The sequence below is a fragment of the Amia ocellicauda genome, chromosome 4, assembly GCF_036373705.1.
Source record: "Amia ocellicauda isolate fAmiCal2 chromosome 4, fAmiCal2.hap1, whole genome shotgun sequence".
Taxonomy (NCBI): Eukaryota; Metazoa; Chordata; class Actinopteri; order Amiiformes; family Amiidae; genus Amia; species Amia ocellicauda.
In genome coordinates, this window is record NC_089853.1 from 19977199 (window position 1) to 20121377 (window position 144179).

At 44.0% G+C, this 144179-nt stretch overlaps 5 protein-coding genes, 4 non-coding genes and 1 pseudogene across 17 annotated transcripts in view; 7 read left to right on the plus strand and 3 right to left on the minus strand.

The window, feature by feature from the left end:
- Window positions 1–42439, minus strand: part of apba2b (amyloid beta (A4) precursor protein-binding, family A, member 2b) — a 90960-nt gene extending 48521 nt beyond the window's left edge. For 4 of the 5 annotated variants that reach the window (XM_066701282.1, XM_066701281.1, XM_066701280.1 and 1 more), the window contains exon 1: window positions 42357–42439. The gene's annotated coding sequence lies outside the window, so the exon portion shown is untranslated. Of the gene's footprint in view, window positions 1–16281; window positions 16379–42356 lie in introns of those variants that run through there. The other variant, XM_066701278.1, reaches the window with a different exon arrangement.
- Window positions 42440–50478: 8039 nt separating this feature from the next.
- On the minus strand, window positions 50479–52875 carry mcee (methylmalonyl CoA epimerase). 2 transcript variants are annotated; one of them, XM_066701285.1, is made up of 3 exons: window positions 52621–52875; window positions 51808–52154; window positions 50479–51240 (listed from the first exon to the last, which is right to left on the minus strand). In XM_066701285.1, exons 1-3 carry the CDS (start codon window positions 52646–52648, stop codon window positions 51088–51090), a joined length of 528 nt encoding a protein of 175 aa, XP_066557382.1. In that variant the 5' UTR covers window positions 52649–52875; the 3' UTR covers window positions 50479–51087. The 2 variants fall into 2 exon arrangements, with proteins under 2 accessions (XP_066557382.1, XP_066557381.1); XM_066701284.1 differs by lacking the exon at window positions 52621–52875 and having other exon boundaries at window positions 51808–52612.
- A 93-nt stretch (window positions 52876–52968) lies between these two features.
- On the plus strand, window positions 52969–60326 carry mphosph10 (M-phase phosphoprotein 10 (U3 small nucleolar ribonucleoprotein)). The gene is made up of 11 exons (XM_066701283.1): window positions 52969–53176; window positions 53840–54527; window positions 55041–55210; window positions 55536–55719; window positions 56194–56335; window positions 56566–56633; window positions 57119–57256; window positions 57607–57717; window positions 58566–58673; window positions 58989–59219; window positions 60034–60326. Exons 1-11 carry the CDS (start codon window positions 53091–53093, stop codon window positions 60178–60180), a joined length of 2073 nt encoding a protein of 690 aa, XP_066557380.1. The 5' UTR covers window positions 52969–53090; the 3' UTR covers window positions 60181–60326.
- A 1486-nt stretch (window positions 60327–61812) lies between these two features.
- fan1 (FANCD2 and FANCI associated nuclease 1) lies at window positions 61813–72396 on the plus strand. 2 transcript variants are annotated; one of them, XM_066701287.1, is made up of 15 exons: window positions 61813–61894; window positions 62634–64119; window positions 64311–64451; window positions 64905–65106; window positions 65427–65660; window positions 66803–66934; window positions 67327–67435; window positions 67743–67862; window positions 68466–68630; window positions 69419–69614; window positions 69941–70044; window positions 70159–70353; window positions 71106–71234; window positions 71509–71562; window positions 72000–72106. In XM_066701287.1, exons 2-14 carry the CDS (start codon window positions 62727–62729, stop codon window positions 71533–71535), a joined length of 3147 nt encoding a protein of 1048 aa, XP_066557384.1. In that variant the 5' UTR covers window positions 61813–61894; window positions 62634–62726; the 3' UTR covers window positions 71536–71562; window positions 72000–72106. The 2 variants fall into 2 exon arrangements, with proteins under 2 accessions (XP_066557384.1, XP_066557383.1); XM_066701286.1 differs by lacking the exon at window positions 71509–71562 and having other exon boundaries at window positions 72000–72396.
- Window positions 72397–73850: 1454 nt separating this feature from the next.
- Window positions 73851–104738, minus strand: mtmr10 (myotubularin related protein 10). 3 transcript variants are annotated; one of them, XM_066701291.1, is made up of 16 exons: window positions 104236–104738; window positions 103527–103587; window positions 89513–89649; window positions 88579–88654; window positions 86698–86840; window positions 82405–82495; window positions 81569–81746; window positions 79631–79718; window positions 79358–79446; window positions 78824–78954; window positions 78390–78459; window positions 77894–77964; window positions 76549–76718; window positions 75962–76132; window positions 75687–75869; window positions 73851–75134 (listed from the first exon to the last, which is right to left on the minus strand). In XM_066701291.1, the coding sequence occupies exons 1-16, from the start codon at window positions 104290–104292 to the stop codon at window positions 74532–74534; spliced, it is 2319 nt and encodes a 772-aa protein (XP_066557388.1). In that variant the 5' UTR covers window positions 104293–104738; the 3' UTR covers window positions 73851–74531. The 3 variants fall into 3 exon arrangements, with proteins under 3 accessions (XP_066557388.1, XP_066557386.1, XP_066557387.1); XM_066701289.1 differs by having other exon boundaries at window positions 76549–76721; XM_066701290.1 differs by having other exon boundaries at window positions 76549–76721; window positions 88579–88651; window positions 104236–104737.
- Window positions 104739–106036: 1298 nt separating this feature from the next.
- On the plus strand, window positions 106037–106237 carry LOC136748949 (small nucleolar RNA U3). Its single transcript, XR_010816669.1, has one exon. It is a non-coding gene; the product is annotated as a small nucleolar RNA U3 (small nucleolar RNA).
- Window positions 106238–120972: 14735 nt separating this feature from the next.
- LOC136748953 (small nucleolar RNA U3) lies at window positions 120973–121173 on the plus strand. Its single transcript, XR_010816673.1, has one exon. It is a non-coding gene; the product is annotated as a small nucleolar RNA U3 (small nucleolar RNA).
- Window positions 121174–127601: 6428 nt separating this feature from the next.
- Window positions 127602–127799, plus strand: LOC136748967 (small nucleolar RNA U3). The gene has a single exon (XR_010816686.1). It is a non-coding gene; the product is annotated as a small nucleolar RNA U3 (small nucleolar RNA).
- A 6292-nt stretch (window positions 127800–134091) lies between these two features.
- LOC136748971 (uncharacterized) lies at window positions 134092–134264 on the plus strand (annotated as a pseudogene).
- Window positions 134265–140386: 6122 nt separating this feature from the next.
- LOC136748954 (small nucleolar RNA U3) lies at window positions 140387–140587 on the plus strand. Its single transcript, XR_010816674.1, has one exon. It is a non-coding gene; the product is annotated as a small nucleolar RNA U3 (small nucleolar RNA).
- The last annotated feature ends 3592 nt before the right edge of the window (window positions 140588–144179 follow it).

Genomic DNA, 144179 nt, shown 5'->3' on the forward strand with positions numbered 1-144179 from the left:
TTTATTCTCCAGTTGTATGGCTTCAGTTTTTTCACAACTACCAGTACAACACTGACCTACATAACATAATCTGAAGAAATGCATCTTATAGAGGCAGTAACAAATTGGTCTAGACTTCAGGATGCTAAACTAAATACCTCATTTTGACCGTAGCAGAAGAAAAACGCCACAGTGAATCTAACTGGATAAATTACCATTCCAAACATATGCATACTCTATACATATTAGGGCTGTAGCTATCGATGATGATGATAATCGATTATTCTATACATAAAACAATCAATTATTCGAATAATCGCAACAATAATTTATCAATGCATTCTTATGGGGTCCTGGTGCCAACATGGCATCCTATTCTGGAGTTCGCCGAACTCTGTAAATACAGGGCTGTGATTAGCGGAAAAAAAACACTCGCAGCAGGGGATTGCCCTGAGGAGGACTACACATTTTACATTACACTTAACCACTTCAACTCTAGATGACAAAAGAAAAACCCTTCCTAGGTGCCACATTTTGAAAATAATGATAATGATTGAATGCCTGAAATTGCTTTAAAATGTAAATATCTGATGAATGAAATGCAAAAAAAAATGTGTTTTTCATTACCCCTTTATGCTCCTGTGTACTACATATCCATGTTCAGTAAAGAGATGAGTACAAGGTTGTATTATGTTTGAACTAAGAAAACAATGCAAACGCATTTTTATATTATACTTCATAATAAATAACGAACTTTTGTAATAAAAACAATACACTAAAATGAAAATAAAAATATTAAATACACTGAAACACTAATAATACGCAATACACCGGAACTCATATGAAAATAAACAATTCACTGAAATGCTATAATAAACAATGTACCGTAATTATCAATTAAAACTCTATCTCCATTAAAGCCTGTGCCATCAGCAGCTTGTCCTGTGCCATGTATTGAAATGTTGAATACAATAAGCTTGGAAGGATGGGCTAGATATGAGCTACAGGGCTCTGGGCAGCATTGTGATGGATCTGTCTGCCGCAAACGCTGCTTCATTGCCTCTATTCAGCACTGTTCTCTGAACGCATCTCGCCACAGCACTGTATAGCTCTTGCTAAAAACTAAATAAACTACAACTAAACAAGTACAACTAATAATAAAACTAGAAATTATAATATAAAACTGTATTTATATACTTGTAAAAGGTGAATGGATTGCCGCAATAGACGGAAGACTTCTAGACGCACACAGGTACATGGAGGCTCTAAACAACATGCGTTGGATAAAAACATGGCATGATCGTGTCACTTCACATTCTACAGGTTCATAACTGGCTTTGGGAATAACATGAAACTACATGGTACTGAGGGTTTTCATGTAACGTGCGTGCGTACATCATGGTATTGAAATGGTTAAATGCTCAGTCCTGTTGTCCTCCATAGCGCCCAGAGTCTATGTTTCAAAAGTCTATATCTACAATTTTACATAAACTTTGACATGCCTGAAACATGCACATAGTCCACGTGTCTTCCATCGCGGCACATGTATGCACAATATCCCACATGTCTACAGCATCACTTAAACAAGCCTTTACATGTAAACCTGAGTTTCCCAGCTTAAATCAATTCATTTGTTCAATGCTGTGACTGTCGGTTCACAAGCACTCGCGAGAAACCAATTAATTTTAACTGGGAAATTCAGGTGTACTTGTATTCAAAAGTCACTTTTAAGTTATTCTTTACACGTAGCAAATTGTGTCTACGTGCGTCACGACTGAAGACAGGTGTAGGATTATGTGCATGTTTAGGTATGTGAAATTCAAGGTCTAATTTTGGATATAGATTTTTGCATAGATTAGCATGAGAAAAGCTTACAATCGGAGGCAAGCACAATAAATGCAACACTTTCGTCTGCGCAATTTCATATTTAACAGTTGCGCTACTAGCAATGTTGCAAATCTTAGCATGAGTTTGTTTCTCAAGCTCAAGCTCAAACTTGTCGGATGGGCTCTTTTGGAAAGCTAATTCTGATTTGCACAGTAACAGTTATCATTCTCTTTCTCTTATAAATACTCCCACAGTTTGAATGCTTTCGCCCGAGTTTTGTTTCGTGCGGTGGCGGCTGCAATGACATTTTTCCAGCGAGGCACACAGGTGGATGACATACCAAGTGACGCATTACTGCCACCTACTGCTGTTGGGAATTAAACCGCTGTTCTCACACAGCACTAGGAATACTGGCCAAGGATATTAGGCGAAAGGGCTCAAATCAAGGATATTAGTAAGAAGGGTTAAGAGGCAACATAGCTAAATGACTATTCGACGGCTGAAATAGAAGTCAACGTATTTTACTAGTCGAATAAGTCGACTAATCGTTGCAGCCCTAATACATATACACATATACTTATACCATACCTGACCTTTGTCAATTAATTCCTATTGTTATGTAATTTGCAAGCTGCAATTTATTACTTGGCCTCTTATGTTGTTTTTAATTCTCAGCAGAGTATTATAAAAGTGAGTTAGGCCAACAAGAAGTTCTTGTATGTGTTACAAATGGGAGTTTACCCAAGACTGGGCAGAGAGACTGTCAGGCAGTTGTTACAGGAGCACGACAGGAGGCTGACAGTGTGGCAATGCCTAGCCCATGTGGAAGAGTCATTTCATGCCTCTCAGGCTGCTCGGCAAATCCCTAAACACAAAGGGCAGGATGACATCTGTACTCCACTCTGGTCTTAATGACGTAACTGCAGGCCTAATGTCAGATTTGTGAGAGAAGCTGTACTTTTGTTTTAATCCCTTTTCCTTGATTTAAAAACCTCTTCAGACTTGTGAGGATTAAAGGTTGTACTTTTCCTTGTCATTGTCAGAGTTGCTCTTTTTATTTTTTTAACCTTTAAACATGTACTTACAGTTGCTCCCTCAATATATTTATTTTTCTTAATGATAGCCCAGGGAACACACAGCCTGGTCACAAAATCTCATAATGTTGCTATAAGGTTGTGGCAGACAGAACGCTGCAGTGATTATACAACATTGGAGATTTTATTCCATCAGACATAATGTTGCAGCAACATTACAGAAACATGAGACTTTAGTTGTACTTTTTTTTTTATATGAATAACTGTTTTACATAATTTACACTTTTTTTTAATGGAAACACATTTGTAATAAATACCCATTTATATTAGTCATTGTATAATCAATCAATGCTGTTTTCCATAAAAATTGTAACTTAAGTTTTATAGATTCACATCGACCCCAGTGTCATTTCACAACATTATGACAACTTTATGGCAAGTCAATCAGTGGTCAATCAATTTCAAAACATAACCTGGTTCCCTAATCTGGCAAGTCTACAAATTTACGTGAGCCACATGTAATCTGACATGAACAAAATGTTGGGACAATGTAGCTACAATACAGAACTGCAAGCAGGGAACAATCAATCAGGGATTCATTTAATCAGACATTTTGATGCTCCATCCCAACATCCCACCCCCTTCCTGCATTTTCACCCATTCCTCAGCTTTTACTCCTGTCCAGAGTCAGGAAAATCAGGAGACAAGAGCTTTGGTATATGAAAGTGATTTACTTGTTCTGAAATATTAAATGATCACTCTGTTTGTTCTCAGTCCTCCATGAAAATCCCCTTAATTTACTATTACTCTGATGCCGCCGGCAAGACAAGATTACCGAAATTGGGGTGTACAGAGAAAAATTAAATACATTCCCTTGCATTCTAATAAGATTCAGTCACTTAGCAGGAAAAATATTTACAGGTTTCTCTTAGTTTTCTTTTTTAAATTAGTGACTCATCTGAAGTATTTACTTTAACAGTCAAGGACTTTGTGTTAATAAGTAAAAAAACTAAATAAATGAAGGGAAATAAAATCTATGGGACAGCAAACAAGCCCCTTTGCTATAAACAGCACCTCATCCAAATCCCATTCTCTGACATGTCATGTTGCATTTGAATTTAAATATTCAATAAGCCAACCAAGGCTCCTTGATGTAACGCCCAATGTTGTGAGACTGAGGTTCATTAAGAATGATAGGTGTTTTTGGAGTTGGCAGGAATGTCAGTATCTCTCCATAATCCAAACATTACAAATTAACTTGGGCTGTTTGACTACAGACCCCACAGTACCCACAGCAACAAAAAAGCTGCCTGTCATTAAAACCAGCAACACAAGTTTAGGAGAGACAAGCGTTTAAATTGATGCTAAATAGAAATCACACGAACTCTACAGCACTAGCTTTAACAATCATTCCCGGAACACAGTTTTCTCCATTCAAAATCTGGTGGGCCATTACATGCCTGCCATGATAATTTTCTATCAGCCCTATGCAGCTGCACACACACTATTTTTTAGGGAGATTATAGCCTCCAATAAATTAAAAGCTTGTGTCCTATTCTCTGGCTAATGACAATGCTATCTGGCTTTGTCACAGTTTTCCAGTGGTATCTAACAGCTATGAGGGATGTTTTCATGGCCGGAACGGGGCTGTTGCACTACTCTTCTATTGAGGCAGTAATCCTCTTTTGTGTTTAATCCAGAATTTAATCCAGTAAAACCCCAAAAAAGGACAAGATTACCAAAATTCTACAAATTAACAGTTTCAACATGAAGCAAATCTATTTTTAAATAATGTTTTTTACTTTTTCCCCTAATTCTCACAGGCTCTGGGATTACTCCTTAGAGACACCTAACCAGCAGAGCCATCTTGACCAGTATTCTGCAGGAATTTAATTAAAAAAATTAAATTAAATTGCAGGGTTTCCAAAATATAGAGTACACCAGCAGGTGTTTAACAGCAGGGATAAAGTTACAGTGGGTCTTTATGTACAGGGTTATAGACAAAATCTGACAAATGTGACATTAGAATGTTATTTTCATCACATGTTACAGCTATGTGGCTGCAATATTTCTGGTCATACCACTCAAGCTGTCAGCTTCCATCTGTGTACAGCATGTCTGTCTGACTGTCTGACACCTAAAACACATCAAGAATTATTTCCATTGCAGAATAGTTTGGACAAAGCTGTTACATAAGACCGACTGACTGACACACAGACACCCTGCAAGGTGATAATTTGAATATAAGTTGGTGCATCACATTGCTGATGTACGAGTTTATATTTTTGGAAGCCGGTTATTTGTTCTTTAAACCTGGTTTTTATAAAGACCACCTTGACTTTATCTCTTCTGTTAAAACACTGCTGTGATTCAAATAAAATAAAATACCCATGCAGAGAAATCATTCTAGAAGCAAGCAGCCTTTTCTTCAGGGCCACGGTGACAAAAACACATGAGAAAACAGGAGTTAAACTCACAGAAGGACTAATTTGACTGCAACAAATGCTAAACTCCCCTCATGAGCAGACAAAAAAAAACAATCAAGACACAAAAGCTCACTCAGAAACCCACTTGGCTTCCATGAAGGATGCGTACTACGACAGAACAGGCCATTGTGGAGCCATAGCTGGGTAATTTACAACTTAGCATGATGTGGAGATGTGCCTTTCACCTCGGCATCTCGTTTCATGTTCATTATGAACAGGAGCCCCCTTAAGTTTGTTTGCACCGTTCGGAGCTCCAGACTCCCTCCAAACTGCTGTTGTCCATGTGGACCATGTGTGTCACCAAGCAAAGCCTCATTAAGGTGGATGTTTGGTAGACATACAGATATGCAAGGCTATCAGTCCTGACAAAATTAAAACTTAAACTATTAATCTCCATTACATTGCAGGGATTATTACCGTCTTTAGATGATACATAACTACAGCAGAAACACTGCAGTTAGACACTGCAGGAAGCATGGGGTGAAATCTCTTCAGATTACCTCAACAAATTGACAACTAGAATGCCAATGGTCTGCAAGGCTGTAATTGCTGCAAATGGAGGATTCTTTGACTAAAGCAAAGTATGAAGGACACGATCATTATTTCTAACCTTATCAATGACTATATTTCCTATTCATACTCATTTAATGTATGTTTTCATGGAAAACAAAGACATTTCTAAGTGACCCCAAACTTTTGAACGGTATTGTATACATACATACACATAATATACACTTAAGGGAACATGTAATCACAGTATAACACCAAGTCAATTAAACTTCAGGGATATCAATCTGTCCAGTTAGGAAGCCTAAGCGATTGTGAATCAATGTCACCTGTTTTGGTGCTAATGAAAGTGACAACAGGTGCACTGGAGAGGCAACAGCAAGACAACCCCCAAAAAAGGGAATGGTTTTGCAGGTGGTGGCCACAGACAATTGCTCTCTCCTTATCCTTCCTGACTGATTCTTCTCTAGTCTTGCGTTTTACTAGTGTCCTTGTCACTACTGGTAGCATGAGGCGATACCTGCAGCCCATTCAGGTAGTCCAGCTCCTCCAGGATGGCACATCCATACGTGCCGTCGCAAGAAGGTTTGCTGTGTCTCCCAGTACAGTCTCAAGAGCATGGAGGAGATACCAAGAGATTGGCCATTACACGAGGAGAGCTGGACAGGGCCGTAGAAGGGCATCAACCCAGCAGCAGGACTGGTATCTGCTCCTTTGTGTGAGGCGGAACAGGAGGAGCACTGCCAGAGCCCTACAAAATGACCTCCAGCGGGCTACTGATGTGCATGTTTCTGACTAAACTGTCAGAAACAGACTCCATGAGAGTGGCATGAGGGCCCGACATCCTCTAGTGGGACCTGTGCTCACAGCCCAGCACCGTGCAGCTCAATTGGAATTCACCATAGAACACCAGAATTGGCAGGTCCACCATTGGCGCCCCGTACTCTTCACAAATGAGAGCAGGTTCACACTGAGCACATGTGACAGACGTGAAAGAGTCTGGAGACGCCGTGATGAACGTTATGCTGCCTGCAACATCATCCATCATGACCGGTTTGGCAGTGGGCAGTGATGGTCTGGGAAGGCATATCCTTGGAGGGTCGCACAGACTTCCATGTGCTAGCCAACGGTACCCTGACTGCTGTTAGGTACCGTGATGAAATCCTCAGACCCATTGTCAGACCTTACGCTGGTGCAGTGGGCCCTGGGTTCCTCCTGGTGCAGGACAATGCCTGGCCTCATGTGGCCAGAGTATGTAGGCAGTTCCTGGATGACAAAGGCATTGATGCCATTGACTGGCCCTCACGTTCCCCAGACCTGAATCCAATTGAGAACCTTTGGGATGTTTTGTAAAGGAGCATCCGACGCCGCCAAGTAGCGCCACAGACTGTCCAGGAGCTCACTGATGTCCTGATCCAGGTTTGGGAGGAGATCCCCCAGGACACCATCCGTCGTCTCATCAGGAGAATGCCCAGACATTGTTGGGAGTGCATACAGGCATGTGCGGGCCATACACACTACTGAGTCACATTACGAATTGCCGTGATGAAATTCACACAAGTTGGAACAGGCTTCAATTGTTGATTGTTGATTTTCGGTTCGAGTTTGAATCCAGCCCTTAATCGGTTGGTGATTTTGGTTTCCATTGACCGTTGTCATTTTGTTCTCAATGAATTACACAATATGCAGTAAAGATTTTGATCTTTAATACATTTCATTGATCGAGATCCGGTGTGATTTAAGTGTTCTCAATTTTTTTGAGCAAGGTGTATGTACACTCACCTAAAGGATTATTAGGAACACCATACTAATACTGTGTTTGACCCCCTTTCGCCTTCAGAACTGCCTTAATTCTACGTGGCATTGATTCAACAAGGTGCTGAAAGCATTCTTTGGAAATGTTGGCCCATATTGATAGGATATCATCTTGCAGTTGATGGAGATTTGTGGGATGCACATCCAGGGCACGAAGCTCCCGTTCCACCACATCCCAAAGATGCTCTATTGGGTTGAGATCTGGTGACTGTGGGGGCCAGTTTAGTACAGTGAACTCATTGTCATGTTCAAGAAACCAATTTGAAATGATTCGACCTTTGTGACATGGTGCATTATCCTGCTGGAAGTAGCCATCAGAGGATGGGTACATGGTGGTCATAAAGGGATGGACATGGTCAGAAACAATGCTCAGGTAGGCAGTGGCATTTAAACGATGCCCAATTGGCACTAAGGGGCCTAAAGTGTGCCAAGAAAACATCCCCCACACCATTACACCACCACCACCAGCCTGCACAGTGGTAACAAGGCATGATGGATCCATGTTCTCATTCTGTTTATGCCAAATTCTGACTCTACCATCTGAATGTCTCAACAGAAATCGAGACTCATCAGACCAGGCAACATTTTTCCAGTCTTCAACTGTCCAATTTTGGTGAGCTTGTGCAAATTGTAGCCTCTTTTTCCTATTTGTAGTGGAGATGAGTGGTACCCGGTGGGGTCTTCTGCTGTTGTAGCCCATCCGCCTCAAGGTTGTACGTGTTGTGGCTTCACAAATGCTTTGCTGCATACCTCGGTTGTAACGAGTGGTTATTTCAGTCAAAGTTGCTCTTCTATCAGCTTGAATCAGTCGGCCCATTCTCCTCTGACCTCTAGCATCAACAAGGCATTTTCGCCCACAGGACTGCCGCATACTGGATGTTTTTCCCTTTTCACACCATTCTTTGTAAACCCTAGAAATGGTTGTGCGTGAAAATCCCAGTAACTGAGCAGATTGTGAAATACTCAGACCGGCCCGTCTGGCACCAACAACCATGCCACGCTCAAAATTGCTTAAATCACCTTTCTTTCCCATTCAGACATTCAGTTTGGAGTTCAGGAGATTGTCTTGACCAGGACCACACCCCTAAATGCATTGAAGCAACTGCCATGTGATTGGTTGGTTAGATAATTGCATTAATGAGAAATTGAACAGGTGTTCCTAATAATCCTTTAGGTGAGTGTATATATATATATATATATACACACACACACTCACCTAAAGGATTATTAGGAACACCATACTAATACTGTGTTTGACCCCCTTTCGCCTTCAGAACTGCCTTAATTCTACGTGGCATTGATTCAACAAGGTGCTGAAAGCATTCTTTAGAAATGTTGGCCCATATTGATAGGATAGCATCTTGCAGTTGATGGAGATCTGTGGGATGCACATCCAGGGCACGAAGCTCCCGTTCTACCACATCCCAAAGATGCTCTATTGGGTTGAGATCTGGTGACTGTGGGGGCCAGTTTAGTACAGTGAACTCATTGTCATGTTCAAGAAACCAATTTGAAATGATTCGACCTTTGTGACATGGTGCATTATCCTGCTGGAAGTAGCCATCAGAGGATGGGTACATGGTGGTCATAAAGGGATGGACATGGTCAGAAACAATGCTCAGGTAGGCCGTGGCATTTAAACGATGCCCAATTGGCACTAAGGGGCCTAAAGTGTGCCAGGAAAACATCCCCCACACCATTACACCACCACCACCAGCCTGCACAGTGGTAACAAGGCATGATGGATCCATGTTCTCATTCTGTTTACGCCAAATTCTGACTCTACCATCTGAATGTCTCAACAGAAATCGAGACTCATCAGACCAGGCAACATTTTTCCAGTCTTCAACTGTCCAATTTTGGTGAGCTTGTGCAAATTGTAGCCTCTTTTTCCTATTTGTAGTGGAGATGAGTGGTACCCGGTGGGGTCTTCTGCTGCTGTAGCCCATCCGCCTCAAGGTTGTACGTGTTGTGGCTTCACAAATGCTTTGCTGCATACCTCGGTAGTAACGAGTGGTTATTTCAGTCAAAGTTGCTCTTCTATCAGCTTGAATCAGTCGGCCCATTCTCCTCTGACCTCTAGCATCAACAAGGCATTTTCGCCCACAGGACTGCCGCATACTGGATGTTTTTCCCTTTTCACACCATTCTTTGTAAACCCTAGAAATGGTTGTGCGTGAAAATCCCAGTAACTGAGCAGATTGTGAAATACTCAGACCGGCCCGTCTGGCACCAACAACCATGCCACGCTCAAAATTGCTTAAATCACCTTTCTTTCCCATTCAGACATTCAGTTTGGAGTTCAGGAGATTGTCTTGACCAGGACCACACCCCTAAATGCATTGAAGCAACTGCCATGTGATTGGTTGGTTAGATAATTGCATTAATGAGAAATTGAACAGGTGTTCCTAATAATCCTTTAGGTGAGTGTATATACAGTGAGGGAAAAAAGTATTTGATCCCCTGCTGATTTTGTACATTTGCCCACTGACAAAGAAATGATCAGTCTATAATTTTAATGGTAGGTGTATTTTAACAGTGAGAGACAGAATAACAACAAAACAATCCAGATAAATGCATTTCAAAAAAGTTATAAATTGATTTGCATGTTAATGAGGGAAATAAGTATTTGACCCCTTCGACTTAGTACTTGGTGGCAAAACCCTCGTTGGCAATCACAGAGGTCAGACGTTTCTTGTAGTTGGCCACCAGGTTTGCACACATCTCAGGAGGGATTTTGTCCCACTCCTCTTTGCAGATCCTCTCCAAGTCATTAAGGTTTCGAGGCTGACGTTTGGCAACTCGAACCTTCAGCTCCCTCCACAGATTTTTCTATGGGATTAAGGTCTGGAGACTGGCTAGGCCACTCCAGGACCTTAATGTGCTTCTTCTTGAGCCACTCCTTTGTTGCCTTTTCAATGCCCTGGCTGAGGGATATGACGGTACATGGCCCCGTCCATTGTCCCTTTGATGCGGTGCAGTTGTCCTGTCCCCTTAGCAGAAAAACACCCCCAAAGCATAATGTTTCCACCTCCATGTTTGACGGTGGGGATGGTGTTCTTGGGGTCATTCCTCCTCCTCCAAACACGGCGAGTTGAGTTGATGCCAAAGAGCTTGATTTTGGGCTCATCTGACCACAACACTTTCACCCAGTTCTCCTCTGAATCATTCAGATGTTCATTGGAAACGTGTGCTCCTTTGCAAGTGGACTTCATAAATGTGCGCATGGTTAAAATCAATCCTTATTTGAAACACTGACCATCCACCTGCAGTCCTGGATCCTGCATCCTGGATTCTAGGCTGTACCTGTGTTCTCCTACATCTGTGGTTAATTAATGTGTGAGTGTGTGTGCATAAGTGTGAGAGTGTGAGGGTGAGGGTATGTGCATTAGTGTGTGTTTGTCTTGTGCTCGTTACAGCTCAAGCAATTTAGCTGCAGCCTAGTGACAAGCTCTCTCAGGGAAGAAAAAAAAAAATGGCAGCGTCTCCGAGGACATAGGCATAAATATTCTAGCCAATAAATAAATTATGAGAAGCTTTCTTCCCAGTCATCACAGGCATGGCAGGTCGGCCTAACAGCTGTATTTTCAAGGTTCAAAGCCTTCGTTTCAGTTTCCTCTTTACATTCATCTTCAAAGGTCCCCCCCCCTTAACCTCTCCCCCTTATTGTTTTTCCACGTAAAGATTACATAACGTCACACATTGTGGCTGTCGTTCTGACTTCCACTCCAAGCAAGCACATGCACAAGAAAAAACCTTCCCCTTTAAGATATTCGCAAATGGCATGACATTCCTCACAATTCACAGCTTCTTCTCCCCCCCCCCCCCACTACTCTGTAAGTGTCAGCAGTGCTTTATAATACCTCATCAACAGCAACACAGAACCCCTGGCTGTCGACTGTGTAGTGCTCAACCTCTAATTTGCATCACAGAACAAGATCCAAGTATTCCCCAATGCTCTGCGCTCTTGTGTTCTAGAACAAAGTGAACAGTGTGTCTTGGAATGCCTTTCATACAGAGGTGGCTCAAAAAGAATTGGAAAACACAATAGCTGAAAGGATTTTTTTTTTAATAAATAAATAAATAAATAAATAAATAAATAAAGATAGATAGATAGAGATAGATAGATAGATAGATAGATAGAGATAGACAGATTAACTAAATAATGCTTCCTTCTTTCCAGCACGTTGCGGGACATATATTTTAATGCCTTTTCAAGTGCGTGCATGTGCACAATTCAACATCCCCTCTAATCTTCAGTAAATGCAGCCCTGGCAAACATGTATTAAAGAATGCATTACATTGTTTCTTTTCCAGGTAGGTCCAGATCAGTCTGCACTAGATATCGGTTCACATTCAGAGCTCAGGTTGCCTCCACACAACACTACACATCTGCTTTGCCTGCTGGGGGAGTGGCAGATACCTGAATACTCCAGATTCTATACAACCAACTCTATATTCTACACACTCAATATTCCATTCAAACAGCTCCACTAGGGGTCTCCAACCAGTCGATCGCAGGACCTCTCCGAGGGACTCGCCAAACAATTTTGAAAATACAAGCAAATTAGCGGCTCCCCTGGGACCGATGACAAAAATACCGTCAGCACCCCCAGCACCGGAGATTACCGGCAGAGATCCTTACACAAAGTAGCTCTCATTATAAAAAGGGTTGGGGACCCCTGCTCTACACACTCAGTATTCTATTCAAACAGCTCTATATTCTACACACTCAATATTCTATACAAACAACAGCTTCCAGGTTAGTCTCTTACCAGCAACTGCAGGTTTTGTATTATTAGGTTCCTGTGTTCCTTGATGAGGAAAACAAAAATTTAAAAAGACAAGTCTTCAGCAGTTAAATTAAATTAAATGAGCTACAATATACAGTATGTTGGTTTGATCTTTAACATCCTTTTTTAGGATTTAAGCACTGGAAATACATACATTTTTTTAAATCACACGTTGCCTATCTACAATATGTTCAACCAGGTTCCACCGCAAAATACAATTTTTAACAGGATGCTGCCTGTGCAATTGATGTACCATTATGCACTTCCATTGCCTCCAAATCAGCAAACCTTCACACTGGTTGTGGTGCAGAGTTGTTTTTTTGAAGAAACATGAGATTAATTTACTCTAAAAAGTCACAGTCAACAGCACAACAACAAAAAAATCACCTCTTTAGCTCTCCTGCTGCAGCAAACAATCAAAATCGAGAATCGTCGGTTGTCACATCGCAGTGCCGCTGAAAAGCTTTGTAAATGATGGTGCCTATTTTGCAATAGATATAATTCACTGTGGTGCTTTGTTCCCCAGTTGCGACAGGAGTTAAAAAGTCTAACTTGGCTAATTATGGGGGAGTGGGGGGAGGCAAATTACAAATCAATGTCACCTTTCTGCTCAGATGTTCTGCAATTTCTGTCAGATACTTCCCTGCCACCCTCGGTGGGCCTTCACTGTTGAGACGCCGCAGAGGGGACAGATGTTTGCAGTGAGATAAGCCTAACAAAGAGACTTGCCTCAGTGATTAGCTCAGACAACTGCTCCTGCACTGGAAAGGTAAATGAGCAAAATCTCACTAGAACTGTTAACACAGTGCCTTTTATAAACCAATTCACCTTTCTTGCTCAAGAAACTTTTGTTGCACTTGTGTTTTTCTAACCTTAAAAAAAGATAAATTACAGTGTTCAACATACTCCCAGAAGTGCAGTGGAAGACACTGCAGGATACCTCAGCATAACCAAATATCTTTAATAAGCCACATTCTCTCATTTGCTCATCAGCTAATTGCATTTATTTTTTAAATGACTGGCTGCATACAAGTGGCTCAGATAGTCATTTTTCTCCATCACACCACAAGTGCTCATCCCTTCCTCCTCCTCACTTCTTGCATCCGCAGATGTGACAGTTTAAGAAACGTATATAAATATATCCGTTCTCTGCTGAACCTGATCCACTCTGCGCACCGCTGGATAGAAGTGGAAGAGGTCCAAACTCCCAGCTGCCCTTGAACTCTACCGCTTTCTACTGTCCACATTCTCCTCCTCACTCACCTCATTCCTTCCAATCACTCTTTGATTCCTCTGTCAACAACCCCCGCAAACTCTTCACCCCCCACCCTCTTCCTCTTTCCTCTCGCTCTAGATGATTTTGCCTCCTTCTTCTTCAAGATCACAGGCATCCACAAGCTCTTCAACAGTCCTCCCTCCTCTCCCATCCCACCCAAGTCTCTCACCAATCAAGCTTCCTTTTCTTCATTCTCACCTCTTTTGGAATCTGAACTTTCCTCTCTCCTCCTATGTCACAAACCCTCAACATGTGCCTCAGACCCTCTCCTCACTCACCTCCTCCAAGCGACTGCTCCTGATCTACTACCCTTCATCTCCTCCCTCCTCAACTCCTCACTCCTCTCTGGCTGTTTCCCCTCTGCTTTTAAACAAGCTGCGGTCATCCCACTCCTCAAGAAACCAACCCCTGACCCTACCTCTCTTCAGAAATACCACCAGTCAGCCAGGGGGGCAGTCTCAGTGGAGTGACCTGTGCGGAAGCCGGATTGCAGAGGATCAAGAAGTGAGTAGGGAGACGGGGAAATAAATAATAATAATAATAATAATAATAATAATAATAATAATAATAATAATAATAATATCAGTCGCCTTACTGCCAGGCATTTTTTGGGGGTCTTCAAATCACTGCATCTACCCAGTTGTGACTCCCTCAGCTGTGCTCGAGCGGTTCCCTCTCCTCAATCCTCATCCTCCTCCTCCTCGATCTCTCCACAGCATCTGACTCTATCGATCACTCCATCCTCCTCTCCTGCCTCCCTGACCTTGGAATCTCTGGGACTGCTCTCACCTGGTTCTCCTCCTACCTCAGCGACCGGACCTACCAAGTGACATGGCGAGGTTCCTCATCCACCCCCCCACCTCTCCTCACAGGCGTACCCCAAGGCTCCGTCCTGGGCCACCTCATCACATCATGGTTTCTCTTACCATTTTTACTCAGACGATGCCCAGATCTTCCCGTCTTTTCCCTCATCCGACATCCTCATCTCTTCTCGCATCTCTTCCTGCTTGTCTGCTATCTCTACCTGGATGCAATCACACTACCTCAAGCTCCACCTCTTCAAATCTGATCTCCTCTTTCCCCCCCTCTTCCTCACCTTCTGCTGACCTCTCCATCTCAATCCCCTTATAATCTACGACACTCTCTCCCTCTTCTTCTGCTAAGAATCTAGGAGTCACCCTCGATCCAGCGCTCTCCTACACTCAGCACATCACCACGCTGACACGCACCTGCAGATTCTTCCTAAGCAACATATGCCGAATCCGTCCCTTCCTCACCAACTACTCGACTCAGCTGCTTGTCCAGTCCCTGGTCCTCTCCCGCCTGGACTACTGCAACTCCCTCCTGGCCGGCCTGCCTGCAACTACTACCCGCCTGCCCAAGCTCATCCAGAATTCTGCGGCTCGTCTGGTATTCTCTCTGCCCAGATTCACACACGCTACTCCACTGCTCCACTCCCTCCACTGGCTCCCGATACCGGCATGCATTCAGTTCAGGACACTGACCCTCACCTACCGCTGTCTCGCACAGACTGCACCGAGTTACCTTCTGACCTTCGTCTCCCCATACATCCCCTCCAGACCACTGCGGTCTTCCGGTGCCAGAAGACTAACCCTGCCTCCTCTCCACTCCCCTTCCTCCAGAGCTGCTCCTTCTCATCCCACGGCCTCTAAGTGGTGGAACAACCTTCCCACTGAAGTAAAAAAAGCAGAGTCCTTGACCTCCTTCTGGCAATTACTCAAGACAAATCTTTTCAGACTCTACTTGTAATTTAGTCATTCATTCTCCTGTAAGATTGCACTTATATCTTGTCTGCACTTATCAGCTTTTTCATTCTAGGATGTAAGACCTTATATATTGTTTACTGTACATCTTATATACACTTGTGTAAACTGTGAATTTATAAAATGTATTATGGCTTGAATTGTACTGTATTATTGCACTTTGTATTGCGCTTATATTTTGTAAGTCACCCTGGCTAAGGGCATCTGCCAAGAAATAAATATTATTATTATTATCAGTCGCCTTAGTGCCAGGCATTTTTTCGGGGTCTTCAAATCACTGCATCTAGCCAGTTGTGAAGCACTCCCAAATCCTCTTGCATTTAGAAAGTCAAGCAAATGTAAATGCACTTATTATGCAGCGTTTAGCGTGTCCTCTCCACTCAGGATTCACTCTACATAACATGGAACAGATTGGGGAGTGCTGGCCGGTATGGAACTACTTCAGAACAGATTGGCTAAAAGCCCACTCATGGAAATTAAAAGTATTTAACAAGTAGGCAGCTGCCCTGACCACTCGTACAACACATCTGCCTATCCTGGAAGCACGAACAGAGAGTGGGTGGACTGATTACGCTATGCTGCACCGATGGTGGGAAAATAATTAACTAATTAAATCAAATGAAACTCAAGCTAAGAGTGCAGGTGACCACGATTCTGTGGATGGGTCAGTCCTCACCATGTGGAATTGAGTTCTGAATGAGACAAGGTCACCCAGTGGTTAGACTGAACCCAATGGAAAACCAAAGCACAAAGAACCCCTGAGGGTAGTGTCAGAGTTACCTCACCAGTGGCTCCGTAAGACTCCCTTGTCCAAGCCCCGACTTTCCTGGTTACACTGCTGGTCAGGACACCCTGTGCGTGCGTGCGTGCGTGCGTGCAAGACCTATAATGCAAATATAATTAACATTTTCACACAACATGAGCAAAAAGCATTTATCGAAAACAACTGGTCCTGAGTAACAATTATCATAAATGTCAGGAGGAAGAGGAGGAAAGAGCTGGAGAAGTTTTTACAATAATAAAAAATAAACACAAGTGGCCGTGTAATGGCACTGTCAGAAAAGCTGTCGGAAGCGGTTTTATTTAAGCGCGCGTCAGGCATCTGACAGCAACATAATGGCCAGTCGATGGTGCAGGCTGGAGAAGGCATCATTAGAGTGTGGTTACAGGCTACATCAAAAGCCACCGGGGAGAGAGAGTGCGATGAACACTGCTATTAAGCCTTGTGATTGTCTGAGCTGTGGTGGTGTGAAAACCCTAAGTGGGCAGCCTGCAACAGCTTTTGATGTGCAACTGAAGACGCCCCAAATCACAAAAGACACTGGAAAAGCTTAACACCACAGATCAAGACGTCAGATTTCCATGTTTAAGAGCCAGCCTTCTGGCCCTTGAAATGTGACCAAAGACAAGGACTCTGATTTAAATAAGACAGGAGGACAAGAAAGAACGAGATTGTCTTGTGCACATCTGCCAATAATATTACTTTCTCAAGTAATGAGCAGTAAAACTTGTATGAGGGGAAAGGCAATGAAATATTAAGTAAGTGGACCAGCACTGAATAATATGGGGAATACTTGACTTATGACTCCTCTGGCTGCCACAAATTCAGGTAAAAGGCATCGAATGTTTGGGATATGAATTTCAAATGATGAACTCTGGAAAAATTACACTTATCTATTAAGAGAATTCATGGGGAGGGGGGTACAAATCACAAAAAAGTCACTCTCCCCCAAAGAGATTGGTTCTGCGGTGAAACACGGGGGGAAAATACATCCCCCCCTCAAATTTAACAGGCAATGAATTTCACCATCAACCTCTCATTCTGTTAGAGCCTTTTTGAGAAGACAAACACCTGCTAGGGCTGGATGACAAAGTGTCCTTGCAAAGGATTACAGCGATTTCTGATACACACCTCATGCCCTCTGCTGCAGCTGCCTTTTCAAAAAAAAGATACTGAGAGGGTAAAACACGGAGATGCAGCTAAAGACGTGTTATCTGGCTCCAAGACCTCTGGAAGGAGGGGGGTAGCATCAGACTCAGGTAATCACTGCTTCCCCTCTGATCACCCCTGTTAGCTGAAGAGCCCTTATCTGCGAGTCCGTCTCTGTGCAGTCACTCATTTCCAGCAGCAGCTCCGAACAGAGCAAACCTGCCCGGCACCAAGGCCAGCAGACATTTTCACTCACAAAGCAGATACACACACAGCCTTGAAAGATTAATCCCTGAGAGAGAGATGAAAAAAAAAAAAAAACTCCCTTTATATTTCCTTTCCCCAGTTCAAAAACAACTATCACGACAGTCTTCCAAAAGCTTTGTAGCAGACTGATTACTTCCAGTGAGTCATCTGCTACAGATACACTGCAAAAAATACAAGTCTTATTAAGTATATTTATCTTGTTTCCATGCTAAAAAAATCTAACCATCCTTAAAATAAGATACATTTCCTTAACAAGCAAGTTAGTAACACTTGTTTCTAAGAAAATATGCCTTGAATATGTTGCATTTTGTCTTGTTCCATTGGCAGATTTTTTCACATATTTCAAGCAAATTTCAAGCAAGAATTACCCTTGCTGAAATACAGGATTACAGGTAGCGGACACACACAATAAATAAATAAATAAATAAAATGAGCCTGTCTTGTAAATTATAATTGCCGTCACACCCAAATGGTTACACCTGCTGTGTTGGTGCATTATTTTGCCCAGCCACGTTCCTCGGCTCCTTCAATAATCATGTTCGTGTTATTGAGTGCTCTAAAAGACAAACTTTGATTAGGACTCTGTAAATGGGGAATGTTTAATTGAAAGCAAGTCGATTCATTGCATTTGAAATGTAACTATTTAAAACAGAAGGCATACCTGGCACACACTGTGGAGTGGGTTAAGCCACTGTGGTTATGCAAGGGCAGGGATTTATGGTGCCAAGTCCACACTGACAGAAAACAGCAGTCTTTCCACTGAAATGTGGCCCCACTGCTATCTGAATACCCACTGGTCGCTCCTGACCCCTTTCATCCCAGTGGCCCCATGCACAGTGCACACAAAGGGACTGTGTGTTTGCTGCAGGCCGAGTCACAATGTGCTGGGAGCAGCAGCATACGCAACACAGGCCCCCAGAGGAGCCACCTGGCAACAGATGGGCTTGGTTCACAAGGGCACCTGCAGGAGCCGAGCAGGCACAGTGGGCAGCGAGGTGTTGAAATGCAAATCTATTCACTAAAGCGCCAGTGAAATGAAAGACTGCTCTCTGGTTTTTGTTGCGATTTCCTCCCAAGACTTTTATATCATCTTTTTAATTTAAAGTAATCTGAGCCATCTCCAGCAGGGCAGCGTCTGGCTCCACTCTGCAGTGCGCACACGTGCAGGAGAGAGGAAATTACACTCAGCTATGGGGGCCGCTATAAACAGGTGGCGAGGGGTCAAGCCAGTGGGAGTTACTCCCCCCCTCCATCCTTCCCTCAGTCTAGTACTGAGTGCTGATTCATGATCCATGCACCACTCGGTGCCCCCCCTCCCCCCACACAAGCAGCCACATAGTAACAGACTGGTCCAGAAATGCAGGCCCAGGAAAACTATTCCACCACAAGCATGTTCCACCCTCGATTCACCTTTTAATAAACCAACAACAACAACAACAAGCCCTTTGGCCAGAGCTGGAGCAACCATTAGGTGAACTGGAGAAATGAAAAAATGCAAAAAAAACAAAACTATCAGGGTTTCAGTTGTACTGCCTACATAAGTGCATCGCTCCCCTTTCTATAAACCTCTATGAATTCATACAAATAAACAAGAAATCTACAAACAGACTTTTATACCTGTATTGCGCTAACACTCAAGATCAAAGTCTGCCAAGCAGCCCCCTTTAGGAAGTTATATTCCGCCTTTAAAATCAATTTTATTACATTACAATTAAACGGGGGGTGACAAATGGAAAGTTACTGCCGACATAAGCACTTCCTTATTATTTTAAAGTCATTATCTGTTAAATGGAACTTGCAAATTACTTTTGCTTAATTAATTGATTCCAATGCAAGGGCCTTTCACTCTCAAAACAAATTCCATTTCCTTATACAGAAGAGGACCACAGAAAGGGGAGGGAGGGGGTTATGGCTAATCTCAGAGATAGAACCATGATGTGTAAGACTCTCTATCTGGGGCACTTAAACAGCATACTTGGCGGTACTATTTTGGTAAAAGTTTTGCAGACATGCTGCCCTCTCAGCACACTCTCTACTTCCGTCCTGATGGGCGCACCAATGCCCCGTTTCCACTGGCTAATGCCCCGTGTCCGCCATGCCGTCCTCAGACGCGTCCCAGAGCTTTTACTGCAGAACCAGCCGCTGTGATGCGTCCTCTGATGGAGCAGCAGCGGCTGTGGGTTTGGTTTGTTTCGTTTTAAAAACAGACAGGAAACACTGCGAGCGACACAGCCTGACGTGGAGAGGACTTTTGTGTCCGTTTTATTATTTGTACTTTACATGATTGTACAGCGTAATAAATACACGTTTCTGTTAGAGATATTAGGAAGAGCTAAACGTGAGACAACATTATATTCAGAAAAGCATGTTCCCATAAGAATACGCTTCCATGTGCAACAATAATACTAAATAGCTATTATTATCGTCATCATTTGTGCTGGTATATATGTATTTTAAACGGCACAGCGTGACTCCCTTAAGTAAATTATAAATAATACGGCAAAAAGTACCGTTTGCAGTTACAAATCTGTAGTAAGAGTAATAAGTTATCAGATCCTTAACCAGGGCAAGTTACAGCTGAAACAAAATACACACGTTTCACGATGAATCATCCGGATACAATATAGCAGCTTTAATTGAACTGAAGTGCGCGTCTCAGTCATGGCGCTTATGGACGCATTTATTAATCCAGTCCTTAATGTTTTAGAGGGAAACCCAGATCTGCTGTATTAATATATTCATTCATTTAAATTGTAAATGGACACGTTAACTAAATCGTGTTGCCTTCACGCTGACTGTCTCTGCGGATTGTCCTGCACACATCCACACAACACCGCCTGAAACACCGGCCAGTTATTCATAAAATATTAAGAATATCGGCTGCTACCATCCCATTATTATCCTTCAGTTTATTGTAACTAGTCAGGCACTGCACCGGTCCTGTGAAATCACAGTGTTTAATGCACTGATATTAACTGTATCAGTCATTGTTTCTGTACGTGGATTTCACTCCATGCTGCTAATAAACTTGTAATTTCTTTGTGATCGGACACGGCACTTGAGATTATATCTTCCGATACAATGCATCTGATCTCTTCCCTGTGTCTCAGTCAAACGCACACCTGCTGATAGTGAATCGTGTCCTCAGTGGGGACGGACGCGTCCAGCACCAGCAAGTTAACCGGCCACAAAAGCAGACGCTTAGCCACTGGAAACGGGGCACAAGTCTAAACTCCTTTGTCTCAGCTAGGTCACGGAAATATCCGAGGTGCATGTGGTACAAAAGCTTTTTTTTTTCTCCCCTTCCCTGTGCAGGTTAGCTGTTTCTGTGTGCGCAAAACAGGGAGGGTCACGCTCTTTAAGACCAGAAAGTCTGCTTGCATGTGTGGTGCACCAATCCAGCTTTGAGCAGGAGTACTTAAACAGTACATAATATAGTAATGGATTAATTACATTCCAGGTATGCATTTTCCCCAGGTCTGTTTCTTTTTCTCCCAGGACTTTAACTGCACTGATTTGTCTTATTTATTTTTTAACCAGTTTTCTTGCAGGCTCATCTTGAAATCTTGAACTCCCCCCCTCCTTTCTCCTTTGTAGAAAAATCAATCAGAAACACCCATACTGTATCTCTTATTCTTTATAAGAGCACATCCTTTAAAGACTTAACTCTATGACCCTGGATTGCCTAACAGCTTATCAGCAGAAATTACCACTGGAGGCGAGGAATATTTAATTTCATTAGGAAGTAATGCTGACGGCGCTAAACCTATCCCCATGATCTCGGAAATTGGTGGAATGCCCTGGGCGCTCTTCAAAGCGCTACGGAATTTAGAACACAGAACAACAACAGTCGCAAAGCCCCCTGCCCCCCTCACCCAAACACACACCCCCTTCTCCACTGGCCCCTGTTTCCCGCTGCTGGAGTACACTGCTTCCGAAGTAACACGTTTCAATTATAGAGCGGTTTGAAGTGCGACACACTTAGATGCAAAAACCCAATTATTAGATTTTCAATTAAGATAACCCCCCCCTTCCTTTGTAACAGCTAAGATGTCCTGGGATTTTTTTTCAGTTGTTATTGCATCTGCTGTTGTTGTTATTGCATTTCTTTCCAGAAGCCAAACAGCAGTGTGTGAAATATAAAACTCTCCTTTAGAGCAGCTCACACAGGGGAAGGCAAATGGTAACGCAGCTCACAAATCCAACCATCCACTACTGACCTTATTTCTTCCTACTAGGTCTAGACTGCAATGTCCTCGAATTTTCTTGGAAAGACAAGGAAGGCTGGTTTTCAGCCTATCAAAACAATAACAAGCCTCTGGCACACTGAGTGAAAATGCTGGGGGAGGGAGAAATCAACTTGCTTGCTCAGCTCAAGGAGAACTTCATTATTTCCCACAAAAAGACATTCAGATGGGTGTGTGCACTGCATGTGAAAATATTACAAGGCATCTCAGGCACTTAACTCCAGGAGGTTGTTTCCTTAATTCCTCCCTGGAAAATTCAGCAGAGGGCCTCACATAGGAGCACTTCTGCTAAGAGCTGTCCACGGTGCTGAAGTCTAAGAGCACCATCGTAAAGTAAATATACAACATTTTCAGCTAAGATTTACTGGTTCACAATTCACTGGTTGCCCACAATATATAACAATTAACATTTTTGATGCATAAAAGAACTTTGAATTTGAATTCATTAATCTAAATATACAATGTCCCTCACAGAACAGCATGGAAATCATGATGGATCATCGAAATTCATTTATTAGAACACCAACATAGCCTGCTGGCCCAAGAAATTAGGCATTCTGAAATTTTAGCAAAGATGTCCACATTTGTTGGGAACCGCCAATCTGTAGACCATTTTAATCTTCACTTAAACTGTAATTGTATTCACTGTAAAGAATAAATGGGTTTTCAAAAGGGAAAACAAAGGTTACTGTTTGTTATGCCACATAGGTCACTTAAATTAAGGTGTCAGCAAAAATAATAAAGACCTTATTGTTTCATCCGAGTTGGTATTTCCAAAAAAAAAAAAAAAAAAAAAAATGCAAAAATACAAAAATCGTTCTGCAGTTCTCAGTTATGCAGCTGAAGGAGGCTTGAGGGAGAACTTTGAGGGGCATGGGGGGAGGGGGGAGAGAGATAGACCAGCTGAGCCCATTTTGATAGCAACTCTTGTAAATAGCTGCTTCTGCGAGATGGCTTTTATAGATAGAAACTAAATTGGATTTCATTTGAAGCCAGTCCAGTTCAATATCCGCAAATCAATATCCGCTTTCTTTTAAAGGGTATAAAAAACGGAAAGAAAATAAAAAAACAGTTATACAGATAGTTATGGCCGACATCATATTAGAATTCAGAGGATGTAGCATCTTTAAAGGAAGTTGGGGGGGCCTTGAGATGCAGGACATTCCCAATTAATTTCAACTCCTCGAACTGCTGGAACTCTTTAAGCAACCGCTTTCAAAACAGGTCCTACCATAAGATCTGGAATTGTGCCATGGAATCTCTTGCGAATTAAAATATATTAATTATTGAAACTATATATAATTGATACTGTATCTATGTGCTCCGTTTTAAATGGTCTTGACGACTATGATGGTGTTAGATACTCTGTCAGAGGTATTTATTTCTTGATTGAGTCCCCCCCCTTTTCTATACCCTTTTGATAGTTTCCACTTATTACTGCTCATTGTACTTCTAGGAGATATAGGATGACATTTTTACTTGAATGAACAAGTTATAAGTAATGCATATAGGTTTTATAGCAGTATATTTGGTATTATTTAATGATGTCAAATTGAATTTAAAAAAAAATGTAATTAAATTAAATTAAAGAAATCTATCATGCTGCAGAGACACAGATATAATTGCTACTGAAAGTCCTTGCATGCAGAAGAGCAGAATTACCTTTACCAAAGCCCTTTAAAGTTTTCCACACAAGATCAAAATACAGATCCCTGGCATATTAACGATGACCAACTTTGACACAGATGCAATATGTAAGAGACAACACAAAACCAAGCACAGTCTTAAAAGCATTTCTCTTGATTTTCATGACCAAGAGGACAGAAGCAGAAATGTAGAGAATGAGAGGGACTGCTTCACTCTGAGGGAGTCTGGAACAGGATACCCAGCCGTGTCACTGAAGGAGATGGACACACTAGGAGCCCTCTGCTAATTTTCTTATCAGTATCAAAATTTGCTAAATGGACCAAGAGGCCACCTCTCATTTGTAATATTTCCTATATTCGTAAAACAAAGCAAATTAACATGGCAGAACGAATGCGGGACCGGACACGGCCGCACAATGGGCAGAGTAATGTCTGTACCTTTCTTGGAACAGCTAGTCATTACAGCAAATCAACCAAATCCATTTCTATCACCCCCAAAAAACAAATGCTAATTTCAATTTCCTTATACAATTTCATAAATAACTTAAAATACCTAGCTGTTAAAGAGATGAAAAACCCATTAAAGCGCTCTAATTAAGCCAGAGCAGGAAATCAAAGATAAGACACTGGGGTCCTGGGTACTCATTTGTGGTCACTCTCAACTAAGTGGAGGCAACACTTGCACTGGTAGGAAATACAGAATCCCCCTCAAAGCACCTCACCGCCTTTTTACAGAACCCCGCCCCCGCTCTCTGTAGCGCTTGTAGTCTTCTGTGGACTTCACATTGTCACACTCCAGCAAAGTGTACAATCCTCCCCATTTACATAGTTTCAGTTTGACCCCTGTGGCACAAATGTCATAATTCACATTCTTCTTTCACTGGATAATTAAATAAATAAACAGAATGACCATCCTCTTCTCCTACTTTGATTCATAACAGGGTTCTCAGGCCCTGCTCCAGCTCAAGTACAGACTCTTCTACTGTTCGTTTTTAACAGAGCGCTCAATTACCCCTCTGGAATCAGCTTAACGAGTCAATATTAAACACTAACTAGGTCTAGACACCGACAGAAGCCAGAAGCTGATGTCCAGAGGCACTCCGGGCTCAAGGGTTGGAGGTTGGAGACCCCTGTACTGCAAGGACTGTCAAGAAATTAGTGTACCAGATTGATTCCAACCAGAGGCTGTGTAAATGCAACAACTTTAATTTCGTTCCTACTGTAACTCCTCTTTTCAGCTGTATGATTGGTCCATTAGGACACAGTACGGGCTGGGAAAGAAGAGTGATGGTTGCAAAATTAAAGCTGAAGCAGCAGTGCATCTCATGTCCACATGAAATTGTTTTCTTCTCTCGGAGATCTGAATGCTGCACACTGGCAAATGTATTTATTTATTTATTTATTTATTTATTTATTTATTTCAAAGCAGGAATTACACCTGTACAGTTCAACGCCAGACCAAAGACATAACTTCATCTAAATGCTAATGGAATGCGATTTCTCACACGGGTCTGCTGCTAATGAGAGACTACTGAATAAAATTGGTGCCATAAGCACTAATAGTGACATAACACTACCGCACAAAGGAAAGTGTCATCTCTGGACCTGGAAGGCTGCCGTGTACATGAGCAGCGGTAAATACAGATACATCAAGGTCACACCAAGCTGTCCCAACTCAGCCACTATGTCAGCCTCTAAATCAGTGTACCCCCTGCTGGTGGAAGCTGTACACCATAAGTGGGTTGACAGGAGAAGAAAACACCTCCAAATGATAAAGGATTTTTTAAATTTTATTGTATGTTATTTTTATGAATAAATGCCTAACCAACAAAGCCTGATTATATAGACCAGGGAAGGCTGGTTCTCATGTCTATGGCAACCACTTTTTGAATCTATTATAATCCACAGAATCAGCAAGATAATCTGCAATGCACAGAGCAACTACTGCAGGATTCAAAAAACCTCTAAGCCAACATGAGCAGTACAGTCATCATCAGAGAGTGCTTATGGTGTTTAATATCAGGGCACAGTCCTTGTAACTGCTAAGAAAAAAAATCTCCTGGGGAAATGATTTAGGAGCCTATGCTGACAGGAGTAAATTGGACAGGAAATGAGTTGGAAATGATGAGATCGCCGTACACAGATAAAAACGTGATTTAAGATTTCTGAATTTTAACAGCCAGAAACGACCACCACAATATACCCTACAACCACATGTATTTAAGCTGCCTAGGACATAATAGAAATATTATGTTCCATTATGCTGGAAAGGGAGTTAACTTTCAGAACTTTTTTTTATTTTTTTCACTTTTGTGAAAGTGAATTATTTATGAAATGGTTTAAAACTTAGTAGGTTTCACCCATTAGGAGAAAGTATGTACATATACTCCTGTGGATACAGCTTTTAGTTTATTTATGCTGCTGCACACCAGCCCTATCTTTTATTAAACATATCATTTTCTGATGTAACCTTGCCAATTAGGAGTTGTTTAAATCAAGCTTCCTGCCTTGAATAATAGGAATAATTAGTACTCAAAGCCATAATCGTTAGAATGCATCATGATACTGGAACAGCAGCTCTTACTTTTGTCATCACAAGCTCTACTATTGTTTTGTTTAGTTTCGTTTTCCACAGGCAATATTGCTTTTATAATAAGTCCTCCCAGCATGCATCATCACTTCTGCTCATCCACTGAACTCATTTTTAACGTTTTCCCAACAAAGGCACCTCCTGCAAAACTCATCATTCCCTATTCATGGTCTATTCAATGACTCTCCCCCCGATGGATACCACAGTAGATCTGCGATTAGTAATAATTAGTCTCTTTCATTAGTGTCTTTCACGCCACTGAAAAGTGCACCTACTCACAGCCTTCTGTCAGCCTGCCGGGGGAAATTAGTTTGCACTGCAGGGGCCACTCTTGTCGGTCTTCAACCCAGGACTGAGATCACCTCCCAGCACTATGGAAAATACTGCTCCAGGACCAAAGCACACATGAGCTATGTTAAAGTGCATCAACAAAAATCGAGATCTCACAGTCACAGATCCTTTCAAGAGCATATTTATTTGTTTGGTATGAAATGGCATTTCTCATACTTCACTGCAGTGCTCTGATCACACTTGTTTTTTCCTGTCGGGTGGAGGCTTGCTGCAGACGGCTTGTTGTGGATCCCAAATTTTAAACAAAACAGAGAAGCACTGGGGTTCTTTTCTTTTTAACACAGTGCTAAGACCAGTTAGACAGAGCAAAGGAGATATCTGTAGGGGTTAAAACTAGCTCACTTGGCACCCTAATGCACACATTTTAAAGTTTAGTTTTTTTCTGCAAATCATAATTTATGCAGGCACGAATGAAATGCTTTTTCTCTTGTGAAAGGAGTTTGATACTTTTTAGTCCAACTCATTCAGCAGGAGACAATGGACCAAACTCTCAGAAAAAGAGCTGCTTCATTTAAATGCTAATGCGCATGGATCCGAAATTACGGGGCAGCTATCACTTCATGGGTGCTGAATGAATTGCAGCTCACAGATCAGTACTGGCCACATTTAGGTTACTTAAGGCTCAGAAAATTCAATAAAAACCTTGTTCTACCTAAATTACATGGACATAGTGGGAGACAAATCCCGAAATAACAAGAAAATGATGTGGTTGCAGTGAAAATGGTGGCAAGTGGAGCTGCATTTACTCTGGCTTCAAGGTCCTTAAAGGCTTTTCCTGTAAGGCAGCAGAGCTTTCCAGCAGCATCGGCAAACATGTAGCCAATTTTGACCGACACTTGAATCTCCCGGGAAGGTTACAGCCCTCACCAAGGTCATGGCTTTTCCAGGCTTCAAATTTCCCTCCTTTCTTGTAAGCATAAGGAGGATAAATTGGACAGCTGAGCAGATTGCCTTGATTTCAGAAGCAAGGCAATATCCGCTTGTCACGTTCTCAAGGTGCAGTCGCTGACCGGGAGAAAATGACTCCCCAGTCCACTGAGGGGAGGGTTTTACCCAACTGTGTCAGACAGGGCAGATAATAGATTAGACTCTAATTCAAGAGGAATCACAGCTTCTCCTCTGGGTTTTCATGAAGGACTCAGCCTACAGACTGGTAGGATATTAAAAAAGGCACATTAGGAAGGTAACTAACACATATAAATCACCTCCCTCTGGCAGACACTTGCATTAAGGATTCCAAGAACTGAAGTGAAATGTATCGAAACCTGCACGTCACCCGTACGGCACATCAAATAATGATTCCAGATTAAATTGCAGTTTGAGAGGGGGGAAGGTTTGTAATTTTCTGTTGTTCTTGTTGTTTAATCAGCCAGCATGGCATGGGCAGGCAGCTGTCAGTACATTTCACACAAATGGAAGTGCATCATGAAGACGGCGTTGTCAAACCTGGATGCCAGGTGGGTGTTAATCGCAGCTTTGGCACATTGACGTCGTCTTTGCAGTTTGTGTGAAATATCTCGTGTCACAAGAGCTCTTCCCCTCTGAATGGAGAACAACAGACAGAATGGCTACATTTCAGGTTCTCTCTATTAAAAACAAATAAATATAACTCAGTTTTGGGGAGGATCATATCATTCTCAGATGCTGCAGATTGTAAAAGGAGACTAACCAATAAGACAGCACCCCCTCTACAAAATAGTGTAAGGGCAGATCTTGCCAAGCAGTCTATATCAGAATGTGCCATCAACCTGGGAGGGGTGGGATCTTAGACAGTGAAAGAATAAGCAGAAAACGTGTCTTGATGCCATGACTGCACTTAACCAAGGTCACAGTGTTTTCAGTGGCCATGCACACACATCTGTGTTGTTGACTCGTTCTACCCAGCACACGGACACAGATCCACGGACGTAACGACCGAGGTCTGCCAAGTACTGGTTGTCTACTTTGTTTACTTTATTTAAATTGTATTTTTACTGCACCTATATTTGTAAGGGCAGCTACTGTTTGTTAGCTACTGCCTTACTTAGCGCAGTTTGAACTACATATTGATGCAGTTTCTGTAACCAGAAATGTCTGTATTGCATATACTATTGTAGAGAGAGATTGTACAGTGTTGTTCTGCAATCAGAACAGGCAGTTACGTAGAGTTTAGCATTCCAGACATTCCAAGCACTTAGTTCGGCCGACGCTGTACTAGGGAGTGACTTGCAGGATCTGGACAGAGCAGTGTAATCCAACACAATTCAGGTGTGCTCTCTGCTAATTAGTTATAGGTCGGCTATTTAACAGCCCCCCAGGTCTTCCGCACCAGCAGCCTCAGTGCCCCCCTTCCAAAGGGCCACACTTACAAATGGCAGGGACTCTAGCTGTGGGACTCCAGTGAGGAGAAGACTGCAAGGAGACGCCACACAGCAACACCAGGAAGCCATGACTATCTCTCCGATTGCAGTCCTGCTCTCTTGCTCCTCTCGGTGTGCACCTGCATACCATTGCTTCCCTAATCCCTCTAATCTCATCTCATCTCCCTGCCTCTACCCTCCTCTCTCCCCTCTATTCCACTCTCTGGAGGCCTGTGGAACTACCACTCAATTTCCAACAAGGCCAACTTAATCTCCGTTTTTGCCTCCCACCGCTCTGGATTTCCTCACTCTCACGGAGACATGGATCTCCCCTGAGAACTCAACCACCCCTGCCACCCTATCCTCACTGTTTGTCCTGCCCCACTGCCCTCATCTTACCGGGTGGGGAGGAGGAACAGGGCTCCTGCTTTCCCCTTCTCTCCTCTTCTCTGTACCACCCTTTCTCTCCTCTATCACGACTAACAGCTTTGATTTCCACGCAGTGGAACTCACCTCTCCCTCTCACCTCTTCCTTCTAGTTCTCTACCGCCCTCCTGGTCCACTCGCCTCCTTCCTGTACTTGACTTCCTTCTCTCCTCCCTCCCCTCAGTGTCCTCACCTACCATCCTCCTGGGAAACTTCAATATCCACCTCTTCAACCCTTCCCACTCTGCTGGATTTCTTCCCCTCCTCCACTCTTTTAATTTCTCTCTCTCCCAGTTTCCCCCCCACTCACAGGGCAGGTCGCCAGCTAGATCTCATCTTCTCTAGAGGCTGCTCCCCTTCATCGCTCTCCGTGACACCCCTGGACATCTTAGACCACCACTTCATCTCTTTCTCCCTTTCTCTCCCCTACCTCCCCACCCCACCCTCCCCTACTCAACCCCACCCACTCCGTGTCACCTTCCACTGTAATCTCCGCTCCGTCTCCCCCTCCACCCTGGCCTCCACTGCTCTCACTCTCTTACCTTCCAATGACTGTTCTTCCCATCTGTCTGTTAACTGTGCTACCTCCTCTTTGTTCTCCTCCCTCACCTCCTACCTTGATTCTCTCTGTCCTCTCACGTCTCATCCTGTCCGTCTCTCCCCTCCTCAGCCTTGGATCTCTTCCGTTCTCCGCTCAACCTGATCCACTCTGCGTGCTGCTGAACAGGAGTGGAAGAGGTCCAAACTCCCAGCTGCCCTTGAACTCTACCACTCTCTACTGTCCACATTCTCCTCCTCACTCACCTCAGCCACGAAGTATTACTTCCAATCACTCTTTGAATCCTCTCTCTCTGCAGATGGTTTTACCTCATTTTTCTCCTCCAAGATCAGAGGCATCCACAAGCTCTTCAACAGTCCCCCCTCCTCTCCCATCCCACCCAAGTCTCCCACCAACCAAGCTTCCTTTTCTTCATTCTCACCTCTTTTTGGACTCTGAACTTTCCTCTCTCCTCCTAGGTCACAAACCCACAACATGTGCCCTGGACCTTCTCCCATTCGCCTCCTCCAAGCGACTGCTCCTGATCTACTCCCCTTCATCTCCTCCATCCTCAACTCCTCACAATTCACTGGCTGTTTCCCCTCTGCTTTTAAACTAGATGCTGTCATCTCACTCCTCAAGAAACCAACCCTTGACCCTACCTCACTTCAGAACTACCGCCCCGTCTCCCTACTCACTTCTTGATCCTCTGCAATCCGGCTTCCACACAGCTCACTCCACTGAGACTGCCCTCTTGGCAGTCACTGACTCCCTCAGCTGTGCTCGAGCGGCTTCCCTCTCCTCAATCCTCATCCTCCTCGATCTCTCCGCAGCATTTGACTCTGTCGATTACTCCATCCTCCTCTCCTGCCTTGCTGACCTTGGAATCTCTGGGACTGCTCTCACCTGGTTCTCCTCCTACCTCAGCGACCGGACCTACCAAGTGACATGGCGAGGTTTCTCATCCACCCCCCCACCTCTCCTCACAGGTGTACCCCAAGGCTCCGTCCTGGGCCCCCTCCTGTTCTCTCTCTACATTCACTCCCTGAGCCCCCTCATCGCATCCCATGGTTTATCTTACCATTTTTACGCAGATGATGACCAGATCTTCCTGTCTTTTCCCTCATCCGACACCCTTATCCCCTCTCACATCTCTTCCTGCTTGTCTGCTATCTCTGCCTGGATGCACTCATACCACATCAAGCTCAACCTCTCCAATTCAAGCTCAACTTCCAATTCAGGAAGTTAGCAGGGAAAGTGGGAAGTGGGGGGGGTCTAATCCATAGAGACACGGGCTGAACTGCATTTAAAATAAAAGTGGTCCTGGACCTACTTTAAGCATGTTAACAAGTTTTCAAAAGAGGCCCCTGTGGTAAATGAGCAGGACAGGAAAATGTTTCTGAAAGCCATCCATTTCTGTGGTAAACAGGCAGGCAGCTTGTTTGGTTAGATCTAATTTGTGCCCAGAATTCCAGATTCCCGCACTCTTTTGACAGACTGCACCAATGGTTTCCATCCTAGCTGTTTTTAACACACCCATCACCCCGAGACTGGTTTAAAATATAACAGAGATGCTGTATGGGAGTGGGCATGTCACTGACAGCGAGTCAGTGAGAATGTGTAGCACCCCGCAGCGACAGATATATGCTGATAAGCAAGCCAGGACATTCAAAATAACAATCATGGGGCTTTGACTTTAAATTCTAGAGTCTAGACCTCTCAACAAGAGCACCAGCAACAATGTGTAAATTCAAAAGCACATTGCTAAATTAGTTCCTCTCCATCAACTTCATATCAAAATGGCCAAAGTTCTGCTTTTCTGTTTATGTGAAGTATTATTGTTTTAATGAGGAATTATTATCTGGATGCCAGACAACAGAGTGGACTGCTAAAAGCTGCTGTGTGTCCGCAGTAAGTGGTAATAGGCATTCAGCTCTCCATTACCACAGATAATTAAAAATGTACATGATTTGCATCACTGATGCAATTAAACAGCTTGTTCTGCTGCTAATTTTGAGCCTGTGCTGAGGCAGTGCACAGTGAGTGAAAACTTCTTCTGGCATCTTGTTAACATATTAAATATATTCTTATGTATATAAGGAACCTTAAATGAAGATCTAAAGAGGAAGTTAATACATTATTACCAGAAGAGAGTTTGGATACATGACATCAGTGTATATTTATGATTAATCTAAATCAAGCAAGAAAATGTGGATCTCTTGTTGCCTATGAGGGTTTTAATTTTGAGTCAAGGCAATGACAATGGAAATAGGAACATTTCAAGCTTGTGCCATTATTCAGCACACTGCCCTCCTGTGCACTTGATGCCATAGACCGGTGGTTCCCAACCCTGCTACTGGAGGACCCCCTACCCTAATGGTTTTTGTTCCAACCGAGCACTCAATTACTAAATTGAACCCTTAATTAAACTAATCAGTTCCTAAATCAGAGCCTTTTAATGATTTTAAACAGTCAAGTACAGAATTGTATAAATAACTTACTAAAGAACCAACTTACACAATTTAAAAAGTCAAATCTAAGCAGATTATTACTTCAATTAAAGTTCAGTTAAGTAATTGAGGGCTCAGTTGGAACAAAGGGGTAGGGGGTCCTCCAGGAGTAGGGTTGGGAACCACTGCCTTAGACAACTGACTTACATCAATAGGGTACCTACCACATTTTAAGGCCAAAAAAAAGCCTGACCCCAAGCCTAGCCAACACCAAGATTTCAAGCCACGCCCATACAAATCTACAGTAAAATCAGCTGAAATCAGAGAAAAACAACCCTAACCTTAATGAAAGCCTGGGATAATGAATTTCCTGGGTACCCTAACCTAACCCACATGTAACTCAGCAGAAACAAAAACTGTAAGGGAGTATGTGCTCTTTTAAAATGGCATCTTGGTCAATGTAACAATGCAGTCTTTCCTGGCAATAGAAATATATATAGATAACAGGCAGAGCAGAAAATGAAGCAAATTAGCAGGTCCTTCAGACAGCATATAATTTGGGCTGGCAGGTTTTATTAGCACTTTCTAGGCCCTTCACAAGCTGTTTTCCCCATTTAGTTTTACTTTAAATATAAAACAGGCCTACAGGGCAGGAACAGAATTTGTGCTTATTTCCCTTTTAGTCATGTGAGAGGAGAAAGTGTCTTGTAGCACCCCTGGATTTAATCAGATTGGACAGTCATTGTGTTTGGTTTCCAATGCTGACATGAAGCTTCACAAGGTATTCTTCTGGTCTATTTCAACAGCACATCAGTAGATCATATCAGAGGAGGACAATGGACTTCTGTTTTAGGAACATACACATTGTCAAGAGGGGGGTGTAGATCAATTCTCTGTTTTTTCCTTTCACTTTTTAAGCTGCTGTGAAGAATGCTTTTAATAACGGGTTCACCTACCATTTGGATCTAATAAGCGGAGATGGTTGAGATCACAAAAGTTGGTTGTTAAACACCTGAAAAGCCCACAGCAGAACGTGTCGTCATCACACCGTAATGATCAAGTAATGAAGATTCTTTCAAATTGCAATTTAATTGTGATTGACACTGCACATCACAGGGAACCAATAACACAGCATTGAGTTATTAAGATAAACAAATATATAAATGCTACGTTATTATAATATATACATGAGAAAGCTGGTCTCTAGCGATATGAGCACATGGGAGGCAGCAGGCATGATTAATCCTTCTGCAGCATGTTGAGGAGAATGGCTCAAGGCCTTCCTGCAGGTTTTAATGTTTTGTACTAAAAGAACATTAGCAGCTATACTTCAACCTTAGCCTGGAGAGAGAAGTCACACTTCTGTCTTTCATACACACACATTTTCTCTCTCTCTAACACACACATACAGTTTGTTTCTGCACAACGTAAGACTGCAGACAAACAATGCGTTTCTGATATACTCTAAGAAAAATGCTGTTCTGTCTCTTTTGTAAAATTATTATTCAAAGCAGAATCACTGGTCTCAAGCCATTCAAATTACAAAATGGTTCTTCTGAAGGACCAGGAGAGTGTGAACAAAGCATCCCTGGCACCACAGACTGGCATTCTTTATCCAAGACCCACTGGCAAAATCACCTTCCTTGTTTGCTCATGGATTTGCATGCAATAACTTTTGGTCTAATAGTAAGTGACATCCTGTCCAATAGTAATTCACTTATTTACAATATTAGGGCAGAAACCCAAAATGTCAGTGTGGAATACACAAAAACACAATTTAAAAATGAATGGTAAAGGAGGGGGGGATAGTTTCCACCTGAAAAAGACAGACTTTGCTTCATGTTATATTGACAAAAAGTTGCTGATTATAAAGTTGGATAAGAATTACCTACTGTAAAACATTCTTTTTTTTATTTTATTTTTTATTAGGACAACCTTGTCAATTTTGTATTATTATTATTTGCATATAGATTGGAAAGATATTCCAAGTAATTCTCTTAAGGGTCTCATTAGATCTCTTGCTCACTTTTATCTGAATACCCTAAGCACATTTCAAAGAGGAATAGGAAAAATGTGATGAGAAATGGATTAGAAAGAAGAAGAAAAAAAAGCATGTGTGAAAAAAATGACAGCCAGAGACAGGCAACACTCACATCTTGAAGATATAAATCCTGATGGATGTAAAATGCAGCACAAACCATCAATAACTATAAATGCAAAAGGTGAGGGGACAGGGTTTAAGCGCCTGCCCTGAGCCCTAAAATCGCCTCCTTTCGTTTTTTTTGGCCCCCTCAGTGATCCCCCAGCCTTCTAACATCCTTTGTTTGTTACCACTACAGCATTCATAGAAACACTTGGGAATTGAGCCGCCTGGTCTGAATCTTCACTTCAGTCACTCTCACTCTGCCTCCCTATTAAAATAATAACTGCGGCTTCGGATTCGCATGTCTTCAGTCCGATTTCAAACGTGATATTCATCTCTAAAATTACATATATAAACAACTGCTTAATCGTACTTAAATCACCACCCACCCCCCTGCTCCCAAGTTCACTGCCAAGTGGTATCATTTCTGAATACACCCTCATTTATCACCATTGTTAGCCAAGTGTGGAAGACACAGTTGTGCCATTCCTGCAAAACTGTTAAATTTGCTTATCTTGTCAGTGCCAGTAGCGAGCATCTTATCCATGCTTTTATCATGTCAGGGACAGATTGCTGTGACAGTCTTCCGGCTGCTCTGACAGATTACTTACTTAGGCATCTACCATCAGTTCAAAACTTAGCAGCCAGATTTTATCAGGAAAACAAAACAAAAAAAAACACCCACCTGCAGCTGATCTTATATCAACCTATTCTGGATAACCTTCACCAGCTCCCTCTATGAGCAAGATCCCAATTTAAACTTCACCTACAGGTTGGGCAACAAAATATTTTCAATTTTTGCTGATGCCCAGTATTTTTCAACAATAGACTCTGCAGTCCCTCCACTGCAGCGCTCTCTGAAGAAGCGAGAGAGAGAGGGGTTCTGGGTATTCTGTGTTCCAGACTCTGAACTCTAGAACCCACACTGCAACAATTAATGAGCAAGCAAGCAGCGGGGTTCCAAACATTATAAATACAATCCCCCATGTCACTCCAGGCTTTTAAGAAACATCCTTTTTCATGTCATAGTTGTTATCCTTGACAATTAGTGTATTTCTTTGTTACATTTACTTATTATTATTTTACTACAAAAGGAACAAAAACCTCAATCCAATCTGTAGACGTCTTGATGAATCATGTCATATTTTCAGTACAGGGGGAAGAGGCGTGCACATTTGGCCTGTACTTTGTTCCCCTCCAGAAGAACAGTTAAAAATATATATTTTCCATTTCCTACCACACAACGTGTTATTACTTCTGTGTTACCAGTTCAGGGATGTAGGCGATAATAATGAATCCAGCTTTTATATAACCGCTCTTTGAGAAGAGGTTGTGGAGCACAGCAGAGGAACACACACTGTACACCCACCCGCTTCAGCACAAAACCCAAAACGGAGCGAGACCGAGCCCAAGATGTCAACTATGGAAAGAAAAAACTATTCTGACACAGTTGGAACGCAACCATGCTACTGTAATCTTTAAAACCTGCTGCACCGAGATGGTTTTTTCCAAGATCGAGTCTCAAGCCTAATTTAAGTCATCCCTCTATTATGACTTCCATCTCTTTAATATTTTACTAGACCAGTTTTTTATTTACCCCAAATGAACACATTTTTGTTTTTTTTTAAATTCAACCCTAATGTACTGCAGTTATGTTAGCTGGCTCATTGAGAGGTGTTCTATAACAGAGTGCCATATATTACTTATCAAAGATATTTGGATTTCTGCCTTTTTCTTTTTTTTCTTCTTCAAAATATATAAATAATATTCAAATTATTCAGTTTTAACAAATGTGAATAATTCAGAATGTAACAACAGAACAACTATGCATTACCAACAGATCTGTTAGAGGGAAATAAAATAAAACACAAAGACAAAAAGGTCTTCTGTTGACTCCTATTCTACAATTCCATCAATAATGCAATATAATAAAGTCACAGTATACAGTAGTACAATCAAAATCAATAACTATGATGCATCCCAGCCACGGACAAAGCTAAAAACAAAGGAGATTATATATACAGCTCTGGAAAAAATGAAGAGACAACTTAACATTGATTTCTGAACTTGGAGTGGTCTCTAAATTTTTTCCAGAGCTGTAAATATTATGATAATGAAAGACCGCCAAGCGTGAGTCTCTGCCACACACCAGACCTAGTTGGGGGCAAATTACCGCAAGCTTGATTTCTGGTTCCCCTCCTCAATAAAACAGAGTAAAGAGACAGAAGGATTGCTTTTTGATTAATGGATCATGGACTTTGTATGGTTGCGGTTTGTCTTATTTTCAGTTGTATGTATAGAAAGGGACCTGTTCACTAGTTTAGTTAGGCTCGAGAGGAGCTAGGGTTTTGTTAAAATGTTTGTACGTATTTTAGTTTTGAGTACTTTGCACCATAACCTGCCTCTGTGTTTCCCAAGACCCTGCCCTAGATCCCAAGCACCAGGTCCAACCCATCAGGGTGCCACTAATAAATTATATAATATATATATATATATATATATATACACACACACACTCACCTAAAGGATTATTAGGAACACCTGTTCAATTTCTCATTAATGCAATTATCTAACCAACCAATCACATGGCAGTTGCTTCAATGCATTTAGGGGTGTGGTCCTGGTCAAGACAATCTCCTGAACTCCAAACTGAATGTCTGAATGGGAAAGAAAGGTGATTTAAGCAATTTTGAGCGTGGCATGGTTGTTGGTGCCAGACGGGCCGGTCTGAGTATTTCACAATCTGCTCACTTACTGGGATTTTCACGCACAACCATTTCTAGGGTTTACAAAGAATGGTGTGAAAAGGGAAAAACATCCAGTATGCGGCAGTCCTGTGGGCGAAAATGCCTTGTTGATGCTAGAGGTCAGAGGAGAATGGGCCGACTGATTCAAGAAGAGCAACTTTGACTGAAATAACCACTCGTTACAACCGAGGTATGCAGCAAAGCATTTGTGAAGCCACAACACGTACAACCTTGAGGCGGATGGGCTACAACAGCAGAAGACCCCACCGGGTACCACTCATCTCCACTACAAATAGGAAAAAGAGGCTACAATTTGCACAAGCTCACCAAAATTGGACAGTTGAAGACTGGAAAAATGTTGCCTGGTCTGATGAGTCTCGATTTCTGTTGAGACATTCAGATGGTAGAGTCAGAATTTGGCGTAAACAGAATGAGAACATGGATCCATCATGCCTTGTTACCACTGTGCAGGCTGGTGGTGGTGGTGTAATGGTGTGGGGGATGTTTTCCTGGCACACTTTAGGCCCCTTAGTGCCAATTGGGCATCGTTTAAATGCCACGGCCTACCTGAGCATTGTTTCTGACCATGTCCATCCCTTTATGACCACCATGTACCCATCCTCTGATGGCTACTTCCAGCAGGATAATGCACCATGTCACAAAGGTCGAATCATTTCAAATTGGTTTCTTGAACATGACAATGAGGTCACTGTACTAAACTGGCCCCCACAGTCACCAGATCTCAACCCAATAGAGCATCTTTGGGATGTGGTGTAACGGGAGCTTCGTGCCCTGGATGTGCATCCCACAAATCTCCATCAACTGCAAGATGCTATCCTATCAATATGGGCCAACATTTCTAAAGAATGCTTTCAGCACCTTGTTGAATCAATGCCACGTAGAATTAAGGCAGTTCTGAAGGCGAAAGGGGGTCAAACACAGTATTAGTATGTTGTTCCTAATAATCCTTTAGGTGAGTGTTCATCTATATATATATATAGATATAGATATAGATATATCTATTACTCCACCAACACCCATCTGCGCTGCATTCTTCTAAGCACAGCAGAACAAGAAAACCGTATCATTATTTCAGTGGTCAGTGCACAATGCATTGTGTTTGATATGAACCATGGCATGCCTCCTCCATGCAGGAGTGAGGTCCCACAGCAGGACCGACTGCCGACTCATTACCTCAATCACCTTTCCACCACTCAACCATAGCCCACTCAGACTGGCTGGTAAAGCCTCTGCTGTCTTCCTGTCACCTCAGGCTCTTCCACACAGTGCTGGAATGAGCTTCCCAGGAGCATTAGGACCGCACAGAGTCTCACCACCTTCTGACCCATTTTAAAGTCCATTTGGATTACAACCTGTAGACAATTGTCATCTTGTACCTTAATTTATACCCTGTTATATGTACATCATTTTTAAATACTGATTTGGTACCCTTGTAACACTGAGTATATGTAGTGTTTGCTCAACCATGAAAGTCGCCTTGGATAAAGGCATGTTTCAGATAAATTTATATTAATTTAATACAATAAGGGGGCACAGAGAGGTCTAAGAACCTCCTCTAGTGCAGGAGACTATCACTTCAGTTCTGATAGTCTCTTTGAATTTATATTACACTACATAAAAAAAAACATTGCAATATTGAATACAAGTTTGTCTTTTTACATCTTGTCCTTGCTCATAAAAGAAAAGAGAATGTACATAGAGCTGTGATCCATCTCAGACAATAAAATCAAGTCTCTGGAGTTGTTACCTCAACAGAAAGCAGCTGACAATACTCAAGAATATGTACTTCCATTTGCTACTAATTGAAATCAACAAGGAGAAATTGAGTTAAAAGCCATCATGCATTATTGGCAAACAGCAAACCTACAGTTTAGGATGTCTTTAATCACAAAGAGCCTGTGGAGAACACATGGTATTGCACACCAGGTTCTCACATTTATAGTGTTTTTACAGTTTTATAATCAAAAGATGCTTCTCTCAACATTTTTTTGTTTGGTTGTCTCATCTAATATTCACTTTGTCAATCAGTATATACACTCACCTAAAGGATTATTAGGAACACCTGTTCAATTTCTCATTAATGCAATTATCTAACCAACCAATCACATGGCAGTTGCTTCAATGCATTTAGGGGTGTGGTCCTGGTCAAGACAATCTCCTGAACTCCAAACTGAATGTCTGAATGGGAAAGAAAGGTGATTTAAGCAATTTTGAGCGTGGCATGGTTGTTGGTGCCAGGTGGGCCGGTCTGAGTATTTCACAATCTGCTCAGTTACTGGGATTTTCACGCACAACCATTTCTAGGGTTTACAAAGAATGGTGTGAAAAGGGAAAAACATCCAGTATGCGGCAGTCCTGTGGGCGAAAATGCCTTGTTGATGCTAGAGGTCAGAGGAGAATGGGCCGACTGATTCAAGCTGATAGAAGAGCAACTTTGACTGAAATAACCACTCGTTACAACCGAGGTATGCAGCAAAGCATTTGTGAAGCCACAACACCTACAACCTTGAGGCGGATGGGCTACAACAGCAGAAGACCCCACCGGGTACCACTCATCTCCACTACAAATAGGAAAAAGAGGCTACAATTTGCACAAGCTCACCAAAATTGGACAGTTGAAGACTGGAAAAATGTTGCCTGGTCTGATGAGTCTCGATTTCTGTTGAGACATTCAGATAGTAGAGTCAGAATTTGGCGTAAACAGAATGAGAACATGGATCCATCATGCCTTGTTACCACTGTGCAGGCTGGTGGTGGTGGTGTAATGGTGTGGGGGATGTTTTCTTGGCACACTTTAGGCCCCTTAGTGCCAATTGGGCATCGTTTAAATGCCACGGCCTACCTGAGCATTGTTTCTGACCATGTCCATCCCTTTATGACCACCATGTACCCATCCTCTGATGGCTACTTCCAGCAGGATAATGCACCATGTCACAAAGGTCGAATCATTTCAAATTGGTTTCTTGAACATGACAATGAGTTCACTGTACTAAACTGGCCCCCACAGTCACCAGATCTCAACCCAATAGAGCATCTTTGGGATGTGGTGGAACGGGAGCTTCGTGCCCTGGATGTGCATCCCACAAATCTCCATCAACTGCAAGATGCTATCCTATCAATATGGGCCAACATTTCTAAAGAATGCTTTCAGCACCTTGTTGAATCAATGCCACGTAGAATTAAGGCAGTTCTGAAGGCGAAAGGGGGTCAAACACAGTATTAGTATGGTGTTCCTAATAATCCTTTAGGTGAGTGTATAGCACAGTGATTGATGGCAGCAAACAAAGTCTTTATCAGGTGTTGAAATTGTAATGTGTGATTGTCAGACGTGTCATAGTTTTGATTTGAGCCAGGCCTGTGCAACTTTTACACATCAGTAAAGCTCAGAAATCAATACTCAAACAGAAGAACAAACAACTACAAAATGTCCCTTCTTAGGTTTCTCTGCCTTAATAGTTTTAAAAACAATTTTTTTGGAGAAAAACAAAATACAGTTGTCTGTATACTGATAAAGAGCTTGATTCAGTGCATTTATTTGTTGGTGTCATTAATCATGTTTATATAGTGCACCAAAACACAGAAAACAAAAAAATATAACAAAGTCCCCACTGCAGTACTTATGAAAATGGAAGTCCTAGTTGCTATGCATGTTTTAAACTTGCTTTTAACTATATCAGTAAATGTTCGGTCCTGTCTGTGGTTACATCTTAGAAGATAGGTAGGCTTGACCTTGAGTAAATGCTTTCTCTGTGCTTTGCATTGGTGATGTTTATGTAAATAGGAGCTCCTTATTAGATTATTTTTAAATAGGCCATATACTTTAACTGGTTAGCAAAGACATAAACTATATATTTTGCATTAAAGAATGAGTGCATGTGGATATATGCTCATGTAAAGGTCCTTATCAAATGTATAATTTAATTCATTATTATTATTATTATTATTATGATTGTGTGTGTGTGTGTGGAGGGGGGGTCAATAGCATACGAGTATCAATATATATATGGCATGTGTTGATTAATTTATATACACAGATCATTTTCCACACACAAAATAACACTATTTTAAACAACTAACCGGCTGGTACAATCTCAGGAGATAAAGTCTGGTGTGCAGTAACATTCAGTCGCGCAAATGCAGAATGATAGAAGTCTTAATGAAAGTCTTCAATTCCCTCCAGGGGTCGTTATGAGAAATTAACCTTTCAGTAGTTGAGATGAGCAGTAACCTACAGGATACTATTAGGGATTGAGACTGGATTGTATGGTACTAGACACACACAGCCTATCCTGCTCATCCATCGCCCGCAAAAAGGGACAGCGGACAGCGCCGGGTTTAACAAGAGAAACGTGTGACCACATTATGCTGCTACTTCGTGACACTGAAAGCATACGTCTGTTTTATAAGAGGTGCATCTGATCGCTGACTGCAGACTTGTCAGGCTGTTTCTTTCTCTTTTTTAAGACATCACAGCGGTTTCTGGTACCCTGTGGTACAGTGCTCAATGTCAGCTGCTCTTCATTTTACAGCAAGAAAGCAATGCAAGGCAATGCCCCCCGCACCCGTTATAATTGCGTGTAAATCCGACACTGCCGCGCCGGGGGTGCTGCACCTGTGCACACAGCTCCCGAAACCATACTGTCTAATACTGGACTAACAAATTATTGGGAAAATAAAAAACACTCGGCAATGCTCAATAAAACGTTTCGACAGCTAATGCAGTTGACAAGCTGTGATAACTGCAGTTAAAACAAGTGTTTCTGTTGCCGGTATTATTATGTATTGTTGATGTCCACGGTGTAAGAAAATCATGTAGGCTAAGTGTTCACTGAAATGTCATTTTAAAAACCCCACAGATTTTCCGATTGCACTCCTAACACCCACCTCCATACGAAATAAAATACATGAATATAATATAAAATAATGATTTAACGAAGTAAAGCACGGAGGCTCTGTAGATAAGACTTTTCTACCCAAGTGTCACACATAGACAGGGCTGAAAACATGCCTCGGTTTCGAGAATAAGGCTTTTGTTTTGTTTTTTAACACATGCAATTAAAACATCATTTCATATTCTGCGTTGTCACACACACACACACAGATCCTTTGTGTAGCCAGGCTCTGCTGTGTAGAAACACGAGGAAATATCGAGGCGCTTACCTGGGGAAAGGGAAATGTCCTCGGTGCTTTCTGGTGGCAGTGGGTGCAGCTCGCAGGCACTTGCTATTGTGTCCCACGATCACAGCCACACGCCGAGATTGCCAATTAACCCCGGCATCGGAATAACGCCATACTCGCCCCGCTCGGAGGCGGCCCCGGAACCTGTGTGGCGGATAATCGCAGCGCTGCGGGTCCCTGGCAGGCGATTATCCATGGCTGGTTCAAAAGAAACACACAGGGAGAAGACTCTGTCACTCAATACATGTTGAACTAAATACTCCAATATGTAAATGAATAAATGTTGAAATAAATGCAATTAATACAGGCTGAAATAAATACATGAATACATGGGCATTCATCTATTTCAACGTGTATTCGTGTACATTTATTTCTGTAGTCGTGTATGTATGTCAACATGTATTTATTTCAACATTGACTTATTTATGCATGTATTGATGTCGTCGTGTATTTATTTAAACGTTTAATTATTAATTGATGTATTCATTTATTTATTCCAACATTTATTCATTCATTGGTTGATTTCTTTGCTTTTTACATTTCGAGGCGTGTTCTCAATTTCTTTTTGCACTTCACACTATAGACCCCCTCTGTCAATCACCACGACTGCGCCCCGACATAGGCGTGTTGACCCTCGGCGGTTATTACTTGAGGTTCCCAGATTATGAATATTATTTTTATAGTGGATCGCTTTACATACAAAATTAATAATACAAACTTATCTAGCATGATTACAGAAAATGAGTCAGCTACACCCCAACCAAAAATACATAGGCCTACCTAAAGTAGAAAATGTTGTCTTTGTTCTATGAGATCGCAAAACTGGGGCTAATACACCATCATATTTAAGAAATACATAATTATATATATATATATATATATATATATATATATATATATATATATATATCCTTCACAGTATTTTATATAGCAATACACAGTAAACAATTTAACGTTGGCCTAATATCATCATACCTTATTTTGGACCTACCTCCCATGACATACACTGCATTTTTTAATATTGTTAAGTCCCTGATTATTCTGTACACTTAAATATTACCAGCTAATTCATATTTAAGTGTGGAGAGATGGTCATAAGACAAATCTAAACAATACACAGCTAAGCAAAATGTGACGCCAGTGTTTCACTAGTGCTATTTTCCTTGTGGTAATACTAACATTCTGTGTTTTGTATTATTATTTTTTATTTTAACATACTTGAGTGTCAGACAAATGTTGAATAAAACATGCCGAAAACAGAGGAAGGAAAACACCCCCTGCTGAGAACTGCAAAATCAATTATACATCAAGCTGGAGAGAGGGCATCAAACGACTCACTGTGCAGAGATATTCCCAGCCTTCATATACAACTCCCATTTTGGAGCTCATTAAGATTTCGAAATACTACCAATCAAATCCCCTGCCGAAATGGAATTAACTTTTATGATTGTAATCTCCCTAATACAGGACCAATTCCACGGTGCACGCCTGTATCACACATTTTATTTATATATAACAACAAAATCAAAGGGGTTGCATTTACAGATACAACAAAGATTTACAGACCCACCATCCCTCGACTTTTCTCATATTCGCTCCACTCCGAGCTCTATTGATGATGTAAGAGCCTGTCTTATGTGTAGAACTGCACGTGGACTGTCCAGGACACATTCAATTTTGGTTTAAAAAACAGTTTTAAGTCAGGATTGTGAGCTACTCATTTCACAGTGGTTCCCCACTAATACAATCAAAGCCTCATCCATTTTTTGTTTGTTTGCTTTACAAATTGTGCAGCTTCCCAGTCAGCAGTTGCTGTGTGTTGAGGTAAAACTCCCTTTCCCTGGGCCGAAGGGCGACTGCCTGAAGAAATGGGATGAAGTCAGTCCTATTCTGTGTCATACCCCATCAATGGCTTCTAATTACTCTGTTTTCTCAGGAACAGGGTTGCAGATCGGTATCAAAGATACGAGAGGGAGAGAGGCATATGGGAAAGCTCTGGAGCTATGAACCAGTAACATGCAATTAATGCATGAAGCAGGTTTAAATGCAGCCCCACTTCCAGACCTCCAGGAAAAAAGGGATCAACAGAAATCAGGCAGGTTCATGTCCGTGCTGCTGTGCTAGTTATGTATATGTACCGCGGAAGCACTGACATTACAGTTTAGTAGCGTAGGCTACAATGTATTAGTGTATCACATCAATGCAGAGATGATAAGCATTATTTATGCTTAAATAATTATAATAAACCATCCTCAAGCCCCGAATACACTTACTTTATTTCAAATAATAATCAAATAATAATAATAATAATAATAATAATAATAATAATAATAATAATAATAATAATAATAATAATAATAATAATAAACCTCTGCTTAAAATTCCATTGATATTGATATTAAACTTCAACAATACAAAAAGTATATTTTCAAACATAATGATATAAGAGCGATATGATATATACAGTACCTCTGTAAGTTTCCTAAACAGTAGAGCTTATTTTCCACTGCATCTCCTGCTACACCGCTGACCTTTTGCAATGGATCCCTGTTCTGGCCCACTACTCTCACTGTATGCTGGCGAGGTGGAGGTCTGATAGCGTCCATTCGCAAAGAATCTCTCACACACAAAAACTGACACAAAAACATAAGTGGGTATACCATATAGACCAAAGCGAAGGATGCATCACCTTTGTCCCATATAAGATGCCATGGTCCTCTATGACACTTTAATGACTGATACACTAACAGATTGTAACCTACACAGACCACTATGACTAAAATATATACTGTAACATCACCACTTCTTGGGTGTATACACTTATATAGTGCTAACCTCATAGCATGGCTACTGACCTACCTGCTATACTACCGCTACACTGCCACTGATGCATATATTATTAGGCCCTTCTGAACTGACTTACAGTGGGGGAAAAAAGTATTTGATCCCCTGCTGATTTTGTACGTTTGCCCACTGACAAAGAAATGATCAGTCTATAATTTTAATGGTAGGTGTATTTTAACAGTGAGAGACAGAATAACAACAAAACAATCCAGATAAATGCATTTCAAAAAAGTTATAAATTGATTTGCATGTTATTGAGGGAAATAAGTATTTGACCCCTTCGACTTAGTACTTGGTGGCAAAACCCTTGCTGGCAATCACAGAGGTCAGACGTTTCTTGTAGTTGGCCACCAGGTTTGCACACATCTCAGGAGGGATTTTGTCCCACTCCTCTTTGCAGATCCTCTCCAAGTCATTAAGGTTTCGAGGCTGACTTTTGGCAACTCGAACCTTCAGCTCCCTCCACAGATTTTCTATGGGATTAAGGTCTGGAGACTGGCTAGGCCACTCCAGGACCTTAATGTGCTTCTTCTTGAGCCACTCCTTTGTTGCCTTGGCTGTGTGTTTTGGGTGATTGTCATGCTGGAATACCCATCCACGACCCATTTTCAATGCCCTGGCTGAGGGAAGGAGGTTCTCACCCAAGATTTGACGATACATGGCCCCGTCCATCTTCCCTTTGATGCGGTGCAGTTGTCCTGTCCCCTTAGCAGAAAAACACCCCCAAAGCATAATGTTTCCACCTCCATGTTTGACGGTGGGGATGGTGTTCTTGGGGTCATTCCTCCTCCTCCAAACACGGCGAGTTGTGTTGATGCCAAAGAGCTTGATTTTGGTCTCATCTGACCACAACACTTTCACCCAGTTCTCCTCTGAATCACTCAGATGTTCATTGGCAAACTTCAGACGGGCCTGTACATGTGCTTTCTTGAGCAGGGGGACCTTGCGGGCGCTGCAGGATTTCAGTCCTTCACGGCATAGTGTGTTACCAATTATTTTCTTGGTGACTATGGTCCCAGCTGCATGATCCTCCCGTGTAGTTCTGGGCTGATTCCTCACCGTTCTCATGATCATTGAAACTCCACGAGGTGAGATCTTGCATGGAGCCCCAGACCGAGGGAGACTGACAGTTATTTTGTGTTTCTTCCATTTGCGAATAATCGCACCAACTGTTGTCACCTTCTCACCAAGCTGCTTGGCGATGGTCTTGTAGCCCATTCCAGCCTTGTGTAGGTCTACAATCTTGTCCCTGACATCCTTGGACAGCTCTTTGGTCTTGGCCATGGTGGAGAGTTTGGAATCTGATTGATTGATTGCTTCTGTGGACAGGTGCCTTTTATACAGGTAACGAGCTGAGATTAGGAGCACTCCCTTTAAGAGAGTGCTCCTAATCTCAGCTCGTTACCTGTATAAAAGACACCTGGGAGCCAGAAATCTTGCTGTTTGATAGGGGATCAAATACTTATTTCCCTCATTAACATGCAAATCAATTTATAACTTTTTTGAAATACGTTTTTCTGGATTTTTTTGCTGTTACTCTCACTGTTAAAATACACCTACCATTAAAATTATAGACTGATCATTTCTTTGTCAGTGGGCAAACGTACAAAATCAGCAGGGGATCAAATACTTTTTTCCCTCACTGTGTTATGACTGAAATCCTGGTAACAACTTGTGACAGAACTGGTCCAGGGGTTAACAACTGGCTACGAGTCAATGTAGTCATCAAAAGATAACAGGGTCGATGCCTATTTAATATATCCTGTAACATATGCTGTATGGAATTTTTTCTGATCATGTATGGTAACTTTCCCCACCCATATGACACACATTATAAAAGTCATAGAATACAGCATATTGCAGTATACAGCACAGTGTATTACAGCAGTGTTTCATACCGTTAGGAATTCTCTATGGATTCAAAAAATAAATGGAAAAAAGCAAAGAGGAATCATGGAAAGCTTTTTGCCCAGACCAGGGAATTAGCCAGAGAATGTGGTGTGTCAGAATCGCTGTCACTTTCCTGTAGATGTGTTTTTATCCCACATAACATGACCTGATAATACTCTCAGCACACCAGTGGCTGTGATACTGTGGGTGGGTACCAAAATAGAATCTCTCATCTTTTGAAACACAATTTAGAGCACCAGGCTCCAGCTCGTAGCACCTCCACAGTGATGCTGCTCACTTGGCAGCAATGGTACTTTGAGTTAGAAGTATATTAACCCGGGGATTCTTTTCTTCCCCACTTTAGACGCACAGACCATCGACCCTGGTACATCTCTCGGCTTATTAAGAGCTCTGAGATGTGTCTTCATCGGGCTGGCTGCACAGTCTAACAGCTCTGCAATATTAATCTAAATGCTGCTACTTGTCAAAGCTGATAAGAAAAGGACAGAGTACACACAGACACTCTCCCCCACTGCCGGAGCACAAGTTATTTCCATCTGCAGCACAGGACTGGGCCTTAAAACCTAGAGACACCAAGAAATGAAATGCCTGAGGCGTCTCTTAAAAGACATGGGTTATGATGGATCAAATAAATAATTTCCCAAGCCTCCATTCTGCCCAGAAATGTTCACTTTGTTATTAAGTGTCAGAATCAACTGCAGTGCACTGGTCCTCACAAGTCAAGCTGTTGAGCCGCACCCAATACAAACCAGTGGCTTAGATCAATGCAGAACAGCACAATCCTCCAGTCTTACAGAAGCTGGTAGTATGGAAACTGCGTGAGTCAGACCTCTGCAAGTGCTATAATTTGAATACCTATCATAACGATAATTGTTGCAATTATTGGCCTGTTCCTGTTCAAGGCTTATATATCTATCTATATGTTTTTCTTTTGCAGAGACCAATAACTTTAATGCAACAAAAAACAAGATTTTGTATTTATTTATAAGATGGACTTAGAAAATAGGGTGAAATGGAAACAGCTCAGGGTAAACTTATTGACTTATTTTCCAGTGACCAATTGCTGATGCTGCTCCACTGCAGGTCTGTAGTGTGATTTTTCAGAATGGCAAAAAACACTTTGAACACATTACTACACCAAGAAGGTGACATGAAAAAAGCTAATATATGAAGATTGATTTCCTAGTCGAGAAATTGTGGAAAAAATGAAAGTGTCAAAGCAGCTGATTCTACAGATTTTATGGTCTTATGATAACCAGTGTTGTAATCAATTTTAAAAATAGATCATTGCATAACTGAATGAACAGTCAGCCCTATTTCCACTGACTGCTCTGCATTTTACAAAGCAAATTAGATTAAGACCCTCCAAAAGCACAAGCATTTAATAGTGTTTATACATTACATTTTGGACCAATTTCATCTACCTTAATTCCTAATAATTATATATATAAAAAACAAAACCCTAGGGAGAGAAGCTATGAGAAATTATCTGTAATACAGAAGATAACACTTAGAAGGCAATTCGGAAGGGTGTGTGAAATATTCTAAAAGCCTTTTGGACATTAAAACAATATCTCTGTATTCAAAGATGCTCCTATTTGCATAATGAAATGTTAACAAAAACATGCAGACACAACACACATTACATTGCACTGCCAGCAGTAGCAAGGCTTAGAATAAAACTCAAGTGACTGTCTGCATTTTGCCTTAATAAAGCAAGAAATACACACATTTCTTCTTTTTATTGATCTACTCAGTCAGTAATACAACAATAATAATAAAAAAAAGGATAATTTTGCTGAAAGGCAGAGAGGACAAAGCCCTGAAGCAAGGCTGCGGATCCATCTATTTCTGCGATCCCTGAGCTTTTAAAAGTGTGAAGTTTCACATCTTCCACCTGACAGATGTTTCATCAGACAACTGAAGTGATTCACGGGTTCACTGAGAAATGGCAGCAGCTGGGGAAAGAAGGAGCTTGCCAGCAGGGCTAAAACTGCTGATTTAGTTTTGAACAGAATCATTCAAAGCTCTCCATCAGCCATAATTCATCTTTGTCTGGGAGTGATGAAAGACAGCGGCACCAGCAGCGATGAGGCAAGCGCGGTTCTCTCACAACGCTGGTTTGTGTTTACGGGAATCTGTGCGAGGAGCTGCTGGGAGACTGAAGAGCAGCTGCTAATGAAATAAAAATTAATCGCACTGCAAGGAACAGCAATGTCACTCAGCCTGTGCTGCAGAGATGTGCGTACAGATGGAGAGACTCGTTAGACTTGTCAAAAATATCCCTAACTCTTTACAGATCTCCCAGCATTGTACTTTTCTGTACAAACAGAAAGATTCTGTAAGTCTGTCCACTGCATGACTGAGTATATAGTGAGAGAATTTTTTTTAAGCATAATCTGTAGCTTCTCATGAAATATAACTTTACATTACAGATGTTCAGCCCTGCATATTAACAATTGAGAGGAGGCTGAATTAACCCAGATAGAAGGCTTTGATGCACCTTCCTGGGTGGGGAGAAAAACACCAGGAGAAGAGGAGCAGGATCACTCAGAATGAACAAAGATGAAAGATTCATTGGGCATTCGAGAGGGGACTCAATCTCTTCAAACTGGGGCAACTGGGATATACAAACATCAAATAGAAATAAGGTCATACAAAGTAAAACTTGAACCTACACTCAAAGAAACACTATGTGATGATACTTAAAAAAAAAAAAGTTTATTTAGAAGAAGAAAATACTGAATATCGAATCACACTGGGACCACACTAAAAGGGGTTGAACAGATATGGTTACTGACACTCTCAAGATACAGTGGCTTAATCCTCCTTTTGCTTAAAAATGCAACACTTTGAATTTCAGCTGAGGGAAAAAAAAAAGCACTTGAGGAGTGAAATTGTATGCTGGCTGGATGTGGAAACCATCCAAGCTGTTTTAAAATGACAGCTTTGCTTGCCAGACTTGCCAGGTTTTGAGTCCAACTTATTTAAATTTTAGCTGCACCACAAGAATGTTAACCTTAATGGTTTATGTGTCACTGCAGTGTTAAACAAATTACAAAAATAATTTGCTCTGAAGGTAGGTTATATTTACACAGAATTTAATATTAACAGCACTATGATTAAATAATTAAATAAATACAACATGTAATTTTGACTTAAAGATGCTTGCAAAGAAACTACCGATTGCTAAATGTTTAAATTAAACACTACATTTCCACCAAAAAATGTATGAAAACAAAACTCATCCACTTTACTTTTTAAAATTAGAAAATACAATTCAAATTTTAATTTGATCAATTAAAAAAGGCTGCTCCATAAAACAAGGTTATAAAGTAAAATTAATAGATTCCAGGAATTTCAATCATTTATTTTTTAACAGTTTCCAAATCCACTTTCAATCTCTAATGAAATAGCAGCAAATTGGACACATTCTGCTTGAAGCAATGACTTGAATCTTTAATTGGCCATTACAACCTGAGGTGAAAATTATACAGAATTCAGCTGGATGTAGAAAATGAAAATGCAGTCTGCCAATTTACATCTCAAGTATCATCTGGAAAATTAACAATGTCACAAATATACAGACAACTTCAAATAAAATAAAAAACAACTCTGGCCTTAAAGACCAACTGCACGAGGGAAAACAGTACAGTAACAAGTCCTCAAAGTGTTAAGGCATGTTTGAATGGAAGGGGTACCAAAGAAATGCTAAGAAAAGAGAACAGCAACAAATAAAACAGAGAAGAATTCAAACTAACAAACGTATCCCTCGCTCCTACACATCTTCTGCATTAGTGTTACACTCAGGGTCACAATGAAGGCATCCTGGAATATTGATTTAATGGACTTCACTCCACTGCAAGGTCTTCAGAAATTCTTTGGGAAGTCTGTTCTTCCTTTAAGTTCTACCTTCCATTTCGGAGCTCCTGCTCGGTCCCCAGTAGGCTGTACGAGGTCAGGCCTCTTCCAGCTCCACGAGCACCCCATCACAGTCTTTAGGGTGGAGAAACATGACAGGTTTACCGTGCGCTCCGATGCGGGGCTCCTCCGACAGAGTCCGAATCTTCTTAGCCTTTAAATCACGTATAGCTGAGTTGATATCATCCACCTAAGCACACAAAAACATAAGCCTTAGGCCAATAAATAGTCAAGCAGCAAGCCCAGCATTCTGGTCAAATGTATGCATGGATAGACAATACTGAATACATGTTGAGTACTGATAACTACCAGCAAGGAGACACAAGCTATATATTGGTACTGTGTATAGTAAGTGATTAGATGTAACAAAGCTGCTACACATGCAGAAAATACTGGATGTGTAGCCATTCCTGTACACCAGTTGGATTCTTCTTTGTTAAACCGTGGATTTACAGCAGGGGAGTTTCATTAGGTACAAAGTATGAATAGATGTTATTCTCATTAAAGCTCCTTAAATATCCAATTAAAAGATGGTTTATTAAAGGTGAGATTCCTGAACCAACACAGTTGCATGCTGACACCACAAAGCATTCAATCCAAATGAAACATGCTTTTGACTTGAGAGAGAGAGGGGAATGAAGCAATCAGCAAAAATAACACTGTAGTGACGTTTCAGTCCTGGACACTGATCAGCAAATATCACACACATGACAAAAATCTCTGAGCTGAGGCTGATTTCCGATTCTCGCTTACTTACCTCGATACAAATGTGATGCATCCCGCCGGATTTGTTCTTCTGCAGGAATCCCGCGATGGGGCTTTTCTCTCCCAGCGGGTGCAGGAGCTCTAGCTTGGTGTTGCCCAGTTCCACAAACACGGTGTAGACCCCGTGCTCCGGCAGTGGCACCCTGGCGCTCACCTGTGCGCCTAGCACGTCCCGGTACAGAGCGGTGGCTCTCTCCAGGTCTGGAACCGCGACGGCAACGTGATTGAGCCTTCCGAGCTTCCATACGGGACTCGGCCCACCTTGACGCACAGACCTGGACACTGCAAACGTCCTGCGTAGTGGGGCCGCACAACGTGAAGTGCTTAGGATACCTGTAACTATAAAAGCACAGCACAAAAGCACCACTAACACACACATAGACACAAATGAGCAATATCCACTTTCGCGTTAACAATTTTTGGAAATTCAGTTACGCATTAATTGGAAAATAAATGCTATTATGATATAGGATATTTATGATTAAACACAATAGTTAACTAAATAGCGTTCAGATCAAAACGAATGGCACACTTATTAGCTACTTGTTTCAATTAAGGCTACAGTATCGTTAAATTAAGAGAAAGTCAATGTAGACTATTTTATTGTTTACATTTTAGTAACTTGCGTAAAACTGTTCCCGAGGTAATTTGATGTTTTATATATATATATTTCACTTTTGTTAATAGGGAGATACGTCGCCCCATTCGCCCCATTAAGTACAGCAAGACTCCACTTATTAATCATCACCACTTGAGAGTTTCTGAGCTGTTCAAGTGTGTAAGAAAAATAAATAGTACGACTCACCCGCAACCTTCAACATGGAGGCCGCCATTTTGGTTTTCAACACAACTTTATTTAAATTATAGGGATAACTAACTCTCTCCAACAGCAGCCGAAACCCGGTTTAAAATACAAAACTAACAAACAAGAAGTGAACGTTTTCTTGAAGCACGATGATCTGTGACCAAAAACGATTTGTTTGTGTTATATACTGTTAACGTAATCTCACAAAATATGTTTTATAAAACACTATTCAGTTATGTCCAGATGTTGCAAAAATATATATTTTCATAGAGCTATGCTTAAATTATATATACATATACAAATATCTATTTGATGTATGAATGGGGACAGCAGTCTAGGTACATTTGTTTTCCAGCGCCCCGGAACTCGTGTTGTGCGTCTCGGGTTGCAGTCGACCCCTCAGCCGGCGGACAGCGGGTCCCCGGGACAAGCTTCCGTGCGAGACCAAAGTTACCCATGTGAATGAAACGATGGCAGCGTTGGACCCGGGACCCACGTTGGAAAGCAGTTTAAAACTTTTAAACACCAACATTGCACACCCTGAACAGTTTTTAAGGTAAGGATTATATTAAATATGATCATAGATAAAGCAATTACATTATTCGGATTATCAGATTTAGCATGTGAGGTGGGAATGTGTTCTCATTCTGTTAAAGCTGCTGGCGGGTGTGATGCTATTAAATAAATATTTGTTATATATAACATCTTTTCCATGTCACGCCTGCAAAGTTTATTATTTCAGCATATATATCATAAACTAAGAAAAGTGTAATTGTGTTTTACTAAATTAGATTTAATGTCGTGGTATTCTGATCGTTTTAGTGGTTCAAAAGTAGCAATTTACTAGAGTATACAATCGGGTGATTCAATGAAAAAAACTTACTTTTTATCTTTTGTAAAGTACTAGGTTGAATTTTACATTGGTACATTGATGACTTGTGAAGTTTAAGTATGTAAGATGTATTTAGCATGTTTCGTCCACACAGAGCAGAAACAGAAACCACTAAATCATTTAATATAGAATGTAATTAAAGTTATAAGTAGACTGGTCATATATACATAAACACCTGGCAGACCGTAAAGCACTGTAGGCCAGTGATTTTTTCTGATACCCTCACTTTTGACTCATGACCCTGATTTTGAATAATGTTCTTAGTTTACCCCCGTTTTCCAGACAAGCCTGACAATGTTTGTTTTGTTCATTTGTGTTTTCACAAAGTCTCCAAGATGGCTTGGCTTCAGAGTTCACCCTCCTCACAAAGACACTGTATGATCTGCACAAAGCTCATGAGCCCTCCTGCGTGAAAGGTAGCCCCCTGAAAGAACTGGTGGTGGAGAACTTTGATGAAGAACAAATCTGGCAGGAGCTGGAACTGCAGAACAACGCAGTGCTCACACATTTTGAGAAAGCAGTGAGAAAAGCTGTCGAGGATGAGGAGATACAGTTCCCTGGGGTGGTGGAAGAAGAGCAGGAGGCAGAGGATATTGAGATAGGGGAGAAATCAGCAGATGAAGAGAACCAAGATCAAGAAGATGAAGATGGAAATCCAGATGACAGTGAGGAAGAGGAGGAGGAGGAGAGCAAACCGAGATCCAAGAAGGCTTCAGCTGTTTCCAAGGCTATCAAGGAGTTCAGTGATGAAGACTCGGATGTGGACTTTGACGTGGACACCCTGGAGAAGCAGAGCAGAGGGAAAGCACAGAGGCCTGCAAGGTCGGGGAGGGGCTCCTTGGTGGACGACAGGTTCTTCAAGCTGGCTGAAATGGAGGCGTTCCTGGAAGACATGGAGAAGACGGAGGAGCGAGGGGATGAAGGTGACAGCGAGATCGATTACTTTGAGGACATCCAGTCCGAGGATGAGGAGCTGCTGCTGGAGGAGGAGAGCGCCGTCAAGACAAAACTGAAGGTAATTGAGTGTTCCAAAACACACAACCTGCTGGGGCTTTCGTACTTGTTCCTGTCAATGTTCTTGTATGTTAATCTGGGTCACTGTTACACCTCAGATGCAGGTTTCCAGATGGTTACTGGACATGATGTAAGGGAGGATGTTCTAAGCACTTTAATACCAAAAAGAAATTTAAGGTCTGCCCTGAAACCTTAATAAAAATGTTTTTATCCATTTACATTACTCTCATCCAGCAGAAGTTAGGAGTTTTGTCTGCAAAATTCTATTGATCTCAGTAAATTCATGTTTTGTCTGGTAGGACCAAAATCCATTGGACTTTTCTCTAGAGCTTTCCTGTACATTGCACTGTGATAAACAATGTGATGCAACGATAGGTGTGCAAAAGCAAGATTAGCATATAGTGAATAGCGCACAGCAGAATTGCATTTGCTTGCCATGTTCTCAGTCTTAATTCTTATAAAGTCCCTTCATTGTTATTCAGTGTGTAAACCTCTGAAGTGTGGTGTATTTCAGCCTCAGAGGAGTTCAAGAAACCTGAAGTACAAGGACTTCTTTGACCCAGTGGAGGGCAGTGCTGCCCAGAGGGATCAGACTGAAGAAGACGAGGATTTGGGGTCAGAGGCAGAGGAAGGCAGTGAGGGGGAAGAGGAGATGGAAGACGAGGAAGACATGGAGGAAGAGGAGTAAGACTTAGTTCTCGACACTGATAGGATCGTCTGATTGTCACATTTGTCATAGCCACCTTCCATGCCTACTCTACTTAAATTCAGACTAGATAACACTTGTAAATTGTCTAATTTGTCGATAAGAGGTCAGCATACCATGACAGATTCTATACAGAACGGTGTGTAACTGTTAGGATAGATACACTGCCTTCACATTGAGTAGCTCTGATAGATGGCAACAAAACCATCCCATCTCCACGTTGTTTCAAATGTCAAACCTACATTGCCCCATATGTAGTGTCAGGTAGCACTGAACCGCAATGCCCTGCTCCCGTTTCTGCAGGGACGAGATGGACGAGACTGCCGACAACGAGGAGAGCCAGCAAGCCAAGGAGGCCTTTAAGAGAGTGACCTTTAACCTTTCAGATGACAGCGATGGGGAAGATGTGGAAGACATCCTCGGAGGAAAAAAACAGACCTCTGAGACGCCAGAGTCCAAGTCTGCCTTTGAGAAACGCCAGGAAAAGGTATTTCACACAAGCTCTCGTCCTACTATAACCAACTCTGTCTAGTGACTCACGTGCAGGCTGCCTAGGAAGAGAGTAATTAGTATGTATGAGCGTTTGGGTAAACATTTGAATGCAGTGGGCATTTTTATTTCCCCCTCAAATTAAATCAAACATTTTAGGTATAAAATCTAGACCCAAAACCTTCTGTAGTTAGAATTTTCCTTTAATCGGCCTAGGAATTACAGGATTTCAGCAAGGGAGGGGGTTAAAATGGGATCTGAGCTTGTTAGGCAAAACAGTGAGTCTGCACAGTTTTTTTGACACGACAGAATTTGAATTGAGTGAAAAACCAAACTCAAATAAATAAGCAAATAATTTAAATACATAAATCAAAATCAACAGGTAGTAAAGCAGCGAGCTGGTATGTGAGAAACAGGTGGGTGGCTGTGGTGTGGGCGTAAAGGTGCTGACCCGTATGTCTGAAATGCACAGATGGCCATGAAGGTTCGGGAGCTGGAGAAGGCAGCTCTGGAGGAGAAACCGTGGCAGCTGATGGGAGAGGTGTCATCTCAGAAGCGCCCGGAGAACAGCCTGCTTGCGGAGGACCTGGCGTTCGATCAAGCCACCAGGCACGGTAGGGCCAACACGCTTTGCCCCATTTCAAGGGCCCTGTACAATCAGTTTTTGTATTTTATTGAAAGAGACTATCATGCAAAACAAAAAGGAATTCAAATAGAAAAAAAAATGAACTAGATTTCATAAACTGTGCTGGCACGAGCTGGCATAGAGCTGTCGACTTGACAAGATTTGCTTGCATTGGAGTGCTCCTCTGTGAAATGTCTGAACTTCTGCATCCTTTCACAGCCCCTGTGATCACTGAGGAAACCACCCTCCATCTGGATGACATCATCAAGCAAAGGATCAAGGACCAGGTTGGTACACTTCCAGTAACAAGGTCAACTGAGGAGGCAGCTAGAACAGACTTGGAACTACTGATGTGTGCTGCGATATTTATTTTATTTGAATGTATTACTCGTTATAATACTCAGACAGATGAACATTTGTGGGTCACTTTGAAGTTCCTTTATTTTCCTGCCGAGGGGGGTGATTCTAAGATTTTAGGAATTTTAAAATAATACTTTTATTTGGGCTGACTGTCCCATGGAACACAACTGAGGCTACACCTGAGAGGAGAACATTCTTTGCTCATTTTGGTTTCTTGGTAGCTAAATCTATCCAGGAATTTCACCCAGTAGCTCCTTGAAGGACCCAGGCAGTCATGTCAGCCAGCTTTATCCACATGGCTGGGCCTTTGATGAGGCATGCAGGTACAAATAGAGCAAATTTATTGAAGAGTGTCCCCTGTTCCCAGCACTTACCCTGTCAGGGCGTGTCTTTTTTGTTTTGTTTTTCCCAGGCATGGGACGATGTTGTTCGCAAAGAGAAGCCCAAGGAGAACACCTTTGAGTACAAGAAGAGGCTGACGCTGGATCACGAGAAGAGCAAGCTCAGCCTGGCCGAAGTGTATGAGCAGGAGTACCTGAAACAGACCCAGGTAGGCTATCGCAGGTTTGGGGCAGATTTGATTGGAGCGATGACAAAGTGGACCGATAAGAACCTGTCATTGAATGCAGTTCTATGGCTGCTGCAGCAGGCCCTGATGTTACACACGCACACACATATGGTCGCACACGCACTTACACAGTAATGGTTGTGCTTGAGGTTGCACACATTGGATGCACACGTTTTACTCTGACCCACACCTGTTAAAAATGCTGTCTTGTAAATAAAAGGGAATCCTGAAGATTAACACATTTAACTGGTCTCATTTTTACACCATGTTTGTTTGGATTGTGCTTTTCTTAAATCATTTTTTTATTTTTTATTTGTTACTTATTTGTGTAGCAAAAGAAAGAGGAGGAAGAAAACCCAGCCCACGTGGAAATCCAGAAGCTCATGGACTCCATTTTCCTGAAACTCGACGCTCTCTCTAATTTCCAGTTCACCCCCAAGCCGGTGAGTGAGTCTGTCCACCGTTATGGTGAAGCTCAGCCAGGCCGCCAGTGCTTACTACAGCAAGGACCACCTGTGGGCTCTTTACAAACTGATGTACTGATGAAATCCACAAATCACATGCGTATTGTGGGTGTATGTATGCTGTTAATGTATACTTACTGTTAGTGTCTGCTTATTCAAGTCCTGTGGCTTGCAAATTGTTTACTACCTCAGACTGTTGTGCCTTTTCAAGACCTGGAACGTGCTTTTGAAGTAAATCTTATCGACTCACACATACGTACACACCTGATTGTTTTGCAGACGTTGCTTCCAGCTGTATATCCCAGAAATCCCTCAAAACTGACCTTTTAATAGTCATACACTTCTAACTTGTTGCATTCTCCTGAGAATATTAGCACTCTTTCATTAGACTGTCACCCCAGGCCAATTAAAGGGATGTAATTACCTTTTTATTTCCTCTAGGCTTTTAATGGCTTCCCAAATATTGGTTATTTAAAGTCGTATTCAATGTTACCACCAAGTGTTATTTTTCTCTTGGAGCTATAATGCCAAAGAGCAGAATGATGCCAATATAAAAAATATATATATATCGGGTTTAATTTACTCCATTGCAAATCCTAGTAATAAGACTGTCTAGAGGATATTTATGTACCAAACAGCATTAACACAGTAACTTCTAATCTGGAAGCGAACCTGGCACAGCAAAACTCATTGTTAATTCACTCTTAATTAAGGTGTGTGACCTTTGCAATTTAACTTAGGGCTGTTTTATCTTGACAGCCTGTTATTGATTTTTTTATACATTACCCTTTTTCCTCTTTTCTTTTTCTTTCCCATGTCCTGTGCAGCCCGTGCCTGAAGTCAAGATTGTCTCTAATCTGCCATCCATCACGATGGAGGAGGTGGCACCAGTCAGTGTCAGCGATGCCACTTTGCTCGCTCCAGAGGAGATCAAGGCAAGCCTTGTACACAAAACACACACCTCTGGATTCACTATCCCTAACTGTGTGATCCATCACTTCACAAGAAGCTAACACAAATCGCTTGCCCCAGTGTTTGTTCATGGTAGCTGATGATTAAAGCACTAAAGTGTTACTGTCCCCTTACTTTTGTTTGAATTGAAAAACAATCTTTGAGGGAGTAAACCAAGTCTGGGTCTCCCTGGAATTGCGGGAGATGTAGAGTTTGAAAGGAGAGGTGAGCCGTTTTACGAAAAACTAAAAAAACATCACTGACCTCAACAATGATCATGCTTCCCTCCATCCCTGCAGGAAAAGAACAAAGCCGGAGACATCCAGGGCGATTCCGAGAAGACGGCGACGGACAAGAAGCGCGAGAGACGGAAGAAGAAGCTGCAGAAGAAGTTCCGGCTGAAGGAGAAGGAGAAGCAGCAGAAACTGAGGGAGGAGATGAAGAGTGGGGAGAACAGGAAGCTGAGCAAGACGGAGGCTGCAGAGTCACTGAAGAAACTGACCAAGGGAGGGAAGGCCACAGTGCTCAAGGTGAGTGTTACCTGGGTGAGACCATGTAAGGACTTCATCTCCTGTTGTCTCTGGAAGCCTTGTTTGAAATGACAGCCCTTATGGCTTTTTACGGGTGTCTGCACTGAACTGAAGAGAGAGAAGTATTGTTGAGTTGAGAAGAGTTGCCGGCAAGAGTGGTTCCTTGAATGAGGAGCTCTGTTCAAGAACAGCCGCTTTCTGCAAAAGCCTTTAAATGCTTTATTGAAGAGTATTAGCATGGTCTAGGTAGCTAATGTCAGAAGCAGTCTCTTGAGTGTCTGTAACACTGTGCATCTGGGAAGAACAGGGTGGCATGCAGTGCTGTGATCTGGACCAGGCCTGACTGATTAGTCTTGTAGGTGCAGCAGTACAGAAGCTGCTGGCCGTGCCCAGAGTGGACTCTCGTGCACTGTGCAGGGGCCCTGTCTTGATGTGCTCCCTCCACTGGAAGACAATTAAGAAGTGTCAGGCAGAGGACCAGGAGGGCCAGCAGTGGCTCCTAGTTGTTCCCCTTCAAGCTAACAATTACTGAATTACGTGCACCCCTTTCAACGGGGCCCCTGATGAGTTGTGTCCTGTTTGAATCAAATGCTTCTTTCAAATTAGCTCATTAACATTTTTACAAAAATAGTTTAAGTTATTGGGGTCTCCAGTTAGAATGAAGATTGAGCTGCTGAGTTTGAACCTAGTACACATAACAAAACAAGTTAACAAACCGGAGGAGGCCACTAAATGAATGAATGAGTGAAACAAAGTGGCTGTTGGCTGGGTTTGTACCCCCTTGACTGTGTGGGTGTTGTTGTGTTTGAAACAGGATGAGGGAAAGGACAAGGTACTGCGCTCCTCCCAGGCCTTCTTCTCCGAGCTGCAGGATCAGGTGAAGATGCAGATCAAAGGGGTGAAAAACCAGTCTGCGAAGAAGAAGAAGAAGGAAGTGTCAGCCAGCAAGTTAAAGCTGTAACATTGGTGGAAGGGGTGGTCATTTTTTTTATTTTTTTTGTGTACAGACTTGATGCATTGTTTTTTTCTTTTATAAGTATTATTTACTTAATTCCCCTTGCACATTATATGCAGTCACTTAAAATAAAGGACAAACTTTGGAACATCCCTTGTTTACTGTGATTTTTTTTTTCTCACACTGGAAGACTGCAATTTAAGGCCAAGCAACAGCCAAACCTGGCCCATTTAAATCCACAAACAGTGCAGGTAAGTCAGTACAAACAACATTAATCTTGACGAAAACCTAAGTTTACTGGGGAGTCTAACCTTAGACCACACCAAAGTGTAACCTTAATTTGATTGTTAAATTTAAGTTCAATGCAACTATATAGCTAAATTACTTGAAATAATCCTCTCTAAACAACCTAAATATAACCCTAATACCATTCCTACTGCATTGCAGGGAAGAAAGGAGATTTGCACTGTAACCCCAATTCATTAGACCAGTTCATAATCTGTCCTATTTTAAGGCCAAACAACGGCCTGAACCCCAACCTGCACCAAATTTTCAAGCTAGGCCCATACAAATCCCCACCCGATCCAGAAAATCTACTAACTAATCTTTACAGAAGTCTTAAGTGGACTGGTGAGTGTAACCCTAACCCAGATAATCTAACTCATTTCATCAAACATTTTTTGTGCAAACCTTACTGCAAATATTGCTGTAGAAACTACCTTCAAACAATGTTGCACTTTCAAGTAGAGATGTTAATGCCTGTTTAAGGCATTATGGTTGATAATACATCTGTTGAGTAGTATTCCCACCGTAATCAATATCATAGGCTGACACTTCCCTACCCATAAAACATTAATCTTCATGAAGTATGAAGGAAAAGCCTGTTTTTCCTTAATTGTGATACCATTCAAAAAGAGCTACTGGCTAGAGTTTATAGTTTGTTGCAGGTTACATATGAGTGCATTGCCATGGGGGATAATTACACACACACACACACACACATGATTAAATTGAACAAGCTCAAAAACTTCCAAGGGGTTTTGCTTGCCAGGAAGTCATTGTAACAATATGCAATGAGGCATAAACAGCATTGATATTAGCCTAACCAATAATAAATCATTGTAACTGCATGGGACTATTTTTTATGAATAAAGAACATGATATACAAGCATTATGCATATCATTCGTAATTGTTTTTTGATATTCCATTTTGGACATTTAACATTCTTGGGGCTGGTTTCACAGACATAATTAGCACTAGTCATGGCCTACCCAATGTTATTTTAGGTAGAGTAATCCTAGACTAGTGCTAATCAAGGTCTTGAAACCAGCCATTAGTCTTTTTGTAGCATAAGATTGAGGCAAAATTATACATTTCTCTTGAGCTTTTATATAAAATGTAAGCATCTTAAATAAGTCACGTTCGACCAATATGTGCATCATTATATAACACCGTATTTTCTAAATACTTTACTGTATATCGGCCATTATGCAATCATGGTTGGGTAACTGTTTTGCTTATAATATAGCTTGATGTATCCTTTGCTTATTTTCGAACTCACTACTCTCTTGCTTGATTGCTTTAGCCTAGAGGCTCGATATCTGACATCGATTGCTTTAGTTTAGAGGCTCTCTCTCTTAGATTGATTAGTGTTGTCTTTATTGAACAATGTTGAAAGGCCGGGAAACAACAAAGTGCATTTGTCAGATGATGGTATTGGTATGTTTGAACTTAACTGTAATGTATAAAAAGGTGGCACTTCTTAAGAGATATTGGCCAACAACTCGCTTCCTAGCGCAAATAAATTTGCGAGGTTGTCGGTCGTGACTGTCGTGTTATAATTTAGACAAGTAAAGCTTTTTACGTTGAGAGAGAGTGAATTGGTTCAATATGACCATGTGATTATATATATATATATATATATATATATATATATATAACTGTAAAATGTGTCAGGTGTACGTTTCCGAAGATACTGCTTTTACAATCATAAATACATAATACAAAAACGTGATTACATATGCATCATGCAGACAAAAACAAAACAATAGTACCTTGTGTGTGTACTGAGTGATGTAAGAATGTAAGAATGTAAAAAGCATCCCAGTTCCATAGCAGATTCATCCACTTATGAATTTATATATATATGCAATTACATTAAATGGTGGACATACATGCACAAATTTAAAAATGTCTTGTAATTGGTTTGCAAATTGTTTTGGTCACTGGGCAATTTTTGTGGTCTTATAACTCAAATTAGAGGATCCATCATGATTGTAATGTTAATAGTTAATTGGATAAACCTGATAATGTATCTCCTTGAATAAAATAATCAAAAGAACAGGACAGAAGCATTAGCTTTTGGTGAATCTGAGAGTCCCAGATTTATCTTGGGGCATTTCCTTTCCTTTTGATAACTGCTTGATCTTCTAAGATAGGTGTTTTGGTTTCTCCCCAGACACTTGCAGGATGGGTTTCCCGGCCTCAGTGAAGGAGCTGTTTTGTTGTTCTTCTCTTCAGCTAAGGACATAAAAAGCATCAGTCTCTCAGTATGGCTGAAGGACACTCCCCAGGGAAAGGGAGGCAGCGACGGAGTTTGTCATTGAAGAAGAACAAGAAAACGACGACTACAACAGGTGGGAGAGACTCGGTGCGGCCTGGTTCTCAGAGGACCGGCTCCATCCTCTCATTCTTTAACAATGCCCCACCGGCCAGGCTAGCGTGCCCAATCTGTGGGGAGATGGTCCCAAGATTTTGCATGAACCAGCACATCGACAACCAGTGTGAGCAGTTCTGCAAGGAGGAGGAGGAAAGCAAAAGTATGTTTTTTGTTAGCAACAGCAGTCAGAACCCAGTCAGATCTCTTGAGATCACATCACCTCCACCCCCTCCTCCTCCCCGAACCCCAGAGAAAACCCCAAGCCGATGTGCGGCCTCCAGCCTGGACCAGGCTGATGCCTCTCCGAGTGTGGAGAAGGAGAAGAAGCAGTCTAGCCCTTACTTCAAAAAGCTCACCCTCTCAGTGGAGGCCCGGGAGGTGTGCAGCCAGGCCAAGGTGGTCAGAGTGGTCGACCTGGGATGCCTGGCTTCGAAATTATCGAGGAAGCGCCAGAAACTAGACCTGGGATCGCAGCAGAGCCTCGCACACACATCTGCAACTTCCCCAGATGACTCCAACATCACTTTGGAAGAGGCCAAAGACACTGGAGCCCTGAGCAGCTCACAGAAGGAGAATCAGTACGTGCAGCTGTCCAGCACAGTGCCTGGGAGATTTGAGGGCAATGATGATTTGACCAGTCTGGGGGTGCAGGGGGCTCCTGGGGACGATGGATGCAAAGGGCCGGGGATTTTCACTGTAGACCTGAAGGGACCAGGGACGCATCGGACAAAGGCGCCCGAGTCTCAGTACGAGACATCCTCATCAGCGGCTGTAGCCTCGACGCAATCTGTCCCCACATTGCGATCAAGCCGGAGCAGGAGCCGTGCCGCTCCCAGGGCCGATGCTTCCCTGCCGACTCTCAGTCACAGGGTGCGCAGCAGCTGTAAAAGGCAGAGAAACAAAGGCAGCACCAACCCAGCGAACCAAGCCTCTGCACCCTTCTCCGCTCCTCCGAGAGGTAACGAGGACGGAAACACCACCAGCCAGAAAATGGCAACTGCAATGCCAGCCCCAAAGGAGGGGCACAAGGAAGCGGAGTATCTCGGTGCTGGCGGGGGAACCAACACACCGGTCGAGAGCGCAAGCGCTGCAGACAGCCTCGGTGGTGCACCTGTGACAGGGGTGGGCAGCAGCAATGGGGGAGTTGTGCCCGAGTCACCCAGGCTCCCTTACTACCTAAGGAATTTCCTGTCAGTGCTGGAGGCTGTGCTGGAGAACGAGGACGACAGGCAGCTCTTCAACCAGGACGACATCAGGACCATCGACGCCTTCCGCCAGCTGTCAGGTAACCCTGCCCGCATTGTGCGCGGCTTGACATCTCCTGGATCCAGGAGGCTGGCTGAGGACTCGCTCTCTCATATGGTCCTACCTAATTAAAGAGACGGACAGCTGCTCCTCGGGGGCCGTTTACCTCTGCGTAATTGCACTGGAATAATAGTTTCTGTTCTTCTCCCCCCTTGTTGCCTGTCTCACCAGTGGCAGGGCAGAAGCTCTATGTGAGGCTGTTCCAGAGGAAACTGCACTGGCTGAAGGTGAACAAGCTGGACTACCCCGAGATAGGGCCCGACCTGTCGCCAGGGATCCAGGAGCTGGTGAAATGTGGCTTCCTGCAGACAGGTAGGTGGAGATGACCCACATGAGATCATCTTGAACTCTGTGCTTGTGTGGGCGGCTGGTGCAGCTTCAATGTGAAGCATGTTCAGGACTGATGACGTTCTGCTACAAAATAAATTTACTGTTCAGGAGAAATGTGAAAATGTAAAGTTACACTCACTCCACTTTCCTTCCCCTGTGAGTGAAATTATACAGCTCTCATAATCTGTCAGTAGCTGTGGAGGTTAGCTGGGGATGGAAGAAGCATGGTGCATTTTTTTTCTCTGAAGCAAAAAGATTTGAAATGGGCAAATAACACATTAAGCCCTCAAAAGGCAGAGCAGAAAACTAAAAACAAGCACTCCTCATTAGTGTTATGACAAAGGATGACAAGGCCAGACAAAAGGTTATTACTCACTGTGCCTCTCTGCTTCTGTCCGCTTTTCTCTCTTTCTCTCTCTCTCTCTCTGCCTGCAGAGTCTGAGCTGCAGGAGCTCACTGAAGTTCTGGAGCTGCTCCCTGCCCCGGAGTTGAAGGCCCTGGCCAAGACCTTCCACCTGGCGGGGCCGGGTGCCCAGAAACAGCAGCTGACCGACGCGCTCCTGCGCCTCTCCCGCCAGCGCCCGCTGTTCTCTCTGGGCCGCTCCCAGCATGGCACCGCCACCGTCATTCTCAGGAGGTGATGCACCAGAGCTCTGAACAGCAAGTTGCAGGGGACTTGACTGTAAAACCTGTCCTTCTCCCTAGAAATAGAAATATATGTAAATGAGGCGCAAGGCCCAGCTTCCCGATACTGCTGTGTTTGTGACTACTCCTCGGTTCTGAGCTAGGTCTTGTCATGGAGTTTTAATACTTGTTGGTTCCACTCCTCTTGACAGGAGTATGGTGGCAGGGCTGGGCAGTCCCTGGTTCTCTGCATTGGGTTTTGTTGTCATCTGTTGTCAATGTCTTCTTCTCACTTCCTACACGTTTTTATCTGATTCTCTGCTGGGCCGGCAGGGCGAAGGAGCTGGCCGGAGCCTGTGTGCGCGTGTGCCGCGCCCCCCGCGCCGTCTTCTCCCGTCTGCTGCTGCTCTTCTCCCTCACGGATGGTGTGGAGGAGGAAGAGGCGGGGGCGGGTGGGCAGGGTCAGCTCTACACAGTGCTGATGGTCAACATGGGCCGCCTGACCTTCCCCACATACACCGTCCAGCGCAGGGCCAGGGTCTTCAGGGACAGAGATGACCTCATCAGGTGAGTGAGCACAGATGGTTTATTTTCACCCTATGTATTTTTTTCTGTTTTTTACACTTGACATTTCTAAACAGTTGTAACTGCCCGCATGAAAGCATCTCAGAACAGTTGCTTCTTGGATCTGCTGGTAAACAGAAAGTAAAATAAGTAATTTTGAAATATTTTATGGTTTTTAACTTTTTGGCTGAATGGATATTTGTGCAAGGGATAGCCAGCTTAATGAAGTTGCATAAATATTCATATCAGTGTCAAACAGTTATAATTTTTGATCACACACAACCTTATTAGACTAATGCATAGTGTGGTCAGTATTAAAGTAATAGTCTTTGAAGGGCACAATTAAACTAATTACATAAAAGGCATTGCGATATTTTGTACTTAAATGTCTTGCTTTAATGTAGGGTATTTTCTGTACTCTTCCAGTATTGTGTAATAATCTGCATTTGCCTGCACAAACATGCATGATATACATTTAAAGTATCTGTAAAACAATGTGAATAATTTAGTTTTTTTATGTAATAAAGATTGCTGTGAAGTAAATTCCTAGTCACACAAGCATGCACTGTTGGGCAATAAATCAGGGTTGCGCAATTCTCCTACAACTGCGCATGCGGCAGCGGTAAGGGGATGTCATCTTCGAAGACAGTAACAGGAAAAAAACAAACGAGTGAACGGCTGTAATTTAAAAATAACTAAATTGTTGTTGACTGGAGAAAATGTAACCAGCTTTTCTCTATTAGATTTGTACATCTATCCGAAGTAAACATAACATAATAAACACAGTGTAATGTGACAGAACTAGTGTAAAAGCTATTCACTGGTGTATGTGATGACTTTTCCTTCACTCAAATAATTAAATAAATACAAATGTAGTATTCTTCTATCAAAGTGCCAGCTTGCATGGGTTGACAATATCACAATGCCATCAGTCTGCAGGGACAATTAAGTCATCGCAGCACCTGCTTGGGAGTGGCATGGACAGCCCCAGCTCGACTGCACTGTTCACACCTGTGCTTGGCTGCAGCGCTGCATCGCTTTAACGCAAGAGCACTCCTCCGCAGTGCTGGGCAGGCTGGTGAATTGCAGAACATTACGGGTTTGTTAGTGCCTGGGTTGCCTTAATAACAGCCGCTGCCTGACAGGTACGAGGAGGCGGCCCGCTGCCTGGCTGAGGTCATGGGCGCAATGCAGAGCGGGGCCTGGGAGGAGGCACGGCTGCTCTACGACGCAGCCAAGACAGCCTGGCAGGACCTGAGCCACACCGCTGACCTGAGGTAACCGTGTGGACGGACAGGGTCGCTTCTCTGTATATCAAGTCTGCTGCAGTGAGTCAGCATTTGTAAGCCAACTGCTAGGCCAGAATAAATAAGGTGGCAATTTAATATTATGTATTTATTATTATGTCTGTTTGTGTATAATGATTCTAGCAAGAAAAAATCTAAGTTGTTTTCAGGCCTGTTCTGTTAGTACACACATTGAGGCTTTACTTGGCTGTAATAGCAGGATTTCAAGAATACTGACCCACAGAGACTAACTGTCCTCAAAGGCCTTTGTGGCTTCTTCACAGCTTCACGTCTTATGAAGAGTGAAGTAAGCTCCCTGGTGCGTGTTGTGTAAACAGGGCCTTGTGTCTCCCTGTGTGCATCGTGGGCATGTGTGTCTGCAGGCACGAGGAGGACCTGCCCGTTTTCCTACGCTGTTTCACCGCCGGCTGGGCCTACATCCGTGTCCGCTCGCGCGGCGTGGAGATTCTGCAGAGACTCAAGCTGTATGAGGTCAGTCGGGGGATGGACTATATGTCTGTATATATATATATATATATATATATATATATATATGCCTACTCTCTCTCTCACACACACACGCTCTTACTAAAGTTTAACATAATAACAGATTACACAATGGCTTCCTGTCCACACACATTTGAACCATGTCATTACAGAGTGTTTATGTTGATTACATATCTCTGTATGTAGGTGAACTTTTTCTTTTTGTTTATTTTTCCATCCTCTCATTGTGCTCGGCCTGTACTGTAATTAAGGCAGTAATTGCATGTGCAGTAATATCAATTCGGTCTCGCAGGAAGCTGTGGAGGAGCTGCGGTCTCTGCTGGCTCAGTCAGTCTACTGTCCAGACAGCAGGGGGCGCTGGTGGGACAGGCTGGCGCTGAATTTGCAGCAGCATCTCAAACGCACTGAGGAGGTATGGCTGACATTCAAGCCAGGGACACTAGAGGGGTGTTAATAGTGTCTGTGTGTGTTGGGGGGCTATCAAATGCAGTGTGGCGTAAGTAATGCAGTGGAATTACATCCAGAAATGATCCTGATATATATTTAACATGCATTTTCTGATGTCCTGTTGAAATTCTTGAATATGTCAGATTTTGTAATGCTTTTGATATATATACATACAGTGAAAAAAAGTATTTGATTCCCTGCTGATTTTGTACGTTTGCCCACTGACAAAGAAATGATCAGTCTATAATTTTAATGGTAGGTGTATTTTAAGTGAGAGACAGAATAACAACAAAAAAATCCAGAAAAACGCATTTCAAAAAAGTTATAAATTGATTTGCATGTTAATGAGGGAAATAAGTATTATTTACTTACACCTACCATTAAAATTATAGACTGATCATTTCTTTGTCAGTGGGCAAACGTACAAAATCAGCAGGGGATCAAATACTTTTTCCTCCACTGTACATATATACACACTCATACATGTATGAGTGTATGTATATGGATACCTAAATTTGTAGTTTTCTCCTATCAAAGTCCCAACTTCCTTGTTCCCTCTTTATCCAAGGCCATTGACTGTATCAAAGCCGGGCTGTCGGACCCTCTGGTACGAACTGGCCATCAGCTGTCTCTGTACCAGCGCGCGGTGAGGCTGAGAGAGTCGCCCAGCTGCAGGAAGTTCAGACTCCTCCTCAGGGACATCCCCGCTGTGGAAGTGAAGGATGTTCCTCATGTGAGTCTGCCTTCCCCCCACACCCACCACCACCCCCACCGCCAGCTCAAGCTGTGGCTCTTCAGCTCGTCTCGGCTGCAGCGCCAGTTCAGTCGCCTGGTTGTGTATGTTTTGGTTGTACTGTGAGAGGATTAGCGATGGAATCATCTCTTCAGAGCATTAAGTGTTGCAATGAAATTTGGAGAGGCAGTCTGTGGGGTGTGTGCTGTAATGTGCTCATGAACCCCTGAGGGATACACTTGTTAGGTGTGGTGTCTGTGTCCTTTCTGTGACAGTATGAAATGAAGAAAAGTGCCTTTGGTTGCAAAAATACAAACTGGGGCTTTAACATGAATGTTGTCATTTGGAAAGTATGCTGCATCTAATATAAACAACATGTGTTAGTGTCATATTTGTTTATTTGCAAAGGCATTGGTGAGAAGTGATTATATTGCACTAACTTTGAACGTGCTTCAGCTCACAATTGTGTGATGCAATACCACAGCTGGTTGTGCGACCGCTACACCCTGCAGCCCAACAACACTAAGAAATCCCAAAATACCGTAACTGCAGGAACTTCTCTGAATATGTGTTCTTCAGGTGTGATCACAGAAATTCCTGAAGTCCTGTAAGCTGACCATGCCGCACTCACCCTCGCTAAACCCTGGGTTTTGTACAAAGCCTTTGCCAGAGAGAGGAAGACAGGTGTGAGGATGCATTGGCTGCAATCCATGCCTCTCACCTCAGGCCTGCGGGTATCGCACTGTGGCTGAAGCCCGCTGTCCATTTGTCCGTCTGTCAATGCGCAGGTGACGATCCGAGGGCGGATGTGTCCTCAGTCGGGGATGGGGAAGTCTGTGTTTCTGATGCAGGAGGAGGAGGAGGAGGAGGAGGGGGTGGTGGTCCAGGATGGAGGTGACCGTGGCGATGCCCCCCTGACCACAGTCATGTGCTCTGTGGAGGAGCTGGCACTGGCGCACTATCGGCGGCAGGGATTCCCCCAGGGTACACAAGACACTCGCCCACCTCACCACAGCAGGGTTAACAGGAAGTAGAGTTGTACTGTGTGCCAAGCTGCACTGCCCTGTACTGAGTTATATTTGATCTGTGTGTAAATCTTGTAAGCTTTCTTTGTTGAACTTGTGAATATTTTAAGGGGACAAAACCCCACCATTGGTAAATCTTTAAAAACATCTTGAAGAAGCAAGTTATTACACAGGATTGTTGCTCAGGCTCGTCTTTGTAGGCCTGTGTCGTAATTGTATCAAACTAGACTGACACGTTGTACAAACCCTACATGAGTGTTTTTAAGACACCACCTCTTGGGACAGGGATCCACGGAGAGGGGTCCACCTTTTCCACCCTCTACGGACTCCTGCTGTGGGATATCATCTACATGGATGGGATTGCGGACGTCTTTCGAAATCCGTACCAGGTACGTCTGGCTGCCCTGAGCGAAAACCCAGCTCCCCTCGGCACACTGGTGCTTTTCCAGACTGCCGAGCTGTGCGGGTAGCTGAGCGTGTCGCTGTCTCCTCTCGCCTCCCAGAGCTGCCCCCTGGACCTGCACACGGACTGCTTCTATGAGAACAGGCGGGCAACTATTGAGGCCCGGCTCGAACTGCTGCAGGAGGCCTCCACCGAGACGCTGCAGGCTCTCCTGGCCGACACCTGGTGTTCCCAGGAGGGCAAGGCGTCGACGCTGGTGAACTGGGAACGGTTCTCCTCGCTGCAGCAAGCACAGGTGAGGGCAGCACCAGCAGTGCCCCCGGTCTGGGCCAAGGCACAGAGTTTCGAGCTCACTCGCGTCGCCAAGCTGCCTAATGTCCGTTCAGTGGTGAAGCAGGGTTGGAACAAAGGCTCGCAGCAGAAAGGGATGGAACAGCCGGGTTGCTGCCCGTGAATGGAGATGCCAGCTAGTTGGCCCTTTGCTGCCCCTGACTGGGTGTGGCACAGACCCATATAGCGCCACTGCCAACAAGGGAAAACTATAATTCGGCATCCTTCCATCTGTTTCTGGCAAGGCTTACCTTTTATTTATTTAGAGACGTAAGGGGTGCACAGCATAGGGTTTTGGTGTTAAATGGTTGCCAGTGAAAGGCTTTAGAGCCATAGCTGTCCCCTTTAAGAATAATTATATAAAAAGAAATGTAACCGCTTAGTACATTAATAAGATGCAGTATACTCACATGGAAGGATGTTAACAGCTGTTCATTTCCTCTTTCTTTTCTCTCGATGGTGCTCGAGGCTGAGTGCTTTCACGTGTTTATTATGAGAACAGATGTTCCTGCCAGTCTGACTGCAGCTGTTTGGAGTTTTATTGTGCTGTATTGGTTTCATTGTGCTATACTGGTGCCATGGCTCTCCCAGTTTAACCAGTGTGTGGGAGGGAGGTATGATAAAGAACAATGCCACAAGGGTCCGAGTGGGAATGGGTAGTAAAACCCATTTTCATATGAAACTAGTCTTGCTAATCCAAGGGTCTCTGTCGCTCAGAGCCTGGTGGCGTGCCTTGGGGGGCCGTTCCTGAGTGGGCTGGTACGACGGATGGCTGGAGACTACAGACACTGCCGGGGGGGGCTGCCTGACCTGGTGGTGTGGAACACGGACAACAACTCCTGCAAGGTGAGGTCATCCCCCCGCTAAAGCGGTCCGAGATCAGAGCCAGAGCAGCCTTAGCGGAGATTGTTAAAAGTATCATCACCATCTTCTTAATTATTAGTGATAAAATGCCACTAATTTCCAAGACAGAATAGGATTGTGTGTGTTTGAGTGCTTGTGTGTGTGTCTTGTCCTGCCGGGACTCTAAACTTAAAGCTACAGAGAACACCTGAATGAGCAAGGTGGGCCTAGTCCCTTCTGCCCTGTAACCTCTGTGCTCTTCTGTTCCCCTGACTAGGAGAGTCACATGGCACAGCCAGGCTGAACTGAAGTCCATTCATTCCCTTCAAAAGTAGGGCTGTGACATTTATCATAATTTGTGTGGCTAAACACTGACCAGATCTTCCTTTAGAGGATTCCTAAATGCTGAGAACCGGTCTCTGCTATGGCAGGCAGCGTTCATGACGCAGAATGGCCTACTGTTCCAAGAGCATCTCGAGACAGATACCCTCAGAGGTGTGGTCATTTAACTGGTGTCTCCAAAAATAAAAATAAAAATATCACAGGACACAGGGTGTAATTAAAGGCATACAGCAATGGCGTCTCTTTGCCAATTTACACAATCTTGTCCAGAGAAGTCCAGAGTAAATTCCCAGAAAATCTTTTAAATGTATTTGACATTGCGGCCTACATACCCAGTTAATGACATTTCTTAAAGCGGTGGAGAATGGATTGTGCTCTCAGTGGTAGCGTGCTGTGGGTGATGAGAGACGCTGTGCTTTGTTCCAGCTGGTGGAGGTGAAGGGCCCAAGCGATCGGCTGTCCCAGAAGCAGATGATCTGGCTGGACGAGCTGCAGAAGCTGGGGGCGGAGGTGGAGGTGTGCCATGTGACAGACGTGGGGGCGCGGGGCAAGAGGCTGAGCTGAGCCGGAAAGACCGGCGTGTTTTAAAACTGCAAGGAAACTAAACTGAACACAAACCAGGCAACACAGACCAACCAACAAAGCACTACATTAATAAGTGTCACGTCACTGCACTTCACGTGCACTAACCTGGTGCAGCACGACCCGTCAAGATGGTTGATCAGCAGTGGCAGAGACTAAGTTTAGATAAAATCACACTTGTGTATGCTTTATTGTAATATATGTATATTAAACGAATTAAAAACATTGATTTAAAAAATGACCCATTTTAATTATTTTGTAACAAACATGAAATTGTTAAAATTGAACCATCTGCATCAAGTGTGTCTATATATATATATATATATATATATATATATATATAAAACAATACCCAACATTTAATTAAAAGCAATTTTATTTACAATAATCTGCAGTATTAAATATTGAGTGATGTATTTGGCCTCATAAAATGACATCTCTGATTACAAAAAGCTCTGGTCAGTGCTTCTATATTGGACAGTTACTGCCCATCAGACCCTGGCGAAAGCAGCTTAATGATAACCGCAGTAACAGCACGGTGTCTGTGCTGAGCAGAAAGCCACCAGATTAGACTAAATACGGTCAAAGACCGAACACTCGGAGGCTACATCTGGTGCTCTGGCGCTCTGGCACAGCGCAAGGTTCGGACCACACAATAGGCCTTGTTTTTTGTTGTTTTTTTTCCATTAAAGGGGAACTGATGTATCACCAGCTCCACATGGCTTCCAGCACAGACAGCTTTGGAATCAGCATGGTGTCAGTACATATCTATCCCAAACTACTCAACCGGTCAAAAGCGCAACACAAAACAAAAAACTAAAAACATTAGGTCCTTTGAATTCAAACAGTGAGCCCATTTTCCCCTTCAAAGGCACAGTGGATTACAAAAGTCCCGGGTGTAACCATATTGCATAATTAAATAAATATTTATGCTGATGTCTTGAAATCAAATTGTGCCGCTCACCGTGCACAATAGTCATGCAACACCAGCAGAGTGCATCTTCAGTAAGGATTAGTGGGAAAACTAACATAGCTCCTACTAAATTACATTACTTTTTACATATGACTACAACCAAAAAAGAAAGTAGCAAACAAAACTATTTCAAAAACTCACAGGGGAACACTGCTAATAAATATGACCATTTCTGATTGCCTAAACTACAAGTCTTAAAGCTGGAATTTTGTTTGTCAGTTTATGTAATAAAGGTGGACTAAACTGTGGCATTTTGGTATGAAATGGATTTTAAGCTTGATGGAAATTAACTAAAAGACGTACCGCTATAGGCCTGAGCTGGGGCAATTCCAGTCCTCAGGGGCCAGAGGGGTTTCTGGGTTTCATTCAGCCCGAGGTCTGAATTGCCTAATTGGGAAAAGCAGTCAAGTCACCTGCTTCTTTCAAGGTCTTGATTGGACTGGAATTACCCACAATCCCCCTTGTATGTACAATGGAATGGAACACTGAGAAACCACCAGCACCCGCCGTGCTCCAGGCAAGGACTGGCCCAGGCACCGCACAGCAGTCCTGAAGCCCCCTAACCTCTCGAGTCTGGACCTCTGCAACAGGAGCCTGTACTACACAGGCACAAGAATCCCTCACTGTGGAGGGACAGTGTGTGCAGCTGCTACAGGCCCACAGAGGGGTGCCCAGCCTGCCCACACTATTCCTGCTATGTAACAAAGGTCATGTGACCAGTCTTTACCAGTATCCCTGTAAATTAGTAGACGGTCCCTTTGGTTGGGCCATTAGGAACAGAAGTGAAAGGTAAAAAAAATAAAGAAAATTACTTAAACTAGAATCACAATTCCATAATGTGAACTTCTTCTTTAACTCTAGGATTATACAAACTAATATTGTCTCTACGCAGCAGTGTTTCTTTAAAGAGAATTGGCTGCAATTCATTGTCTATTTATACCTTCCCAGAAGGTCCGCCTCGAGATGTTGTCTCGGCTTTTTAGCATTTCTTTCCAAAATAAATTGTCTGCCAACCTACAGGTCAGTCGCCTCTCCCAACGTCTCGACAAGCCAGTAAAGCTCTTCTTAATTTAACTCTTAAATGTTGGTCCTTTGCCTTGAGGGGAATAAAAAGGTGTAGTTTTACTTTAATTTGATTTATAAAACACCTTTATTGATAAACAGCCTGGATGACTGGCAACACGTAGAGAGATGGGTCCGGGGGGAGCTTACTGAAGAGATTGTGCGATTTGAGGCTATTTTGGAATTACTTTGAATTATCTTTTGTGCAAAAACAAAACCCGAACAAATAAACTCCTTCACTGTCACTACCCAGTCAGTACTTTCTTTCTTTTGTCGATTTCTTGTTACTGAAATGGAGTCTAGGCGTAAAGTGGCCCTGTCCCCGCAGACTGGCACGGCCCTCAGAGAGTCTCATTGGCCAGCGTTTCAGTGGAGAGCCAGATTTTGGCACCGCTCAGGAATTTGCTTAGAGGGGTTCCCAGAATGCTGCGCCTGCAGAGGTTTCCAACGGGGGAGAAGGGGAAGGACGACGTCAAGTAGTCGGGGCTGGAGGGAGAGTCATTGAGGCTGCCAGCCTTGAAGTACATCCGGCTGTGCTCGGGGCGCAGGGGGGTGCTGGCGGCGGGCGCAGGGGTGCCCTTATACTGCCGCAGCCGGTTCTGCAGAGTCTCGATCTCGTCCGCCAGCAGGGACACCTTGTGGAAGGCCGTGATGGAGCCACCCCGGTTGATCTGGGCCTCGGGGACCCAGCGCAGGAAGTTCAGCTTCCATAGTTTGATGTTCGAGGGCAGCAGCTGGGGCAGCAGTGGGCCGTGCAGGTCGGTGGGCCGGGAGAGCCACTCCCGGAAGAACTGCTCTGCTGGGCTGTCCTGGGGCTCCCGCTGCTGGGAGAAGTCGGGCTTCAGCCGCAGCACCAGGGAGTTGCGTCGCGGAAGGGTGTCCTGATCACCCACCAGCCCGTTCCGCAGAGATGGCATCCCACGCAGTGTGGAGCTGTAGTTTTTCTGTGAAGCAAGCCAGAGGTGTTAATGCATTTTTAATAGGGGGGGAGGGGTCAGCTCATCTTCCCTAACAAACTGTTCAATGCAGCTTGTTTTGTCTGCTGGGACAGTAGTAATTCCGCTCTCTGCCTCCCTTCGGTCCCGTGAACCCGTTTTTTGCTGCTAGTCTGCCCGGTGAGCGCCGTAACTTCCTGCGCTTCAATCTCACAGCCAATTAAGTTTCAATTCAAATAAGCAGAGGTGTAAAGCTATTGGATTCGCTCTATAAACCTCACTGTCATTTGCCATTGCTGTAAGCAGGTTTCTGACCTCTGTGGAGTACACTGAACAGCTACAGGTACTGTAACCACTGCCATTGAAGATCATATACATCCTCTGGCAGCTGCCACAGCTCCACTGAATACACAATAATTGTGACCCTGACCCCAAGCCTAACCCTCACCCCTCCTCCATCACTGGGTATCCCGTGCTGAAGGCGAAAGCTGTGGCCATGTTCATAACAGAACAGAGAAGCAGCTCCACTCTACCTCCCGAGAAGCCGGCGGCATGGCTTACCTTCGTGCGCTTGAATGTCTTCACTGCTCCGTTCTGCACACAGCTGACACTCTTCCCCACATACAACGGGCTGTTGAACAGAGCCTGGTCCTTGGCGCTGAACTGCTGGGACCAGTCCCACACCGGGGGGAACCGCAGACCCTTGTCGTCTTCCAGCTGGAGGTTCTTAGTCCTGGCGAAGTCCTGTGGGGAGAGGGGAGTATATATATAATAAAAAGGTGGCCTCATACAGAACTGGGCGAGAGGGAGCGCCAGTGGCCTGGATCGGCACTCACCTGGCTGTACTCGGCACGCTGCTGAGGGCAGTTGAACAGGAAGGTGCTGAACACAGGGATCCACATGCTGTCGCTCAGCACAGTCAGGTAGGTCTCTGTGAACTCGAAGGCTGCTGGGTACTGGTTGAGCAGCTGCCAGACACAGTCCAGGAACAGCAGGAACAAGGGCGACTGTAGAAGAGGCAAGGAGATGCACACACTGTGGTGATGGGGCGAGGGGGCACAAGCGAATGCTGATGAATCCCATGATTCTAAAAACTTCACTGTACTTTGTATTTTTAATATCTGTAATATTTTTCCAGTTTCTGCATGGTAATTGTAAAGCTCTTAAATCAATTCATAATTACGTGGAATTCAACAAAAACAACAATGTACAGAGACGTACACAAGCAAAATTAATCTCAGTTCAAAGCCACTTTGCACCATTAACGTTCAAGGGCCCACAAGGGATCAGGAAATGTGACGGAAGATGTGTCAGTATGTGTGTGTGTGTGTGTGTGTGTGTGTGTGTGTGTGTGTGTGTGTGTGTGTGTGTGTGTGTGTGTGTGTGTGTGTGGGGGGGGGGGGGGTGGGGGGGCAACCCTTACCTCCTCCTTCTCGGCTTTCTTTAAGTGGTTGCACCTGTCCAGGAAGCGAAAGCCGGCCATCACCCACTCCTTCTGCACCAGACTCTGGAAGCCCGCAATGCTGCGGAAATGGGGGTCGAGCATCAGCTGCACCAGGGACGAGACCACGCAGCTCAGGTCCCGTCCCCCCTCTTCTGTGGGGGAACAGAGGGAGAAATGCGTGCCGGTGAGAAGCAGGGACACGGGGAGTAATCGGGGCGAGCAGGGGGGCATGGCACTACGTAGGCTGCTGCAGAGACCATAGATCACTAGATAGCTTGTATAGATGTGTCCTATCTAAGAGGCAGTATGCAAACTGGCGGCTATATTGCCTAGGGACAGAAGAGCAGTCCCTATAAATAAGCTGCTGCAGTGACATTTAACCAGTGTGGGATACAACACATTACAGCATACTAAACCACCAGGCCCAAGTCTTCCGGTCCCAATCTAATGGTATAAAAAATTATTTAAAAAAACATGGCTGATATACATGTTGGATGCGTGAATACAGCTTCTATTGAAGGCCCTGAAAGTGTTTAAATGATTGTAAATTTGTTGCTGTCCCTCCTGTTTGCCACCTACAGAACTTCCTAAGTCGACTATCTGGCGCTTGTTGATGACATCACCACAGCGCTCGTGTTAAAGTTATATTAATAACTTGACTATTTCTACAGAGGTGTTCAGCTTTCATCTGGTTACAGGACCTCCCCTCCGTCAAATATGTAAAATGAGGCTATATTTTAATAATGAAAATGAAATCTTTAGTCAACCTGGGAAGTTTAGTATGCTGGGAACTATTGTGTCCCACACAGGTATCCCGTAAAAACTGAAAAATGTGGAGGTTAGCCAATAGCATAAGGTGCTGTTGGACGTAGACCCGAATTTCATTAAAGGGAAGGTTCACTATTTTCTGTTTCAATTACTAGATGCAGTGTCGATTCAAAAGTTTTACAATGTGAGTTTAAGTGAGTTCTGTGCTGTAGGAACCTTCCCTTTAATTCCAGGATCTAGATAGCCAAATATTTCAGATCAGATATAATTTTACATGACACCGCCACACTGGAAGCCAGAGGTTCTGCAAATCCTCCTCATCCTGGAGAGCCGTGACCCTCCTGGTATTATTGTGATTCTTGGATTGGTTAGTGAGGTAAAATAATGGGGACAGTGAAGCAATTCAGAGTTCCCTCTCCAGAGGCAGGCCGGCTGCTGAGTGGATGGTCGCAGTGGCCTGTGGTTTACAAAACGGCACGTGTACTTTATGTTCTAGGGAAATACACCCGCTTCTCCCTGGCGGAACTGCAGAGACAAGGCCCGGGCACAGCTTTACCTTGAAGGACAACAGAGGCATGCTTCCCCTCCAGCACGTACACAAGCTCGGCAGAATGCTTCAGGAACAGCCTGGAGGAAACACGATGATGCACATTTTAAACGCCAGGATGCAAATGACAAACGGGATCTCTCTCTCTCTCTCTCTCTCTCTCTCTCTCTCTCTCTCTCTCTCTCTCTCCCTCCTTTGGGGAATTACTATGTCATTCTAATTGGCAATCGAATATATATGTACAGACAGAAGAGAAACAACTCCATGAAGGTCACCAGGGATCTACATTTGTACCTCATTCATGTGGATACTGTAGTTACCATAAATACGAACACATTTAAAATAAACACATGAACTAACATAATTTACAAGGTACTCCAGATGCCAACAGCATGCCAAATAAAATGTTTTACTTTTAAACGGAGGTTATAAGAGCCGTGCTGTACGTTCCAGCGGCACGGGAGGGGTGAGCCACCAGGCTGGGCCTCCCAGTGTTTGTGCATACCTGACATACTCCAGCCAGCGCGAGCTCTCCATGGATGACAGCCACTTCTCCTCCGACTCCTCAAAGGGCTCTGCGTACAGACAAGCACTTGCTCAGGATTGAGTTACAGCTGGATGAACCAGACACCCCAGAGAGGTAAAGCAAGGATGCTAGGCAAGATTATCATAACTTCATCTCGGTCTCGAAGGAATGCATGTTTAAATGTAGAAGAACTACTTGCTATGTAATAATAATTATTATTATAATTATAATAAAAACAAACATAATAAACTTCTTCCAATGCCAAGACTCAGAATATCCTTTCCACTTACTAGGATTCATTCAGTTTAATGTAAATAATCAAATAAGCACAGAAACGTCTGCAGTCTAGACGTCCAGGCTTTGAGAAAGAAAGGGGTGTCTTTCTGTCATGCCTGTCCCCCTGTCAGGCTCACCAATTATGCAGATCTGCCTCAGCTTGCCGAACGCGACCTGGACGTCCTGGACGTTGGGGAGGCCGCGGTCTAAATCCGACTTGAACACATCACTGCGCTGGGGGTGGCTCTTGGTGATCGCGGTGCAGATTCTGCGATGGGGAGAGTAAGCGAGAACTTGTCAACTGCAGCTGTAGGCCTATCAACCTTGCGGCAAATGTACTCATCAGCACAGGGGAGTGGGAGCTAGGCTTCTTCAAGAGACCGACTGGGTGTCCACATGAGCACACGCTGCCAGCCCTGCCCTGTAGGGCGCGGTGTGGGTTTCTGAGGTGCCAAGAATCGTACCACAATTCTGCACTTGCGCGGGGGGGGGGGTGTTCCAAGCAGAGAGACCAGAGCGATTCCTGGATTCAAAGAATTGTCAAAATCGGTGTAAACAGTTCAGGCCTCAAGACTGCTGGGATGAAGTTCTGAAATCGCTAATAATTAAAGTTTTCTGGAATCTAAACACACCAGTGCTCAACAAGGTAATCCATGACGATCCCCACATACCTTTGGTCTAGCTTCCTTTGCTGGACGACATCTTTAATGCTGGTCATCCTCACCAAGGCACTCCCATTGTGATGGTTCCAGCACCAGAACTAAGAGGCAGAAGACAGAGATCCAGTGAGCCCTTCTGGGACCTCACTTTGCAGGGGAATCGTATTGCATATGCACAGTAGCAATCATTTGACAAAAGAAAATCTGAGCAGGTGGAGCTTTATATGTCAGCAGACATCAAAACTAAAATCAATCAAGTAAATCGATCCATCAATCAATACTGACTGGAATGCGCTGTTCAGAGAAGAAGCCGGAAAACTGCTTCAGATCCTGATCTGCCAGGGAGGCGGGAACCACCAAGTACTCGGGAAGACTGGAGGGAAGAGAAAAAGAAAAGGAAATAAATCTTATTCATTGTACAACACAGTTTAAGGTAAACTACGACCTTGGAGGACTTTCCAGACTAGGAACAGCTCTCCTCACTCATCTCAACCAAAGCATGTATTAAGACAGTTTATATTGTTTTAATAAACGTCACAATACTGCACAGTTATTGAGAAACAATACGACGTCCATCTAAAGGCAATAAACAATGGTGGAATAAGTCCTACGACAACGTGAGGCGCCAGGTCGGCTCGGCACACCTCAGGTAATGAAGCGGCCATTAAGGCGTGGGAACTGACAACTGCACAGACAGGCAGAGATGCAGTTCTGAATAGCAAACACAGGTGGGATTTAGTTTAAATGCAGGATGAGAAGGTTGTAGTTATGCTAGAGTTATAATTTGCTATAATTTGTGCTCTAGGATGTTTGGTGCGTCTAAAAACCTTTGAGGATTGATACGCATTTAGGAAATGGTATGCTCAGCGCACAGGGGGCCCAACCGATAGGGAACTGTTTTTAACTGACACTTTTACATAAAATCCAAGTGGTTTTCAATACATCTCCAACTGGCCTACTTTACACACAGCAAGTGTATAAATAATAACATTAAATAGATTAATGTAATACCAAATAAGGACATATATATATATATATATATATATATATATATATATATATATATATATTTTTTTTTTTTTTTTTTTGAGTGAGTTTAGGTAATTTTATAGTTATAGTCTATAGTTTAGTTATTTTATAGTCTAAAATAAAAACCTTAGGAGCTCCCTGGATATTTATATTCTCATATTGTTTTTTATATAAATCATAAATCATTCAATAAAGTCAATCTGTACTGACCATGAGCTTCCATTGAGAATAGAAACGCAGAAAACATTACCTGAACAAGAAACCTACTTCTAATATTAGTTTGCAGCATTTACATCACATGCAGTACTAGTATGATTAATATGCTTTGATCACAAATCTGTGTTGTGTCACTGGTGGTCTTGCTTTATCCCCAGAGGGAAGTGAATCAATTGAGAACTATGACATTTCCAGAGAATGCTAATGACAGACAGCCTGCATACATGAATAGAAAAAAGCAAAAACAAAAAAGCTCAGCTTTGAAAGACAAACTGGCAAGGCATGAAAGACTTAAAGTTACTAAGCGAGACATAAAAACACAATAAATAAATGGTGCTGTAATCGTGAGCATTAATCTAAAGATGTTCCCTGACACTTCACAGCATGAAATGAGTCACGGGTAAAAATAAACTTTTACATACAGAGCCCTGCCGCATTAAAATAAGCAGGCATGACACAGAGACACTGGAACAGGAACAATGCAGACCCTGGCATAGTCGTATCTGGGATGGTGGTACTGTGGTGTGTGATGCAGGGCCTCACACTGAAGCATGATATTTAATCCACATGCACAGAAGTACAGGGGGCCATGCCACCGTGTTTGGGGACTTTGCTTCTACTAAAACAGAGCTCTGTAATTGGGCATGGCTTCCCTCAGCCATGGGCAGGCCTGGGCACTGGCCCTGCCTCCCTGACTATAAAACAGCAAGGCAGAGGTCAGTCTGGAGGATGATGCAAAACTGAGCAGCTGTCATCCAGCCAGACCCTTACCATTCACTGCCAAATCCACTCTGCCACCCCACCACTACCCCATCAAACTTGCATCTGTTCTGGATTTAAGAATCCACCCAAACTTTTAATACTCAATCTAAAACTGCAAATTTCTCAATTAATAAATAATAACAATAAAATAGATAAGGTGATGGCTGTATAAATGACAATATACAGAGAAACCAATCAACGAACAGCCCCACACACCTGGCCGAGACAGCGTAGCCCTCGTTGACGGAGCACACTCTCCACTCGGACGCCCCAGTGCGCTTCACCTCTCGATCCCAGTCGGAGGGCCGGTCAAACAGCGCTGTCTGCAGGCTGGCTACCGCCACGCCAACACCGCCCCCCTCTCCCCGGGGATCCAGGCCGTTCACCTTGTCAGCTGGACACACAACACACAGTTAGTCTCCCAGCTTCACACAGGGGCTAAACAACGCACCACCCAGAACCCAGCAAGAGGGCCTCCTTGTCAATGTATTAGGCAGAGAATTGTAACTGATATGAAAACTGTCCTTCTTAATTTGTATGATATTACAGTAGTGTGACACCATTTGTTAATTTCATTCATTTTTTTTTTTTTACTTTTTTCATTTTTATTATGCCTTCAGGAGAACTTTGAGGTGGATAATTGATACCGTCAGTGCTGGAATGTCAGATGTTTGGTATCAGTTGGACCGAAGAGAGGTGCAGGTAGCCTAAAGAAGGTGCTAATAAAATTAAAAAGATTGTCTTCTCCCTGGCCAACCATAGTGTAAAAATTCTGGAGTCCCTCACACTACAAACATTTAAAACACTTTCCGCAGTCCAACCCACACTAACGATTAAATTGTCACTCAGATTGAACTTCCTATTCTACAAATGATGTGGGTGTGAGCAAGTTATGTATTACTCAGCCTGTTTGTCAAGCTGCTTTTATTTAGAACAGGACTGAAGACAAACTGTTTTTCTTTTTCAGGCAGCACAGACAGTTGGCCTGTGTGTGTCTGTGTGCGTGTATGTACGTGTGCATCATCAAAGTAAAAAGCCAAAAGACACTGTACCTGGACTGTAATACCTCTTCCCAACATATTCAAAGCCGAACAGGAGCTGGGGATCAGCTGGCTCGGAGTAATGAGCTATGGCCAGGCACACCTTGCAGGAATAAAAAAGAAAACAGTTTACCAAAGAGGATTACTGAACTGGAAAACAAAATGAATAAAGCAGCAACAACAACAACAACAAAAAGAAGCCCAGCCCAAGCCCTGACTCGGTCTTTTGGACTGAAGAGCTAAAGCCAGAATTCTTCTCAGGTTGTTTATGTGCGGAAAGTAACCAACGACACAAAAAATATATATATATATATATTAATCAACTTTTATTCTCCCTGTGAATTGCAGTCGCTGTTTAATGTGCTTTCCAGCGGGATTAGAGCACGGCTCCCTCCCCATGCAGCGTTCACCACTAACACTATAACAGTGTGCAGCTCACCTGTCACAGCTCTCGTATTTATTCAGAGCTTTTCTTGGCTGCCGTCTCAGCCGTGCCTGGAAGTATTCAATAACACTTCAAACCCAGACCTGGCTCAGGCGGCGCCTCACCTTTCTTGCAAGGGCCTAAACTGAGAATGCAATTTATTATTTCTCTGCGATATTCGGAACAGCTGCAGCACTAAATCATTTTTCTCCCCCCCCCTTCTCTGAAATGCAGAGAGACAAAGGGCTGTTTTAGGGGTTTTCAACTGAAAGCTACCTGTGTTCTGAGTCTGACCCTGTGGAGTGCCTGCTGTGGACAGACAGCGCCTGCACAGGGCTGTGCCAGCGACTCTCCAGCTGCAGAGCTACGGGCCTCTTACAATGGTGTCTATTCATGGGAGAAACTGCAACAGACAAGAGTGCACAGAACAGTAAGTTGTGCACTCATGGTTCCTCCCCACTAAGCCATGTCCTTCCCCCTAGGCCACTCTTACAGATCTGATCCAATCGACCCTCTACAATGATCACCCAGGTTTGGGTCTATACTTACAGTGCGTGGTGTGTAAATCGTATACTTATAGACCGCAGTCTGCTGCTTTATCCCAGCAACTGCCTCTACCCTGTGCAGCCCTGACATATTTTGACTTTGGGCTCATCCCGATCATAACTCTGACTCGCCTGAGAGTCGCAAATTACGAAGACTTTCCCTGTCGTGTTTTGATTTAGAAATGGTCAAAAGTGGCTTCTAACAGGAAATTGAACCGCAACAGGGTACAGATTTATATTTTGTGATTTGTGGGTGGGGCAAGGTTACGCCCTAGAAAGAGCAGGCACTGTGGCCCCTCGTACTCTGATCATCAGGCAGAACTTCTAGTCATAAACAGTGATGTCTATAGGACGCTTTGTACTCTTTTGAGTTAATATAAAACACGTTATAGCTTAAGCAGAAATAGCAGAGGTGGACAAGTGAACAATGGTGGAGACAGATGGGGAAAACAGCACAACCCATGACTCCTGTACTGTGGTTGATGTTAAGATATTGCTACATGATAAAGCAAAGACATTCTCTAAAATAATGACATTAAAAGTTCAGGTTTAATGTTTTGCCTCTCTAGACTTACAACCAGAAGAAAGAAAAATAAAGTGGGGCAAAGAATATACATAAAGCTCATCACAATATATGAACAAGTCCAGGCGCAGCTCTGTGTAAAGAACAAATGCACTGTTCACGGAGACACAGGTGTACATACAGACCACCACCAAACACTCGGACAAACAAAAACAAAGCCGCAGCCATACTACAGCTCTATCCTGCATTGTGCAGCTGCATCCAGTTTTCAATACAAGCTCCAGCGCTAGTGCTCAAAGCGGGACCTCATGTATAAATTAATCTGAGTGGTTGTCTTTGAACGATCAGGAAGCAGAGTCTGAAAGGATTTTTTTGTTCTCCCTGTTCTGAACTCCACACGTTCACACACACACACACAGGCAGGTTCCAGCAGGAGCTGGTTTGGCATCTGTCACGTCTGGCACTCGGTGCAGTCCAAAACTTTCCAATATTAGCTAGCAGTCTCGAGTGCCGGGTAACTCCACGTTACGTTTACAACTCCCTGACCGAAGGATTGGACCTCTTCCTGCCCTTATTGAGGCATTTCTCTAGCGTGTGCAAATCCCACAGATTTCAGATCAATTGCACGACACATACTTCATGTCCATAATAACGTGTGATCTTTGAGTCAGGAAGAGATTGGATTTATAAAATTGTACATTGTGTATACTCATACACAGACATCATGAGGCAGAAATGGCAGCTCTCAAAGAATGAACAAACTAAATTAATCTGAAGGTTTGGATATTTGTGGCTATTTTAGGCATATTTTTAAATTATTTTCTTCTTTCTTGGACTGCAGTCAAACATGAGGAAAGATGAGTCAAGTGCACACACTGGAATGTCTTTTTATACTGGCAACACATAACAGTGTCCCTAGCAACTGCAACTGTTACTAAAGCGATACAGCGTAAATGACTTGGTGAGTCATCCTGAGCCTCTTTAAACAGCAACTCCTGTCATAAGTGGCTGACTAAGAACTTCATTATTTAATTACTCAGCAGGAACTGTCCAAGAATGGGAAAGACCCAAAAAAGGAGAAGGAATGCTGAACCAACCACAAAAAAAAAAAATATGAAAAAGCCCCTTATGAAACAGATGAAGCTGGAAAAAATGCTGGATGATGCCTGCACATTAACTCTAACCTAAACACTGTAGCTACCACAGGGGTGCACTAGGACCTACTTTGAGCTCTTTTCTAGTTATTACTGAATGAAGCGGGTTAGTTCACACCCCACGACCTGCAGTATCAGCATTTCACAATGTCTCTGTCCATCTCCATCTCAATGGGGAGAGGCCTTGCTCAGCCTCAGGGTCCAGTCACTAAGACTGGTTTTCACTCCCATCTAGCTGAGGAGAGCATGTGCCACACTGCAGACAGTTACATAGTATACATTTATATGTATACACACATATATATTCGGTGATCTACAAATGAAATGGAGAGGCTCTGAGTGAGGGATAGAGGTACACAGCTCAGGTACACAGCCAGTGTTGAAGGATCTCTGTCTCTGTCTTCCAGCAGAAGTCTTCACTCCAGTCCATTTTCATTGCAGACCTCTTAACACACTGCATGCCAGATGAGAACACAAGATGAAAGAGCTTCACACAGCAGAGACTGAAGTCTAATCCTCTGTCATCTAAGCCTGCTCAGCAGGGCAGGAGAAAAGAGGAGGCTGCGACTGATGTGCAGCCAGAAGTGCCCTTTCACCCACATGACCACAGGCCCTGGGAACAGCAGCAACCCAGACCTCAGGGACTCCCATATGCTGCGGAGTGTGAAGTCGGTCAGTCAGTCAACCAGTGTATCAGTCAGTCAGTCCATCAGTGTTACCGTCAGCATCAGTGTATCAGTAGTTGGGGATCAGGCAGTCAGTCAGTGTATCAGCCAAGTTGGTATGCCAGTCAGTGTTATCGGTATATCAGCCAGGCAAGTCACCAAACCTTGTCTGGACTGACAGTTCACGTCCCTTTGCTCTCAGGCTTGGGCAGTCCAACGTGTTAATGAGGGTGACAACCAAGCAGCCAGTACAAGTCTAAGTTCTGTGCACTACGAAGCACCCTCACTTAAAGAGTAATAAACGAGGCAAGAGTGCTCAACTAACTCAGACAGCGGCCGAGGTACAAGAGCAAAGCTAATCTTCTAGGTGATTAACACACTTTGAAGATATCAACTGACATCCCCTGTTTGCTGGGATCTCTACCAGATCCTTGACATTTGCTCTGAAAGTCTTTGACGCCAGAGCCAAACTGTGTATTTAGTCAATTTAATAAAACCCTTGACGCCCTGGCACTCAAAACATCTCCTGGAGCCTACAGCATTAGCATGTGCCTCGTCTCGTTTTAGATCATTTGAATTGTAAACTCCCCAGTCCTGGAACCATTTACCTACTCAAATAAGGCCATTAAACATTTCATACCGTGACCGAGAAAAAGGCCCCAGACGAGAAATTTGGCTTATCGATTCATTTTATGTTTTGTAGCAGAAATCAGTCCTGATATTAGGTGTGTAAGGTGCCATGATTTTTTTTCTTTTATTTTTTACTGGTGTTACAAAGCTTCTGTTGGGATTCATATCTTTTGTATGCATTCACATTTTAATAATTTTGGGTTAAGAGTGCTATGAAATACATAAATAAATAACAATGAGCTCATTGAAAACTCAGCAATATTATTATTATTATTATTATTATTATTATTGTAATTGTATTTAAAATTGTTCAGTTCCTGCATAATGCTTAAATACTCAAACAAAAGCCCAGTGTCTGCACTACCTTCTTGGCACTCTCCGGGCCAGCCTCGTCGAAGCGGAACCTGATGATGCGGAAGTCCTTGCAGTAGATTATCAGCTCGGTGGGATTAAATTTGAGCTTCTGGTTGGAACCAAGTACCTTCTGCTTCCCCTTGGCATCATTTACTGGAAATGGGCAGACAAAGAAAAAAGCTAAATAGCAAAGGATTACATCCGATTAAATTAAATACACACAAACACACACACGTGCACACACACAGGTAATCTCAGAAGCTAGCAATTGAACAAATTGGAAACGTAGGACAAGAGAGTAGAGGGAGAGAAAATGTACACATCCACATGACAGTGTGCATAAACTGAAAAAAAAAGTACATATACACTACCGGCCAAAAGTTTTAGAACACCTAAATATTTCCAGTTTTTATTGAAATTTACACAGTTTAATGTCTCACTGTACACTGTATCATGGAATCATTTTGTTTAACACAATGTAATCCCTTAAAATGACAAACCCCTCTGGTACCGTTAAAAGGGCACAAAATCCATGTACTTCTCTTTAATCCCATGTGTACTGTTCACTGTTGTGTTGTGTCTAAATGAGAGTTTTAAAAGCGATTGCTTAAAGTTAAATTTTCCCATTCCGCTTTTCAATTCTAAGGAAGTAAAACTATAATAAGGAAGAGTGGACCGGTTGTAATATAAAACAGGGAACCCCAGCTTTCACTTTTTATACTGTTTGGATTTTCCCCTCTTCTACTACTTCCCTGTCTGTCCAGGATGCAATAACTTCAAAAAGATGTCACCGGACAAGATGCCAGAACTGAAGAAAACAAAACCAAACATGACCTTAATTCATATATTATATTTTTTCCCAGCCCATCACACAGGTCTTTCAATCTAATATAAATACCACTTGTCATGGACATGAGAAAAAGGCATTTCAAAATGTGTCATGAGTGAATGGAAGAGAGCAGCTTCACTGTGTATCTGCTCTTCACACTCATCCTGTGCTGCCGGCGACGTCAGCACGAAGCAAGGCACTGAGCTAATAAAAACAGATTAATACTGACCAGGCTGTTCAACCACAGCCAATGTAGCAGACTGACCTCATCCTCGAAATCCCAAAAGCTTATACGACAGTTTAGTGTGCCGACTGCATTCAATTACAAGCCTCAGTCAATAGAGTTGACGATGCATTATTCATGCAGGGTTGCAAAGGCAGTAAAAGCGTGATAAAAAGTAAGTCACGCCTCTTGCCATGCCTTGCAAAGGGTTTGCTGAAAGCCCAGGGAATATCAGGGAGTTGAATGTGTTCTGTATTCATAACCGAATGAAAAGACAGATCTCATGCTTGGTGACTCTAGTGAGGACAACCTTAACGCTCTTGTTGGAGTGTTGGTTCTAAGCTGTGGTCTGGACACACTGGGATACACTCAACGCCAAAAGTGTTTCTTCAGTTGTGCAAGAGCATCCCTTTTAGATTGATTACAACCACAATAAAAAGAGCAACTGTGAGATACAGTTTGCGCATAGAGATTGACAGAGTACTTGCTTTTGATTTCTAAAGAATACACCACCTTTTTATTTTTCCCCATATACCCTAAAATGCAGAAGGCTCATCTGCCTGGGGGTGCTGGCATGTTGCGTCTGACCCAAGAAGCTAGATTTCCATATGCTAACGTTTTATCTAAATGGTGACTCTTTGGAGAGGGGGGAAGCCCTGTGTGAAGCTTTATAGCTTCTTTCTTGTTTGAACCTATTTTGAGCACAGAAACTCTAAAGCAGAGCGAAGCGCTCCCAGGGGAAAGTGCACTACAGCTGGGCCGCGCCACTGTGGAAGCAACATCTCCATCAGCTCACACTTCACTGGGGAAGGTGCAAGCCACAACAGACAGCCCCCTACCTGTGACCACCTGCTCGATGCATGCCAAGGGGATATCGTGGTCTCCAAGAAGCCGGTTCTTGTACTGGAATTTCTGCTAGGAGAAAAGCAAGAACACGGTAAACTCAGAAACACAATAGAAACCAGGCTGAATCTGCCTGCACTTTAAGTATCTCTTGCTTCTGAAGGTATGAGAGTTTACACAACAGTGTTATATGATAATTTTAAAAAGAAAAGTAAAAGTCCAGTCATTTATTTATATGTGAAAGCCTTTCTTAAGACGCATGTTAACTTGGCGAGTGCTCTATATGTTTACAATTGTGTGCATGTGTGTGCGCGCGTGTGTTGGCGAGTAAGTGGTTGAACTCATAACTCACGCAATACACAGAAGAGAGTGGTTCAATTACCAAATCATTTATGGGGAAAAACAAAACAAACAAGATTTCAAAAGAAGGTAACATACGCATTCACTCGACTCTGACATTTCATATTTTATATAACGCTATTTGAATAGCCCATCTGTCTAAAATCTTTGGCTTTATTTTTAAAGTGGAAAATTAAAGTAAAATATAAAATCGCTTTTCCAGAGCAAGTGCCCAGGTATAATAATACCCCTCTGAGTAAATCATGGCCCTTCCGCACACACAGGGGCTTTGAAAGAAAGTTCCACCCACCCTGGAAGAAGTCATAGGAGGAAGGAATGCAATTGCAATGGACAATGCAGCTAAGATTAACTAAGATTAAAAAACAACTGAGCGGTAGCAGGAGAGGACAGAATAATGGACACTACCAGCATAGGATGTTCCCTACAGCAGTGGGAAAAAAGGGCTCATTTTACAAAACATGGACTGCAGGCACTTCCTGTGTTTGTGCACATGCAGCACATAGTGTTTTTAGCAGAGGGTGCTGAGCAGTGCAGAGTCGGTGGGTGGAGGGAGCATGCTGCGGCTCTCACCTGCAGGGGCAGCATGTCTTCTGTGATGAAGGAGATCTTGAAGTTGGTGCACACTAGCCGGCCCCACAGGTCATCCCGGCTGGTCTCCGTGGCGACACATTTCCTCACGAAGTTCACCTCGTTCACCATGATCTCCCCTGAAATGACAGCAGCGGCAGAAACGATAAACAACACTGAAACAACAACAGCAGCAGTGGAGACAGCAGCACTGAAATGAAAGCAGCGGCAGTGATTAAAACCCTGTGGCTTGACAGGTTTTATAGGGGTGCACTATCAAACCTTTTGGATTAGGGGCACTCCAAAACCAGGGCTGGACCACAGATTTTCCTCTCTCTCCCTAGCGCTGAAGCAGTGTGTCGTTATTGTTAAACTACATACGTTTCTACATTAAATCACAAGGTGTCCAAGCAAGAAACCACAGGATCTGTGTGCGCAAACTGTAAGTAGGGTGTCATTACACAGTAACTGCCGCTTCCATGAAATAAAGACTTTCTGTCCACAGAAACACACCTAACCTGAAATGGAGCATAAAACAAAACAAAAAGCAATTGGATGAATGTTTCATCTTCAATTTGCATCAAAAAGGGAGCTCTACAAAACAGCTTTCAGGCAAAAGAGAGCAATTCAACTATCCAACGTGGCAACGTGGCCTAGTTACGTTTTTCTGCACAATAATGTGGTGTCATCCTGTTCTTTATTTATATTAATATAAGGCTTGGTTCCTTTAATTCTTTCTTTGTGGAAGGTGCCCGACCGTCATGTGCTCTTTGTACAGAAGCACGTGCCTGGACTTTGGGCCCTGATTATATTCCCCAGCTTACCCTCTCACTATTCCCATAGGTGTAACAGAGAGCCCAAGGAGACTTCACAGTAAATGCCCAAGAGGCCCAGCGGCAGCCTGCCTGTTCTCTCCATTAAATGCTTCCGGTGTTTCTACGCCTGGCCTGGCCTGACCCTTTTCACAAACACAGGGCTGGGAGCCAAGCCAGGGAAGTAATTATCAGTTTGGTTCAAAATCCCCACTCCGCAGTTTCTGCTCATTATTATTACTTACAATTTTTCTCATAAAAAACAAAAAAGCTATTCCCAACATTCTCTGCTGACACAAAAATCAATTTCCTCTGCAAGCGACAGCTCAGAAACACTCTTTCGCAGCTCCTTAGGGCAGGAGCAACAGAGGAGTCAGAAGATTGGTCCGGAGGGCCTGGCCCGGCACCATCGACACCACACAGACGCAGACAGGAAACTGGGAAAAAAATCCGGTCCCCACCCCACCCTGCTAAATTACATCCCATCTTGACTGTTGCCAAAAAAAGGTTAAGGATTGCACTATAGTGGCTGTGCGAAATGTGAGCACTGATCAGCACCTGTAGCGCACTAATCCAATACATTGCTTTCACTGTCTTTCAACATCTGTCTGTGCACAAAACAGGAGCTCTGCCCTATTCACCTGAACTTCAGAACGCTGTCCATCCTGGTGTTTATTCAAGGGTCTTGTTTGGTTTTTTGTTGTTGAAACAGATCTTCACATTAAGAGGGAGAGCTAAGCCCAGATGAGCCATGAAGTGCAGGAAGCTAGTCCTATCCTACAGAAGTCCTTTCTGACCAGATCTCCCCACTGGTGTTCCTGTGTTCCATAAACTGCAGGATGAGGTGCTGGAAATATCTCAGAAAAGTATTCAAACAAGAATCTGGTATTCCTGCTGGCCATGCACTCTGCCCTCAGGCCACTGCCTGTCTCTGGCTTAGGTACAATGCAATAACTTTCCTCTCCAGCTGTGGCAGCAAACAAGCTGGAAGGGAATCGGTCTGTTTCAAGGGAAAGGAATTATCTTGTTTTCTCCACAACCAGCAGCTTTTAATTATGCGTGTGCCTCTCACTCACGAACATCTCTGGAGGTATATTTTTATATTACAGAGGGGGTGAGTCAGCAGGGTAAGCCAGCATGCCAAGCCTCACTGTCCGAAGCTCACAGGTCAGTGTGGTTCAAAGTTTGCCAAGGAAGACCCGGTGAGCAGAGCGATTGGGAGAGGTCGCAAATATGCTCAGATGGATAAACACACAAGAACCCTTTCCCACATGATCTCCCACACACTCACATTCCTAAGATTAACGGTCAGTGTTTTGTAGCAGATGCGCCTCAGTGTGAACAAAGATAGAAACACTTTGTTAAACACATGCAAATCTTCCACTCTCAACAGACTTTTCCATTTTGGCTATTCTGATTTGGATATGTAAACATATACTTTACAAATTCATTAAAATACACTTAGCTATGTATCAGCAGTTTTACACATTGGGTACCTCCATTTTTATTTTATTTTTTCTTCTCTTTATTAATTTGCATTGGAAATAAAAGTAACAACAACAAAACTGCAAAAAGCTTCTGCACAACAGCACAATTGTCTTGAAAGGGGGATTGTGAGTCTGAGTGGGGGGGGGTTGTGCCCGGCCCATACACACCTGACAACAATGAAAGCCAAGCCCCTGATTTACATATGTTTCGCTTTCTCGGGGCAGCACGTCATCCCTCTGAATGCTGCCACTGGCTATTGGTTCCAGCATTTCCCGAGCTCTGCGCTTAGCAACACAGGAAACCACTACAAAAGAGAAGACCGTCTATGGCCCCTGAAACTGCTGGTCAGTCTGTACATCTGTGTCTGCCAGAGGACGCCTTTTAGAGAAACGTGAAATTGTGAAGCCAGCAAAGCAACTCATAATGTTCCCTCATCACCCTCACCCTCAGCAGCTGGATCACCGAGGGAAGCGGTGATGGGGAAAGCAGTTTAGCCAGCTCTGCTCCAGCTGTCACGATCGCTTCGCCCTTCCACATGCAAAACGAGAAGAGCAAGAGGAGGAGGAGAGGCTGCTGCTCCACCTGTTTCGGCTCAATAAGACATTTCTGTAAAGCCGCCCAAGGTGTTTTCAGGGGCCTGTACTTAAAAAGAGTTTGTCTGGGCCGATTTCTAAATACAAATCCCGACTGTGGCATTTTCACTCTGTATGACTCAGTGAGTTGAGGTTTTAAATTTCCCACAGATGAAGAGACAACTTAATGCACAGCAAGAACTTTTTAATTAATTGCCAACTACCAAAGAGCAATTTCAATACTTTTAGTATTTTTATTTTATTTTTTATTTTTCCTTCTTACTGCACTTGTTTGGTCGAGGATCTACCTGCAGTTACTGTACATCAGGCTGCTGATCAGACTTAAATCAGACTGCTGATTTAAAATCCGTTCCAATGACAGAACGCGATACTGACCTTCATTTTTTACTCTCCCCTCCTCAAAAGCCTGCTACACATGCAACACTTTGTTATGAGTGCATGAGTAATGTGGCCACAGATCGTTATTTTTATAGATTTGAGGATTTATAAGCTTTATTATTATTATTATTATTATTATTATTATTATTATTATTATTTATTTCTTAGCAGACACCCTTGTCCAGGGCAACTTACAAAATATCAGAGCAATACAAAGTGCAAAAATAATAATACAATACAAACATACAATAATAATACAGTGCAATTCAGGCATAGTACATTTTACAAATTTAGAATTTACATAAGTGTATAGGAGATAAGCAATATATAAAATCTTACATCCTAGAAGCATCCTTTTAGAAGTATTAATTAAAAAGCTGATAAAATAGTGAATTCCAAAGGGGTTATATAGATTTCAGCCGATAAGACTCAAGATTCTCTCTTTTAATTCACTGCATCAGTTTACATTCAGTTCCTTTCATTTCTTCCTCCTCCAGGAATATGAGAACTGGGATACAGATTGAATAAAATAACCAGCCCTGCAAGCTTGAGGGATTTCAAGAGCTTACTACAGGAAATTTCCTTCAAAGGGAGAATTTAAGTTCAGGATACAGCTCAAATTTTGTCAGCATTTTTTGTTTGTTTTGTACAGGCATTATTTCTAGTAGGGATAAAATCGATCTCTAAATATGAATACGATGCCATCCCATTCTTTTATATTAACACAAGGCTTTGCCTCATTCCCTTATATTTTTTCCAAGATCAAATAAAACCAAAACATTAAGGCCATAGCAATTCCAAGAGGCTATTGTTTTCTGCCTGGCTTGCTAGTTTGGAGGCTGTAACCGAATCGATCCAGGATTGTAACTCAATCCTCTCTCATGGGAATCCAGAGGGTTCATTTCTGCCCTTAGGTGCTAAGCACAAGAATGCCACAGTATTCTAGTTTTTACATCAGTAGAAAAGCTAAATAAATATAACAAATCCTCACAGCAGTGATTTTACTTTGTTTGGTTTTCTTGTATTTTGTTTAGTTTTTTCCTTTCCCAGTCCTCATCTACAACATCACAATGTCCTCAGCATGAACTCTGGTGTTTCAGCCTAAAAGTGGAGCAAGTGACAGGAGAGTGAGAAAGCAACACGAGCAACAAGTGCGCGAGGAGAAGACGCATGGCATCACCGATATAGTCTGTCACGTGCTATTCTGGCCATCACCCTCAGGCACCGAACCTGTCCCCGTGTCGCATTACAAGCGTTAAAAAATAGCTTGTCTGTGGCCCACCCCTCACAACTGAATACCACCGTTTTGTTTTCAGCGCCTTCGTCAGGTACAAAACTTGAAGCAAGGGCCAAAGCCAAGGTAGATGACAGTGAGTGACTAAGGGGCGCAACTCCATGCAGGTTTCAATTCACTGCTGGCCAAGAAATCTGCGTCAGTTATTGCATCTGAGTTCATCTCCAGTTCAAGACGAGGGACATGGAACAGCAAAGAGGCAGAAACTTCCACCTCCTTCTACAGTTTTATTACAGCAACAGATTAAATAAATATCACGGACGGTTGTGTGGTTATATACACATATGAGTGTCTTACTGAACTCTACGGCATTAAGCATTTAGCGCTTTCAAATTTCCACAGCAGGCACGTTATACACGGGTTTAAACGTGCTTTCTTTCCCTTAGCTCCCACTCCAGACTGCCTCGCTCGCATTCACTCTGCAAACATCCTGTCACAGCACAGGACAAGGCCTGGCTGGGTTAAACCTGACTTTAATTGAACTGCGCAGGCACAAAATCTACCCAAATTCAAGTCCCATAACAGTTAAGTATATGTGGGTTCTCTACCATGCTGTATTATGCAACAAATAAACATCTGGTTCTATCAAACAAGGACAAAGCTTGTTAACTACAGTCTCGCTGACAGCAAGGAAGAAAACATGAAAGCAAGCCTTGCAGGGGGAGGATGAGAGCTGAGCCCAGAGCCCTGCGCAGCCTGCTGTTCACATGGCAAGCAACTGGATGTCAGGTTTAAGAAGCATGGGAAAGTAGACTGTAAACCTGTAATAAAATGTGTTACACTGAAAATAAAAGTCAGGAATAGTAGAGTGATTGTTCTGTAGGGAGAGGAGTAGTTATGTTATGTTAGAAAAGAAGGAAAGAAAAAGGTAACTTAGCAAAAGGTCTATTGGCTACAGCTGGGCTGGTTCAGAACAATGATCCCTCTGATTCTCTTCCAAACAAGCGACAACATTCTTCTGGGATGACGGGAAAATTCAATAAATAAAAAAGGAAGCACCGATCTTTGACCTGAGAAGTGAAGAGAGAGTGCTGACGCATCAAAGTTTAGAAATCAGATCTGCTTGTTTTTCTCCCCCAAATTCTGTAACATAAGAGGGACACACACACACACAGTTCTCTCTGGATTTGACAGCACATAAATCATTACAAAATATATAAAAAAAACTCCAGGAAACCACAGAAAACTTCAGAAGAGAAATGAAATCAACATGACAAGGTATATTTATGAGCTAAACCCTACTGTCATTCTCAACGCCTTCTGTGAGAAGGACAACATGGAAATACTTCCCTCTGTCTGTGATTAACTTCTGCCAGGTCTGTTTTCTGAGTGCTCCCCCGTTTCGGGTATTGATTTCATCAGCACAAAGTGCAAACTAGCGCTACAGTACTGCAGGTTCTGTATGACCAAATACGCCACACACAGCATGCTCAACTCAGTGATCCCTACCCCCTCCGAAGACTGGGATTTTTAATAATAATTGTAACTTAATAAATGTACTAAAAGTGACTCCATCTTCTCGTGCACTGCAAGCACTCCAGAAAAGAAGCCGAAAGCTACAAGATTTTGGTCATCTTTGAAAGATGGCTCTTACTCTCAAGGAAGAACGTGCGAGATCACAGAGGAACGCAAGGAATGATAACACTCCTTTGAAAGTCCTAGGTGTGTGTGTGAGTGGGACAGAGCAAGAATTGATCTTATAAAACATTTATTTTTTTAAAGTCTCTCACACCCCTTCCATCTTTGGAAGAGCAGCTGTCAACGCAGGCCTGCAGCTTCTGGTGCTGTAAAAGTGCTAACTGAGCCTCACCCTCTTTTACTGACTGAGACTGAACAGCTGACCAGCTGTGTTGATGACTAAGCTCAAACCCAGCTTCTGTTGAGGGGGGGCTACTCTGGACAATGGAGTGGCAGCATGTGACACATTCACACTACACAAACAAACAGGGGGAGTTTCAAACAATGTAAACATTCACTCAACAGTCTACTCTACAACAAGAATTTTACCTTACAAAAACCCAGTTTTAAAAAAAGGATTTGCTGCTCAACAATACGATGTCAGTAGAGACTTGTTGTTTTACAGTCCAAGGCTGGGCAAGAAAGTTACATTTTACAGAGACGAACAACAGTTTTAGAACACACCCATTGTTCCAGTTTTTATTGAAATTTAAGCAGTTCAAGTCCAGTGAATAACCTGAAATGGTACAAAGGTAAGCAGTAAACTGCCAAAGGTTAAAAAAAAAAAGTTTAGGTTACCAAAAACTTAAAAATAATGTACATTTCAGAGTTACATACAGTGCATCCGGAAAGTATTCACAGCGCTTCACTTTTTCCACATTTTTTTATGTTACAGCCTTATTCCAAAATTGATTAAATTAATTATTTTCCTAAAAATTCTACAAACAATACCCCATAATAACAATGTGAAAGAAGTTTGTTTGAAATCTATGCATGACACTCAAAATTGAGCTCAGGTGCATCCTATTTCCACTGATCATCCTTGAGATGTTTCTACAACTTGATTGGAGTCCACCTGTGGTAAATTCAGTTGATTGGACATGATTTGGAAAGGCACACACCTGTCTATATAAGGTCCCACAGTTAACAGTGCATGTCAGAGCACAAACCAAGCCATGCAGTCCAAGGAATTGTCTGTAGACCTCCGAGACAGGATTGTATTGAGGCACAGATCTGGGGAAGGGTACAGAAAAATGTCTGCAGCATTGAAGGTCCCAATGAGCACAGTGGCCTCCATCATCCGTAAATGGAAGAAGTTTGGAACCACCAGGACTCTTCCTAGAGCTGGCCGCCCGGCCAAACTGAGCGATCGGGGGAGAAGGGCCTTAGTCAGGGAGGTGACCAAGAACCCGATGGTCACTCTGACAGAGCTCCAGCGTGTCTCTGTGGAGAGAGGATAACCTTCCAGAAGAACAACCATCTCTGCAGCACTCCACCAATCAGGCCTGTATGGTAGAGTGGCCAGACAGAAGCCACTCCTCAGTAAAAGACACATGACAGCCCGCCTGGAGTTTTCCAAAAGGCACCTGAAGGACTCTCAGACCATGAGAAACAAAGATTTAACTCTTTGGCCTGAATGGTAAGCGTCATCTCTGGAGGAAACCAGGCACCCCTCATCACCTGGCCAATACCATCCCTACAATGGTGGTGGCAGCATCATGCTGTGGGGATGGTTTTTCAGCGGCAAGAACTGGGAGACTAGTCAGGATCGAGGGAAAGATGAATGCAGCAATGGACAGAGACATCCTTCATGAAAACCTGCTCCAGAGTGCTCTGAACCTTAGACTGGGGCAAAGGTTCATCTTCCAACAGGACAACGACCCTAAGCACACAGCCAAGATAACAAAGGAGTGGCTACAAGACAGAATGTCCTTGAGTGGCCCAGCCAGAGCCCAGACTTGAACCCGACTGAACATCTCTGGAGAGATCTGAAAATGGCTGTGCACCGACGCTCCCCATCCAACCTGATGGAGCTTGAGAGGTCCTGCAAAGAAGAATGGGAGAAACTGCCCAAAGATAGGTGTGCCAAGCTTGTAGCATCATACTCAAAAAGACTTGAGGCTGTAATTGGTGCCAAAGGTGCTTCAACAAAGTATTGAGCAAAGGCTGTGAATACTTATGTACATGTGCTTTTTTGTTTTGTTTTTTGTTTTTAATAAATTTGCAGAGATTTCAAACTTCTTTCACGTTGTTATTATGGGGTATTGTTTGTAGAATTTTGAGGAAAATAATGAATATAATCCATTTTGGAATAAGGCTGTAACATGACAAAATGTGGAAAAAGTGAAGCGCTGTCAATACTTTCCGGATGCACTGTATACTGTGTTACTACACCCTCTTAAGCATTATTTGGTAGTGTTATGCGCAGCTCCTGTGTATAGAAGTTAAACTGTATTCCTACAATGCGTACATTGTTTGAAAGCTTATTCTCTTGGCCACGAGTGCGTTTCATTCTCAAACACACCCAATTTACAGTTTCCGTGTCACCCGCCATCATTCAGACCCGGGGGGGGGGGGGGGAAGTAAACGCGCAGTTGTGTATTAGTACACTGTAAACGGTTTTCCATCTTGACATTTTGAGTTCTCTACAGGTGTGTTGTTTCTACCAAAATGTGGATGGTCTTGTTTTGATCAGTAGACTATCTGGTTCCTGTGTGGTGGGGAGAGCGTAAATGCTGGGGGGGTATAAAAAGAAAAACATTTTTCACAGCAGAGAATGCTTCACATCGTTAGAAACACTTGGCAAACAACGCAACAGTGAAGAGTACACATGGGATTAAAGAGAAGCACATGGATGTGGTGCCCTTTTAAGGATACCAGAGGGGTTTGTCAGCTTAAGGGGTTACATTTTGTTAAACAAAACAATTCCCTGATTTATTTTTTATTTTTCAATTTTTATTTGTTCTATGCTTTAAATTTCAGAGTACAATGAGACATTAACTGCATAAAGCTGGAAAAATTTAGGTGTTCTAAAACTTTTGACCGGTAGTGTATATATAGGACAAACATGTATAAGCATTGTGCACATACAGTACAATGTTCCTGTACAACTACAAATAAAGGAATCTACAACATTTTGGCCTATGTATACAAATAATATTATTACATAAATAGGCTATCGAGCTCCAGTTATTTTGGGAAATTTTATATTTATAGAAATAAAAAAATAAAATCACACACCCTGAAAAAACAAGTTAACAGAAGCGCTCTGTGAAATCTCCAGTATAAACAAGCTACCAACCTTTTACCACTATAACCACAGTCACACAACCTCAGAGAGCCAGCCGGGCAGACACACCTGCTCCCAGATGCGGCTCAACCCCATCCCAGAGGGAGGCGTGTCTGCATAGCTCTCCATAATGGCTTCGCCCATTCAGCCCCACCCCATAGGATGGCATTGAAAGACACTCACTGTACACATGGGTGGATGTTTGTGAGCTAGTCTTCAAAAAGTGGGTTTTTTCATTCCCCAGCCAAGAAGTTTGGTGGTCTGGAAACACTTTATGGGGAGAAGTCAAACTGGCGCTCAAACTTGACCAGAAATACACACATTGCAAAGAGGGCAGCCCATCTTGCAAAACAAACCAACCAAAAATAAACAATACTAAATGACAGTCAAGACATTTATTTCCACTGCGAATGAGAGAATATGACAGGAATGTCTATTTAAAAAAACAGGGAAGGGCCGCCCTGTACAAGTTAATTACTGGGAGAAAACACATCAGACACAGACTGTCCCATGAAACTCATTACGCAAGTAATTAATCCTGTATTTCTCACTGCCCAACGAAAATGTGTGTAGGGGTGGTGGGATTTGATAACAATGGGCTATCTGTATCATGTTTCCTTAGATTTGTTTCTTCTTCAAGAGAGAGAGAGAATGTCCCAAAAAAAAAAAATCTATCTTGACTGCCGACATGGGCTATGAAGAAAATCACCCAGCACCCCACTTAAAAAAAAAAAAAACATATATATATATATATATATAAATAAAATAATACATGGCAGTTTTGGGTCTATATGACAGCAGCATTCGATCAATGTGGACGGGGCTCATTCCCATGGTCACAGTATAGGGATCTCTCGGATAGGTGCTTAGATATTCTACTGCATAGCTCCAGTGTCAGTAATGTTAAGCCTGGCATTCATTTAAAACTTGTTGGGATACGAAAGCAAGAGATGCAGTACTGTCATTATTGAGCAGCACAAAGTGGCTACACCATTCCTGCATCTGGTATTATGAATTGTATGCTTCATGGCTTTATCTGGCCTGCACTGGGGCAAATGACTCTTCTTTGTGTCTCTTGTCACAGTGACTTGGTATGTGAAACACTGGTTATGCAACTGAGAGGAGACAGTCAGTGTCTTAGAGATGGAAACAGGAAGAAATTATTGTGTGTGTGTGGGGGGGGGATCTGCTGCTCTTTAGCAAGTGTCACACAAAGGCTGAATGCGATAGTGGTCTGCCAAGAAAATACTTCATATAACAACACAAAAAAACTAAAAATTGAATCGGGTCTGTCTCAAATTGTAGATGATGTTTGCGTTTTTTATTCCCTTCAAGAAATCAACTGATTCAATTTTGGACTGAGCTTAAGCTTCAAATTCACACAAAAAAAAACAGACAGATGATGTCTTTATGAGCCTTCTCTCCAGACACGGAATCAGAATGGCACGGAGTCAGAATGCCCCTGCACAATGGAAAGTCTGTTGTCGAGGTTGTTGCTTTTAAAACACTAATTAATGTTCTTAATTTAACACAGGTTGGATGGTGGCCATCATTAAACTAATAGCATTAACCGTTCTCCTGACTCAGATCTTTAAGGCAAGCAAGGCTTGTCTTCCTTTAAATCCATCCTGCAGACACACAGCATCCCAGCCCCCACTGCTCCTGCCGAGGTGCAGGTGCTCCTGACGTGCCAGCAGCAGAGAGAGAGAAATACATACAAAGATCGCTGACCTGCCCACAAAAGGGACAGGCCAGTTCCTAGATCATGAGCAAACGAGAGACTGAAGGCTGCTCAGAGTGGGCTCTCACTCACAGCCCTGCCAATTAACAGCAAGGCAGTCAAATAACCAGTCTGATAAACATAACTCACAGCGGTAGGAGCACAACAGACAGTTAACACAGACCACTGGATAGAACCACAAAAATGCCTTAGGGTGCACAATTCCAGAAACATCTCAATACTGGACAGATTTTAGTAGATTATTAATGAAGTAAGCCACCTGATTTTATAAACAATTAACTAAAGGACCTAATCCTAGTTCCAGACATTCATTGTTTTTGTAACAGCGATTACAAACAGACAAAGGAATTTTGCTGTCATACTGGAACTAATGACAAAGTGTTTTTCAAGATTTATTATTATTATTCCATGAATTTAAAAAAAAATCATCTGGGGTTACTGAGTCACAGGTGTTCCAGCATCTAATTAAAATACTGGCTCCAGATTCACAGTTTCCATCTCTACTAGAGCATACCTCTGCTTTCTTTAATAATCAAAGCGGAGAGAGATAAAAACAGAGAAAAACTGAAGTGAAAATACATTCCTGTTTTTAATGTACTTCTTCAATTCACCTGTGTGTTCATTTCTAATGGGAAGCCAATGACGGCATTAAACCAGTGCAAGCACACTGCAAACATAAGCAAAGCAAAACATAAAGCAACCACAGAGCATGCAGTCGCTGACCTGCCGACTGATGGCGTGTTAGGGTATCTGCCGATGCAACACAGAGGAATTTCACAACGGAGTGGTTTGTTGATTCTAATAGCGGCAGTAACCACAGCTGTGAGAGGCCTTATGAATGACGCCTCTTATCTGGTAACAATCTACACCAAGCTGAACTCAAAAGAAAAAACTTTCCATTTATAACCCATTATCACACCTTCATTTTCAAGCTCACCAGCACACAGCTTCAACAGTTATTACAGGTTTTCACTGAGGCCCTTAACTTTGCTGTTCTGGAAGACCAACACATGGGAATTTATGAGCACACAAATGCCATTCTTTCAAACGTTTGAAGTTTAAAAGGATGCATATGAACTCTCCGTTAATGAGAAAGCCTTATTAAAACCTGGGTTACTGAAGACAAAAACACACACTGTGCAGGCAAAAGGCTGTATGCTGCCACTGAACTAGGTCTGTACATTTTATTCAGGATTCACAAACCCATTCCCACACTTACCTCCCGAGACGAGAAATGTGCAAGCAACAGCCTTTCTAGTCATCTTGGAGAAAAAGACTTGAAAGGTGAAAAACGAGAAAAAACAGAGCCTCTGCCACATTAAAATTAGCAAACTGTATCAAATATATAACAACTGAAGCCAAAAAAAAAAAACAACGAGCACAAAACCAACTACACAAACACACTGGATGCTTGGCCTGTAGAAAATCTGTATATACAGCCCAATCGTGTGTGTGAGCACTGTTGGGAAAGCTGGACAAGTTCACAACTACAGAGGTGTAACTTTAAAATAATGGGGTTCTGTACATTCATGGAGGGGGGTGGAAATGGGCCTGATTGCGCAGCTTTGTAGACATGCTGGTGTACAGCATTAGCATATATAGTAAAAGCAGGATCAAAGGAGAACACACTACGGGCTCTGTTGAGACATGACTGAAATGCAAAATATCATTAAAGTTTACAGCACTACAGACCATGGCCCCTAAGAACACACAGTACACACAATCCAAAAGCACACATTAGAAATGTACGAGGCAGAACCTGACGAGTTCGAAACCACTTCTCCAAGCCACAGCTAATTGAAATGAAAGCACGGTCACCTTGTTGGTCAATTTCTTAAATTGTAAATTTTAAACACCAGCATATTACTCCCACTTACTACCACCACCCTTACTCCACAACCCTCCCCCTCCTGCGCGTATTTTCATCACAGAAACATTCACCAACCCCACAAAGAAGAAACTCCACACTGGCACGGCAGTATTGTTAACCCAATTATGCAGAGCGAGCCCCGGCAGTGAAAAGGGGGCCAGGCAGCGGATAACCATGGAGACTGAGAGGAACTCGGGAGACCCAGAGCAAGGGGCTGCAGTCCATGTCCACATCACGATGGACCCATATATTTCTGTGGGAAACTCTGGCTGGGTGCTCGTTTTTAACCCCGGACACTGCAGGTTTCAGAGGACATGTGTATGCAGTCCTCCTCTCTCCCTGCATGGTGCACCTGGGTCGTAGCAGTTAGGCCGAATTATTAACTAACCAGCTAAGTAAATAAATGAACTGTGGGGAAACAAGAAAGAAAAGGAGCTTCCAGTTCTAAACAAATGTATTAAAATGGAGGGGGGGGGGGGTGAGAAAGGTGAGTGTACACCATAAAGTACAGACTAACTGTATAACCACACTTAGATTAAGTTTCTGCCACCTGTTGGATTCCATTTACTGGAATGCCCCTGCACTGCTTTTGTGGCAGGCATGTATGAGAGAGAGAGAGAGAGAGAGAGGGGTAGTTCAGCAAAACCTTATTTATCTTTTCCTTCAGGCTGTCAACAAGGGAGAGTGGAAGGGTTTGCTGAACAACAACATTAAAAGAAAAAATCAGAAGCTGAGAAAACTGAAGACAAACTACAAATTACTGCAGTGGGGAAGGATCGTCTGTAAACAGAAGGCATGTGAAATAACTACACAGAGACATATGAACTATGTCATTTAACAGGTTGTATAGTGCTGGTCAGTGCAAACAATGACCCTGTCTGGCGCTGCAAAAAAAGAACTGCGCCGGGAAAGGGGTCGCTTGTGTGCAGTCCTAGCTAACAGTGAGGATAATTAAACCACCGGTAAGATGATCATGGCGTGTCCATAAAAATATATCATTAAAAATTTTAAAAGTGTGCGATTTTCCTTTGCCACACTGCAGTACCACACTGCTTGCAAGATTTGTCACTTCATCCAAAGACAGTATAGCTCACCTGGCAGCAATCTCGCCTCTAGTTTCTTGATGGTGGGCTGGGGACTTCTCTTAACCTCCGTCTGCGGAGAGACATTTAAAAGTCACAGGAGTAATGCATGAAGTCCCGTCGTTCACAAGATTGTCCTTATACCTGAAAACACCCGCGAACAAAGGCGCGTCGCTGCCGACAAAGCAAGAGACGCTTCTCCCAAACAAGCGACATTGTCCTGAATGTAACGCAAGGGGTAAAATAGGGTCTCCAAATTAAAACATAAATTAAAATACAGATCATAAATACGTAGGGTTTATATGCAATCAGCAGTATGCGTTTCACCACGCAATATAATTTAGGTAAAGTGTGATGCGTTTTCCTATTCTGTCCGGCTGTCAAAATGGATACAAATCTCTTTGCAACACATTGTCAGTTGTCCAGATACAATGTAAATGGGTTTGAACGAAACTAGAAATATCAGCATCCCTATAGAAGACAGGGTGCTAATGACAGAGCTATCACACGGCGTTTTAAAGACACAAACACAAATAGCATAAGCATCATTTCTCCACCACATTTATTTTGAGCAGACATTGCTTTTCGTTTTAGATAAACCAACGACATGTCAAACTCCAGTGATTTACAATACCTATAATCAACAGTGTATTCATGTTAAGCTGTGTACCTGCATTATCCCCCAGTTCTTAGAAATACAAGTAACTCCGCCAACCCTTACCTGCAAAGGAGGGAGGTAGGATTTGAAAGTGGGTTTTAGAGGTTTTACGGAAAACATCTTGTAATCCTTTTCAGCGGAATAAACGTGGGAAAAAACGAATATCTATAACGGTTCTTCTACAAAGCTGCAGGTTCTACGTGTTTCTTAGACCTCCCCTGTAAAAAAGTTGTCCTTGTTGCGCCTGGTCCCGTCTCCATAAGAGCAGAATAGACTGATCTGCCCCGCGGAGGAGGTGTCTGTGTGCGTGTGAACCCCAGCTCAGGCCAATGGCAGCGTCCCGACTGGTCGTAGTAATAAATGTATGTTTTCGTAAAGCCTACTAATGTTTAACCGAACCTATCATGGCTTTAGCTCTTAAAGGCAAGGCACAAAGAGGAGAGGAACTCAGCGTCTCCCTCTCCTGCCACATCCTGACGCTGGCCAAGTGGCAAATTCAAAGATCTGTTCAGAGTTTCTACGCTGAAGTCTGGGCGGCCATATTGGTGTCGGAGGCGGGGCGTCACACTGCTTTGAACTACGGCGTCTCGGAGAAGACAAACTGCGAAGACAGTCGCGTTTGTGTAGGGCAGATCTGCGCAGAACTGCTGGATGGGAGAGTAGTGCATTATTATAGGTAGTATGCATGTACAAAATTATTTGTAGACATGCACCGACAGTAAACGTATCATAAGAACTATGCTATTTCCAATACAGTAATGCTTTTCCGCACAGGATTTATGTGATTGAACAAAGTGTTATTTGAATAACTTACACATATAATTGAAAGTATCTGGATATTCTTTGTCTGCATCTGACAGTGCTTTCTGTATATGCTGGTAGGGACAGTGAGATCTCGTTAAACTATTAACATCAATTATATTATTATTGTTATTATAACTGATCATAGACAGTTTTTCCAACATAACCCTTTTAATATGCACATTACAGCACATTAAGGAAAATACAACGTGGTAATATCGAAATTAAGTGTCCGACCAAACCATGACGTAAGAGAGCAAAAAATGTCAAACGCAATTACATTACTGAGCAAAAAGAGCCACGATTTAATTTAACTTTGTCATTAATATGTTTTACAATTATTTCTGCTACTACTACTATGTATTCTTATGTATACTATTTCTACTACCATTACTACTAGTAATAATAATAAACGCTCCTGATTATTATAATTGTTATTCCATTCCAGCTTGATTAAATTTATTCATGAAATGTATATCTGTCGCCACCTGTCGGATAATTACAAGTCAGACAATAATTTAATTATCTCAAGCATTGAAATAAATAAGTTCCAAATTTCAATCTAATAAATATATTATTTTTATTATGGTACATAATATTGTTTTAATGTACTACTACTACTACTACTAATAATAATAATAATAATAATAATAATAATAATAATAATAATAATAATGAAGAATAAGAAGATTTTCACCCCCAAAATGACAAATGTATACATTATTACACAAATATTATACGGACAACAGAATTACATGATTCTGTAGATTGTTTAGGAATACATTTAATTAAATATGAAAGAATTAGAATGTAACCGGCAAGCTGTGAAGTAAATGTGTGCATATGCAAATTAACAGGACATTGCATGGTGGGTACAGTTATTATATTGTTCTATACATTTTGTAAAGTAGACAGGTCCTTACTAAACATTTAAACAAGACCTTATGTACTATTATGAAAATCAACACGTTTTACCGTTGGAAAGTGTGATCAATAAAATTGCTCACCCTCACTCCAATGACTGGTGGAGTTCAGCGGGCGCTGTGGCCGCGGGGCGGCTGGTAAGACTATACTTTCAGGGATCATTTCTATAGTGCGTGACTTGAGAAATGCGTTTCTAAAGTGTTTGGTCTCTCTGACCCCGAGGAGGAGCCGTAGCGCCCCCTTCTGAGCGCGAAGCGGGCCGAGCTGCACTGCGGCTGCGCGGCCATTGATGACCGTTCCTCCCTCTGGGGCTGGAGGAAGGGGGCGCTTTCTGAGTGGTCAGACTCTTTACTCTCGTCAATAACAGAGCGGCTGTGTTTGCTCTGCGCTGCCTCAGGAAGGGACACCAGTCCGGCCGCTTAGGAAGCCTGAGCCGCTGCGCATCACTGGCACCTGTTTTGGTGCGAGTGGAAGTGACAGCAGGACACCCCCAACAAGGGAATGCTTTTGCAGGTGGTGGCCGCACACAATTGCTCTCTCCTTATCCTTCCTGACTGGTCAGACTCTTTATTCTCGTCAAAATCAGATTCTTATGTCTAGTTATATAGTACTTCCGAAACAATCATTAACAAGTGTCTCAGTTTTGAATAGATTTACAGATTTCTTTTTAGAGCACTTTACTCGCATTACTATATCTATATATGTATCTGTTGTTTCTTTTCATGTTGGAAGTTTGTACACGAATATTCCACATGAAGGTGGTTTGGAGGCGCTATCATATTATTTTGAACCACAAAAGATTACATTCCTATGCATTTTCTATTAAAAATAACGGAATTTGTCTTGAAGTCCAACTATTTCTTGTTCAATAACAAGTATTATTTATAATCTCAGGGTACAGCGATGGGTTCGTCATTTGCCCCAAAATATGCAAATGTATATTTGGGTTATTGGGGAAAACAATATATTAATGATCGTTCCTCCAATCCACTATTACGAAATGTTTATTTAAGGAAAAGCTATATTGGTGATATAATTTTACTGTGGACTGGTTCTGCAGATGATTTGATGGTGTTAAGCAATTATATACAATACTCATCACACTTTGAAATTTACTATGGAATATAGTCAAAATGAATTGCATTTTTTAGATTTGAATATTTCCATAAATACTGATGGACATTTAATATGTCAATTTTTCGGAAACCCACTGCCCGAAATAGATCTTACATGCTCATCCGAAATATATGATTAAAAACATACCCTATGGTCAATTCACACGCCTTCAAAGAATATGTGGCAATGAGTCTGATTATGAATGTAAAGCTAAAGATCTCCAGAATCGGTTTCATTTAAGGGGTTACAAAAGTGACAAACGAAGAGAAATTTAAAAATAGGTATATCAGAACATAAAGCTGCTATTCGCAATAACAATATGGACTATGCTATAGCCAGACATTATAAAAAAAAAAGAATCATGGGTCAGCCTCTAGTTTGACATTTGTGGCAATTGAAAAAATAGCAGAATAACATTAAGCGTTTGCTAAACAGAGAAGCGTTTTGGATTTTCACTGTAAAAGCAATGGAACCATATGGGTTAAATGAAACCCTGGATCTTAGTTCTTTTTTGTGAATGGATAAGTTTTGGGAAAAATTTATTGTTCAGATTTGATTCTTTCATGTGGAATATGGTGAGTGATCAAGTTTATATGAAAATGAATTGTCATTATTGTTGGGATGTAATTGATATTAACGTTTTTATTATCTTTCCAATAGTAGGATCAATATATCAAAACTATGCAGTCTATGTCTTAATTACAATGGATATTGGAATTTGATTTAACTGATTGACAAGATTGGGTAGGATAGTGGTTTATAAGATTTGTATGTTTAATATACTGTGATATGGCCAATGTATATATGATAATTGTTTTGCACTTGTTTGTAACTAAAATAACTTGATAATTTGATGGAATGTAATTATTGGGTGAGGGTGGGTTTAATTTCTTAATTGACTTTTTAATTGTTATTTAAAAGACACCTGTTGGGTGATTGTGGAGGATACCCGATGAAGACACATCGGTGTCGAAAAGCGTTGTGAGTGATTCAATAAAATTAAATTGTAAAAATATAAAAGTAAAATACTGTTTTATTAGGTGTAGTATTTTACATGACATAGATAAAAAACAATTCAAATTTTTAATACTTGTGATTAAAAACTTTTAAAATCAATTCTTAAAATCACTTAAAATTTTTAAAATCTTTGTGATTTTAACGAAAAACAAAATAATTAACTTAAAATAAACGTGCACAAAACAACAAAACAAACGTGATTAAAGCAAAACAACTCAACAACATAAAAGTCAAATACATTGAAAATAACTGAAAATGCATTGGACAAAATAAAGAAACAATTAAAAGGTAAAAATAAAAAACAAACAAAAAAGGTCCAATGCATTTAAAATTAAATCCAAAACGGACAATGTATTTGACAAAAGAATATAACAAAACTAAACCAAAAAAAACCTAAACAATTAGTGATTTAAAAACAACTAAATCTTTAAAAACAATTAAGATTCATTTTAAAATCGTTTTAAAAACAATCATCCATAAAATAATTAAAAGATCTTGGACTCGGGCTCCAGCAGGGGGAACTGACCGTCCCCGGAGGTGGGTCCCATCATGGGATCCTGAGCTCCCCCAGATCTTGTATGTGCCAGTTCTTATAGGCTTCCTCCTTGCCCCTCTGATGGACCTCCAGATTGACGTAGTCCCTTACAAGCACCATGCCCCTCCGCGCGATGACAATCGGGTCCAGCTCCTGCTTATTGAATAAACAGATGTTCCGTCCCTCCCACAGGGCCTGCTTCACTGCGCAGACGACACGCCACCAGCACCTCAGGGTGGATGATGATAGTCCCCTGGTAGGACCATACAGGATCTGCTGGGCGGTCGCCCGCGCAGGAACGGCAAACCTGTGGAGGAACGGAGAAAACAGGAGCCAGACCCTGTGGGCGGAGGGGCACTCACTAAAGATGTGAGCCTCCGTCTCCTTCCCCAGGCAACCCTTATAGGGGCAGGTGTCATAAGGAGCTATGCCCCTTCTGTGCATGAACACTCGGGTGGGGAGACACCGACTCACAGCCATCCAGGAGACATCTTTCTGCGTATTCGTGAGGCAAACGTGCGTAGCGTTAGCCCAGATAAACCGGCAGGTTTCGGGAGGGAAATCTTCTATCCGGCTGGTCTCCTGGGTAGATCTCATCTGGCTACAGATGGTCTTATAATCCCAGGAGGCCAGCACGACTTTATGGAGGCCTACTTCGAGCGCAAAGGCTCGGAGCGCCCTGTAGAACGGCGGGGGATCCCACGAGTGCGGCCTGGTGTTATCCATGGCGCAGAGGCCGAATGGTCTCAGGCTGCTGGCAAAATAAAAGCGGTTCATGAAACTCACCTTCTTGCCAGCAGCCTGGATGTTCTTGACCACATAGGCCAGCCCCTGCGCCTTTATCAGCCGCACAACGTCCGGGACCCCCCTGCCTCCATCCAGGGTACCCTTCACCATCTGCACTCTTTTCAGCCTCTCCATTTTGCTCCCCCAGACAAACCGAAATATAATTCGGGTCACTAATTTTGCGATGACCTTGTCTGGGGGGAAGATCATTCCTACGTAGAGGAGTATCGGGAAGAGGATGGCCTTTACGACCAGCACCTTACCAGCCATCGTCAAGGTCCTTGTGCTCCAGCCGTGGATCTTCCTTTGGACCTTCGCTATGGCCTCCTCCCAGCTCCGGGTGCCCGTGTTGGTCCCGTCGATCGTGATCCCCAGAACCTTGATAGACGGCTTCACAGGGAACACGGTCGGCGGGCCCCGGCCGACAGGCCATGCCCTGGAGAGGTAGACCTCGCTCTTGGCCTTGTTCACAGCGGCCCCCGTCGCCCTGCAGAAGCCGTCCAGCAGTTCCTCGACCCTGGCCACGGACGGAGTGTCCGTGCAAACCACAGCCACGTCGTCCATATAGGCCAGGGCCTTCAGTTGCTCTCCGCCGGAACCCGGGAGATGGAAACCTGTCACCCGGACGTCTCACGAGCTTTCCGTTTCCCCAGCTGAATGAAGTAGCTATTGGTTCTTTTCTTCACCATCTCCCACCACTCTATGGGAGAATCAAAAAGGTCCTTCAGGGTCCTCCACTCCTCGAGGCGTCTGCTAAAGGTCTTAATAACATGAGGGTCATCGAGCAGGGAGGTGTTGAGCTTCCAGACCCCAGGCCCCGACTCCCGTGTGCTCGGGATGAGCACCTCTATCGTCAGGAGCCTGTGGTCTGAAAAGAAGACCGCCTCCGAAGACATGGCGGTCCTCTCCAGTGGCTTACTGAGGAGGACGAGATCTATCCTGGAGAAGGAGGAGCCAGAAGAACTCACCCAGGTGAACAAGGGGACCAGGTCCCGACCTGCGTCGCAGAGTTCAAAGTCCTCCACGAACGCAGCGAGGTCCCTGCTGGATCTATCGTTGCGGGGCTTACTCCGGTCTACATCCCTCAGAGCACAGTTGAAATCACCTGAAATGATAACTGGCAAGGTGCCGATCAGGAGCGGGCGTAGCTGAGGGAGAAAGAGGACTCTCTCTCTCTGGCTGGTGGGGGCATAGACATTGACCAGCCTCAATACAGCCCCCTTGTATTTAAAATCGAGGCTGGCCAGTCTGCCCGCCTCTATAACCTTAAATGTTTTTACCACTATGAAGGGGTTTTTCAGGAGTACGGCAATCCCGTCCGCTCGGGACACATTGGACCCCGACCAGAAGGATTCTCCTAGGGTCCAAGTGTCCCGGAGATCTTTATATTCTTTTTGGAACGGGATGCCGCACTCCTGCAAACAAATAATATCCGCCTTCATTCCAGCCAGAGAGTTTAAAACATCGGTCCTCTTTTTCACCTCAGCAATGCTCCTCACATTTATTGAAATAATAATTAATGCCATGATGGCTGTGAGGGCAATTACCCGCTCCGTAACAATCATGTAAAGAAACCTTTCTCTTCCCCACTCCTCTCTTCTCCCTCACCTAGCTTAGCGCTAGCACCCATCATTTCAATCATTTGCCTCACCGCTTGATCCTCTAGGAAGACTATGGGGGGGGCTCGGCTCCCGCCACCCGGTAAGGCTGGCGAAACTCCACTGGGCTCAGGGCCCGTGGTGCTGGAGGTTCTCCCTGGTTCCTTTGTGGCCGAGGCCCGACGAGCAGATGGCAGGGCAGAGGCTTTGTGTACAACTGGGGAGAAAACTGTGTAGACCCCGCTAGTTGTTCTTTTAACTAGTGGTGGGGGAGGGGGTGGTCTCTCCCTTCCCGGCTGTCTGCCGCCGCAGGCCTCCTCCCCCAGCGCCAGTGACCTTACCATCACGTCCCTAAGGTCTTTATGAGAAAGGACACTGGTGCCGACTCTCGTCTCTTGTGGACCTGCGGCTCTCCCACTACTGCCGGAAGGGCATACCTGACCCCTCCCCTGGGAGAGTCTCAGTTGTGGGGCAGGAGGAATGTTATTTCTAGGGGGCCTCTCATCCACCAGGCTGCGCACTCGGGGCAGTGGAGAAGGCCCACTGCTCTCCTCTCCGGAGTCAGAGTGGGGCGTGTAGAAATTAGATACTATTTTATTGAATTTAGTATTTTCATTATACATAAAATAAAAACAATTCAAATTTTTTAATGCTTGTGATTAAAATCATTAAAATATCAATCCTTAAAATCACTTACAATTTTTTAAAATCTGTGATTTTAACAAGGAACAAAACAATTAACTTCAAATTAAACGTGCCCAAATCAACAAAACAAACGTGATAAAAGCAAAAACTGCTCACCAACAAAAAGGTCAAATACATTGAAAATAACTGAAAATGCATTGAACAAAATAAAGAGACAATTAAAAAAGTAAAAATAAAAAACAAACAAAAAAAGTCCAATGCATTTAAAATTAAATCCAAAACGGTCAATGTATTTGACAAAAGAATATAACAAAACTTAAACCAAAAAACCCTAAACAATGTGATTTAAAAGCAACTAAATCTTTAAAAACAATTAAGATTCATTTTTAAAATCTTTTTTTAAAAACAATCATCCATAAAATCTTTAAAAGATCTTGGACTCGGGCTCCAGCAGGGGGAACTGACCGTCCCCGGAGGTGGGTCCCATCATGGGATCCTGAGCTCCCCCAGATCTTGTATACGCCAGTTCTTATAGGCTTCCTCCTTGCCCCTCTGATGGACCTCCAGATTGACATAGTCTCTTACGAACACCATGCCCCTCCGCGCGATGACGATCGGGTCCAGCTCCTGCTTGTTGAACAAACAGATGTTCCGTCCCTCCCACAGTGCCTGCTTCACTGCGCAGACGACACGCCACCAGCACCTCAGGGTAGATGATGAAATTCCCCTTGCCGGACCGTACAGGATCTGCTGGGCGGTCGCCCGCGCAGGAACAGCAAACCTGTGGAGGAACGGAGAAAACAGGAGCCAGACCCTGTGGGCGGAGGGGCACTCACTAAAGATGTGAGCCTCCGTCTCCTTCCCCAGGCAACCCTTATAGGGGCAGGTGTCATAAGGAGCTATGCCCCTTCTGTGCATGAACACTCGGGTGGGGAGACACCGACTCACAGCCATCCAGGAGACATCTTTCTGCGTGTTCGTGAGGCAAACGTGCGTAGCGTTAGCCCAGATAAACCGGCAGGTTTCGGGAGGGAAATCTTCTATCCGGCTGGTCTCCTGGGTAGATCTCATCTGACTACAGATGGTCTTATAATCCCAGGAGGCCAGCACGACTTTATGGAGGCCTACTTCGAGCGCAAAGGCTCGGAGCGCCCTGTAGAACGGCGGGGGATCCCACGAGTGCGGCCTGGTGTTATCCATGGCGCAGAGGCCGAATGGTCTCAGGCTGCTGGCAAAATAAAAGCGGTTCATGAAACTCACTTTCTTGCCAGCAGCCTGGATGTTCTTGACCACATAGGCCAGCCCCTGCGCCTTTATCAGCCGCACAACGTCCGGGACCCCCCTGCCTCCATCCAGGGTACCCTTCACCATCTGTACTCTTTTCAGCCTCTCCATTTTGCTCCCCCAGACAAACCGAAATATAATTCGGGTCACTAGTTTTGCGATGACCTTGTCTGGGGGGAAGATCATTCCTACGTAGAGGAGTATCGGGAAGAGGATGGCCTTTACGACCAGCACCTTACCAGCCATCGTCAAGGTCCTTGTGCTCCAGCCGTGGATCTTCCTTTGGACCTTTGCTATGGCCTCCTCCCAGCTCCGGGTGCCCGTGTTGGTCCCGTCGATCGTGATCCCCAGAACCTTGATAGACGGCTTCACAGGGAACACGGTCGGCGGGCCCCGGCCGACAGGCCATGCCCTGGAGAGGTAGACCTTGCTCTTGGCCTTGTTCACAGCGGCCCCCGTCGCCCTGCAGAAGCCGTCCAGCAGTTCCTCGACCCTGGCCACGGACGGAGCGTCCGCGCAGACCACGGCCACGTCGTCCATATAGGCCAGGGCCTTCAGTTGCTCTCCGCCGGAACCCGGGAGACGGAAACCTGTCACCCGGACGTCCCGGCGGATCGCCTGCATGAACGGCTCCAAGCAGAGGACGTACAGCAGGGCCGACAGGGGACAACCCTGCCAGACCCCCCGACCTGACCGGAAATGGTCACTTCTGACCCAGAGTCAGAGAGGGAGCCTATGAGGTTCCTGAGGACTGTTTCCTCTCTTCCCCCATCTTCCCCCCATCTAGGGAGAGTGGACAGTGGTAGCGGGGAAGAGAAGGAGGGCTGAGAAGAGGAGCATGGGTAGGGGGGGTATGATGAAAAAAAGGATTCATTCTGCAGATTCTCCCCCCCCTGCCGGCTCCTCCCCCGCTCCAGAGTCCCCTCCCTCAAATTTCTATACGCCCCACTCTGACTCCGGAGAGGAGAGTAGTGGGCCTTCTCCACTGCCCCGAGTGGGCAGCCTGGTAGATGAGAGGCCCCCTAGAAATAACATTCCTCCTGCCCCACAACTGAGACTCTCCCAGGGGAGGGGTCAGGTATGCCCTCCCGGCAGTAGTGGGAGAGCCGCAGGTCCTCAGGAGACGAGAGTCGGCGCCAGTGTCCTTTCCCAGAAAGACATCAGGGACGTGATGGCAAGGTCACTGGCACTGGGGGAGGAGGCCTGCGGCGGCAGACAGCCGGGAAGGGAGAGACCACCCCCTCCCCCACCATTAGTTAAAAGAACAACTAGCGGGGTCTACACAGTTTTCTCCCCAGGTGTACATAAAGCCTCTGCCCTGCCATCTGTTCGTCGGGCCTCGGCCTCAAAGGAACCAGGGAGAACCTCCAGCACCACGGGCCCTGAGCCCAGTGGAGTTTTGCCCGCCTTACCGGGTGGCGGGAGCCGAGCCCCGCCCATAGTCTTCCTAGAGGATCAAGCGGTGAGGCAAATGATTGAAATGATGGGTGCTAGCGCTAAGCTAGGTGAGGGAGAAGAGAGGAGTGGGGAAGAGAAAGGTTTCTTTACATGATTGTTACGGAGCGGGTAATTGCCCTCACAGCCATTATGGCATTAACCATTATTTCAATTAATGTGAGGAGCATTGCTGAGGTGAAAAAGAGGACCGATGTTTTAAACTCTCTGGCTGGAATGAAGGCAGACATTATTTGTTTGCAGGAGTGCGGCATCCCGTTCCAAAAAGAATATAAAGATCTCCGGGACACTTGGACCCTAGGAGAATCCTTCTGGTCGGGGTCCAATGTGTCCCGAGCGGACGGGATTGCCGTACTCCTGAAAAACCCCTTCTTAACAGTTAAAACATTTAAGGTTATAGAGGCGGGCAGACTGGCCAGCCTCGATTTTAAATACAAGGGGGCTGTATTGAGGCTGGTCAATGTCTATGCCCCCACCAGCCAGAGAGAGAGAGTCCTCTTTCTCCCTCAGCTACGCCCGCTCCTGATCGGCACCTTGCCAGTTATCATTTCAGGTGATTTCAACTGTGCTCTGAGGGATGTAGACCGGAGTAAGCCCCGCAACGATAGATCCAGCAGGGACCTCGCTGCGTTCGTGGAGGACTTTGAACTCTGCGACGCAGGTCGGGACCTGGTCCCCTTGTTCACCTGGGTGAGTTCTTCTGGCTCCTCCTTCTCCAGGATAGATCTCGTCCTCCTCAGCAAGCCACTGGAGAGGACCGCCATGTCTTCGGAGGCGGTCTTCTTTTCAGACCACAGGCTCCTGACGACAGAGGTGCTCATTCCGAGCACACGGGAGTCGGGGCCTGGGGTCTGGAAGCTCAACACCTCTCTGCTCGATGACCCTCGTGTGATTAAGACCTTTAGCAGACGCCTCGAGGAGTGGAGGACCCTGAAGGACCTTTTTGATTCTCCCATAGAGTGGTGGGAGATGATGAAGAAAAGAACCAAGGGCTACTTCATTCAGCTGGGGAAACGGAAAGCTCGCGAGAGGCGGGCGAGATATTCCCATCTAAACGCCCGCCTCCAGCGCCTGAGTCTTTTACAGCTCAGAGGCTTCGACCTAGCTGAGGAGGTGGCCCGGGTCAAACTGAGTCTCTCCGCCCTCTATCGGGAGGAGCAAGAAAAGATCAAGGTCCTTTCCAGGGTCCGCATCATGGAGGACGATGAGAAATGCAGCCGCTTCTTCTTCAAAAAAACGAAGGAGAGGCGGCCTGCAATGTCCTCCATGATCGACTCCTCGGGGCAAGAGGTGGAGGGCAGAGAGGCTGTTGAGACAGTGGTGCGGGATTTCTACAGGGAGTTGTACGACCAGAAGGTGGTGGATCAAAATCTGATCCATCACTTTCTGTCCCTGTTGGAGTCCCGCAATGAGGGGGACGAGGAGGAGGAGGAGGATCCAGAGATCACCACCACTGAACTCTCCCAGGTGATAAAGAGTCTTAACTCTGGAAGGACACCGGGTCCCGATGGGATCCCTGCTGAGTTCTATAAGATCTTTTGGGAGGTGCTTAAGGAAGATCTGGGCCAGGTCCTGGGGTCGATGTACAGAGAGGGCAGATTGGCCCCTTCGATGAAGAAAAGTATCCTCTCCCTTCTTCACAAGAAGGGAGACCCAAAAGATCTGAGGAACTGGCAGCCAGTCAGCCTCCTGTGCACCGACTACAAGATACTGGCCAAAGCACTGACGCTCCGGCTGCAGCGGCCACTCCCTCAAGTCGTGGGTCCCGACCAGGTCTGTGGTGCCCGGGGGAGATCGGCGGCCGACAACGCCATGCTGCTCAGGGATGTCGTGGCCTACTCGAACGAGAGAGGGCTTCCCCTGGTCCTAATCAGCTTGGACCAGGAGAAAGCCTTCGACAGAGTGGGCCACGAATACCTGCAGCTCGTTATGGAGAGGATGGGTCTCGCTCTTGGCCTGAGGAAGTGGGTGAAGATCATCTACAGCGGCCTAAGCAGCAGGGTCCTTGTGAACCGCCACCTGACCGAACCATTTCCGGTCAGGTCGGGGGTCCGGCAGGGTTGTCCCCTGTCGGCCCTGCTGTACGTCCTCTGCTTGGAGCCGTTCATGCAGGCGATCCGCCGGGACGTCCGGGTGACAGGTTTCCATCTCCCGGGTTCCGGCGGAGAGCAACTGAAGGCCCTGGCCTATATGGACGACGTGGCCGTGGTCTGCACGGACGCTCCGTCCGTGGCCAGGGTCGAGGAACTGCTGGACGGCTTCTGCAGGGCGACAGGGGCCGCTGTGAACAAGGCCAAGAGCGAGGTCTACCTCTCCAGGGCATGGCCTGTCGGCCGGGGCCCGCCGACCGTGTTCCCTGTGAAGCCGTTTATCAAGGTTCTGGGGATCACGATCGACGGGACCAACACGGGCACCCGGAGCTGGGAGGAGGCCATAGCAAAGGTCCAAAGGAAGATCCACGGCTGGAGCACAAGGACCTTGACGATGGCTGGTAAGGTGCTGGTCGTAAAGGCCATCCTCTTCCCGATACTCCTCTACGTAGGAATGATCTTCCCCCCAGACAAGGTTATCGCAAAACTAGTGACCCGAATTATATTTCGGTTTGTCTGGGGGAGCAAAATGGAGAGGCTGAAAAGAGTGCAGATGGTGAAGGGTACCCTGGATGGAGGCAGGGGGGTCCCGGACATTGTGCGGCTGCTAAAGGCGCAGGGGCTGGCCTATGTGGTCAAGAACATCCAGGCTGCTGGCAAGAAAGTGAGTTTCATGAACCGCTTTTATTTTGCCAGCAGCCTGAGACCATTCGGCCTCTGCGCCATGGATAACACCAGGCCGCACTCGTGGGATCCCCCGCCGTTCTACAGGGCGCTCCGAGCCTTCGCGCTCGAAGTAGGCCTCCACAAAGTCGTGCTGGCCTCCTGGGATTATAAGACCATCTGTAGTCAGATGAGATCTGCCCAGGAGACCAGCCGGATAGAAGATTTCCCTCCCGAAACCTGCCGGTTTATCTGGGCTAACGCTACGCACGTTTGCCTCACGAACACGCAGAAAGATGTCTCCTGGATGGCTGTGAGTCGGTGTCTCCCCACCCGAGTGTTCATGCACAGAAGGGGCATAGCTCCTTATGACACCTGCCCCTATAAGGGTTGCTTGGGGAAGGAGACGGAGGCTCACATCTTTAGTGAGTGCCCCTCCGCCCACAGGGTCTGGCTCCTGTTTTCTCCGTTCCTCCACAGGTTCGCCGTTCCTGCGCGGGCGACCGCCCAGCAGATCCTATACGGTCCAGCCAAGGGAATTTCTACATCTACCTTGAGGTGCTGGTGGCGTGTCGTCTGCGCAGTGAAGCAGGCACTGTGGGAGGGACGGAACATCTGTTTGTTCAATAAGCAGGAGCTGGACCCGATCGTCATCGCGCGGAGGGGCATGGTGTTTGTAAAAGACTACGTCAATCTGGAGGTCCATCAGAGGGGCAAGGAGGAAGCCTTTAAGAACTGGCGCATACAAGATCTGGGGGAGCTCAGGATCCCATGATGGGACCCACCTCCGGGGACGGTTAGTTCCCCCTGCTGGAGCCCGAGTCCAAGATCTTTTAAAGATCTTTTAAAGATTTTATGAATGATTGTTTTTAAAAGAAGATTTTAAATAACGGATCTTAATTGTTTTTAAAGATTTAGTTGTTTTTAAATCACATTGTTTAGGGTTTTTTAGGTATAGTTTTGTTATATTTTGTTGTCAGATACATTGACCGTTTTGGGTTTAATTTAAAATGCATTGGACTTTTTTTGTTTGTTTTTTATTTTTTCCTTTTTAATTGTTTTTTAATTTGTTCAATGCATTTTCAGTTATTTTCAATGTATCTGACTCTTTTGTTGGTGTGCATTTTTTTTGCTTTTATCACGTTTTGTTTATTTGATTTGAGCACGTTTATTTTAAAGTTAATTGTTTTAGTTTTGTTAAAATCACAAAGATTTTAAAATTTTTAAGTGATTTTAAGAACTGATATTTTAAATGTTTTTAATCATAAGTATTAAAAATTGAATTGTTTTTATTGATGAAAAGAAAATACTAACCAAATAAACAGTAATTTGGGCATGCCATGGTAGAAGACAAGCCCCCTATTTGCTCCTAATACCACGGTGCTCGGCAGATGGCGTACTCCGCCGATGGCGGCCACTTCCACCTGCAGGCACACCTGCCACCGCCGAGCACCGGTCCAGACCCCATCCTCATCATTAACTCTCCTGCTTTCAGACAGGATCTCGCAGTGTCTCCTCAGCCATACCTCTACATCATACTCTGCCACTGCTTAATTATAGAACTGAATAGTTACTATTTTTATCTCTCTATCTGTCAGGGCATCGACCACAAAGTCACTCAGGGGCATACTATCTTTTTTTTCTCTATACAGATTCCAAAAACTCTCCAGCACTTGAGGGTTCTTAAAACTCACCTCAAACACGTCCCTAGGTCCAGGCAGTTTAACCACGCAGTTCAGCTCAGAAGGGGCAAAGCCCAGGCCCCTCTGCAGCACGGACCTGCTGAACTCCAGCCGGGTGAGGGCCGCGGTCTCGGCTCCAGCCTCACGGCTGAAGCGCACCGCATTATGGCGCCTCACACCGGCGGTTCGCTGGGCCATGCTGCGCTTTCCTACCTGGGAGAAGGGTCCAGAGGCTCTCAATCCGGAGGTCGGGGCAAGTCCACCTGGCTGGGGAGCAGCTTCCACCTCCGGGGCTCTTGCAGGGAGCGGGCCTTGCGGGGAGAAGTCCGGGCCCTGGCTGCAGGAGGCCTCCCTCAGGGACATTGCCGATCGGCCTGGTCGGTCCCTGGAATCCGAGGCCTCTCCTGGATCCTGGCTGGTGACGTCAGCAGGGAGCAGTCCTGGTCAGGCCGGGCTCCGGGTAGATGGTCGGCCGGGCTTCTGGGTGGGACCCACTCCGTGAGGAGTCCGCCGACAGTCACTGAGGGGCCGCTGCTCTAAGGTGTCTGCTGCGAGATACACCACCGATCTTCTGCACGGCCTGTACACAACCAAGCATATGGCATCCCGGTGCATGGCTGGGGGCACATCCTGCAAAACTGTTGGTGACGCCAAGCCAGCCTTACCATGAGAGGAAGGTGTTGCTATAATTGGTAAATCAGAAATGTATTCTTTACATAGAATAACCATTCAAATGTACATACTTTTCTCAAAGGTACTAAAATAAGTATTGAAAATTAGTAACAGAAATTCATATATATATATATATCATCCCTGATGAAAGGTTCCCATGGTGCATGTTTAGTCCTTGGAATGGCATCTGCTACGAAAGTTAATAAGAAAAACATGTTTTAATAATAGTATTTTCACAGTTATTGTGGTTTTACCTTAATTTCCCCATGTTTCCTACGATTATAACATGCCTTCACTGTGTGTCAGACTTCTTTTTATTCTTGTCAAAATCAGATTGAAACTAATGAAAACTGTTGGTTGTCCCGTTATGTGATACATAGTTAGAAAACGTCATTAATTATGTATTATAGCACTCCGTTAGATGTATATAATTGACGTGATTGCAGTAGTTTAAGGTACATTTCTTCGTATGTTTATTTTAGTTAGTTAACAGTACAACTGTGTTGATGTGTGTTGACACTGGGGTACAATGCCGCGCTGAAGGGTCCAGTCCCGGCGCACACAGGCGCTGCGTCCCGCCACTGCCAAACACGTGTTCATTACATGTAACATAACATGCAAACCTATTGTTATAAATCGAGTTAGAAAACTTTTTGCCCTCCTTATGTATCAGATTGTTTTGGTTTTGTTTTTTATTTTATGGTTTTATTAGTTTTATGATTTATCTGATGCATTTTCAGTGAATTTAAATGTATTTGACCATATTGTTTATTTGTTTAATGGTTTTATTTGGCAGTATTGCCCTTAATCGCAAGTTTATTTGATTTATTGCACATGTTTATTTGAGTTCATGTATTTTGTTTAAGTTAATCACTGTAAGATTTTAAAAATGTTAAGTGATTTTAGGGATTGATTTAATTTTTTTTAAGTATTAAAGTATTAACATTTTGAATGTCTTTATTTTATTGAAATGTAAAATACTTTACCTAATACAACAGTATTTTACTTAAACGATTAAACACGTAATATATGGAGGCATTTTGCAAGTAGTGTGGGGGGTAATTCAATTTATATAGGCAGTACAGCGTTATGCAAATATGGAATATGACGCATGCTGTGTGCGGTCCAGTCTGACATGCGCAGAGACACAGCAGCACCACGTGTTCTTTAGCGCTCACTTTGCACAGGTAACTCAGAGTGGACATTTTGATAGAAAACTCTTTATCCCCGTAAATCAATAAACGCATCATATATACCGTGGGATTTTGTAGTGTTTGGAGTAATTCCCTTTAGAATATATTCAGTGTGTATGCAAATGATTTACCGCGTTGCCTTGTGGGATTTTACAAAAAGATAAGTACGTGTAAACCTTCTACTGGTGAGATCGACGTTTTGTACAGACTTTGAATGACTTGACTTGTCTGTCTTTGTAAAGTCAGTTTAGGGAAGAAAAGCGCGGCTGCTAAAACGTCACACCGTCAGCGGCGCAGACAGAGCGGCTCAGCGGGCGCTGTGGCCGCGGGGCGGCTGGTAAGACTATACTTTCAGGGATCATTTCTATAGTGCGTGACTTGAGAAATGCGTTTCTAAAGTGTTTGGTCTCTCTGACCCCGAGGAGGAGCCGTAGCGCCCCCTTCTGAGCGCGAAGCGGGCCGAGCTGCACTGCGGCTGCGCGGCCATTGATGACCGTTCCTCCCTCTGGGGCTGGAGGAAGGGGGCGCTTTCTGAGTGGTCAGACTCTTTACTCTCGTCAATAACAGAGCGGCTGTGTTTGCTCTGCGCTGCCTCAGGAAGGGACAATAAAATTGTGTTGGGCTTTGTATTGGATATATGTTAATTTTTTATTTGGCAAAATGTATAATTTGTATATAGTTTTATTTTTAGGGTGTTTTTTCTATGCACTTGCACTTTTATTGGAAATAGTTTAGGGACACCAGTCTGGCCGCTTAGGAAGCCTGAGCCGCTGCGCATCACTGGCACCTGTTTTGGTGCGAGTGGAAGTGACAGCAGGACACCCCCAACAAGGGAATGCTTTTGCAGGTGGTGGCCACACACAATTGCTCTCTCCTTATCCTTCCTGACTGGTCAGACTCTTTATTCTCGTCAAAATCAGATTCTTATGTCTAGTTATATAGTACTTCCGAAACAATCATTAACAAGTGTCTCAGTTTTGAATAGATTTACAGATTTCTTTTTAGAGCACTTTACTCGCATTACTATATCTATATATGTATCTGTTGTTTCTTTTCATGTTGGAAGTTTGTACACGAATATTCCACATGAAGGTGGTTTGGAGGCGCTATCATATTATTTTGAACCCCAAAAGATTACATTCCTATGCATTTTCTATTAAAAATAACGGAATTTGTCTTGAAGTCCAACTATTTCTTGTTCAATAACAAGTATTATTTATAATCTCAGGGTACAGCCATGGGTTCGTCATTTGCCCCAAAATATGCAAATGTATATTTGGGTTATTGGGGAAAACAATATATTAATGATCGTTCCTCCAATCCACTATTACGAAATGTTTATTTAAGGAAAAGCTATATTGGTGATATAATTTTACTGTGGACTGGTTCTGCAGATGATTTGATGGTGTTAAGCAATTATATACAATACTCATCACACTTTGAAATTTACTATGGAATATAGTCAAAATGAATTGCATTTTTTAGATTTGAATATTTCCATAAATACTGATGGACATTTAATATGTCAATTTTTCGGAAACCCACTGCCCGAAATAGATCTTACATGCTCATCTGAAATATATGATTAAAAACATACCCTATGGTCAATTCACATGCCTTCAAAGAATATGTGGCAATGAGTCTGATTATGAATGTAAAGCTAAAGATCTCCAGAATCGGTTTCAGTTAAGGGGTTACAAAAGTGACAAACGAAGAGAAATTTAAAAATAGGTATATCAGAACATAAAGCTGCTATTCGCAATAACAATATGGACTATGCTATAGCCAGACATTATAAAAAAAAAAGAATCATGGGTCAGCCTCTAGTTTGACATTTGTGGCAATTGAAAAAATAGCAGAATAACATTAAGCGTTTGCTAAACAGAGAAGCGTTTTGGATTTTCACTGTAAAAGCAATGGAACCATATGGGTTAAATGAAACCCTGGATCTTAGTTCTTTTTTGTGAATGGATAAGTTTTGGGAAAAATGTATTGTTCAGATTTGATTCTTTCATGTGGAATATGGTGAGTGATCATGTTTATATGAAAATGAATTGTCATTATTGTTGGGATGTAATTGATATTAACGTTTTTATTATCTTTCCAATAGTAGGATCAATATATCAAAACTATGCAGTAATAGTGAGAGAAACCTTTGTCCAGCAGGGGGCATCGAGCTGTATTTGACAGTCTTCTTCTTTTCCTTGCAGGGAGCTGATCCATCAGGCCAGACCAGACGAGACGGGGAGGTGCCGGTTGACAGAGCTGCAGAGTCCTGGGTCCTTGGAGCGGTCCGGAGGCCGAGGCGAGTGGAGATTGGGACGGACCGGGAGCGACAGGGGACCTAGCCAGAGGAGTCGGCGGATGGGTCCCATCCAGAAACCCGGCCGACCATCTACCCGGAGCCCGGCCTGACCAGGACTGCTCCCTGCTGACGTCACCAGCCAGGATCCAGGAGAGGCCTCGGATTCCAGGGACCGACCAGGCCGATCGGTAACGTCCCTGAGGGAGGCCTCCTGCAGCCAGGGCCCGGACTTCTCCCCGGGAGAGGGGTCAGGTATGCCCTCCCGGCAGTAGTGGGAGAGCCGCAGGTCCTCAGGAGACGAGAGTCGGCGCCAGTGTCCTTTCCCAGAAAGACATCAGGGATGTAATGGCAAGGTCACTGGTGCTGGGGGAGGAGGCCTGCGGCGGCAGACAGCCGGGAAGGGAGAGACCACCCCCTCCCCTACCATTAGTTAAAAGAACAACTAGCGGGGTCTACACAGTTTTCTCCCCAGTTATACATAAAGCCTCTGCCCTGCCATCTGTTCGTCGGGCCTCGGCCTCAAAGGAACCAGGGAGAACCTCCAGCACCACGGGCCCTGAGCCCAGTGGAGTTTCGCCAGCCTTACCGGGTGGCGGGAGCCGAGCCCCCCAAATAGTCTTCCTAGAGGATCAAGCGATGAGGCAAATGATTGAAATGATGGGTGCTAGCGCTAAGCTAGGTGAGGGAGAAGAGAGGAGTGGGGAAGAGAAAGGTTTCTTTACATGATTGTTACGGAGCGGGTAATTGCCCTCACAGCCATTATGGCATTAACTATTATTTCAATAAATGTGAGGAGCATTGCTGAGGTGAAAAAGAGGACCGATGTTTTAAACTCTCTGGCTGGAATGAAGGCGGATATTATTTGTTTGCAGGAGTGTGGCATCCCGTTCCAAAAAGAATATAAAGATCTCCGGGACACTTGGACCCTAGGAGAATCCTTCTGGTCGGGGTCCAATGTGTCCCGAGCGGACGGGATTGCCGTACTCCTGAAAAACCCCTTCATAACAGTTAAAACATTTAAGGTAATAGAGGCGGGCAGACTGGCCAGCCTCGATTTTAAATACAAGGGGGCTGTATTGAGGCTGGTCAATGTCTATGCCCCCACCAGCCAGAGAGAGAGAGTCCTCTTTCTCCCTCAGCTACGCCCGCTCCTGATCGGCACCTTGCCAGTTATCATTTCAGGTGATTTCAACTGTGCTCTGAGGGATGTAGACCGGAGTAAGCCCCGCAACGATAGATCCAGCAGGGACCTCGCTGCGTTCGTGGAGGACTTTGAACTCTGCGACGCAGGTCGGGACCTGGTCCCCTTGTTCACCTGGGTGAGTTCTTCTGGCTCCTCCTTCTCCAGGATAGATCTCGTCCTCCTCAGTAAGCCACTGGAGAGGACTGCCATGTCTTCGGAGGCGGTCTTCTTTTCAGACCACAGGCTCCTGACGACAGAGGTGCTCATTCCGAGCACACGGGAGTCGGGGCCTGGGGTCTGGAAGCTCAACACCTCCCTGCTCGATGACCCTGTTATTAAGACCTTTAGCAGACGCCTCGAGGAGTGGAGGACCCTGAAGGACCTTTTTGATTCTCCCATAGAGTGGTGGGAGATGGTGAAGAAAAGAACCAAGGGCTACTTCATTCAGCTGGGGAAACGGAAAGCTCGTGAGAGGCGGGCGAGATATTCCCATCTAAACGGCCGCCTCCAGCGCCTGAGTCTTTTACAGCTCAGAGGCTTCGACCTAGCTGAGGAGGTGGCCCGGGTCAAACTGAGTCTCTCCGCCCTCTATCGGGAGGAGCAAGAGAAGATCAAGGTCCTTTCCAGGGTCCGCATCATGGAGGACGATGAGAAATGCAGCCGCTTCTTCTTCAAGAAAACGAAGGAGAGGCGGCCTGCAATGTCCTCCATGATCGACTCCTCGGGGCAAGAGGTGGAGGGCAGAGAGGCTGTTGAGACAGTGGTGCGGGATTTCTACAGGGAGTTGTACGATCAGAAGGTGGTGGATCAAAATCTGATCCATCACTTTCTGTCCCTGTTGGAGTCCTGCAATGAGGGGGACGAGGAGGAGGAGGAGGATCCAGAGATCACCACCACTAAACTCTCCCAGGTGATAAAGAGTCTTAACTCTGGAAGGACACCAGGTCCCGACGGGATCCCTGCTGAGTTCTATAAGATCCTTTGGGAGGTGCTTAAAGAAGATCTGGGCCAGGTCTTGGGGTCGATGTACAGAGAGGGCAGATTGGCCCCTTCGATGAAGAAGAGTATCCTCTCCCTTCTTCACAAGAAGGGAGACACGAAAGATCTGAGGAACTGGCGGCCAGTCAGCCTCCTGTGCACCGACTACAAGATACTGGCCAAAGCACTGACGCTCCGGCTGCAGCGGCCACTCCCTCAAGTCGTGGGTCCCGACCAGGTCTGTGGTGCCCGGGGGAGATCGGCGGCCGACAACGCCATGCTGCTCAGGGATGTCGTGGCCTACTCGAACGAGAGAGGGCTTCCCCTGGTCCTAATCAGCTTGGACCAGGAGAAAGCCTTCGACAGAGTGGGCCACGAATACCTGCAGCTTGTTATGGAGAGGATGGGTCTCGCTCTTGGCCTGAGGAAGTGGGTCAAGATCATCTACAGCGGCCTAAGCAGCAGGGTCCTTGTGAACCGCCACCTGACCGAACCATTTCCGGTCAGGTCGGGGGTCCGGCAGGGTTGTCCCCTGTCGGCCCTGCTGTACGTCCTCTGCTTGGAGCCGTTCATGCAGGCGATCCGCCGGGACGTCCGGGTGACAGGTTTCCATCTCCCGGGTTCCGGCGGAGAGCAACTGAAGGCCCTGGCCTATATGGACGACGTGGCCGTGGTCTGCACGGACGCTCCGTCCGTGGCCAGGGTCGAGGAACTGCTGGACGGCTTCTGCAGGGCGACGGGGGCCGCTGTGAACAAGGCCAAGAGCGAGGTCTACCTCTCCAGGGCATGGCCTGTCGGCCGGGGCCCGCCGACCGTGTTCCCTGTGAAGCCGTTTATCAAGGTTCTGGGGATCACGATCGACGGGACCAACACGGGCACCCGGAGCTGGGAGGAGGCCATAGCAAAGGTCCAAAAGAAGATCCACGGCTGGAGCACAAGGACCTTGACGATGGCTGGTAAGGTGCTGGTCGTAAAGGCCATCCTCTTCCCGATACTCCTCTACGTAGGAATGATCTTCCCCCCAGACAAGGGTATCGCAAAACTAGTGACCCGAATTATATTTCGGTTTGTCTGGGGGAGCAAAATGGAGAGGCTGAAAAGAGTGCAGATGGTGAAGGGTACCCTGGATGGAGGTAGGGGGGTCCCGGACGTTGTGCGGCTGATAAAGGCGCAGGGGCTGGCTTATGTGGTCAAGAACATCCAGGCTGCTGGCAAGAAAGTGAGTTTCATGAACCGCTTTTATTTTGCCAGCAGCCTGAGACCATTCGGCCTCTGCGCCATGGACAACACCAGGCCGCACTCGTGGGATCCCCCGCCGTTCTACAGGGCGCTCCGAGCCTTTGCGCTCGAAGTAGGTCTCCATAAAGTCGTGCTGGCCTCCTGGGATTATAAGACCATCTGTAGTCAGATGAGATCTGCCCAGGAGACCAGCCGGATAGAAGATTTCCCTCCCGAAACCTGCCGGTTTATCTGGGCTAACGCTACGCACGTTTGCCTCACGAACACGCAGAAAGATGTCTCCTGGATGGCTGTGAGTCGGTGTCTCCCCACCCGAGTGTTCATGCACAGAAGGGGCATAGCTCCTTATGACACGTGCCCCTATAAGGGTTGCTTGGGGAAGGAGACGGAGGCTCACATCTTTAGTGAGTGCCCCTCCGCCCACAGGGTCTGGCTCCTGTTTTCTCCGTTCCTCCACAGGTTTGCCGTTCCTGCGCGGGCGACCGCCCAGCAGATCCTATACGGTCCAGCCAAGGGAATTTCTACATCTACCTTGAGGTGCTGGTGGCGTGTCGTCTGCGCAGTGAAGCAGGCACTGTGGGAGGGACGGAACATCTGTTTGTTCAATAAGCAGGAGCTGGACCCGATCGTCATCGCGCGGAGGGGCATGGTGTTTGTGAAAGACTACGTCAATCTGGAGGTCCATCAGAGGGGCAAGGAGGAAGCCTTTAAGAACTGGCGCATACAAGATCTGGGGGAGCTCAGGATCCCGTGATGGGACCCACCTCCGGGGACGGTTAGTTCCCCCTGCTGGAGCCCGAGTCCAAGATCTTTTAAAGATCTTTTAAAGATTTTATGAATGATTGTTTTTAAAAGAAGATTTTAAATAATGAATCTTAATTGTTTTTAAAGATTTAGTTGTTTTTAAATCACATTGTTTAGGGCTTTTTAGGTATAGTTTTGTTATATTTTGTTGTCAAATACATTGACCGTTTTTGGGTTTAATTTAAAATGCATTAGACTTTTTTTGTTTGTTTTTTATTTTTTCCTTTTAATTGTTTCTTTATTTTGTCTAATGCGTTTTCTGTTATTTTCAATGTATTTGACTCTTTTGTTGGTGTGCAGTTTTTGCTTTTATCACGTTTTGTTTATTTGATTTGAGCACGTTTATTTTAAAGTTAATTGTTTTAGTTTTGTTAAAAAAAATCACAAGATTTTAAAAATTTTAAGTGATTTTAAGAATTGATATTCTAAATGATTTTAATCACAAGTATTAAAATTGAAATTGTTCTATTTTAAGAAATGTAAAAATACTAAACCTAATAAACAGTATTTCTAAAGTGTTTGGTCTCTCTGACCCCGAGGAGGAGCCGTAGCGCCCCCTTCTGAGCGCGAAGCGGGCCGAGCTGCACTGCGGCTGCGCGGCCATTGATGACCGTTCCTCCCTCTGGGGCTGGAGGAAGGGGGCGCTTTCTGAGTGGTCAGACTCTTTACTCTCGTCAATAACAGAGCGGCTGTGTTTGCTCTGCGCGCTGCGCTGCCTCAGGAAGGGACACCAGTCCGGCCGCTTAGGAAGCCTGAGCCGCTGCGCATCACTGGCACCTGTTTTGGTGCGAGTGGAAGTGACAGCAGGACACCCCCAACAAGGGAATGCTTTTGCAGGTGGTGGCCGCACACAATTGCTCTCTCCTTATCCTTCCTGAGTGGTCAGACTCTTTATTCTCGTCATAATCAGACTCAGATTCTTATGTCTAGTTATATAGTACTTCCGAAACAATCATTAACAAGTGTCTCAGTTTTGAATAGATTTACAGATTTCTTTTTAGAGCACTTTACTCGCATTACTATATCTATATATGTATCTGTTGTTTCTTTTCATGTTGGAAGTTTGTACACGAATATTCCACATGAAGGTGGTTTGGAGGCGCTATCATATTATTTTGAACCCCAAAAGATTACATTCCTATGCATTTTCTATTAAAAATAACGGAATTTGTCTTGAAGTCCAACTATTTCTTGTTCAATAACAAGTATTATTTATAATCTCAGGGTACAGCCATGGGTTCGTCATTTGCCCCAAAATATGCAAATGTATATTTGGGTTATTGGGGAAAACAATATATTAATGATCGTTCCTCCAATCCACTATTACGAATTGTTTATTTAAGGAAAAGCTATATTGGTGATATAATTTTACTGTGGACTGGTTCTGCAGATGATTTGATGGTGTTAAGCAATTATATACAATACTCATCACACTTTGAAATTTACTATGGAATATAGTCAAAATGAATTGCATTTTTTAGATTTGAATATTTCCATAAATACTGATGGACATTTAATATGTCAATTTTTCGGAAACCCACTGCCCGAAATAGATCTTACATGCTCATCTGAAATATATGATTAAAAACATACCCTATGGTCAATTCACATGCCTTCAAAGAATATGTGGCAATGAGTCTGATTATGAATGTAAAGCTAAAGATCTCCAGAATCGGTTTCAGTTAAGGGGTTACAAAAGTGACAAACGAAGAGAAATTTAAAAATAGGTATATCAGAACATAAAGCTGCTATTCGCAATAACAATATGGACTATGCTATAGCCAGACATTATAAAAAAAAAAGAATCATGGGTCAGCCTCTAGTTTGACATTTGTGGCAATTGAAAAAATAGCAGAATAACATTAAGCGTTTGCTAAACAGAGAAGCGTTTTGGATTTTCACTGTAAAAGCAATGGAACCATATGGGTTAAATGAAACCCTGGATCTTAGTTCTTTTTTGTGAATGGATAAGTTTTGGGAAAAATGTATTGTTCAGATTTGATTCTTTCATGTGGAATATGGTGAGTGATCATGTTTATATGAAAATGAATTGTCATTATTGTTGGGATGTAATTGATATTAACGTTTTTATTATCTTTCCAATAGTAGGATCAATATATCAAAACTATGCAGTAATAGTGAGAGAAACCTTTGTCCAGCAGGGGGCATCGAGCTGTATTTGACAGTCTTCTTCTTTTCCTTGCAGGGAGCTGATCCATCAGGCCAGACCAGACGAGACGGGGAGGTGCCGGTTGACAGAGCTGCAGAGTCCTGGGTCCTTGGAGCGGTCCGGAGGCCGAGGCGAGTGGAGATTGGGACGGACCGGGAGCGACAGGGGACCTAGCCAGAGGAGTCGGCGGATGGGTCCCATCCAGAAACCCGGCCGACCATCTACCCGGAGCCCGGCCTGACCAGGACTGCTCCCTGCTGACGTCACCAGCCAGGATCCAGGAGAGGCCTCGGATTCCAGGGACCGACCAGGCCGATCGGTAACGTCCCTGAGGGAGGCCTCCTGCAGCCAGGGCCCGGACTTCTCCCCGGGAGAGGGGTCAGGTATGCCCTCCCGGCAGTAGTGGGAGAGCCGCAGGTCCTCAGGAGACGAGAGTCGGCGCCAGTGTCCTTTCCCAGAAAGACATCAGGGATGTAATGGCAAGGTCACTGGTGCTGGGGGAGGAGGCCTGCGGCGGCAGACAGCCGGGAAGGGAGAGACCACCCCCTCCCCTACCATTAGTTAAAAGAACAACTAGCGGGGTCTACACAGTTTTCTCCCCAGTTATACATAAAGCCTCTGCCCTGCCATCTGTTCGTCGGGCCTCGGCCTCAAAGGAACCAGGGAGAACCTCCAGCACCACGGGCCCTGAGCCCAGTGGAGTTTCGCCAGCCTTACCGGGTGGCGGGAGCCGAGCCCCCCAAATAGTCTTCCTAGAGGATCAAGCGATGAGGCAAATGATTGAAATGATGGGTGCTAGCGCTAAGCTAGGTGAGGGAGAAGAGAGGAGTGGGGAAGAGAAAGGTTTCTTTACATGATTGTTACGGAGCGGGTAATTGCCCTCACAGCCATTATGGCATTAACTATTATTTCAATAAATGTGAGGAGCATTGCTGAGGTGAAAAAGAGGACCGATGTTTTAAACTCTCTGGCTGGAATGAAGGCGGATATTATTTGTTTGCAGGAGTGTGGCATCCCGTTCCAAAAAGAATATAAAGATCTCCGGGACACTTGGACCCTAGGAGAATCCTTCTGGTCGGGGTCCAATGTGTCCCGAGCGGACGGGATTGCCGTACTCCTGAAAAACCCCTTCATAACAGTTAAAACATTTAAGGTAATAGAGGCGGGCAGACTGGCCAGCCTCGATTTTAAATACAAGGGGGCTGTATTGAGGCTGGTCAATGTCTATGCCCCCACCAGCCAGAGAGAGAGAGTCCTCTTTCTCCCTCAGCTACGCCCGCTCCTGATCGGCACCTTGCCAGTTATCATTTCAGGTGATTTCAACTGTGCTCTGAGGGATGTAGACCGGAGTAAGCCCCGCAACGATAGATCCAGCAGGGACCTCGCTGCGTTCGTGGAGGACTTTGAACTCTGCGACGCAGGTCGGGACCTGGTCCCCTTGTTCACCTGGGTGAGTTCTTCTGGCTCCTCCTTCTCCAGGATAGATCTCGTCCTCCTCAGCAAGCCACTGGAGAGGACCGCCATGTCTTCGGAGGCGGTCTTCTTTTCAGACCACAGGCTCCTGACGACAGAGGTGCTCATTCCGAGCACACGGGAGTCGGGGCCTGGGGTCTGGAAGCTCAACACCTCTCTGCTCGATGACCCTCGTGTGATTAAGACCTTTAGCAGACGCCTCGAGGAGTGGAGGACCCTGAAGGACCTTTTTGATTCTCCCATAGAGTGGTGGGAGATGATGAAGAAAAGAACCAAGGGCTACTTCATTCAGCTGGGGAAACGGAAAGCTCGCGAGAGGCGGGCGAGATATTCCCATCTAAACGGCCGCCTCCAGCGCCTGAGTCTTTTACAGCTCAGAGGCTTCGACCTAGCTGAGGAGGTGGCCCGGGTCAAACTGAGTCTCTCCGCCCTCTATCGGGAGGAGCAAGAGAAGATCAAGGTCCTTTCCAGGGTCCGTATCATGGAGGACGATGAGAAATGCAGCCGCTTCTTCTTCAAGAAAACGAAGGAGAGGCGGCCTGCAATGTCCTCCATGATCGACTCCTCGGGGCAAGAGGTGGAGGGCAGAGAGGCTGTTGAGACAGTGGTGCGGGATTTCTACAGGGAGTTGTACGACCAGAAGGTGGTGGATCAAAATCTGATCCATCACTTTCTGTCCCTGTTGGAGTCCCGCAATGAGGGGGACGAGGAGGAGGAGGAGGATCCAGAGATCACCACCACTGAACTCTCCCAGGTGATAAAGAGTCTTAACTCTGGAAGGACACCGGGTCCCGACGGGATCCCTGCTGAGTTCTATAAGATCTTTTGGGAGGTGCTTAAGGAAGATCTGGGCCAGGTCCTGGGGTCGATGTACAGAGAGGGCAGATTGGCCCCTTCGATGAAGAAGAGTATCCTCTCCCTTCTTCACAAGAAGGGAGACACGAAAGATCTGAGGAACTGGCGGCCAGTCAGCCTCCTGTGCACCGACTACAAGATACTGGCCAAAGCACTGACGCTCTGGCTGCAGCGGCCACTCCCTCAAGTCGTGGGTCCCGACCAGGTCTGTGGTGCCCGGGGGAGATCGGCGGCCGACAACGCCATGCTGCTCGGGGATGTCGTGGCCTACTCGAACGAGAGAGGGCTTCCCCTGGTCCTAATCAGCTTGGACCAGGAGAAAGCCTTCGACAGAGTGGGCCACGAATACCTGCAGCTTGTTATGGAGGGGATGGGTCTCGCTCTTGGCCTGAGGAAGTGGGTCAAGATCATCTACAGCGGCCTAAGCAGCAGGGTCCTTGTGAACCGCCACCTGACCGAACCATTTCCGGTCAGGTCGGGGGTCCGGCAGGGTTGTCCCCTGTCGGCCCTGCTGTACGTCCTCTGCTTGGAGCCGTTCATGCAGGCGATCCGCCGGGACGTCCGGGTGACAGGTTTCCATCTCCCGGGTTCCGGCGGAGAGCAACTGAAGGCCCTGGCCTATATGGACGACGTGGCCGTGGTCTGCACGGACGCTCCGTCCGTGGCCAGGGTCGAGGAACTGCTGGACGGCTTCTGCAGGGCGACGGGGGCCGCTGTGAATAAGGCCAAGAGCGAGATCTACCTCTCCAGGGCATGGCCTGTCGGCCGGGGCCCGCCGACCGTGTTCCCTGTGAAGCCGTCTATCAAGGTTCTGGGCATCACGATCGACGGGACCAACACGGGCACCCGGAGCTGGGAGGAGGCCATAGCGAAGGTCCAACGGAAGATCCACGGCTGGAGCACAAGGACCTTGACGATGGCTGGTAAGGTGCTGGTCGTAAAGGCCATCCTCTTCCCGATACTCCTCTACGTAGGAATGATCTTCCCCCCAGACAAGGTCATCGCAAAACTAGTGACCCGAATTATATTTCGGTTTGTCTGGGGGAGCAAAATGGAGAGGCTGAAAAGAGTGCAGATGGTGAAGGGTACCCTGGATGGAGGCAGGGGGGTCCCGGACGTTGTGCGGCTGATAAAGGCGCAGGGGCTGGCCTATGTGGTCAAGAACATCCAGGCTGCTGGCAAGAAAGTGAGTTTCATGAACCGCTTTTATTTTGCCAGCAGCCTGAGACCATTCGGCCTCTGCGCCATGGATAACACCAGGCCGCACTCGTGGGATCCCCCGCCGTTCTACAGGGCGCTCCGAGCCTTTGCGCTCGAAGTAGGCCTCCATAAAGTCGTGCTGGCCTCCTGGGATTATAAGACCATCTGTAGTCAGATGAGATCTGCCCAGGAGACCAGCCGGATAGAAGATTTCCCTCCCGAAACCTGCCGGTTTATCTGGGCTAACGCTACGCACGTTTGTCTCACGAATACGCAGAAAGATGTCTCCTGGATGGCTGTGAGTCGGTGTCTCCCCACCCGAGTGTTCATGCACAGAAGGGGCATAGCTCCTTATGACACCTGCCCCTATAAGGGTTGCCTGGGGAAGGAGACGGAGGCTCACATCTTTAGTGAGTGCCCCTCCGCCCACAGGGTCTGGCTCCTGTTTTCTCCGTTCCTCCACAGGTTTGCCGTTCCTGCGCGGGTGACCGCCCAGCAGATCCTGTACGGTCCGGCCAGGGGAATATCAACATCTACCCTGAGGTGCTGGTGGCGTGTCGTCTGCGCAGTGAAGCAGGCACTGTGGGAGGGACGGAACATCTGTCTGTTCAACAAGCAGGAGCTGGACCCGATCGTCATCGCGCGGAGGGGCATGGTGTTCGTAAGAGACTATGTCAATCTGGAGGTCCATCAGAGGGGCAAGGAGGAAGCCTATAAGAACTGGCGTATACAAGATCTGGGGGAGCTCAGGATCCCATGATGGGACCCACCTCCGGGGACGGTCAGTTCCCCCTGCTGGAGCCCGAGTCCAAGATCTTTTAAAGATTTTATGGATGATTGTTTTTAAAAAAGATTTTAAAAATGAATCTTAATTGTTTTTAAAGATTTAGTTGTTTTTAAATCACATTGTTTAGGGTTTTTGGTATAGTTTTGTTATATTCTTTTGTCAAATACATTGACCGTTTTGGGTTTAATTTAAAATGCATTGGACCTTTTTTGTTTGTTTTTTATTTTTTCCTTTTTAATTGTTTCTTTATTTTGTTCAATGCATTTTCAGTTATTTTCAATGTATTTGACCTTTATGTTGGTGAGCAGTTTTTGCTTTTATCACGTTTGTTTTGTTGTTTTGGGCACGTTTAATTTGAAGTTAATTGTTTTGTTCTTTGTTAAAATCACAGATTTTAAAAATTTTAAGTGATTTTAAGGATTGATATTTTAATGATTTTAATCACAAGTATTAAAAAAATTGAATTGTTTTTATTTTATGAAATGAAAAATACTAAATTCAATAAAAAAAAAAAAAAAGTGTTTGGTCTCTCTGACCCCGAGGAGGAGCGGGCGGGCCGAGCTGCACTGCGGCTGCGCGGCCATTGATGACCGTTCCTCCCTCTGGGGCTGGAGGAAGGGGGCGCTTACTGAGTGGTCAGACTCTTTACTCTCGTCAATAACAGAGCGGCTGTGTTTGTTCTGCACACTGCGCTGCATCAGGAAGGGACACCAGTCTGGCCGCTTAGGAAGCCTGAGCCGCTGCGCATCACTGTCACCTGTTTTGGTGCGAGTGAAAGTGACAGCAGGACACCCCCAACAAGGGAATGGTTTTGCAGGTGGTGGCCGCACACAATTGCTCTCTCCTTATCCTTCCTGAGTGGTCAGACTCTTTATTCTCGTCAAACTCAGAGGGAAACCAATCAAAACTACCAGGGCTATACAGTTCTGTACTAATTAAACATTATTAAAGGGTTGTAAAGCTACTTAATCTAATATGAACTGATTAAATGGCCCATTTTCTGATTACACTGTAAAGTATAAAGCTGTTGCAGCATGAAGGGAACTTCAATTGCATTAACTTCCATGTCTCCACTGCTGAAGACTTAATCTGTATTGGTACAGAAGGTTGCCTATTGGAGCAATTTAACACTAGCCAAGTAGCAGCGAAATGGTTATCCTCTTCTAAGTAGACATGCTAGATCTGTGACACGTGCACATACCACGTGCACATCCCATGTTCGTTTGTATTTGTTCTCTTAGTGATTCGTGATTTTAACAAACATCATTAATTATGTATTATAACATTCCGTTAGATGTACGTAAATGATGTAATTGCACTCATATGAAAGTTTACAATAGTATACGATGGTATACTATTGGATGTACTATGGTACATGTTTCTGTATCATGGTACTGTATGGTACAATGTGAATCGTGTACCATGGTGTACCATGGTATACAATGGTATGTACTATGGTATGTTACATTACTTTATAGTACTATGGTACAATATATAAAATGTACCATAGTAAAATACCTTGAACACCATAGGTGTTAATGTGCACATGGTACATGTCCACACCAGGTGGATCAAGAGACCAGAACAATTCAATGTCAACCTGTGCATTTACAAAAAGCTATTTGGACCACACTTAATTGTTTATTTAAGAGATGCTATTTTTTTTACGTTATGCACTCTCTCAAAATGAACTTAGTTACTAATATAAATTATTAATAAACCAGATATATTAATACAAACCAAGCAAGACACACTAATCTGTTTTAAGTGATATTTAGTACATCTGTAAAAGTTGAAAGGGTTGACAAATACAGTGTTAATGTTAAGTTTCACTGGTCGCCAAATTCAAATCACTGGTATAAAGTTAAGTCCTAATTCAGAGGTCATCTCTAGTCCATTTCAAACAATGGCATCTTAATAATGTGGAGAAATCTGTCATGCTGCAAAAGGATGCATTTTGCTTCAATTTCTTTTGATGTACACACCATCAACTCATGCGTGGTCTGAACCTAAACCAAGAACTTTGAAATATGTACATTAATAGCAGAATCATAAATAGTACATTGATTCTGCACCTTGGCCAACTTCTGGTAAAATATTAGCAGCTCTGAACAAGAGCATTCCTCTACACACTGACATGCTGTTCGGACCACCACAAAAGAAGAAATTACTCCATAGGACTGTTGTGTAGCTATGACAGAATTATTCCTGTTGTAACCTACTCCATATTCTTGAGTTGCTAGTAATTTCTTGAAAACAATACAATGCTTGTAAACGCAAGCAAGACTATTCTGCAGGTAACAATTATGTACAGTATTTTTCTCTAATGCCACCTTTTCACTGGCAGACAGTTGTCTTTTCATACCCTTTTCCAGGGTAACTATATCACCATTAATGTAGTTTGCCATGTTTGTCAGAGGAACATAACTGGTCAGTCTTTAGAAAAGGCGGCTTGCTTCTCTGGATGCACTGAGTCACCACTGCGTATAATTATTTGCTATGCAAAGAAATTCCTTAAGATTTGACAAGGCACTGCTTGTGTTCTACAGAATAAATCAAGCAATTTTCATTGGTACTTTCATACACAAATGCTGAGTTGGCCCGTAATAGACCCCGATCCCTAGCACTTTGTGTGAGATGCACAAGCAAATGAGAATAATAAGAACAGTGCTCTGGAATTTGTGACACAAAATAAATGAGACACAATTCTGTGCAGTTCAGCTGATCTTGAATGGTCACACAAGAGAGGAGAATATGAAGAGCGCACACAAGAAGCATCCAATGGTTATAAAACCTTCTCTGTAAAATATTTTTCAAAATCACTGGAGAATACAGGAGAAGAAATGCTCTCCATTCGGTCGCTTTCCAAAAATGTATTTCGGAAAGTGGTCTTGGATTACATCTCACTTCATTAGGTGGCTGAATGTTGAGCATTTCATCATCAAGAACCCTTAAATCCAAAGGCTGCAAATGGAACTCTTCTTCAAGATATTCAGGATCAACCCATAGATTTGTGAACAGCCAAACAACACCAAGGCACACTGATTGCATATAGTCTGGTACAAATCCATTAATTATGTCAAAAGAAGGTAACACAAGTAGGGTCCTAGCACCTTTGACACCCATCTCAGCTTGATCATTGTTACTTTCTAATACTGTTTCAACCATTTCAATTGTGCCAGTCATTGTTCTCTGTGGTGGTTCTTCAGAAGTCAGAGGGTACACGCTTGCGTAACTCTTCCCTTTTGCAACAACTGTCCCTTCATGACAACAGAAGCCACAGCCATATGCTCCATTAAACTGTTTAAAATTGTGAACCATGGCACGTGCAACCGCATCACAAACACATATTAGTGCACGCACTCTGCTAGTATGCTGATGTCCATTCTTATCTATCCCAGCAAAGCCATCAGCATGTAAACTCTGTAGTTCTGAAACAAACGGAGTAACATACGTGTCAATGCATGGCTTTTGTCTTCCAAACCACAACGTATGCAGCACAACATTACTACGTCTGTCTTTCAAAGTCAACTCATTCACTGTGCACAAAATAGGCCATATTGAGTACTGTGAAGACTTGAACACAGGGCTACCATCACAGTTGAATGAAATAGTGATGTTGTCTTGATTTTCAACAAACTCTCCCTGCTCTTTGTACAGATTTCCAGTACTGATGTCACATGTCTCAGCATCAGGTCGAAAATGAGACCTTATTGATGTTTGACACAAGATATTTTAAGTTGTGGAGCTAGTGGCATAACCCAAAAATTGTTTGCTAACTTGAGTAGTCCCTGTTTGTTCACTGCACAATTACAGGCCTGACGATGGTCCTTTGGATCTCTACTAAGATATTCTAAACACTTTGGGCAGTAAAAGTGGACTTCTGCAGTCAGGTTAAAAAATGCCTTATCCAAAAACCATTTTGTTTTTGGTACACATCCTGGTGCTACAGTATTTAATAAATCCAGTATGTCTTTTAAAGCTACACCAGACAAGCCATGTCTCAAAGAAAATGCCATCAGCAGGGCCAGAAAGTTGTCCCTGCAAAGATTTTTTTTTTTTTTTTTAAATGCACACAAATATAAAAAACCCGTATAGCATAATCACTGGGTCAATGTATTTAAAACAAACAAAAACCACACATTTGCATTAAGTATTTTTGCATTTGGTATTCTACCAAAAAACAAAAACAGAAAAAAGTCAGATATTCTTTATGGATTGTGCTTTTTCTCAGAGACCTCTATTCAGTTTTATTTTTGCAACTGATAATACTATAAATTAATTATAAATGGCATCACTACCTCCATGGCTTCATTTGGTTCCAAGTGGATAGTATTTTCATCCTCTTGTGTCGTAGGCACATCATAGTTACCTCGTGCAACCTACAAATGTACAGAAACATCTCAGATTAATCATTTTTACCACCATGAAGAGATCTGCACTTAGTATCATGCTTGACTAAAAGGTCAAATATACTTAATTACTTACTGGGTCATTGTAGTCTAGGAATACTGGTAATTATCCATCATTAAACTAATTTATGGCATCTTCTTCATCAGTAAGGACAAGATCACCTGATGATCCATCCTCTGCAGCAGCAGTGCGTACAAGTAACACTGACAGAGCGCCAATAGGACGAATACAGGAGCTGGAAATACATGTACATCACATGAAATGCATGTACAAATGCATTGATATGGAAATATTTTAAGAAAACTTTTACTGATTCCTCAGAAAAAGTTTTGATCATTATTTTAATTATTTTCAATTATTTCCAGACAGAAAACAATATTTAAAATTTAAAAATATATATATATATATATATATATATATATATATATATATATATATATATATATATATATTGCAAATAACATTAATTTGCAATTAAGTTAGAGCAGGTGTACAGCCTAAAAAATAGCATTGCTTGCTCATCAGCCTGTTTAGTAGTTATAGTAAATATTGATCAATTAGTTGTTATTGACATGCATTGCTGGATAATGAGGTATGGTTTCTGTGTCCAATATTTATATTGTGTTTTGCAGTCTCCTCATCAGGCTTTCATTACACAGTCACTGAGGGGCCGCTGCTCTAAGGTGTCTGCTGCGAGATACACCACCGATCTTCTGCACGGCCTGTACACAACCAAGCATATGGCATCCCGGTGCATGGCTGGGGGCACATCCTGCAAAACTGTTGGTGACGCCAAGCCAGCCTTACCATGAGAGGAAGGTGTTGCTATAATTGGTAAATCAGAAATGTATTCTTTACATAGAATAACCATTCAAATGTACATACTTTTCTCAAAGGTACTAAAATAAGTATTGAAAATTAGTAACAGAAATTCATATATATATATATATCATCCCTGATGAAAGGTTCCCATGGTGCATGTTTAGTCCTTGGAATGGCATCTGCTACGAAAGTTAATAAGAAAAACATGTTTTAATAATAGTATTTTCACAGTTATTGTGGTTTTACCTTAATTTCCCCATGTTTCCTACGATTATAACATGCCTTCACTGTGTGTCAGACTTCTTTTTATTCTTGTCAAAATCAGATTGAAACTAATGAAAACTGTTGGTTGTCCCGTTATGTGATACATAGTTAGAAAACGTCATTAATTATGTATTATAGCACTCCGTTAGATGTATATAATTGACGTGATTGCAGTAGTTTAAGGTACATTTCTTCGTATGTTTATTTTAGTTAGTTAACAGTACAACTGTGTTGATGTGTGTTGACACTGGGGTACAATGCCGCGCTGAAGGGTCCAGTCCCGGCGCACACAGGCGCTGCGTCCCGCCACTGCCAAACACGTGTTCATTACATGTAACATAACATGCAAACCTATTGTTATAAATCGAGTTAGAAAACTTTTTGCCCTCCTTATGTATCAGATTGTTTTGGTTTTGTTTTTTATTTTATGGTTTTATTAGTTTTATGATTTATCTGATGCATTTTCAGTGAATTTAAATGTATTTGACCATATTGTTTATTTGTTTAATGGTTTTATTTGGCAGTATTGCCCTTAATCGCAAGTTTATTTGATTTATTGCACATGTTTATTTGAGTTCATGTATTTTGTTTAAGTTAATCACTGTAAGATTTTAAAAATGTTAAGTGATTTTAGGGATTGATTTAATTTTTTTTAAGTATTAAAGTATTAACATTTTGAATGTCTTTATTTTATTGAAATGTAAAATACTTTACCTAATAAAACAGTATTTTACTTAAACGATTAAACACGTAATATATGGAGGCATTTTGCAAGTAGTGTGGGGGGTAATTCAATTTATATAGGCAGTACAGCGTTATGCAAATATGGAATATGACGCATGCTGTGTGCGGTCCAGTCTGACATGCGCAGAGACACAGCAGCACCACGTGTTCTTTAGCGCTCACTTTGCACAGGTAACTCAGAGTGGACATTTTGATAGAAAACTCTTTATCCCCGTAAATCAATAAACGCATCATATATACCGTGGGATTTTGTAGTGTTTGGAGTAATTCCCTTTAGAATATATTCAGTGTGTATGCAAATGATTTACCGCGTTGCCTTGTGGGATTTCACAAAAAGATAAGTACGTGTAAACCTTCTACTGGTGAGATCGACGTTTTGTACAGACTTTGAATGACTTGACTTGTCTGTCTTTGTAAAGTCAGTTTAGGGAAGAAAAGCGCGGCTGCTAAAACGTCACACCGTCAGCGGCGCAGACAGAGCGGCTCAGCGGGCGCTGTGGCCGCGGGGCGGCTGGTAAGACTATACTTTCAGGGATCATTTCTATAGTGCGTGACTTGAGAAATGCGTTTCTAAAGTGTTTGGTCTCTCTGACCCCGAGGAGGAGCCGTAGCGCCCCCTTCTGAGCGCGAAGCGGGCCGAGCTGCACTGCGGCTGCGCGGCCATTGATGACCGTTCCTCCCTCTGGGGCTGGAGGAAGGGGGCGCTTTCTGAGTGGTCAGACTCTTTACTCTCGTCAATAACAGAGCGGCTGTGTTTGCTCTGCGCTGCCTCAGGAAGGGACACCAGTCCGGCCGCTTAGGAAGCCTGAGCCGCTGCGCATCACTGGCACCTGTTTTGGTGCGAGTGGAAGTGACAGCAGGACACCCCCAACAAGGGAATGCTTTTGCAGGTGGTGGCCGCACACAATTGCTCTCTCCTTATCCTTCCTGAGTGGTCAGACTCTTTATTCTCGTCATAATCAGACTCAGATTCTTATGTCTAGTTATATAGTACTTCCGAAACAATCATTAACAAGTGTCTCAGTTTTGAATAGATTTACAGATTTCTTTTTAGAGCACTTTACTCGCATTACTATATCTATATATGTATCTGTTGTTTCTTTTCATGTTGGAAGTTTGTACACGAATATTCCACATGAAGGTGGTTTGGAGGCGCTATCATATTATTTTGAACCCCAAAAGATTACATTCCTATGCATTTTCTATTAAAAATAACGGAATTTGTCTTGAAGTCCAACTATTTCTTGTTCAATAACAAGTATTATTTATAATCTCAGGGTACAGCCATGGGTTCGTCATTTGCCCCAAAATATGCAAATGTATATTTGGGTTATTGGGGAAAACAATATATTAATGATCGTTCCTCCAATCCACTATTACGAATTGTTTATTTAAGGAAAAGCTATATTGGTGATATAATTTTACTGTGGACTGGTTCTGCAGATGATTTGATGGTGTTAAGCAATTATATACAATACTCATCACACTTTGAAATTTACTATGGAATATAGTCAAAATGAATTGCATTTTTTAGATTTGAATATTTCCATAAATACTGATGGACATTTAATATGTCAATTTTTCGGAAACCCACTGCCCGAAATAGATCTTACATGCTCATCTGAAATATATGATTAAAAACATACCCTATGGTCAATTCACATGCCTTCAAAGAATATGTGGCAATGAGTCTGATTATGAATGTAAAGCTAAAGATCTCCAGAATCGGTTTCAGTTAAGGGGTTACAAAAGTGACAAACGAAGAGAAATTTAAAAATAGGTATATCAGAACATAAAGCTGCTATTCGCAATAACAATATGGACTATGCTATAGCCAGACATTATAAAAAAAAAAGAATCATGGGTCAGCCTCTAGTTTGACATTTGTGGCAATTGAAAAAATAGCAGAATAACATTAAGCGTTTGCTAAACAGAGAAGCGTTTTGGATTTTCACTGTAAAAGCAATGGAACCATATGGGTTAAATGAAACCCTGGATCTTAGTTCTTTTTTGTGAATGGATAAGTTTTGGGAAAAATGTATTGTTCAGATTTGATTCTTTCATGTGGAATATGGTGAGTGATCATGTTTATATGAAAATGAATTGTCATTATTGTTGGGATGTAATTGATATTAACGTTTTTATTATCTTTCCAATAGTAGGATCAATATATCAAAACTATGCAGTAATAGTGAGAGAAACCTTTGTCCAGCAGGGGGCATCGAGCTGTATTTGACAGTCTTCTTCTTTTCCTTGCAGGGAGCTGATCCATCAGGCCAGACCAGACGAGACGGGGAGGTGCCGGTTGACAGAGCTGCAGAGTCCTGGGTCCTTGGAGCGGTCCGGAGGCCGAGGCGAGTGGAGATTGGGACGGACCGGGAGCGACAGGGGACCTAGCCAGAGGAGTCGGCGGATGGGTCCCATCCAGAAACCCGGCCGACCATCTACCCGGAGCCCGGCCTGACCAGGACTGCTCCCTGCTGACGTCACCAGCCAGGATCCAGGAGAGGCCTCGGATTCCAGGGACCGACCAGGCCGATCGGTAACGTCCCTGAGGGAGGCCTCCTGCAGCCAGGGCCCGGACTTCTCCCCGGGAGAGGGGTCAGGTATGCCCTCCCGGCAGTAGTGGGAGAGCCGCAGGTCCTCAGGAGACGAGAGTCGGCGCCAGTGTCCTTTCCCAGAAAGACATCAGGGATGTAATGGCAAGGTCACTGGTGCTGGGGGAGGAGGCCTGCGGCGGCAGACAGCCGGGAAGGGAGAGACCACCCCCTCCCCTACCATTAGTTAAAAGAACAACTAGCGGGGTCTACACAGTTTTCTCCCCAGTTATACATAAAGCCTCTGCCCTGCCATCTGTTCGTCGGGCCTCGGCCTCAAAGGAACCAGGGAGAACCTCCAGCACCACGGGCCCTGAGCCCAGTGGAGTTTCGCCAGCCTTACCGGGTGGCGGGAGCCGAGCCCCCCAAATAGTCTTCCTAGAGGATCAAGCGATGAGGCAAATGATTGAAATGATGGGTGCTAGCGCTAAGCTAGGTGAGGGAGAAGAGAGGAGTGGGGAAGAGAAAGGTTTCTTTACATGATTGTTACGGAGCGGGTAATTGCCCTCACAGCCATTATGGCATTAACTATTATTTCAATAAATGTGAGGAGCATTGCTGAGGTGAAAAAGAGGACCGATGTTTTAAACTCTCTGGCTGGAATGAAGGCGGATATTATTTGTTTGCAGGAGTGTGGCATCCCGTTCCAAAAAGAATATAAAGATCTCCGGGACACTTGGACCCTAGGAGAATCCTTCTGGTCGGGGTCCAATGTGTCCCGAGCGGACGGGATTGCCGTACTCCTGAAAAACCCCTTCATAACAGTTAAAACATTTAAGGTAATAGAGGCGGGCAGACTGGCCAGCCTCGATTTTAAATACAAGGGGGCTGTATTGAGGCTGGTCAATGTCTATGCCCCCACCAGCCAGAGAGAGAGAGTCCTCTTTCTCCCTCAGCTACGCCCGCTCCTGATCGGCACCTTGCCAGTTATCATTTCAGGTGATTTCAACTGTGCTCTGAGGGATGTAGACCGGAGTAAGCCCCGCAACGATAGATCCAGCAGGGACCTCGCTGCGTTCGTGGAGGACTTTGAACTCTGCGACGCAGGTCGGGACCTGGTCCCCTTGTTCACCTGGGTGAGTTCTTCTGGCTCCTCCTTCTCCAGGATAGATCTCGTCCTCCTCAGCAAGCCACTGGAGAGGACCGCCATGTCTTCGGAGGCGGTCTTCTTTTCAGACCACAGGCTCCTGACGACAGAGGTGCTCATTCCGAGCACACGGGAGTCGGGGCCTGGGGTCTGGAAGCTCAACACCTCTCTGCTCGATGACCCTCGTGTGATTAAGACCTTTAGCAGACGCCTCGAGGAGTGGAGGACCCTGAAGGACCTTTTTGATTCTCCCATAGAGTGGTGGGAGATGATGAAGAAAAGAACCAAGGGCTACTTCATTCAGCTGGGGAAACGGAAAGCTCGCGAGAGGCGGGCGAGATATTCCCATCTAAACGGCCGCCTCCAGCGCCTGAGTCTTTTACAGCTCAGAGGCTTCGACCTAGCTGAGGAGGTGGCCCGGGTCAAACTGAGTCTCTCCGCCCTCTATCGGGAGGAGCAAGAGAAGATCAAGGTCCTTTCCAGGGTCCGTATCATGGAGGACGATGAGAAATGCAGCCGCTTCTTCTTCAAGAAAACGAAGGAGAGGCGGCCTGCAATGTCCTCCATGATCGACTCCTCGGGGCAAGAGGTGGAGGGCAGAGAGGCTGTTGAGACAGTGGTGCGG

Coding starts and splice junctions, on each gene's coding strand:
- fan1 (XM_066701286.1), top strand. CDS start 62,727: ATGGCTGAAGGACACTCCCCAGGGAAAGGGAGGCAGCGACGGAGTTTG. Junction 65,107..65,426: donor GCCACCGTCATTCTCAGGAG/GTGATGCACCAG, acceptor CTGGGCCGGCAG/GGCGAAGGAGCTGGCCGGAG. Junction 66,935..67,326: donor AGCCACACCGCTGACCTGAG/GTAACCGTGTGG, acceptor GTGTGTCTGCAG/GCACGAGGAGGACCTGCCCG.
- mphosph10 (XM_066701283.1), top strand. CDS start 53,091: ATGGCAGCGTTGGACCCGGGACCCACGTTGGAAAGCAGTTTAAAACTT. Junction 55,720..56,193: donor TTGAGAAACGCCAGGAAAAG/GTATTTCACACA, acceptor TGAAATGCACAG/ATGGCCATGAAGGTTCGGGA. Junction 57,257..57,606: donor AGTACCTGAAACAGACCCAG/GTAGGCTATCGC, acceptor TTATTTGTGTAG/CAAAAGAAAGAGGAGGAAGA.
- mtmr10 (XM_066701289.1), bottom strand. CDS start 104,292: ATGTTTTCCGTAAAACCTCTAAAACCCACTTTCAAATCCTACCTCCCT. Junction 88,655..89,512: donor AAGACATGCTGCCCCTGCAG/GTGAGAGCCGCA, acceptor CTTTTCTCCTAG/CAGAAATTCCAGTACAAGAA. Junction 81,747..82,404: donor GAAGAGGTATTACAGTCCAG/GTACAGTGTCTT, acceptor TTGTGTGTCCAG/CTGACAAGGTGAACGGCCTG.
- mcee (XM_066701284.1), bottom strand. CDS start 52,194: ATGTGTGTGTTAGTGGTGCTTTTGTGCTGTGCTTTTATAGTTACAGGT. Junction 51,241..51,807: donor TGCATCACATTTGTATCGAG/GTAAGTAAGCGA, acceptor TTGTGTGCTTAG/GTGGATGATATCAACTCAGC.